This window comes from Harpegnathos saltator, unplaced genomic scaffold, assembly GCF_003227715.2.
Source record: "Harpegnathos saltator strain DR-91 unplaced genomic scaffold, Hsal_v8.6 scaffold133, whole genome shotgun sequence".
Classification (NCBI taxonomy): Eukaryota; Metazoa; Arthropoda; class Insecta; order Hymenoptera; family Formicidae; genus Harpegnathos; species Harpegnathos saltator.
The window spans coordinates 917,390-1,060,570 of NW_020229910.1; the positions used below are offsets into that span (position 1 = coordinate 917,390).

The 143,181-nt window shown below is 43.4% G+C and overlaps 10 protein-coding genes across 24 annotated transcripts; 7 read left to right on the top strand and 3 right to left on the bottom strand.

Annotated features, from left to right (window-relative positions):
- The first annotated feature begins 15,050 nt into the window (after positions 1 to 15,050).
- Positions 15,051 to 26,910, top strand: LOC105188340 (sn1-specific diacylglycerol lipase beta). Of its 2 annotated transcripts, XM_011149738.2 has the most exons (14): positions 15,051 to 17,377; positions 20,748 to 20,846; positions 21,145 to 21,357; positions 22,963 to 23,279; positions 23,936 to 24,079; positions 24,184 to 24,352; positions 24,592 to 24,715; positions 24,808 to 24,951; positions 25,050 to 25,161; positions 25,247 to 25,339; positions 25,508 to 25,662; positions 26,149 to 26,295; positions 26,467 to 26,585; positions 26,680 to 26,910. In XM_011149738.2, the coding sequence occupies exons 2-14, from the start codon at positions 20,752 to 20,754 to the stop codon at positions 26,855 to 26,857; spliced, it is 2,010 nt and encodes a 669-aa protein (XP_011148040.1). In that variant the 5' UTR covers positions 15,051 to 17,377; positions 20,748 to 20,751; the 3' UTR covers positions 26,858 to 26,910. The 2 variants fall into 2 exon arrangements, with proteins under 2 accessions (XP_011148040.1, XP_011148041.1); XM_011149739.3 differs by lacking the exon at positions 15,051 to 17,377 and having other exon boundaries at positions 19,695 to 20,846.
- Positions 26,911 to 28,545: 1,635 nt separating this feature from the next.
- On the top strand, positions 28,546 to 31,358 carry Tif-IA (RNA polymerase I-specific transcription initiation factor RRN3 homolog Tif-IA). Its single transcript, XM_011149740.3, has 8 exons — positions 28,546 to 28,725; positions 29,021 to 29,212; positions 29,353 to 29,572; positions 29,657 to 29,765; positions 29,925 to 30,077; positions 30,169 to 30,636; positions 30,718 to 30,893; positions 30,980 to 31,358. The coding sequence occupies exons 2-8, from the start codon at positions 29,021 to 29,023 to the stop codon at positions 31,312 to 31,314; spliced, it is 1,653 nt and encodes a 550-aa protein (XP_011148042.1). The 5' UTR covers positions 28,546 to 28,725; the 3' UTR covers positions 31,315 to 31,358.
- Positions 31,359 to 37,618: 6,260 nt separating this feature from the next.
- LOC105182689 (uncharacterized) lies at positions 37,619 to 57,617 on the top strand. Of its 4 annotated transcripts, none has more exons than XM_025307999.1 (20): positions 37,619 to 37,914; positions 46,158 to 46,524; positions 48,308 to 48,432; positions 48,580 to 48,740; positions 50,492 to 51,391; positions 51,555 to 51,748; positions 51,866 to 51,905; positions 53,135 to 53,290; positions 53,787 to 53,916; positions 54,001 to 54,201; positions 54,325 to 54,483; positions 54,573 to 54,749; positions 54,920 to 55,071; positions 55,146 to 55,228; positions 55,361 to 55,693; positions 55,761 to 56,028; positions 56,127 to 56,212; positions 56,288 to 56,507; positions 56,630 to 57,048; positions 57,351 to 57,617. In XM_025307999.1, exons 2-20 carry the CDS (start codon positions 46,304 to 46,306, stop codon positions 57,478 to 57,480), a joined length of 4,155 nt encoding a protein of 1,384 aa, XP_025163784.1. In that variant the 5' UTR covers positions 37,619 to 37,914; positions 46,158 to 46,303; the 3' UTR covers positions 57,481 to 57,617. The 4 variants fall into 4 exon arrangements, with proteins under 4 accessions (XP_025163784.1, XP_025163785.1, XP_025163786.1 ...); XM_025308000.1 differs by having other exon boundaries at positions 37,620 to 37,914; positions 54,352 to 54,483; XM_011140328.3 differs by lacking the exon at positions 37,619 to 37,914 and adding an exon at positions 44,619 to 44,706.
- A 437-nt stretch (positions 57,618 to 58,054) lies between these two features.
- Positions 58,055 to 61,227, top strand: AQP (aquaporin). Of its 4 annotated transcripts, XR_003114392.1 has the most exons (6): positions 58,055 to 58,245; positions 58,814 to 58,998; positions 59,366 to 59,640; positions 60,115 to 60,253; positions 60,344 to 60,941; positions 61,151 to 61,227. XR_003114392.1 is itself a non-coding variant. In XM_011140326.3 (5 exons), exons 2-5 carry the CDS (start codon positions 58,818 to 58,820, stop codon positions 60,538 to 60,540), a joined length of 792 nt encoding a protein of 263 aa, XP_011138628.1. In that variant the 5' UTR covers positions 58,055 to 58,245; positions 58,814 to 58,817; the 3' UTR covers positions 60,541 to 61,227. The 4 variants fall into 4 exon arrangements, 3 of the variants coding, with proteins under 3 accessions (XP_011138628.1, XP_011138629.1, XP_025163787.1); XM_011140326.3 differs by having other exon boundaries at positions 60,344 to 61,227; XM_011140327.3 differs by having other exon boundaries at positions 58,070 to 58,245; positions 58,701 to 58,998; positions 60,344 to 61,227.
- An 8,406-nt stretch (positions 61,228 to 69,633) lies between these two features.
- LOC105182691 (aquaporin-11-like) lies at positions 69,634 to 71,934 on the top strand. The gene is made up of 5 exons (XM_011140332.1): positions 69,634 to 69,792; positions 69,923 to 70,127; positions 70,486 to 70,751; positions 71,408 to 71,558; positions 71,639 to 71,934. Exons 2-5 carry the CDS (start codon positions 69,941 to 69,943, stop codon positions 71,905 to 71,907), a joined length of 873 nt encoding a protein of 290 aa, XP_011138634.1. The 5' UTR covers positions 69,634 to 69,792; positions 69,923 to 69,940; the 3' UTR covers positions 71,908 to 71,934.
- A 3,683-nt stretch (positions 71,935 to 75,617) lies between these two features.
- LOC105182692 (1-phosphatidylinositol 4,5-bisphosphate phosphodiesterase) lies at positions 75,618 to 83,654 on the bottom strand. Its single transcript, XM_011140333.2, has 19 exons — positions 83,421 to 83,654; positions 82,998 to 83,057; positions 82,742 to 82,882; positions 82,321 to 82,400; positions 82,056 to 82,191; positions 81,664 to 81,764; positions 81,435 to 81,601; positions 80,541 to 80,751; positions 80,222 to 80,480; positions 79,939 to 80,130; positions 79,675 to 79,807; positions 78,990 to 79,147; positions 78,294 to 78,696; positions 77,850 to 78,020; positions 77,599 to 77,739; positions 76,993 to 77,167; positions 76,691 to 76,894; positions 76,326 to 76,572; positions 75,618 to 75,979 (listed from the first exon to the last, which is right to left on the bottom strand). Exons 1-19 carry the CDS (start codon positions 83,589 to 83,591, stop codon positions 75,911 to 75,913), a joined length of 3,219 nt encoding a protein of 1,072 aa, XP_011138635.2. The 5' UTR covers positions 83,592 to 83,654; the 3' UTR covers positions 75,618 to 75,910.
- Positions 83,655 to 84,068: 414 nt separating this feature from the next.
- Positions 84,069 to 103,853, bottom strand: ine (solute carrier family 6 member inebriated). 8 transcript variants are annotated; one of them, XM_011140334.2, is made up of 12 exons: positions 103,362 to 103,847; positions 100,534 to 101,302; positions 93,340 to 93,527; positions 89,343 to 89,477; positions 87,713 to 87,938; positions 87,238 to 87,505; positions 86,822 to 87,050; positions 86,497 to 86,609; positions 85,981 to 86,121; positions 85,695 to 85,895; positions 85,023 to 85,199; positions 84,069 to 84,634 (listed from the first exon to the last, which is right to left on the bottom strand). In XM_011140334.2, the coding sequence occupies exons 2-12, from the start codon at positions 101,283 to 101,285 to the stop codon at positions 84,464 to 84,466; spliced, it is 2,601 nt and encodes an 866-aa protein (XP_011138636.1). In that variant the 5' UTR covers positions 101,286 to 101,302; positions 103,362 to 103,847; the 3' UTR covers positions 84,069 to 84,463. The 8 variants fall into 8 exon arrangements, 7 of the variants coding, with proteins under 7 accessions (XP_011138636.1, XP_011138638.1, XP_011138637.1 ...); XM_011140336.3 differs by lacking the exon at positions 103,362 to 103,847 and adding an exon at positions 102,949 to 103,330; XM_011140335.2 differs by lacking the exon at positions 103,362 to 103,847 and adding an exon at positions 102,410 to 102,819.
- Positions 103,854 to 107,767: 3,914 nt separating this feature from the next.
- Positions 107,768 to 112,382, top strand: CPR17 (cuticular protein 17). Its single transcript, XM_011140340.3, has 2 exons — positions 107,768 to 108,025; positions 111,790 to 112,382. Exons 1-2 carry the CDS (start codon positions 108,014 to 108,016, stop codon positions 112,240 to 112,242), a joined length of 465 nt encoding a protein of 154 aa, XP_011138642.1. The 5' UTR covers positions 107,768 to 108,013; the 3' UTR covers positions 112,243 to 112,382.
- Positions 112,383 to 114,464: 2,082 nt separating this feature from the next.
- LOC105182695 (flexible cuticle protein 12) lies at positions 114,465 to 116,580 on the bottom strand. The gene is made up of 2 exons (XM_011140342.2): positions 116,455 to 116,580; positions 114,465 to 115,140 (listed from the first exon to the last, which is right to left on the bottom strand). Exons 1-2 carry the CDS (start codon positions 116,464 to 116,466, stop codon positions 114,757 to 114,759), a joined length of 396 nt encoding a protein of 131 aa, XP_011138644.1. The 5' UTR covers positions 116,467 to 116,580; the 3' UTR covers positions 114,465 to 114,756.
- An 11,850-nt stretch (positions 116,581 to 128,430) lies between these two features.
- On the top strand, positions 128,431 to 129,394 carry LOC105182696 (endocuticle structural glycoprotein SgAbd-2). Its single transcript, XM_011140343.2, has 2 exons — positions 128,431 to 128,492; positions 128,816 to 129,394. Exons 1-2 carry the CDS (start codon positions 128,481 to 128,483, stop codon positions 129,206 to 129,208), a joined length of 405 nt encoding a protein of 134 aa, XP_011138645.1. The 5' UTR covers positions 128,431 to 128,480; the 3' UTR covers positions 129,209 to 129,394.
- Positions 129,395 to 143,181: the final 13,787 nt, after the last annotated feature.

Genomic DNA, 143,181 nt, shown 5'->3' on the forward strand with positions numbered 1-143,181 from the left:
GCGATTAAAAGGTACACGCGCATAATTGACGCGATGGAACGGCGTTCCCGGGGTATTAATTATCCCGAGGAATAATTCATCTAACCAGCCGATGAGGGCAAATCACACAAAAAATTCAGCGTTCGCTTCTTTGGGGGGGGGGGGAAGGAGGGAGGGAGAGAGCTAGCCTTGCCGCAACGACGGAAGTTTCCTGGAAGGTGGTCAGTGCGCTGTAAGGCGGAGGATTGATTGCCTTCGAGGTTTCACGATGAAGTGGCACGACGAAGGAGACGAAGCGAGACAGAGGGACAGAGAAAGAGAGAGAGAGAGAGAGAGAGAGAGAGAGAGAGAGAGAGAGAGCAAGAGAGAGAGAGAGAGAGAGAGAGAGAGAGAGAGAGCAAGAGAAGGAGAGACCAAAGAGAGACCGAAAGAGCAAGTAAGGGAGACCCGAGTAGACTCCAAGTGGCGAAGGGGTGAGTCAAGGGTGAACTGTGGGGCTGAGAATGCGACCAAGGTACGCGCGGCAGGAGGGAAGGGGGAAGGAAGTTAGGGGACAGGGGGAGGATGGACGGACGGGGAGAGGGGGAGCGAAGGAGGATGACTTGTGGTTGTGTGTCGCAAGATAGGGTTGCTATATACCACGCGTTCTGTCCTGCGTCCGTCGGTCCGTTCGTTTCTCGTCCGCTTCGGCTCCTAACCACTTCACCCGCTTCATCCTCTTCCTTTAAGGTCCGTGTCCGAGGGGGAGGATGGACGAGGCGGTTGGGCGCGAGGGTGGGCGCTCGCGCGCGAAGGGTTCCGGGGGATGTTCTTGCTTGCGCTCGCCGGTAGCTTAGACTCTCTCTCGCGTGTATCATCGACTCGGTGAAATTGTGTGTGAACCCACACGCGCATTGTGTGAGTGGACCATACGTGTACGTACGCGGGCCGGGGTGCGGGACGGACGCACACCCGTAGGATGGCTCGTCGCGTCGCGTCGCGTGCGCGCGTGTGCGTGTGTGTATGGGTGCGGGTTGGATAGTAAGGGTGTGCATACGTGCGTGCAGGCCACCCTGAGACTTAGCTAAGGAGTTAGAAACCACTGTACGCTCGCTCGCTCGCTCGCTCGCTTGCACGAGAAAGCGCGCGCGCGCGCGCGCACATTCGCTCGCCTGACCATTTATTTCGAACAAGAACATTAGCACCGGGCTGATCTATCAGGTGGCGCGACTACTTGAACGCCGCGTGTTAATTCGGTGACTTGCCGAATTGTAGGCGAGCGCGTATACCTCGTGTGTTCTCATTGCGCGTGGAGAGTAATTTTGGCCGATTCTTCGCGAGACGCGCATGTGGACTTGCGAGACTTGCGCGGCTGAACGAGCGACCGGGAGACGCAAAGCTCGCGCGAAGGTAGTCGACTCGAAACTTTGGTAAATAAAATTTCCGTCGTTAAATTAATTAAGGATCTGTGAAAGACTTCAAATCGTGTTACGCTGAACTCGCGTTTTAACAAGGGACGGAACAGGCAAATGCGACGGGGAATTTGAAAAAGCCGTGCTTTCTCTTCGAGTGCAATTCTTCCGAGATGTGCTATGTAAAACCGGAGGCATGATTATGGTGGCGAATGAGAGGAAGGCGAGATGTATAAGAGACGTATAATTTACATAAATTTGGGACATTTGGGGGCTCGTTTTACGCGTATAAACGTGAAACGGTGCCATACGCACCGGCACTCTATTATTCACGGACGAGACAGCATTAGTCTTACAAATCCTGAATCAATTTGCAGGCCGCATATCGAGATTCCCCCGTCGCAGCCGTCACCCCGCGAGAAAGGCCTTCGACCCTCTTTTTCCAGAACGGATAAATCCGCAATAACCGCCGCTGCCATGATTCTATCTGCGAAGGCGATAACTCGAGCAATCCGCGGCGGCGAAGACATCTTCCTTTCGCAGGAAACCGAACGTCCGCCGCGGAAAAGTAGCGGTTATCCTCAGAGAGAGAGAGAGAGGGGGAGAGAGAGAGAGAGAGAGAGAGAGAGAGAGAGAGAGAGAGAGAGAGAGAGAGAGAGAGAGAGAGAGAGAGAGAGAGAGAGAGAGAGGCGGAAAAAGGACGCCCGTCCGCTCGCTCGCTCGCCGACCAGCAGCGAACGAACGAACGAGCGAGCGATCGATACGACGGATCGACAACGCGCGAGACCGACTCGCGCTGGCGGTGCGCGCGAGTACGCTTTACAGGATGACACCCGTTAAATGCCGGAGCTCCCCGGTGCGGAGACTATCGGACGAGGCATGTAAGGAACTCGGATACACACGAACACACGAGGGGGACGCGGGCCCGTCGGTGTGGCTGCACGCATACCATCCTGCGCGAAATCTCACGACAAATACACACATGTGTGGAGGAGCACAATAATTACTATAGGTAGCGGCGAGGAGGAAGAGGCGGGTGGGTGGGTGGGTGTACGCCCCCTCCCCCCCGCCCGTCACCCACTCACTCATCCCCCGCGAAAAGGGGACGGGGGCGGCTTGGCCGGCAATCGATATATACACACACGCAACCGGGATACGCCGCCGGTACACCCACACGCAGGACACACGTACACGCGCGGCTTGCTGGTACACACGCGCGGAGCGGCCGGCGCACACCATCTCACCAGTTTACATAAGTGAAGTTCCTTGGCCACCACCCTCAGTCACCACCTCTTATATACCCCTCTGTCCTCCCACGCCACCCCCGGCCGCTTCGCCTTCGCCTTCACCTCCTCTTCCTCCTGCTTCTTCTCCTCCTCCTCCTCTTCCTCCTCTTCCTCCTCCTCCTCCACCTCCTGCTCTTCCTCCTCCTCCTACCGCTTTCTGCCCAAGCGTTTCTAATTTGCATTCCCCTCCGTTGGCACTCCTCACCCCCGCTCGACCCTCTATCCACCGTCTCCTTCGCGTCCTCATCCCCCAACGACGCCATCCACCCAACAACCCCGTTGTCCGTCTTGCGAGGTTTCACGCACACGCGTGTCCCCTCGTCCGTGTATCACGCGTACGACGCGGGGGTCGCTCGGGCGGCGGGAACCGGGGGCTGGGAGAGACAAAGAGACCACCCTTAACTTCGGCCCACGGAGTAAGACGGCCACAGGATACGAAATGAGAGTAAGAGGGAGAGCAAGCGAGAGTAAGCGAAAGAGACAGAGACAGAGAGAGAGAGAGAGAGAGAGAGAGAGAGAGAAAGAGAGAAAGAGAGAGAGAGAGAGAGAGAGAGAGGGGGAGAGAGAGAGAGAGAGAGAGAGGGGGGGGGGAGAGAGAGAGAGAGAGAGAGAGAGAGAGAAAGGGAAAGGAGGAGACAGAGGAAGAGGAAACGACAAGGACGACGATCGGTCCAGGGACTGCTGCAGTTAGGTTAGGGCTGCCTGTACCTTCTTAATACCTTTCGTCGGCGGCCCACTGTGTGTATACCTATACGACGCGGCCCTATGGCTGTCGGTCGTTAAAGGTGCCGAGCGATCTGTGCATCTCGCACGAGAATGCACCCCTCGAGCGTGCCGGCGGGGGTGACCCTAAGCTTCGATCGCTTCTCAAACGTAAAGTCGTCCCGCGCGCGCGAGGCTTATGCGATCGACCGCGATATCGCGTTTTGATTTAGTGGCCGCGGATTGCGAGGCGGGAAGTGGCGCGGATTATGCGACGATCGCATAGGGAAACTGGCTTCCGGAAGACCTCCTCCTAAGGGCTACTGCTCATCCATTCGCGCGTCGATAGTACAGCTATCGAAAGTAAGCGCGTCCGGCGAGTCTCGGGATCTCTGGCTGACTCTTGACGTGACGAGCGCGGTCTCGTTCGTTTATCTATCGCGAGAAAGACACCGGACGTCTCTCGACGATGGAACTCGCGGACGATGGAGCCATGATTTACGCGTACGGTACAATGGACATTATATGTTACTTCGCGAATGTTAATGAGCGTTGGCCTGAATGCGACCGCGTTCACGATTCTGAATTTCTGCCATATACACCCCGCATAAAAATGTCCTCGGAAATCAACGCGAGAGATTAGAGTGTGGAGCGAACGTTAGGAAATTACGCGATGAGATTACAGACGATCATAACCGAGTTGAGTAATGAATACAAAATAAATACACGGCAGAGAGGACTCCTCTCTTCGGCTGTCATTAGCTTTGCGTATTATTACCGCGACTAGCTCTATCGGACCGTCCATTTATGTACTAATTTTTCTGCCGACGGTGAAGTCCTTGGGAATAATTAATAAAAACGCGGGCGGATTCTGTGCAACTTGCGAGAGAGAAAATGACAGAGGAAGAGAGAGACAGGGGGGGAGGGGAAGAGAAAGAGAGAGAGAGAGAGAGAGCGAGAGGGTGAACGAGCGACTTCCTCCGTGGAAAGAACTCAAAGTAAGGGGCTCCCGATCGGCGGAAACTTTCCCTCTAATTAAGAAGACAATGTACGAGTCGGTACAGCGCGGCGGGCCAAAGACGTCGCGTTCGCCCGGCAGGACAATGCCGGCAATGAAGATAAAGAAGGGTCGTGGCAGGCATAATTCCGAAGTGCGTTAAGAGATCCGACTGACTGACGGATCTGTCGGGGATGGATGGCAGTAAGGGTTACGAGCATCACTCATCAGTAGCGGCCATATTGCCTCCCCAGCACCCCGGCGCCCCCTTGCTCCCCCTCCCCCCGCCCCCGCCTACCCGCGGCAGCCCTCGCGCGCGCGAGGAGAGCGCGAGCCCTGATAATTCCCCAACCCCCCTAGCACTCTATCTCCTTCGCGTTCCCTCTTTTCACCCTTCTTCCACCCTCTGTATCCCTCGGCTCTTCCTCTTCGCGCTCACGCTCGCGCTCGTTTGCTCACTCGCCACCCGCTTTCACCCGCTCTCCCCCGCCCCGGCCCACTGCTACTCTCCGCCGCCCCCTTGTGTCTTAGTCTTACTGGTTTCTTCTCCTTTTCTCCCTTCTTCTTCCAGCGGCGCTTCTTCTTCTTATTTGAACCCCCGGCGCGCGGTGCCCGGGCTGCTTAATGAGAACCTCCACCTCTTCGTGCCACCACCACTACCACTACCACCACTTCCACCGCCGCCGCCGCCGCCGCCGCCGCCGCCGTCGCCGCCGCCGCCGCCACCGCCGCCGCCGCCGCCGCCGCCGTCGCCGTCGCCGCCGCCGCCGCCGCCGCTCACTCTTGGCCATCCCCCGGCACCCCTCGCCAAGCCTGCCCGTTCTCCACCGTTCTCTCCTTCCAACCGGCAACGTGGGGTTCAGCCGACTCCCGCCGACGAGCTACGACCCCTACACACGGCCGGCTCGCCACACACGCGAGACACATTTTAGACTTTTAATATTGATTACACCGCGGAGAGATGAAGGCTCCTCCTTGACGACTGTGGATATCTTCGTATGTGAGCTTTGAGGGTGGCTCGGCTTTGACGACGACGACGACGACGACGACGACGACGACGTCGTCTCGCGGCAAGAGACCGACGACGATCGTCCTTTGTCGATGAATTATAATCACTGTCCGGGATATCTTTTTGACGCGACTGAGCGGTAACCGGGGTAAGCTTGTTCCGAAATCGAGTTCTCACGTGATTCGCCGAACGCGAAGGCTTCGAATATTTATTCGACGTAATTGAGACGTCGTAATATCATTTTCTCTTTGTTCGATTTGATTGGATCGTTGTTACATCGGGCTATTTGAAAATGATTACTTCAGCCCTCTGGTTGTAAGTGGGGCGCCGAGACAAGTGCGCTTATTATCCATGACGCCCGGCGGGTGTATTTTTGTATACGAGTTGTATGGAATAATAAAAACGCGACTAAGATTCATGAGCTCGCGCTCCGGTTAGATGGAAATAATTTTTGTTACTTGGGAAAGTAGATACGCGCGTGGCGTTGGATACATATCGTCGAAACTTGCTCGAACTTCGGAGCGCGAATGTGTGTGCCGAGATAGTTGGAGTCTGTAATTAACCCTTACCAACTTAGCGGTGCCATGTGGAATCATACAGTGTCCTATTCATTCGAGGTAAATTTGCGCAACAAAGCTATCTGTACTATACATCGTTCGCAAAAAAGGCGACAATAAATTTTCGCGCGCTTTACGCCCGACAAGGCTCGATAATTATCCTGGGATTCACTTACGCGAGAGAAACGTGCACGTAACGCGAGTATTTATTTCAATTTCGATAACGTATTTTGTAATCGTTCTCTTTTCAGGAAAAATTCAAGAACGAATTACTCTTCGTCGCATCCTTGAAGAATTTTATTATCGCGAACCTTCTATCGATTAACCTTTCGATCGATTAACCTCCAACTGAATTTCTAAAAAGAAAATGGAGTTTTGAGTACGCAATAAATTCTTCTTTTCGATACATCGGAAGTCTAGTGTGAGCACGGTGAATTATTTTTAATAGTTTATGACAATAGTTTATGACGAAAATTAATGCCGATATATTATAATCGAAATCGATTTCAAGTTGATCGAGAAATCGAAAATTAGAATTCTCGATCTCGCCTGGTGTTCTGCGGTATATACGCTAAATCGGAGAATCTTTTTATTGAACATTACGTAAAGAAATAGTACTCGCGCGAAGACTTGGAAACTATGAAGCGCGCGGCAGGTACAATTAAGCATTACAGAGACGCGACGGCGACCTTTGACATCGGATCGAATTATAAAAGACGTCCGCGCAACGCAACGTGACCTCATTGCCGAGCGCTGCAGGGTGACGCATATTTAAAATGGACACGATCGTTGACTTTCGACCTCCGTGATCAATAGCGGCTCCCTTGTACATTAAATTTAGTCTACTAGGGGGAGTTATTACCGTTTCGTGTGTAGTTAACCAAATCGGGCTTCCAATCTGATTCGTATGTCCTGGCCATTGATTACATCCAGACGAATTAGGTCACATGTAAATGAAAGCCGTAAATCTGTCCCCACCCCTTTTCCAATTCTTTTTCGGATTGTTCGGCACGGCAGCACACTCAACGAAATTAAAATAGCACGCGATAAGAGCGGCTAGTGCGTGAAACTAATGAGTCGAAAACGTAAATCTCTGTGTACGTATTGGACACATAGAGAAAGAAAGATGGGGGGAGAGAGAGAGAGAGAGAGAGAGAGAGAGAGAGAGAGACGGAGGTTGACAAACACTCAGGGGCCGCACACAAAAGCCACGATTCGGAATTATAACAAAGATGAAAATGATTAATTCGACAAGTTCACGCGTAACGTCAGAAAAAAAAATATAGTGTCCACTCATAATGTTGGAGAGAAAAAGAAAGGATGAATCAGCGTGTGAAAATGATGCGATTTAAATGTCGATATTGACTGTGGAGTAAAAATACGGAGGATTTTACCGCGGGGTAAATTCATCCCTGACGAATTATACGCGTCCCTCGTAACCTTTCACCCCCTTAATTCTGATACGCGTAATACCGCGATAGTCCGCAATAACGTTCGCGACTTTGGATCAATGTAAATGCAAATGCACGGTCTATACATCCGGCAACGTTTTACGAGCGAGTCCAGATTTAAGCACGTCAAATAAGCCTTTCGAGTTCTCGTTTTTTAGTATTAAGACTCTGATTACACGGCACCGGCAAATACGTGTATATATAACAATAACATGCGACTCACGTACTATTCAGTGCGCTCGATACCCCTAAAGCCGATGCTTATGCAGTATCGGCGATCTCATTTCGCCTATAAATTACATAAATTACACGGAAGCCACATAATTACGGATCCGAAATCCATCTTTAAATTCTTAGCACGATATCACACGATGCATAATAAATGTTATCGCGATCGTTCTTTTTAGAAATTGCAACAGGTGGCGACATGCGTTCCCGACTCTCAAATAACCTGAACGTTATGCCATTAATGTTATCCAACTAACAGTTGGGTCGCACGAGGGAGATGTGTTGCACGGATTTACATCTTCGCGCGTGTCGGCCTCAGAATAAACGCGTCGGGATGAACTACGGGAGGATCGTTCGTCGATCGCGATTAAATTCAAGCCGGCTATATTATAAGGATGAGCATCATAAGTTCTTAAAGCCGCCACCGAGAGTTGCCGCCTTATCTATCTACTTTCGTCCGCAAGCAGATTTCGGAATCATTCTTTCGACGTAAAAATCTCTACTCTCCTCGGCAAGATAAAAGCCTCCTCCACGCAGTAGCAACGAATCTGCGTTTCGAGTAATCGTTCGCGTCTTTCGTTGTACTCGACAATGATTTACGAAAGTTCCCTTAAAGTCGAAGGTCTCGAATCAGAACTTGAAAGGCAGATGCGATGCGCGACCAACTCTCCAGCCGCGAGCCACGAGAGAACCACGTCGATCTTAGAGGAAATTGGGAAAAATACTCCCGCAGGGTGAGAAGAGCGACGAGGAACGCAAGTCGTCCTCTAGTGATAAATTAAAATCCGAAAAGATATCAATCCCCATGTCCCTATGTGCCGGACGCGATACGAATCAGACGAATCGAAAGTAACTTAGCTCTCTTATATTAGGAAAGCAGCAAATTTAAGAATAACGAAAGAGACTTTTAAGCAGCGTGAGATTTTGATTGCCGGCCATCAATGCGAAAATCAATGTCGCAATCGTCTGGCAATTTCAATCTACGTATTTCTAGAGAGTACCGAAATAGCTGCAGAATAGTCTGGGACTATATATTGTTTTACGCACGACGTCATCGCACGCATGCGACGACTTTTAAGATACAAATATCCGAGCGAGGTCTCGATATTGCCCCCCGGTTGCCCTTCCGCACCTCTCGGTCGCAGAAATAAACAACGGCGAGAATTTCTCGCGAGAGCCACTCATCGCTAATCGGTCCACCTGGAGAGCCGCGGCCTCGGCCCCGCCGCGTTTACGTATTTCCGCGTACGCTCTTACGATAATAGGATTTATATTCCTACCTGCCACGCGATGGGATTCGCGGTGTAACGCGGATTAATCGGCGCGGGCTGGATCGCGGCGACGAGACCCTCTCTCCTTGTTCGTCGCCGCTGCCGCTGCCGTCGCCGCCGCCGCCACCGCCACCGCCACCGCCTCCACCGCCGTCTGGACATGCTCCCGATCGAAACGATCCACTAAACCGATCTCTCGCGCGCGTCGCCCCTGCCGCGCGTCGGCCACCCTCTTTTGCTCCGCGGACGACCGCCGTCGTCCCGACTCCGCTGCGTCTCATCTCCGTCGTCGCAGTCACGTCTTACGAGGGCGCACGAGGAAGGAGGACGGCGAATTTACAAGAGAAAGGAAGAATGAGCTTAAAAGATGGAAAGAAGGGGACGGAGACGAACGAGAGGATAGCGGTCGGGAGTGGCGAGGGGCGCGGGGGGAGGGGACGACTAGGGGGTGGCGGCAGGAGGTAGTGGAAACACGGGGGAAAGACTCTCTCTCTCTCTCTCTCTCTTTCTCTCTCTCCTCGTAGTGGCAAAGGGGGTGGGCGACGGGGGTGCACGGCCGGTGGGTCGTTATTTTTGTGCCTGCTTCGTCTTTAATTTCTCCCCACCTTTTGCGCGCCGCGGCGCTGACGCCGCGCCGCGCCGCGCCGCGCCTCACCGCGCCGCGCCTCGCCTCGCCGCACCATGCCGCGCCGCGCCGCGCCACGCCGCGCCGCGACGCCGGGCAGAGGAGCTGTGGCGCTGGTTGGTGTGCGGTTGTCTTAGTTCGTATGCATATCTCAGTGCCTCACATATTGATTCAGGGCGTCATTACGCGTCTTAGCTCGGCCCACTCCCACCACTGCTTAAACCACCCTCCACCACCCTCTTCCAGTTCTCGCCAGCACCCCCCGGCCCCTCGCCTGTTACCCTCCCGCTGCCCTCTTCCTCGCTCGGCCCGTCGCCCTCAACCTCCTCCTCCACCTCCACCACCTTCTTCACCTCCAGCCACCACCGTCCTCCTGTGGCTCTCCTTCGCCGACCCGACCACCCCATCTAGCCTGCACGAACCTTTACTACCCCCCAGCTGGAAGAATCCTCTTGCAGACCGGTCCTTCCCTATGCCCTCTCCCGTCGTCCCCCTTCGGCCCCCTTGGCTTAAGCGACACGCAAGTCTCGTCTCTCTTCCTCCCCCGCCCGCTCTTCTCCATCCTGCCGCGTTTCGTGCCCGAGGCCGCGTGTGTGCTCGCGAGCGTGCTCGCCTTGGGGGACACGTGGGGCCGCGTGGCGCGCATATATTCGCGTGTAATATCGGTCGTCGTCGCGCGCGAAGCCGGCTCTCGCATAATCGATACGGGATTCATTTTGATCGCCGCGAGCCGCTTTGTTTCTTAGCGACGGCGCGGGCGCCGGCGGCAGCGAGTTCGCGCTGGACGCTCGCCGTGTTTCAGCGCGAAGGTTGCGCGCGCTCTATCCTGAGGCTCGCAGAGGGTCTCGCATATGTGCAACGTTCGTGTAATGACGTGATCCAGAAGGTTGGACGATAACGAACGAACGGCGTTACGTGGGTTTGTCTTTAGGCTTTGACAAACAGAGTCTGGAATTCGCGAGCGGTATTATATATCACGATGGTTCTTCAATCGTTCGTTTTATCCGTTGGAATTAGTTCTCACTTCACTTGCCATTAAGCGTAACTAATTGTAATTAATAACTTCGCCGTCGGTGTACATGCCCAAGTTTGCCGCGACTTAACGTTATTCCTTCCACGCGTCCAACCGGCGTGTTCCGCGAGCTGAAGTTGTCGATTTCACGCGATATGTTACGGAAATTTGACGCATGACTTATTCTTCGCGACGTGATATACTCAAAGCTGTTATGTGAGATACGTGCAAAATAAAATCCCCGCTACGTCTTACTTTAAATTTTGCTCACCATCGATCGCTACAACGTCGGTGGCGTCATCTGACACGCGAGCGCTCTAACGTACGAAACGTTCGAAACGTTTCGCTGTTGTGATATTATCCAAGGAGCGCTTTCACTCTTACAAACAGAAAAAGAGGAGATGTATAATTGGCTCAAAATTAGTGCAAATTGATTTTGAAGATGTTTTACAATGGCATCGAAAATTCATCGAAACCATGTTTTGAAGATAGTTCGACGAAGAACGTTCAAACGATCGCTTACTTATCGACCAACGACAAGATACGAGATAGTAATTAATAAGTGTATCTGTGCGCCGTGTTAATTATCAATAATATATGTATACCTGTTTTGCCAAACGATTTCATTCATTTTTTTCCAATGACTAATTAATTGCATGTCGACACGTCGACATTCGATGTGACAACTTCAACGCGCGGAGGATGTAAAAAAGATATAATTATTTTTATGATCTGCTCTTAACGTTATTAGAATATTAATTTAGACAATCTTGATATTAATTTACCAAATGTGTTTAGAAAGAAGCATGCATATTTGTAGGTATTTAGAAATTTAAATTTCATTCTCATGAATATTATCCTTTTTCGATTCTTTCTATCTTCACGCTTATGTATCTCTACACTTATGTTTACATTGAATGAAATATCATGTGGCTTATTTATGTAGACGAGCAAAACAGAATCCCTAGGATATTAGCTGTCATAAACAGATAAATTAATCATATGTACTCGCTAAAAAAACATCGACGAAAAACATGTCACGCTTGTTTACGACCTTGCCGAAATTGAGAAATATTCAAATACAGCGCGAAAGAAAACACGAAGAAGTCGGAGCAGCAGATTCGATATTCAACAGTATTGTCAAATATGAACGTATTATAGTACACATATATCAGCGTAATATATTCATCATATATTATCAGTGACTTTATGTTAAAAATAATAATCCGATAACATGACAGGTTATTTTTTTAACGACAATGGATATTAATAGATATGTATAAATAATATATCATCATGAAATATCATAGCCTGAATTAAGAAACCATTTAAACGAGGTGCTGGCTAACGATAAAATGTGTAGTAACATTATAATCGTTGCGGAATATTAGCCGCATAAATCTGGTCGATTACAAAGTAAATGACATGTAATGACATCGTAATGACATAATTAGCGACGTACAAATTGCGAAGAGCGGAAGACTAATGTGCGAAGATTATTTTAAATTTTTAGAGATGATATTATTATCTGATTGATGGAGAACGTCTCATATATTTCCACGTTATTTGCATAGACAGGAACAAACGTCTACGAAAAACCTGCGCATGTGTGTATGCGCGCATGCGTATGTATGTTTGCTTTATTGGCGTAAAAAGAGCTTAATATGAACCAGTTGGTATTTTTTTTTTTTTTTAAAGATTACATATTTTTGTATATCTGAGAGCCTACACGCATTTTATATCAAATAGAGATCAATTTATAATTAGCGTTGTATAATATATAAAATCGGCATTTGGTTTTTATTGTCCAGTGATTTTATATGCATGTTCATCTTCATATGCATATTTAATTTTAAATAAGGAAAACTTACGTGTACGTCATATTTTTAGTCTCTTCTTCGTAATATCACAAAGATATTGTATTTTATTCAATTGCTAGTCAATTTTACGACAGGGTCGTAAAAAATTTACGATTACGCATTTATTATAATATCAATCCGTTACACGCCGCGCAAACACACGCACACACACGCGCGCGCGTATCCTAAATCTGGATTATTTTCACGTTTTATCAGATACTTGGCCAAGACTCATAAATTATGAAAACAATGCTGCAATAAAATCAATAATAAATCGCTTTCCAATAAAACGTGACGTTTCTAGAAACATTTACTGTTCTTTATTATGTATTGCTATTAAAACAATTGTCAGCTTTTAAATTTTATGACAGATACTACAAAGTTTTATCTGTTCACTTTTGAGGTCAAAACCAATGAAGAATTTGCTGTCGATTAATTCTTCAGCCTTCAAATTTATCGGTGTCGAACCAGCGATGTCGAAACTAGCAGCGACAGCGATTATGCGACAACGACGCCGATGCACTCAATACATGATCATCGCAAAAGTGGTTCAACGTGATTTTGATGCACAGGTGAAAGTCCACACCGTGATCGGTTCGAACATTCATCGAACCAAATCAAATGTTCGCCCGATCGATTCGCATTCACTCGTTGGACAAGCGTCTAATCACGGCCCCCTTCTTTGATTATTTGAACGCCGTCGACGACAAGGTGAACTTGTCATATCATTATACATGTATATTTCAACATGCGTGCAATGAAATGTTGGTCTTCTAATGTTGCAATTAAAAAGAATGCATCAGGAATTTTGCAAAAAACTATTAATAGTACTACTAATAGTGCTACTAATAGTACTTTAATACTAATTAATATTTTAGTTTTGTTCTTTTCTCTTTGTCGTAAGTGATTTAGATCCTTTTAAACGAAATCTTATCACAATATACACGCCTTTTGTATACGACGAATAAAATACAAAAGAAATATTCGAAGAGAAAGAGAAACTGGTAAAGAGCGAAGTAATCGCTGCCAAAAAAATACCGAGAACGCGTTTCGTGATACCTTCTCTCAATACTAAATAGAAATTAGAAAGGAGTTGGAAGAAAACGACTTGTGTGTGTGTGTGTGTGTGTGTGTGTGTGTATATAATCGAAAGTTTTGTCATTTCGAAGGATTTGTCGAAAAAATTATAAGAGGGTTAATAAAAAAATATGAATAATCGCAACTCAGCGGCGATGACATCGGTGTAAGATGGTCGATGCGTAATAACATCGCAAAGAAATCCAGTTTTCGCATTGAGCCAACGCGGCAAGGTAACGTGCGTCATTGCGGTCACGTACGAGGGACAAAATGTGGTTGGCTGATTACAATCTAGCGCTTGTTTTTACGATAAGTTATCTTAATTGCCACTGTATGTTACGATTCACGACGTTAAGCGGTCGACGCATCGGCTCGGCCAAGAAGGATAACTACGTGTTTTCTCTGCACGAGCAACGTCGATGATTACTCCGTCGTGCTCGCCTCAGCAGCGGCCGCGATTCAGAAAAAGTAAAATTGCATCCCGAGTTGGATGCACAAACGCAAGAAAGGCACTCAATCTTGGGGTCGACGAACGTACGCGTTTCTCTACGAAGAAAAAGATGGAGAGAGAGAGAGAGAGAGAGAGAGAGAGAGAGAGAGAGAGAGAGAGAGAGAGAGAGAGAAGAATAGAGAAGGAAAGATACACCTTGTCCTTTCGCGAGCGTTATTTTACCCCTTTCGAGCGTGTTCTCGCGATCGGTCGCCATTGTCCATAAGATCACGATAACATGTCCTGCAAAGTATTTATTCACGCTATGCGTCTCCGCTTAACTTGTTACAACTCGAGCTTTGTATTTCGATGATATTCGAATCTCCTCGTCATGCTTATCTCCAAATGTGTCATCGAAGCCACGCTACAAACGGAATGAACGATGCAATCGTGGTCGAGCGGTGTAAACGTCGCGCGACTGAAACCATAATTTGAGCCGAGCTGGAATGACATTTTTCGCAAATACACGCAAATTGCTGTGATATTCGCATAACTGGTGCTCCCGATAAACGTGTAACTGATCGACGACAGGTGAACGAGGATTTCGAATCGAACGTATTCTCTCCCTTTTCTGTTACTAAGAACGACGGAAGAAGCTCATTCATTAGGGACTGGCGCACCAAATGAATAATTAATAAAAGAGATATGGCTAAAAGTTCGACCAACTTATGCAAGCTCCTAACATTTTAGCGACTCGTGTGTCCGAGTCCCTGTTACTTTCGTAGTAGTATTTGTTGCACTTTTCAGATACCGCTCGAATACGTCGACGGAGAGTGCCTCTTATTCTTTGCTGAATCCACTGAATCGTCAGCGCGAAATTTATTCGACGTACTTAACTGGCTTCTCGTAATGCAGTAACGTTCCATGCGGAAGCCTTAGAACGACGAGTCATACATTGCGTTCGCACACGTGCACAATTAAAGAACCGACGCGCGTGCGCCCGATGTGTGTAATATGGTCATCCCGTACGAGTATACGAAGCTGTACGGTCAGTGCTTCCCATTGCAACGTGTTAGTAAGGCGGTTACAAGACCGCAAGACTGCCAACTTACGTAAAGATCAGATTAGATCGGTCGATACCGATATTATTCAAGTAATAAAGGATATAACGGGTCGAGTTCCTCCTACGATCGTATCTACGTCTAGTTATCTACAAAAATATACGACTTCACAGGTAAAATCGTAGAAAAAAATTATCGCGGGACGAAATTATCGCGCACGAGGAGAAATATTATTATATTATTGTGCGCGCACATAGGCACGCGAGGAAAGCCAAATTCAATCTGTGCAACCGATTTTGCGACAATGCGATTTTTTGTCGTTTGACGATCAGACAAGAACCGACTGTGAACGAGCAGAGGAATTCCCGTCGGAGATTTATCGTATCATATCAGCCGAGTTTCAACACAGCTGCATGATCAGACGAATGTCTGCGATTACGGTAACGGAGATACCGTAAGCGGTTTCTCGCCGCTGAATTTTCATCTTATCTACATTCTGTCACGTGGACTGTGGCCTCCGCCGTGCGAAAATTCTGATTACACACGGAGAAGATCGATCGAGTGAACGTGACAGTAGACAAACTAAACACCAAGAACGAACGACTGCTCGAAGAAAAACGAAAAATCCGCTTCTTATGAATCAAATTCGATCTCGATTCCAAGGCAACCAGTTTGGCTGGATTACCGTCACCGCGTGATTCACCTGATGCTCATCCTCCGCATACACAAAGAATCGTTATAACCGCGAGTCAAGGTGACAGACTAGATGAAGTTTTATCCTCTCGAAGGATTCGAAAGTAAGTCCGAGGGACTCTCAAAGGGACAAGACGCAGCAGCGTCAACAGATTCATGCATCCCATTCTCCGACGAATCAAGTTCTCGACTATAAATATACGTTCCCGTCAGCCCGATCCATCCGTTCTCCTTCCCTCCCGCGGCAGGTTTTCCCCCTAGACCCATCATCGGATATCGACATTCACCGGGATTCCTAAGTCCCGCACGAGAGGAACGGCCGGCCGTGGATATCGTATCGCGAGACAGCGATCATCACCAGGTAGGCGAACCACCGTCCGCCGCTCGCTCCCACCTCCGACCCGACTCGACTCGGCTCGGCTCGTCGGCCACTTATCCCCTCGAAATAGCCTGTGTTCCTTCCTCTCATCCTTTTTAGCCGCATTTTTCCTGTTTGCGATGAGAACGCCACATGATAACCGGACGAACGAAGGGAAAGTTGCTCCTCCGTCCCTCCGCGGCGGCGGTACCGACCTGCCTCGGGCCAGCGACGGTCGCCGTGGCCAACCAGATCGTGAGATTCGGTCGCGCAGGGTGTCGCGCGCGCGTTGCAAGGTGAACGAGTCGCGGCTGGCTGCAGCCTCGGATACATCTCGTGCGTGTGGAGCGAGTGAGTGAGTGAGTGAACGCGCGCACGAAAGAGACAGAGGTGCACCTCCTTGTCTGAAACGCTCAACTGGGCTCATTCGTCGGCCGTGAGTATCAGCCGCGAGATACATCACGGTGGACCGTGCAGATCGAATGGAGATTCTCGTCGGTGCCGTCATCTCCCTCACTAACGTTATCCTCCTCTGGCGAGACCGTTATCCCTGTTAAACGTCGTCCGCGTGATATCGGCCAACAGGAAGTGCCCGGGACGCGGATGGTGCGTACAGACGAGATAAGCGCGGCTTCACCGGCGATGCAGAAAAGCCCAGCGGGCGACTGTTGAAAGGTGCGAGCGATCATTACTACGCGGCGAGTCGAGCTATTGCTTGCTTGCTTGCGTTGCTCTCGGCGACGACGCGGCGATCGGCGAGCGAACGCGAACGCAAAAAAAGAGGAAGAAAAAGAAGAAAAAGAGGGAAGAAGAAGAAGAAGAAGAAGAAGAAGTAGTAGAAGTGGAATCCAAGACTCCTGCTTGCGTCCAGCCATTCGCCGTGATTTCCACCAAGGGATCGGCCGTGCGGTGTGCAAACGCTCGGAGATCGATTCCTCGCGGACGGACGGACGCGCGCGCGTTTAACGGGAATGCGGACGCAGGAAGTGCAGCAGTTCGACCGCGACTTGCAACGCGCGCAGCTCGGAGAAAGGCGCAGACCGGTGACGGGATTAGGCGAAAATTCCGGTTGGGTTCGTTAGACTCTGTCTATCTCTCTCCTTTCTCTCTCTCTCTCTCTCTCTCTCTCTCTCTCTCTCTCTCTCTCTCTCTCTCTCTCTCTCTTGCTGTCCCTCTCGAGGGCTGCGGCGAATTTGCTGAGGCGAACGAGAGAACGTGCAAGCAGCGGGTGGTGTGCGCGGTGCGCGAAGTGGAGTGCACGTCGATCGCGGAGACTTCAACGCGTGTACGACGCGCGCCTCGCGTGGCCTCGTCGATACACGACACGTGTCTATGAATAAAGTGGAGTTCACGTCTAATTTCTAAGCGACCAGCGGAGCCAGCGCGAGAAGGTAAGTAAGAAGCCGAACACACGCGGAAAACTTCTTAAGCAGTAAGACGTAAGCAAATGAACCAGTTGTATATTTTGGGGCCGTAAGAAGAATAATCGATTTTCAGTCAATTTCCTTCTTGCCTCAGTTTTTCTACGTGTCCAGACCCCAAAGCCTTGCGAGATACGCTGATGTCGGCTGCATCAGCCACTTTCCATCACGCATACTTTTTGGAATCAGCCGAAGAACCGGCCGAAACAAATTAAATATTCTGCTTAGCTCGATACGGAGCTGCCGGTGTTATTTGCTAAATTTTCATCGAAACGTCACGCGTATTACGTCAATTGCCTTCAGTTGTAAGCTGTCAGCGAACGGACGGTTCTCGGGCAGCCAAGAAGATTGCGTCTGCTAAATTACTTGCAGTAATACGAGAGCGGCCTGCGAGAGCTCGGATAATCTCGCGCGAAATGAAATTCAGAAAGCGCTCTCGGCGGTATTGATGTTGCTTCGGAAGCACACATTTCTTGACATTTGTCTGGACAAACATACTTAAGCCACCTTACAAAAGTACACGAGTCTTATTTGCGCCCGTAAAAGAGCGTCATATTTTTCATTTCTGTAAACCTGCCGGAGTAAAATTACTGCCGCTATATTTCTCTCTTGCAAATTAACACAAGCGTGCGTGAAGCAATTCGACGTAATGACAACGAAGTTACGTTCGAGTTGTCGGTACAATATTTGATGAGTCTACGTTTCAAGACTTATAAATATAAATAAATAATATTTTATGAGCAAATTATAGCGAAATCCTGAATCATTCTTTTCTTGCCACGTCAGAACGTGCTTCGTTTACAGCACTCTTCGCTCGAACGTCCCTCGGTATTTGCCAAATAAAATAGTCAACATGTGTGCGATAAAAGAACTCACGCAAAAAGTCACGCGTAATAATATTTCATCAATATAGATCGGCCGTAACTTTCGTCGCATATGCGACTTTTCCGACTTGCGTGTTTGTCTCGTCAGAATTTACAACTCGGGTGTCACGCGTGCATGCTTCCATGCAAAGTAACGGAATGCACGCAATGTGCTTCGTCTCGCGTGATTCGATCTACCGATGCGCATGACATCGCGGCTAACGGACACGCACACAGTCATAGCTTGTTCGAAACTTCATTTTTACTCCGTTTAATCTTCTACCTAATTGCATCGGAAATCAAAACCGTCACAACGAAAATCCCCCGTCGCGAACGGTATTTCTTTTCTTTCTCATTGTAAATCCTTCAGTCTTTCAAAATGTTATGTTCCTCTTAAGCAGCTCCATGCCTTTTCCATATGACGTACCACCTTATTGTGCAAGACAATGGCGAAACGAATTTCGAGGAAATAATTAATTGCCATCTGTGTAACTGCTGCCAGTCATAGTTGCTTTTATAGCTTCTTGTCGGGTTCTTGTTCAGTCGTGATCTTCCAGGAAATTTTTGTTTTTCTTCATCGTAAAAACGATGCAATGGCAGCGAAAGGAAAATGAAAAGAACAAACATTGCGATATTTCCCGGTATCCGCGATTTATTTAAACAACGCGACGTTATATTGTTGCTGGAAGCCGTCGTAACGCCCGACATTTTATGACGTGCTTCGATAAATAGCCAACTCGACACGTGTCTACTTCTGTATCGTCATTAGCGGTGACGGAATTACTATGATGTTACTACCATCAACTGTTCTCCCACTGCTGCGGATAGCAATAACAACGCGTTGTAATCTGGCGTGAATTTCCGCGTTCGTGTAGGTAATCGCGTTCTTCATGAAAGAAAGCAGTTGGGCAATCGTATCTGCAACTAATTGACGCGTTTAAAATGTACACGCGTTATGACGTAAAGAGCGGGCTTTCCCGCGGTTAAACGCTCGAAAGTTATTTACGCAACCGGTTAGGGAATGCTAATTCACGTACAAACTTAGAGACATTGGGATAGATCAAAAAGCCTGTGAAGGAAGAAATGCAGGAGTCTGGTTGCAGCAGAAATTTAGAAAGGCTATTTAGAACCGCTCTCTCGAGCGGTTTAAATCGATCAAAGATATATTACCAAACAAAGAACATATTGCATAAAAATTTCTACAATTTACGACTTTGAGTGCTTTGAGTCTTGTCAAAATTTTGCGCATATTTTTTTACAATAATTCAAAGCTGGGATCTTGGGTTGTTTTTTACTTATTTCTTTAACTCGATGTTTGAATTGAGTTGGAAACTTTCGGAGAGTTCCGGGTCTATTTTTATATGTTTAATTGTTTAATATATATATATGTGTGTGTGTGTGTGTGTGTGTGTGTGTGTATGTGTGGGTGTATGTAGGTGTGTGCAAATATAGCTCGCGATAGCGTCTCCTCTTATTTCCTTACGTCACTCAGAAAAACGACAAACGATCGGCTAAAACACACTCCATTAACACGCATGTGAAACCAGTTTTGCCATTCTCTCGCGCACAATGAGATATCGCAAAAAGGCACAGTGCTTAAAAAGCACATCATCCAGCTTGTTGGGATGGTCAGAGCGAAATAGAACCGGCGTGGAATCATTCGTTCTAGACGAGTTTATTCGCGATATCTAATTTCTCAGCGCGATTACGCAACGCACTGTTACGCTCGCTGATTTATTTATGCCGTGAGGATCCTTCGAGGGAATAATCAGCGGCGCTTATTATGACGTTACTAGCTCCCGTTGCGGTTGAAATCATCGGGTTCACGGTCCATTGAAGAATGTCGCTCACAAGGCTGTACCAATACGCACTCGGATGTGAGATGGACACAACGAGTACTTTCTCTTGACGCTTTCTCCAGGGCCCGCGCTACGCGATCGCGGAGATTACCCGTGTGTGTCGACGTCCGAATCTCGCGAATATTTATGATCATAGAAAGTCGCAGTCGCGTGTTCTATAATATTACGAAACGCGTAAGAGCGGCTCGTTAGGTAAACTTTTCCGCGATGCGCAATACGCAGACCTCCACGCGAGATCTTCACGAACGTCACCGCGTCCGATCTGCTTCTCGGCGTGTCGCTAATGCCTTCGACTAGTCGGACGGATTGCTTACAAATGAGCTGCTAGAAATCATGTTTTTATTATTTGATAATCTCACGAGGATTCTTGCCGTGAGAAAAGGCGTTATTTCTTCCGACACTTCAAACACATCACTAAATTCATTCCCTCTCCTAACTTTTCATTCTCAGTAGGACGAATGTTCCTAACGATGGAAAAACCTATCGGCAAATATTATTATTTACGGAAGTTCATTTAACAATATGATCGGATAACGAAAGCTTTGTTTCTAAATAAAACGAACGAACGGAAAAGTCCAAACGAAGCTACGATTCTCACGGTAAAATTTCTTTTCACAGGGACATGCCTGCGTTGAAGCTCTTCGGGCGAAAATGGTTGGCCGCAACCGACGATCTCGTGTACCCCGGCATGTTCGAATTATTTATCCGCGTTGTATGGTGAGTGTCGCCGAGGAATCCGCAATTATCGTACACGATATTAGTCGCGGCAACGGTGGCATGTATGAGTCGATAATAAATTCAAATTATCCCCCAAATCTGATATTTTTCAGTTCTTTTTCTACAGATCACAATTATGCGAAACGTAATATATTTTCCTTTCTTTCAAGCAAATCTAATCTGGTAATCAAATAACCGAGTTCTTCCCTGCATCAGTCAGCATGACAGTTTGTTGAAGCGCGACCGAGACGGATCACCGTTAGCGTTTGCTTCTCGTAATAGGATGCGTATTTTGCAGGTTAATTCTCATAGGAGTTGCCTGCACGAGGTACTACGAGAGCACGTGGAATTGTCAGTCAGGAGGTGACTTGGTGCGCGTATATCTCATAGGAGAATTGGCCATGCTCAGTATCGTCACGCTTTTGATACTGGTCATCATCAGGCAAAGCGCGAAAGGGACCATCATGGACACGCATGCTCGACGTTGCGTCGAATCGCTACTGATAATCAAGTGAGCGATATAAGCAAACGAGTATCCCGTCAATCAACTTTCTAGAGTAACCAATAACTTTTATACAAGGCTCTTGTAGAAAGAGTTATATACCATCCCTCCTCTCTCGCTCACCCATCTTTCTCTTTTATCATATGAAATGTGGATAACGATTTGTTCCGCTCATAAAGTATCACGAAATCTTAATAAAGCACAAAATGCAAAAAGAGAAAGCAAATGGCAGGAGAATAGCAGTTTAACAGAAACACTTAAGATTCGAGTACGTTTACCGTATGTACTGTGCGAATATACCATAATTATATGCACTTGATCGTATCGATTGAAAGCATCGATTTCGATTCTCGGCAATAATCATTCTCGTTTGAACGAATTATTCAAATCATCCGCTTATTTGGCATAAATTATTCAAACATTTCTGAATTTCAAACCATGTTTTCAGTTATATAACACTCGTGAGATATCAGCGTGATTTTGCAATTATTTGCATCGTGTCAGATAATGCATTAAACGTTGGAGCATTTTATGTGTTTCACAACCACGTGTTATGTATAAAAAGGCACGATATGAAGATCGTGATGCTTTCGATAAGATCCACGCGAAAAAGTAAAATGGAAGAAGAACAAGAAGCAAATATACGTGCGAAAAAAAAGTAAACATACCACTCTTCGCGAACAGCTACGAAAATGGAATATTTGTTTCGTTTTATGACGAATATTATTTATATACGCAACACACGCACGTATATTAATATATTAAATTCAATAATAATTAATTTTTAATCCGCAATATATTTTAATGTCACTCATTCACGGCGCGAATCGTGCGCGAAAAGTAAATTAAAAATAAATCGCGTCAGTCTCAGAATCTACCACGCAAACTGTGTAGTCACCAGTACCGTGAAATTTTTATTATACGATTGTGTATATCGCGACGTATCATATCGCATAGAGGTAATATTTCTGGATAGAAATAAATATCGAAAAATATGAAGGCGTAAAATAACTGCTCCACATAAAAATACACGAGCGAAATAATCGCACTGATATCGACGAAAAATAAAATCCACCATCTTAAATATTTATTCCCACTTATTGTCACTCACCGAATCGCCTCGAAGTCATGGTCGGTCACACTCTGCTCCACGTAGATCTGTAACAATAACAGAAATTGCTATTTAGATCTTAGGATTCAGCTTATAATCCTTTCGGGTCGAGCGTCGACTATAGTCAACGGCCGGATATTAATCAAATTGCAGAAACGTAACAGATTATCGATAAAAATTATGAAATCCCACTGTATTGTGAGAATATTTGTTCGCGATTATTAAATCCATTGCAAATCGCAGGAATAATAATATTCGATATTTTAACAACTATAAAATGTATAATTAAAGCACCTTATGAAATTTTATTTAAGTAAAAGAAATGCGCAAAATATGTCAATAATAAGACATCGCTGTGTAGCCTATATCAAATCGTCTTTTACGATTTGATATTATTAACAATGCAATCACAATTATTTAATTCTTTTTAATTAGTACGAATAATACTCGGGACGCTATTGTGAGTCTCAGTGAAAATTGAAAGCCTTCTTTGATGCAATCAGGATATCGATGTTACTGCCGGAGATCGGTTGGAACGTCCTGGGCAGCCTGTGGATTTTCGGACAGAGCGTGGAGTGCGAGCACGAGCACTATTCCATCACCGTCGTGGAGGCTCTGGTACTTTTCGACTGGATCCTGATCGGTCTCAGCATCTTCGGTCTCGCTCTGGTATTCGACCCGATCGGTTCTCTGGAGAACAAACAGCTGGAGAGCTCTGTGGAGCATGGCAAGCACTCGCGCATCTGGTTACGGCGATTCAGGTTCCTATGGTGGATGCGCAAGGATGAAAGCGCGAGCGAAACCTTTCAACATGTCGCTGGTGAGACATAGGTACGGCTAAATTACGAAGAGGTCCTGCTGCAATCGAAATTGGAACGTGGACGACGTGTTCCAATCGAAAAACCGAGCGCAAGAAGCTGCCGGGAATATCCGGACGATAAATAATAAGTTCGCTATCCTCGTTCTGGTTTTGACCGCTGGTGGGACTTTCTTCATGACGTGTATCGCTCTCTCGCCGTGCGAGGAAGCAGCGATCACGCGATCGCTTCGTGATATTCGCAGTATATGAATTGGGATGAATGAATTTCGAGCGAAATCGCGAAATCGCCGTTCGAAAGAACGGCTCAAGCTTCCTCTCAAACAGTCTCAACACTTCGTGTCGTCGCAATGTTATGGAATATATTGTCATGAAACAATCCTCTCACTACTTTCACTACCCTCGATATATCATTGTGGTATTAGTTAAATAATAAAATTAAATTAATTTATAAGAAAGAAAAAAGTTATGTCCTTTGTTTTTTTGAAAAATCTTCAAGAGAGAAAGAAAAAAAAGTGATGAAATATATATCAAACTTTACAAATATCTAATACCAGTGGAAAAAATTCAAAGACTAACATTGGATCCAACGAAGCCTGACGGTACATCGAGGGTCGAGAGTAAAACGCTTTCTTAACGATTTAACTTTAAACTCGCAGGTCTTCTAACCGCATTATTCCGAGGTACGGACTTGGTGCCCTCGGACGTAATGGCGGGTTGCATCCTGCTCAGAGTCCGTCAGAAACGTGAAACTCACGAATTACGAAGGCTGAATTTAATCCCGCGACCAAATTACACTTCAGGTACGTCATTCGTATGTTAATCGCCGGGGAAAAGTCGAAGAATGGCATTTATCGAGTAAGCTTCGGCCTTTAATTGTCAAATATTTGCCATCTGGACTTTACAGACAGCAGCGCAATTTTTTCCAACACACCCAACTGGATGTCCTTGGAGGCAGCCCATCATTTTCTACAATTGTCAATCGCCGCCTACGGCTGGCTTTTCGTAATATACCAGCATACGTGTACCGGATGTTTCCGTTTAATACGAGGCATGACATGCTGTTCTTGTTTTCGGTAAATAAAAAAAAAGTACTAAAAATAACCAATACTTTTTAACTTAAAATTAAATTGGAGTCGAATAGAATTAAAATTAAAATAAAAAAAATACAGACTGTAGTGTCTACGTAATCGTCTATGTATAGTCACTTTGTATATTGCTCATGATTAGCTTATATAACTGTATAACTATATTTTTTATATTGTTCATAATTAAGTTCTATCGTTCGCTTTTGTTTCGTTTCTTTCTCTCTTAGACGAAAGAGCAACGTTATTCTCGACGACAATTGCTGCTTCTGTTATCTCTCCGGCGTGAAATATTTATCGAAGTTATCGGAGGAGGACATTCTGTTCGCCTCTTTCAAGAATCACTTGTGCGAGGTTGGTTGGATTCTAAATCGTAGCTTCTAAATCGCGATTTCCCTGCGTTCACGCCCAATATTAAATATTACATTCTCAGAAATTTCTCGTAGATACCGTTTTGCGTAATCGCGGATCACAAGACCGCCAACATCGTCGTGGCTATACGGGGGTCATTATCCTTACGGGACTTAATTACTGACATCGCAGCCGCGTCCGATTCGTTCGAGTGTCCAGGTCTTCCCTCAGGTAGCACGGTTAGTACGCAAACAGCTATCTCGTTTTGCTCGCCGCGCGTGTGCAACGTAACAATGTAATAACGACTTCGTTCACGGTATGGAGTATAATTTTGCAGGCGCACAAAGGTATGGTGATAGGAGTAAAAATAATATTAAAGCAACTCAAACACCATAAAGTCTTGGAGAGAGCGTTCGCCACATATCCCAATTACCATCTGACGATCACTGGTGAGTACTTTTACTTGCGCGCTCGTGCTAAATCGCCGTTAGCAAATAGCTGTAAATTCTGTAATAAAGTAACACGCTTTTGTAGGTCATAGTTTAGGAGCCGGTTTAGCCATTCTGCTAGGGTTACTAATACGGCCCCGTTACCCGGACCTGAGAGTCTACGCGTTTGCTACACCAGGTAATTGCACACGCGCGTTTACGCTAAATTTATTCTGGTAATATATAACAATTTCGCCGGCTTAGAGAATGCGTTAATTACCGTGAGTTATTAAATGTATTGCCGGCTCTATTGGTAGAACAGGAAGATTTTTACAATTGTTTCAATGATTTGTAATTATTCGCAAAGCTGGGCTGCTAAGCAGAGACGCTGCTAAGGTCACGGAAGAGTTCGTGTTGACCGTGGGACTCGGTGATGACCTTGTAATGAGGCTCAGTGTGCACAGTATAGAGAATTTAAGAACATCATTATTGACAACACTGCGAGCCTGTCGACTACCCAAGGTATTAAAATAGAAAAAAATCATCTAACAAGGAAAAACACAAACGATATGTCCCTCCGATTATATGATACGCTATTAACATGTCGTAGTTTCGATCGCAAAGTGCGAGACACGTATTCTTTCATAAATGTTCAATCGCAAGTTTGAAGAAGGACTAATATTACATGTAATATATATTAGATTTATTTCAATATAAAAAATTAAATATATGTTTATATATTAAATATTAGTTTTTCGAAAGTCTTTTTATATCTTTGAACAAACATTCATCAAGAGATTGATATGTTCGAAATACCTTCAGACGTATCTTCAAGAAATATCTCACTATCTAAACTTGCGATTGAACACTAAAAAAAATACATGACAATTATTTTAAATTATACAATATGTGGAATATATCATAAAAATTAGTAAGGAATATTAATATGGATTTTTCGATAAATGATTAGATCGAGCTGTTTCTATATAATTTTTCTTATGTCTTTAGTACAGAGTAGTTCTGAACGGATTTGGATACGCTCTGTTTGGAGTACCCGAAAGAGACTTGACAAAAACGTGGGATAATTGTAATATAATCAGCACAATTCCAAGTCAATCCCCTTTACTCACTGAATTCGGGTTAGCAAGAGACGAGGTAAGATTAAACTGATGCATTTACAAAAATATAGATATATATAAATAAAGAAGGTAAAAAAAAAACAAATGGTGAAGCATTCGTGAGACACCTGAATATAGAGGATAAATTATAAACATGCATATGTTCTTTTGTTAAATTCTACATATGCATATATACAACTTATCGCAGGAAAACAAAATAGTAGAACGTGACATTACAAAAAGAAGATATTCAAGAGAGAGGCTGTTTAATGCTGGTCGTATACTTCATATAACGAGGTGCAAGCTCGAGAAAACAGAGAAAAAGAAGTAAGTTATTTTCGCACATTTTTACTTATTAGTATAATTAATTACAGTATGAGAGAAGTCAAAATAATATAATTTTCGCAATATTTCCGTACAGCAAGAAAGAACACGCGAAAGGAAGAAAATACGAGATGCGATGGGCACAGGCGGAAGAGTTCACGAAATTGTCAGTGATGCCGCGCATGCTCTTGGATCATCTGCCAGAAAATATAGAACGAGCTCTAGCCACGTTATTAGAGCAACAAAATGACATACCTTATTATTTCGATCCTTAGTGTAATCCAAAGAAATTATTTTAGAACTTTAATAAAAAGAAATTTTTGCAAAAACCCAAACCCATTTGTCTAAAAACTTCCTCCCTAAAATTTATTTTTCCCGGTGCATTCTAAATAAATGTTAATAATATCAAAATATATACCCTCATGTATGCAGACATAGAAAAGTTTCCAAACAAAGAATTGATCAAATGATTCAATCAACCTCATTTTTCCACAGAAATATATAAAATAATTATTATTACTAATATTATCAAAATTTTTATTAGATACTATATATTCCAAAACAAAAATATCTTTCTTCATGTTAAGTATAACATGTGTACAAATTTATCATTATCATAAAATTTGATTTTATATTTCTATAAAGAATGATATTTGATACGCACATGTACATAAAAACAGATTCATAATAATATATAGAGAAAACAATTATATGCGTGTCATTAAACGTAATGTAAATCCGCGCGCAATCCTATATTTCTGAACACGCAATTTAGATGCAGCATGGATATGAACCTACAGAAAATGAGCGTAGCATGGATATGTACTAACCGAAGATTATCGGCACTTGAAAATGAGGCTAGTGAATACAGTTCTAGATCAGAAATGGATGCAGATGGCGTATCAAACAGTCCTGAAAATCGATGTCAACCAAAACGACACGATAGTAGTTTTTAGACTTCTCTCTGATAATATACTCGAATGCAGTAAAATGTAAGGTCCGTTCTTTTTCGAAGAACTTCTGAATTAGTGCACACTAGTGCAATAAGCTGGAATATGGGAAAATATATCTGTTTCACTCCAACTTATTGCACTAGTTCAAAAATCCTTCGAAAAAGAATATACCCGTGATCTTTCCTTTTTCGAAGAATTTTCTGAACTTAGTGCGACAAACTAGAGAGAAACAAAACATATTTGATTACTCTAAAGCCCATATTAGACTATGGATTGGGATTGAGATTGGATTGAAATTTGACCAATTGGAAAAAAAAATAATCTCAAATATAGTAAACTTAGCCCTGATTGATTAAACTTCAATCTAATACTCAATTCCAATCCGTAGTCTGATACGCGCTTAACTTATTGCATCAGCATACACAAGTTCAAGCAGTTCTTCAGAATTAGTCAATTTCCAATTTTGGCGCAATTTTTACATGAATGTTTCTAGTTAAAACGAGGGGTCTCTTCTTTATAGCTGCATTGCTGAACTAGTGCAATAAGTTAAAATAGGTCGTTTTGTGTGCACTGCTGAACTGGTGCAACAAGTTACAGTGAGGAAACCTACGTTTGTCTCACTTTTGGTCTGTTCTTTGTAGCTGCACTGTTGAACTGGTGCAATAAGTTAAAATGAGACAAATATAGGTTTTCTCATTCTAGCTTATTGCACTAGTACAGCAGTGCAGCTACAAAGAACAGACCATAAAACTTATTGCACCAGTTCAGCAGTGCAGACAAAATGAATAGGCCTATTGAGACAACTATATTTTTTCTCACTCTAACTTATTGCACTAGTTCAGCAGTGCAGCTGTAAAGAACAGACCCAAGGTAAGTATCTTTTGGACTTGCTCCACTAGATTTATTTCGAATGCAATAGTTGGCTATACAAATTATTAGGTTTGTAAGCATGCGCGACTAAGAAAATTTTGATTTTCCCTTCTGTCATTTTATCCACGATTATAGCCAGAGCCACCCTGACGGCCTGACTATAGCTCATGGAGCACATGTAGCCTGTGAATAAAATATGTTTAAGAAACAATTTGAATGAAATTTGTGAAATAGTACGTGTTTAAAATATCAATAGTTGTACATATAGTCATCATCAGAAGTGATAGATATTAAATGAAGTAAAATTTATATTTATCAAAGTGAGTAACCCAATATATTTTCATTTTTACACATGTGTAACCTCTTTTTACATTTTCATTTAGTATTTTACCGTATGTGTTTTATTTATTTCAACTAAAATTTTTTACGTTATTGCCAATGCAATGTTGATTCGGAACATACAATTGAGATAAATTTATTATTTTTATGACTTGATTGTAGATTTGTATCAATTAAATTTTTTTATCAACATTAATTAGCATTTTACTAGATAAATCTATTGTCAAAAGATCAATAAAAATTAGTAATTTTTTTCATATCATATATTCTAAACAGATGTCTGTAGCATCCTCAAGAGTCAGTAGTTTATCAACTATACTAAAAAGTATCCCACAAACTACTAATCAATCCAACAGAGTATACTATAGACTTCCAAAAGATTTCAAAAATATATTATATGGTTACAAATTTGAAACAAAAAAAGAATATGAAAGGATGATAAGTACACTTCGAGAAGGTGTTATAAAGGTGAGAAAATACAGATAAAATATAGAACATTCATGTACAAATAATCTTTTTTAAGTCCTAAGCAAAAGTTATATATATGCACAAAAATTAATGAATTGTATATTAGACTATATATTGAAAATGTTCTCTTTGTTCTTTAGGATAGTGATTTAGCAAATTTTTTAGATGAAACAAGGCAATATATAACCTTATTAGATCGTGAACATAAAATATTTGTTCAAATTCTTCTTGAAATTAAATGGACAGATAAGTCACCAGATTTTATTTCTGCCTATAAATCTTTTGTAGAAGATTTAGTCTGTGCAAGAGTTGAATATGCTAGAAGTGTATTTGATTATTTAGTTAAATTATTCAAACCAGGTAAATTTTATATCTATTAATAATATTACTTTAAAGTGTATGATATATGTGATATTTAACATATTTGTGCAATCATTATCTTAGTTGGTGAAGATAATCGAGAACACAAGACTAAAGAACTCACACTTCAAGATACAGAAAGGCTAAATCATATTCATGATATGTTGAAGAAGATTTTGAAAGTGGTACCAATGTAAGATACAATGGATATATATGCATGTATAGCATGTATGCATTTTGTGTTAATATGTGTGTGTATATACATATACACACACATAGAAAGAAAGAGATGTACTTATATATATGTTTGTTATTATAAAATATATAACTGTATTGATATAAATTTTTGCAGGTCACGAAAATGTTTACTATACAGCATTGAATCAGAATATCCTTATATTACACATAGTACTTATATACATGAAGTTTATGTACATGCATTATTAAGTATAACACATTATGCACCTTATCTAAAATCAGATATCATATTCATAGTTATCAATGGGTAAAAAAAATGTCTAAACTTTATTCCTAAATAGCTAGAAACAACTTAGATATACATCAATAGAATAACTTGTATTCTTTTTATGTTTTAGTTTGGCATCATTAGATGTTAACATAACTAAAAATAAAACAAAAGATTATGAAGATTTATGTGACATGATAGATTCTGACAGTGATAACTTGGCTACAGCAGACAATCATGAAGATAAAACAGAACATGTGCAATTAATTGAGCATACACTGGATGTGTGTATGGACATATTTTTGGAATTTATGCACAAGTTTTGCTACATAAATAATGTTGATTTAAATAAAGAAAATTTAAAAATATTATATCAAGATATTTTAGCAACATTTGATAAAGTACTGTTACGTATAGATCGTACTCAATATGTACAGTATATTGGATTCTATCTTTGTAGTATTAAACCTGCACTCACAGCACTCATAAGCCATTTATGGAAAAAAGTAACTAGCTGGGACGAGGCGCCAGTTATACGTCAATTAGCTGTTTCTTATATTTCTAGTTTGGTCGCTACTGCTTCGTATATTACTTCTGAGTAATTATCAAACTTTCGATAAATCAGTATAAGCAACAAATAGTTTATGTATTTAATATTCATATATATTTTTTTTTTCAGAACGCTGAAAGTAACCATTTGCAGATTTACGAATTGGATACATGATTATATCGGCATGGACGAAACTACAGATAACTACGTCGATTTGAAACTGCATAATGTGTTTTATTCTGTTTGTCAAGCGTTCTTTTACTTGTTCGTCGCGAAACATGAAGAGCTCACCAAAACAAGATGTAGTGAGTATAAACTTATGTTTAAATAAATATATATTTAAAAGTGAAATTGTGAACAAGTGTTATAAAAACAAGTGTTATATTTTCAGATATACTGTTTGTCCAACAACTCGATATACCGAAAATTATTTCGTGTAAATTGAATCCTTTGGTGGTGTGTAATGGTAAAATTGTACGCAGTTTTGCCGATATTACAAAGATGTATCAACTTGCCTATTGCGACGCTATAATCGAAGACAATACGCGCAAACAATTACCTATTTTCGGAGAAGAAGAACTTTTGCTTCCTGATTTTTTTCCCTTTGAATCTTACACACTAGAGCATAGTAGACATTGGATAGCTCCTTTATTAAATAACAATGTATGTATGACAGATGCTAGTAATCAATTATCAAACAAGACTAAACGTTTACGATCTAAATAGTTATGATGTTATACATGACTCAGTATAAATAAATGTTTTTCTTTCTGATATATTCATTGTTTATAATAATAAACAGTTTTATGCTGTTTATGATTATAAATCATGAACCAATTGTTTTAATAAACCGGAGAGAAAAGAAATGCAAACAATTTGTATGCATTACAAGATTATCCTAAACAAGAAATATATTCCAATTAGGAAATTGTGAAAATATTGTACAGATAAAATATAATTTATATTCTGAGATATTCAAATATATTTGTTTCATTAATTTTATATTTATGTATGGAGGTATATTCTATATATATATATATATATATATATACATATAGTGTGTGTGTGTGTGTGTGTGTGTATTGTGTGTATACACACATACATATATATATATATATATATATACACGCAAGATTTTATCCAATAATATCATATATAAGAGGTCTGTTTATTTTAATTACATTATAGTAATTCTATTTTTTTGCATTTAAAATTGTGTGTGTGTTCCTTGTATCTGTTCATACTTATCCGTATATAATGTATGTTTATATATATATATATATATGTATATAATGTATAAAACAAAAGCAGATCCCTCAGGTAACAAAATGATAATTTTATATATGGATAAAATTCGCGTCACAATATGTGAAAATCAGACGCATTGTTTATTTCAGTCTCTATTTCACACGTACTCACCGATATTTCGTCATCGACAAGTAAATTGAAAGCGATTTTAAATTTAAACCTCCATAATGGCGAACAGGCGCGATGTTTGTTTGTTGATGCTTCTGATGGTAGAAGTCAATGGGATATAAATCTTTCCGCAATTTTTGAACGATGCTTCGTCACACGAACGCGCGAGAATTTACTTTCGACACTCCCGACGACAATACACGCGCAGAATTTATTTTCGACAAGCCGGAGACGCAAAGTATATGAAACGGTTACTCGCGCCTGAAATGCTGTACTGGTGACGCGACGATTGCGATTCTCGAAGTACTAAATACGCCAAACACGGTTCTTCCGACCAATCACTAAATGCGATATTCATGGCGACTTTTTAACGATATTATGTCACGTACGAAAATTATTCTCGGCATTCCCGACGATAATTTGCGTATAAGACGTTACTCCGGCAAATCGAGAACATAAAGAACAGTTTGAGCTACCGCAACGGTTTCTTACGAATAGTCGTTATTTCGACCAATATTTCTAGTCGCTTGATTCGCGAGCCTTCGATGGCTAATCAACAATATAATTAGTTATAAAAACGCATAAAACGTATTTTCGTAGTTCCCGACGACGATCATTTAAGTATTAGGTCCACCTTTGACGAAAGTCGAAATCCGCGAGGAACACCGGTACGGCTTTATGAATTCTCGAACTCGACGCGCTATAATTCTTTTAGTAACTGATCGTTCTGCACTAAAGTCCTAGATTAAGAATGAATGAACAACGCAATATCGCGAAACAAGTAACTGCGATACTCCGAATTGTTATAACGTGATGTACATAAAATAAACTTACCTCTCAATGGTTCCTGATGTCTCTCCTTGCAAAATATATCCTCGGGCACTTAATATTTTTTACAACACAAACACTAAATTTAACTTTGCACAATAACAGGCCATTTTTTTCACAACACTTCGATCACAACACAAATCTTAAGCAACAAACGCGCGTAATTTCACTCGGCACTTCCAACGATCCGGTTTTGTTAATTATTTACTTTCGACTACTTGACGATACTTCGCTATGACAAATGCACGAAATTTGCTTTCGGTACTCTCGACGAAACAGTATACGCCAATATTTGTCTTTGGTAATTCAAAATCGCGGAAAATATGCACGATCGGCTTTTGGAATTCATGTACTAAGCGTTGCAATGCGACGGTCGCGATTTTCAATGTGTGCGTATGTCGGTGATTCATATCACTAGCGTACTAGCCAATCAAAATATTCTGTTCGAAACCGTCCGTTCCGTTTGAAATATTCCAAGAAGTTGGCCATGATAGAAAAAATTCCCGAAACTTTACTCGACCCTTCCGATGAATAAAGCACATTTTCAGCGAATATTTAACGAAAGCTGTGTCATACCTCGATGTTTAACGATAATTTGCGGCCGAGACTTGGCTGACGAGTCGAAAATGAAGCTCCGCGACGTGAAAACCGAGCTGCCCTTACGCAGCTGGCGCGTTGAATTTTCCTCGGCATTCCGACGATTCAACTTAATTCACTTCGCGCGGCGGAACGAACGTCATTATAACACACACACACACACGAAACTTACTTTCGGCACTCCCGGTAACGATTTAAGGCACTCAGCTACGGCGAGTCAAAATCACGAGAAATCACGGCCGACGATTTCTCGCATACAACACAACCCGTAACCGGCGCCATAACTAAATAGGATTGCAACAGCGCCACAAGCGGGATACTCGGGAAGGTGAGTTGACCAATCGCGGTGATTTATTTCTTTCCATAGTGAAACTATTTATCTGCACAAAGTGTACGAGGTGCGGGTGAAAGCAGTCAGTGATAGATCGATTTAATTCGGAGCTACACGCAGTGTAATAAGACAGTGATGGTACAATCTAATGCAATAACCGGACTGCTTCATTGCACCCTATTATACCTGACTGTACTGTAAATAAAATTATGTGCAGGGAGAAACCTGGGTATCGATCACGTAACTTTTCTCCTAGAGTGAAAAGTGAAAAATTAGTGGTGGTCCATAAATATTCATATTCATTAATATTTTATAAACTTTTATATATTTTTTAATACTATTTACAATAACATGTGTAACGTTTTATTTAAATTTATTATTTGCTGCAGTTTACTTACCGATATAAAAGAATAAATTGACTCTCTAATATTTCAAAAGGATTAGATATATCGTGTAAAATTCTCCTTTGTATCTTTAAATTTCTTCTTTCTTCTTCTTCGTTTGCAACTCGAAATAGTCATCATGCTACAGCCATAATAAATACTAATAAATACTAATGAAAATATTAATATAATGCAATTCGTGCGAAGATAGGAAAATTAATGCGCGCGCGATCGACTGATTTTCAACGCAGTAGTAATAATATTATATTCCGTATTCGTCGTGTCATTAGATTTTCACTTTTCGGTTAACAAGTTTAATGACGAAAAGTTTACGTGAAAAGTTGGTGAAAAGTTTACGTTTCCATGTTTCCCCTAGTTGTATGATCATAGTTAAACAATATAAAATTACAAAAAGATGTTTGAAGAACATCCAAATGACGTTCTATCTTTCTTTAAATGTGTTTTAGACACACACATGATATTTTAGAATATTTTGTGCTGTCTGGGCGACTTCATGAGAAATTTTTCACTTTTCATTTTTGACTCTAGGGGAAAGTTACGTGATCGATACCCTGAGAGCGGCTACCGGGCTAATTATACTGGGACGTTTTTTCCGCCAAATTCCGTCATGCCCTCTGAAAAAATGTGTGCACACTACATCCGTTCTGACGATAATGGCAAAGCGTGCACGATTCTTGTTTACTCTACTTTTCTTAAGGAAGATAGTAAGTTAAGCCAGTGGCACACGGTGCTTGTTTTCGTGCTGGATTGCTTGCTGGATGAAAATACTGCGTTCTGATTGGTGTATTTCCATCCATCTTCGGAAATGTACCAATCATAACGCAATATTTTCATCCAGCAAGCAATCCAGCAAGCAATCCAGCACAAAAACAAACCCGTGTGCCGCTGGCTTTAGAAAAGCACAGACGATCAATCGCTCACCGTCTTTGTCGCACCACCGATGAGCGTAAGCGCGGCACGAGGAGGTGCGAGGCGAGTCAGTGGCAGATTTTATCGCTAAACCAAAACCAAAATCTCTCCCATCTTGCCTCTTCGCCTTCTCATCTTTCACGCAACGCACTGCCCATAATTTGGGAAAAAATATTTCGAGACCGCGCGGAAAACTTCTAGCAATGACATAAATGACGCTAATAGGGGTGGTCATTTTTATAATTTTTATATTCAATTTTATAATAATTAAAATATAATAATTATTGCATATTAACATTTATAACGCATATGCATAACCGAGCCTCCAGTGTGAGGCGCCCTCTGTACAACCGTGCACATGAACTACAATGCCAATGTCCACGACTCTTTTCTGGTTTCCCTCACCACGCATGCACCATAGCTGGCTCAGTCTATTCGTGTGAACCACGTGCTCGGCAATCGTCGGCGCGCCGAGCGACAGAGAGATATCATTCCCTCTTTCTCGCTCTCGTTCAGTGACGCGAGCGAGGCTAAAGCCCAAACACATGCTGGGCGATAGCGATAGCGTTAGGCAATAACGATAGCGATAGCATATCAATAGAAACAGAAAATTCCGACACTAGGGAATGCATATGTTAATGCAGAATGGAACACGGAACAGACAACAGCGACAAAATTTCCGACGAATTGGAATTCTGTATCTATTGTCTTGTAGCCTACCAATCATTGCGTTCAGATTTTTGCGAATTCGCTGGAGACTTAAGAAGCTTGCTCAAAGCGAGTAAAAGCAGCATCGTGTAAATCACCCTTATCTTTCCCTCTTTCTCGCTCTCGTTCTCGCTCAGCGACGCGAGAGCGAGGCTAAAGGTCATTCTACAATACGTGTCGTAAGTTGTAAGCCGTAAGAATTGGCGAATCACAGTCGATTATTAGAAAAATAATCGGTTATAATTGGTCAGTTCTTATGGCTTATAACTTACGACACGTATTGTAGAATGACCTTAAAGCCCCTTGCACAATGCCAGGCAACAGGCAATAAGAATTAAAATAGACCAATCACAATAGATTATTCTTGTAACAGTCGATTGTGATTGGTCTATTTTTATTCTTATTGCTTGTTGCCTGGCATTGTGCAAGGGGCCTAATTCTTTCTGGGCTCTAATCTGACAAGGGCTACTGCCAAACTTGGGGTCACTGATTTTGACAAGCTTTGGCAGAAATGTAGTATAGGTCTAGCAAAAGTTACTGTTAACCGGAGACGATGCAACACTCAAGCATTTGGGAGAAATTACAAATTGAAATTTCGCGATTTTAAATATGCGCTATTATTCCAACATTTGCAGAGTTACTTACAAGTGACGATGTGACGCAGCAGGCTGGACGCGGTGCTGGTACTCGCTAGATTGCGTGTTCGCGTCTATATTATATTATATTATAAAATAACTACTAGTAGAAAAAAACAGTGTAATAAGAAATAAGGATTCTCATTTAAAAAACGCAAGTTGACCTTCAAACGACCTTGAAAATAGAGGTCAAGGTCAAAGTCAAGGTCATCATAAGATAGTTCACTTAAATCCCTACAACTTTTATTCAAATAATTTTCCTTGAAACTTAAATACTGAAGCAATACTTGAGCAAGCTTCTTAAGTCGCCAGCGAATTCGCAAAAATCTGAACGCAATGATTGGTAGGCTACAAGACAATAGATACAGAATTCCAATTCGTCGGAAATTTTGTCGCTGTTGCCTGTTCCGTGTTCCATTCTGCATTGGCATATGCATTCCCTAGTGTCGGAATTTTCTGTTTCTATTGATATGCTATCGCTATCGTTATTGCCTAACGCTATCGCTATCGCCTAGCATGTGTTTTCAGCTTTAGCCTCGCTCGCGTCGCTGAGCGAGAACGAGAGCGAGGAAGAGAGAAAGATATTCTCGCTCGCGTCGCTGAGCGAACACGAGAGCGAGAAGGAGGGAATGATATCTCTCTGTCGCTCGGCGCGCCGACGATTGCCGAGCGCGTGGTCCACACGGATAGATTGAGCCGGCTATGGGTGCGTGCGTGGTGAGGGAAATCAGAAAAGAGTCGTGGACATTGGCATCGTAGTTCATGTACACGATTGTACAGAGAGCGCCTCACACTGGACTCGGCTAAAAGCGGCCCATGACACCTCTCTTTCTTCTCTCTGGCACCTGAGAGACGTATTGAAAAAACTCCCTAAACCCAGCGGCACACGGTGCTTGTTTTCGTGCTGGATTGCTTGCTGGATAAAAATACTGCGTTCTGATTGGTGTATTTCCATCCATCTTCGGAAATGTACCAATCAGAACGCAGTATTTTCATTCAGCTCGAAAACAAGCACCGTATACCGCTGGCTTAATATCACGTCGGTGTCTCGACATTGGTTAGCGAATAAAAATTGAAAAATAAATCCAACATAGGCCACTTGGCATCGATTAGCCGAGTGTTAATTGTCGACAGTAGTACGGCAGCGGTTCATCGGCAACAATAGTAGAAATTCGTTGGTGGTACGGATATAATACAAACCGAATCGCCATGTGAGATCAAATTTCGCGGTCAAGTGGCGTCGCGACGCCGGAAGTTTGGCGGAGAAAGCGGTGCAGTGGCGTGACATCTCCCGTACAATTCGCTCGCTGTCCGCCTGTTTCGTCGTCAGCCAAAGCGCGATTCGGAATAGCAAGTAGATACATAAAATGGCGAATTACAGTTGTTATTTACTCGTGCGGAATATAACGAAGTAGAGGTAAAGAGCAGAAGGACCGAGACATACGGCCGTTACTCACACGATTGCTAGCGCGCCTGCACAGCACGGACGTAGGCGATCGTAAGTATCGTTGTCGTTGATTCGTTCGAATTAAAACCGTATACTTTGCCAGCGCGTGCTTTTGATCGAGCCGCCCGTCGTCGTCGTGTACTCTGGTTCCGCGTAGAGTAGTTGCCGCGCATTTTCTCGTCAGTGCGTGTTGTCAGATTTGTCGTATCGTAACCCAACCAGGAGATAGTCTTGATGCCGGCGACATCCCTCCATCCCCGTGAATAATCTCATAATCCGCGCAACGAGGTTATGAATGTCTGAAACGGAGTCTTCCATCAGGGCTGATCCATCGTACGTTCGTACGTCGGGACATTACCGAAGTTTCATTTTGTTATAATTAACGTTCGCGTCTCCTATACTCGGAGGATTTTATCGCTCGTCCCGATAATCATCACGTTGGGAAGGGACAAGGTGACGCAGCCACGACTATCTTGCTCCCTTCCTCCCCCCTTCGAAGTTTTTAGGTTATGAATTAGGTTATGAATTAGGTTATGAAGTACGAGGTTCGAGCGGTCCTGCCGTTCGTAATACATTGTGAGAATATTCTTTGTCAGTTAGATCAAATATCGATTACGAGCCGATCGAAGATCTACTGTTTTTCTTTTATCACTTGTGTTCCGGCAGAGAGAAGAATGAGAGCGGCCACCGGCCGTATTTCGGGAGATACGGCTAGGCGCATTTTAGATACGCCATCTGACCAAAATGCGCCTAAACTACGTCCGCTAGGCGCACTTCCGCGGTGATAAAAGTAAAATGCGCCTAGGTTCGTGTCCGTACTACTTCCATGCAATGGATAGTAGATTAGAAAAAGACAGACGACAGACAATCGTTCCGTCTTTGTCTCACTACTGAGCGGCGCGCGGCAGTAAACACGAGGCGAGGTAGCGGCGATCTTATCGCTAAGCGAACATCTCTCCGCTTTTCTTTCATCTTTCACGCTCCAGAGACATCAAAAGACGCGGTAGCGTCTCGTGTCAAGGGAACGTGCGAAGCGAGAAATTATTTTTCACGCACGCGAGGTAGCACATGGGAGACTAGACGAGCGTCGACATATTATCTGTTTCTTTCCCGCTCGTCTAGCTTATTGACTGCGTGAGCCGCGAGATTTTTCTCGCTACTCCTATACCTCGCTCTTTCTCTCTCTCTCTCTCTCTCTCTCTCGCTCGTTCTTTCTCTCTCTCGCACACTTGCTCGCTCTTCCTCTCTTCTCGTGTTCTTACGGCTTGTTTAAATATATTAATTACATGACAATATATATATATAATATAATATATATATATATATAAATGACACATATATAGTGTATATGTATATAAAGAATATTTAGTATTAATGCACAAATAAAGAAGAGAGAATTATAATGAGAGACGAAAAGTTAATAGAAATCCACTCTTAGCCAATATATACATCTTTTAAAAGTGATTTGTTATTAAAGTATATGACAGAATAATTTATTTATGCTAATAAATTTAAATTAAAAATTAAATGAAATGTTATTTGTTTTGTAAAAGCTATTCCATTGTTACATTTTTCTTTTCGTAGCAAAAATAAATTTAGTCTAGTAAAAAAGAAATTAGTTTTATTATCGTATTTCAATTACGACTTTATTATTTAATTTTACGAATAGATAACGTGCATATTGTTGCTCAACGGAAACCGCGAAAAAATGGTGATCTCCGTCAAAAAATAAATGCAAACTTTTTAATAATATAATAATTTTTTTACGTAAGTGTTTGTTTTTATAGTATAGCCTGTTGAATTTTATTAATTATTAATTCAGCATGTTATAGTATAAAAAATATATTTTAATATAAAAATTAATGTAATATTAATTGTTTGCATTTGCAAGAAATATGGATAGAACAGGATAGGTTGCAATGATACATAGGAAAGAAAAAGATAGATGGATAAATAGATAGATAGATCGATAGATATAGAGATAGATATAGATGGATAAATAGATAGACAGATAGATAGATAGATAAATAGATAGATGGATATATAGATATAGAGAAATAGATAGATAGATAGTTAGATAATATAGAAAAAAAGATAAATAGAAATATAATTGTCATTATTATTATTATTATTAATGGTTTCAGTTTCAAGAGAACATTCGCTTAAACGTAAGTCTTGCTTAGGTCCAGTTTCACGACTTATATTATATTAACCGGAATATATTGTTGTATCCGGGCCACAAGGTTTGTGGTAGCGTCCGTTGTCCGTGAGCCTTAGGCATCTGATGCTGATTTTGACATCTGAGCGAGAATTGTCCTGACGGCGGAAAATCGATAAGAAGTAAACAACAAGAACAGCTGATAGAGAGTCTCTGACCAGCTGTCTTGATTGACAGACGCGAATATTGAGAATTATAAAATAGAGTTATTCCTGTTTTAAGTTTTATTGAGCTACGCTGTAAATAGTAAAGCTTGTTGTTCTTACGCGAGTGTTCTTCATTTACCTGAGTGTAAGCGCGAGTGTGAGAGTGAGCGCAACAATATTATACGACTTATATTATATTAACCGGAATATATTATACGATTTATATTATTTTAACCGGAATATAATTCGTTAATATTAGAAGTACCGAGCGGTTATTTCTGATCGTTTCTATTTTTTAGATTAATATCCTGTTTCTTTAAGATTACAGGATTTTTGTTTTGAGGGTTTGTTTAATATGATGTTTGTAAAGAATGTATATAAATTTCTACATATAAGATTAAAAATATGAAAAATATTGCAGTGAAAGCAAGGAGGTTCCACGGTGCGCACGATATCTCAATAACTATTTGACCAATTGACTTACAACTTGGCAGCATTATAAAATAGACTTCTCTTTACCGTTTTAACTACAATTAACCAAATTCATTAATAATTAATATTTTTTATTAAACTTTACCGAGAGGCCAGAAATAGACGATTTTTGTTCTAAATGCTACCATTTTATTATTTGTGTTCCGATTGTAGTTCAGACGATAGCTATACTTATAGAAAATAAAAAGCTACTTTAAATAATTGTGTAAAGTTAAATCACACACATTTAGAAATTCCTTGGAATCGTCTATTTGCAACCTCTTTGCTTTTATTGCAATATTTTATATATTTTTAACCTTACATACTTGTAGAAAAATGTATATATATTCTTCAAACATCATTAAGAAAACTCTCAAAATCCGTAATCTTTTAATTATGTGATCTTTTTCGCTTCCGCAAAAAAAATTAACGAAATATACGTATTTTTTGTCGGGTTCAATAAGACAACTCTTTAAAAGCCTATCTCAACAAAATTACATAATCGCATCATTGATATGCATAAGGAAATCAACCAATCATAATCCGTATAAGCGTGCCTTTTATATTAGACATATTTTACATTTAATTAATCTGTTTCCTTCTCTAGAACAAATAATCATCAAAGGTCAAGATAACGTCAAAATTATTTTAACTTAATTTTGACATCATCTTCACTTTTATATAATTATTTGTTCTACTTCAGTTATGCATATGAACAATATGACTATGCAAGTTTGTCTCAATAAGTCTTAAACTCCGGTTAAAATAAATTATGAAACTAAATCTTAGCGTTTTTCAGTCATCGACATCTTTCACGATGTTACGATTATAAATATTATCTATATAACCAATTGTAACCTACACAATGGAACGCTCTTCGATTGAACCGATTGAAATTGCTCATATCAATTATCAATGATATATGGCCTTTCATTACATTCTCTAAGTTTCAATTGTTAATTGAACAATTACTTTCACAAGTCAAAGATTAACATGCTGATTTGAAACATAATGCAAAAAGCTCGAAAATAAATGCGAAGCAGAGAAGAGATTAACAATGAATGATTATTGTTTAATATGCAACTTACATTAACATGGAATGTCTAATTGACTTAATGTCTCGAAGCTACTGAATATGAATTTCTGCTCAAATCTCTTCCTTTCTGTAGGAGGTTTTTGGCTGTTTCGGTTACTTTTCTCTACATTTATATTGATGAGTTGAAGCACTTGTTTCTACGAGATGTTTAAAATTCGGCTGACTTTACGAGTGTTAACACTCGTAAAGTCCATTGCTCTTCCTAACTTCTTAAAGTTAGGGAGAATGCGATTAAGGATACGTATAGCCTGCTCTTGTTGAGCAAGCAAATCGTTGAGATAATCCATGATATCGAGAAAAGACGACTGGATTATTCAAATATGATCGATCACGTCGTTACGACTAAGAATCAACGTTAGCGCTTGAGCTAAACAACAGTTGCCAAATTAGAATTATCGCAGTGCTCAGAGGCAAGCGAATATGAAGAGTCCTACTGATGGACGATGTTTAGCAATGCGACAGTCAAACAACGATCCCTTAGACTCCGATCCGGCTCGAAGGACCAAAAATGTGGCCGCGTGAGGTGGTTGAACGGCCGTGACGCAGGGATACCAGAACACCCTTGTCAGAAGGATTGAAGTTAGAGATGCTAGTAGACTCGGATCTCGAGCGGCCTTTTCGGGTCGTAAATCCGAACCGCGAAACCCGAGCAACGCTCGTACGAATTAGATCGACGAGCGCTAATGTGAAACGACCTCCGTCGTTTCAGAAGGCCTGCCCTTTCGGACTCAACGGCCAGCAAGATGCCACGGTAGAAAAGAAACTGTGGCCAAGCAAACGAAAATGCTGAGCTCTGTCACGCTAGAGGCGACTGAGTCGTTTTCCTGCGGCGAAACGTCGATGTCCTGTGGACGCGTGAAACGAGAGAGCTCAGCGTACTCAAAGACGCGATCGCGTCGCTGGTCAAATCGCCAAGATCCTTGACGGATACTTGGAAGAGAGAGAGAGTTCGCAAACTCCGAAGGAGAGACGGTACCACCGCTCCTGAAAGCCAAGTTCCTCGACGGACGTTTGGAAACAGAGAGTTCACCTGTCCCACACGGAGGCGACCAAAGCCCGCTCCTGAAGCGTGGCAACGCAGGGAACTCACAGCTGAACACAGAAGATTCCAACCATAAAGCCTCAACCCAGCAGGGTATATTAGCATCGCAGTCAACTCAGCAGAGTGTAGAGTGCGCGTTGGTTTGAATCTCGACTAAGCACTAAACTGCTCTAGGAAAGCCTAGAGAGAACGTCGGTAAAGACGGGCGCTACAAGTCGCACAGACCAAACACCAGGGATTGCCACAATCGGCGTTGGGCCATGCGAAGGCACACTGCTCGCGATCGCGCTCGGTTATATCACCCGGGCGGCCGATTCTTAGCCGCGAGCAGCGGAATTAGTGAGCGCGTCATGTAGCAGCCGCGAACGGCACTAGTGGCCACGCGCGGAACGTCGGCGGGAGCGCCGCGTGCTCGCCTGCGAGAAACCAACGGGAGCCACGCGGCCGCGACTTGATGACAATAATGATGCTGCTTGTGGCAACGTGATGTTATGTCATTGCTTGCGCATTTCCGAACATCTTCCTATGTATCATTGCAACCTATCCTGTTCTATCCATATTTCTTGCAAATGCAAACAATTAATATTACATTAATTTTTATATTAAAATATATTTTTTATACTATAACATGCTGAATTAATAATTAATAAAATTCAACAGGCTATACTATAAAAACAAACACTTACGTAAAAAAATTATTATATTATTAAAAAGTTTGCATTTATTTTTTGACGGAGATCACCATTTTTTCGCGGTTTCCGTTGAGCAACAATATGCACGTTATCTATTCGTAAAATTAAATAATAAAGTCGTAATTGAAATACGATAATAAAACTAATTTCTTTTTTACTAGACTAAATTTATTTTTGCTACGAAAAGAAAAATGTAACAATGGAATAGCTTTTACAAAACAAATAACATTTCATTTAATTTTTAATTTAAATTTATTAGCATAAATAAATTATTCTGTCATATACTTTAATAACAAATCACTTTTAAAAGATGTATATATTGGCTAAGAGTGGATTTCTATTAACTTTTCGTCTCTCATTATAATTCTCTCTTCTTTATTTGTGCATTAATACTAAATATTCTTTATATACATATACACTATATATGTGTCATTTATATATATATATATATTATATTATATATATATATTGTCATGTAATTAATATATTTAAACAAGCCGTAAGAACACGAGAAGAGAGGAAGAGCGAGCAAGTGTGCGAGAGAGAGAAAGAACGAGCGAGAGAGAGAGAGAGAGAGAGAGAAAGAGCGAGGTATAGGAGTAGCGAGAAAAATCTCGCGGCTCACGCAGTCAATAAGCTAGACGAGCGGGAAAGAAACAGATAATATGTCGACGCTCGTCTAGTCTCCCATGTGCTACCTCGCGTGCGTGAAAAATAATTCCTCGCTTCGCACGTTCCCTTGACACGAGACGCTACCGCGTCTTTTGATGTCTCTGGAGCGTGAAAGATGAAAGAAAAGCGGAGAGATGTTCGCTTAGCGATAAGATCGCCGCTACCTCGCCTCGTGTTTACTGCCGCGCGCCGCTCAGTAGTGAGACAAAGACGGAACGATTGTCTGTCGTCTGTCTTTTTCTAATCTACTATCCATTGCATGGAAGTAGTACGGACACGAACCTAGGCGCATTTTACTTTTATCACCGCGGAAGTGCGCCTAGCGGACGTAGTTTAGGCGCATTTTGGTCAGATGGCGTATCTAAAATGCGCCTAGCCGTATCTCCCGAAATACGGCCGGTGGCCGCTCTCATTCTTCTCTCTAGTTCCGGGAAAAAATTGAACTTTGTGTTAAATTCTGTGAGAATCTCAAGTATCGCGTTAGCATTCGTTAAACTATTTTATTGGTAAGTTTCTGTAAAGTTAATTAACTTGTTCTAACTAACCTGTGTGTGATCGGCTATTAGGGCGAATGAAAATATAGATATATTTTTAAATACATCATTGATAGAGCGTTTGGATTTTTTGACTTTAAATATTTACATTTTGTACTTAATTTTGAAAGTACTTAAACGTAAACAATCCATTTGCATATGTATATGCACAGTGTGTAAAAGAGAAAGGAAGGGAGGAAGTAAGAGAGGAGAGAGAGAGAGAGAAAGAGAGATACATATAACTTTAATAATATAATACTAATTTATTTAATCATATCATTATTTATCATTCATATTTAACATTATCATTGATTTTTGCTTGGAAACAATTAAAAAATTTAATAATGTTTTAGTATTAACTATTTGTTAGATATAAACTCTTTTTACTTGCAACAAAATTCAGTGATTCTTGTGTGGTTATGATATGATTATGGTCTATATGTTAATATATATTAATATATTTGCACATGTATATTATTTTATTAAAAACTTGTCAGTTTTTATCACAGTCAAATAATTTTGCTAATTAACAACTTGTAAGACCTAAATGTTTTTAGGAACTGTATTCATTCAAGCTTATCACGAGATGCGTACCTCTAAAATTTATTAGAACGTAACTCGTGATCTAACCTTTGCTGTTACTTACATTTCATATCATGGACATACATAAAATTATAAGTAAATATGATAACTTTTATAAAATCCTTTTTATAAAAATATATAATATGCAAGCTACATACAATGTCTGAAAAAAATGTTTCCTAATAATCAGATATCACAAAATCAGTCATTTTGTATACAAGATTACAATCAATTACAAATTTTAAATGTTAACAACTTTTTATCTTCATTATAGTTGTTACACACTATTACAAGCAAAATATTTATTTGACAGTATCTTAATAATTTTATGCCTTATCACATACACATGCTCATCTTTGCGACAAATCCCCTTTTATTAACCAAGATAACAGAGTCTTTGAAGCACATGTTGTACAAAACTTTGATTTTCTTAAAATGGAAAGAAATTGTATTTATGAACTTTGAAGATATATAAATACATATATTTCTGCAATAATACAAAATTATAATAGGATTTATTTCTAGAATTTTGTGAAGGAGAAAATAATTTCTATAGGAGACTACTTTAAAAGTTGAACAGTTTGCACTAAATATTATCAGGCTACACAACTTTTACATATACATATATTTTTACATAGATAAATTCCATAATGTTTATAATATTCATAGTTTACAACATTGCTTAGTTTACATATTACATTATTGGATCAACATATATTATTTTTATTTTTCTTTCAATTTATTCAATTTTATTTTAATATTTATTTATTTTTTAAAGTATTAAGATTATAAATATATTTTTTAAATAAAAGTCCTATATAATTTATAATTGTTTTCAATAGGTTGTGTCGCGCAAATACACTAGTGCATCCTTCTACAGACATGGTATTGACGGATCGATCTAACTCACTGTATTAGCAGCAAACCAGTCTTAATCATCATTGGTTAGGAAAAGATCATCTTTGCAAACGTTTAAGTCTTGAATAATATGGCACAATATTATAATCTTGTGGCCAATGCCAGTGGTACATTCTGCACTGTAGATGGGCAACGGGTTCAGTTAGTTGTTGAAGATGTTAATAACGGCGGTAATGGTTCACAACAGCTTGTGGCTTATACAGCTGCACCACAAAACAACGAACAAGCAATATTTTCACCGCAAACTATTAATTTAGGGAATCAAATATCTGCAACACGATTGGAACAAGGGTAATTCATATAGCATGCATCTTCAATTATTCAAATATATCCAAATAATAAAGTAACAATTTCCTTAAACTTTTCTTGGTATGTACATAAAAAAATCCAGGACTTAATCGAACAATTTAATTGAGTATAGTGTTTGTTAAGAGGGAGTAGATGGGGGCGTTGGTATGTGGCACTGGTTGTGAGAAATATATTTAAAGATATTTATGAAATAATAAATATCATCAATTGTTGTAAATATCTCAGTTTGATAGAATGTAACATTTTAATGCTAATGTATAATGGGCCATGCATTCTGATATATTGGAAGTTGTCTTGATTTTCTAATAGGCGGAAACATTGTCTATATGAATATTTAATAAAGATGCAAGTTTGACAATACAATATGCTTCGAATGTATTAACGTGTCCAATTTTAATGATAAAGTTATTTTATATCAGCACAATATGAAAAGATGTGAATATATATCAGGTGCTTCTTAAAGTAGTCTTCTATTATGCTATCTTTTATATATATATTAACAAATATTTACAGTTTACAATAAATATTTACAATATTTACAATAAAAGGAATAATAAAATATCGTCATACTTACCTTTAATTTATATATTTTACAAATATAATATGTAGAATAAGATATACATGTTTCAGATGTGTGAATAATTATTTCACAGTATTAGATGTTACAATATTGCTACATTTATTAGAATGAAACATGTTATAATAATATATGCAAGAGGTATGGAAACATTATAGTTTCATTTGAATAATTTAGAGTAAGTTTTATTTATATAATTGCTTGTACGCGTGTGCCTCAAAGAAAGTAATGTTAAAATATCATAAACCTACCATGTTGATATGTTGAATATGGATATATCATACCTACAGAAATTATATGTTGATTTTTTAAAATATTTAAACAAATCTAATGAAATGCAATCTGTATTGGTTATTTGTAAATGATATTAGAACAATTTAGTGTGTATAACATAGATGAAATTTCTTTTTTTTAGCATGTGTGGCCTATAAGCAACTTTTTATGTTAAATGTCACATCAAGAGAAAAAGTCTCATATTGTTATAACATATACATTCTAAGTATTTTGTTTTATTATGTGCATTGTACATGTACGTTGAGTTATTGACTTGCTAATATTTTCTAATATTCACATGAGAAATCTTATATATGCAGAAATAAAATTAAATATATTAAGCCAGTGATTATCTAAATTATAAAATATGTCCAAGACAGCATTCAATTTCTCTTAAAAATATTAACACGACGCACAGCTTGTTTTATTATTTTCCCAAGATTTCTATTAAATTATCACTTGTTCATATAAAGTTATGTCTCGCACCCAGATAATAATGAAGCTCCTAAAATATACCAATGCACCCTCTTCCTCATTACATTTTCATCTGATTACTCATCATAAGCATTACAGTTATCATAAGCATTTTAAAAGCATTACAATCTTATTATTATAGAGAGTAAAATATTTTCTTAATATTGTCATATTCATATAATCATAGAAAAATGCTTACAAAACAAATTTTTATTTGTTACATTTAAAGAGACGTCTAATAAAGATATAAAGACGTAATAAATGCAAATAGAATAATAAATTTTTCATTGATCAATAAAGCATAATTGAACAAAACTAATAATTAAGCTCATAATGCAACAAAAGAAACACATGCTCATTGATATTGTTTATATTTTATTTATAATAAAATGTATTAGTAAGATGACATATTTATTGTAACTTGTTTCTTATCCTTTTCAGACAAAATGTTTATATAATCAAAACAAATAATATAATCGGAACCCAGGAAATATTGAAGTCTAATACTGTGAGTCCACTTGTAGTTAGTGAAAATATCCCGTCATCGAACGCTGTCGATAATATAGGTAAACATTAGCGAAATATTTAATTTGCTTTATGTTTTTAATTTATTTTAAAATATTATATTTATTTTATATTTAAGAGTTATACAGGTGATATCAATCCTCGTAATATTTTTTTTGTTTTATATCATGAACAAGCTTCCTTTTCAGGTACTAAAACAGAAAGTAAAACTAACGAAGGAGGACAAATACAATGGAGAAAATTACAAGATGTTAATACTACTACACCGACAAAACAAAATACGTTACAAGAAAAGAATCAGACTCCCATCGTATCTAAAAGTATAGTTCAAAATAACGTCGCATCAATAGTGAGTACATATTATATTTAGCTATATTTTAACGAAAGATTATATTTATTAGGTGTGTAAATTAATTCGGTCCGTTTTTTTTTCCAAAAGCAGACTTTAGTATGAAAAAACATGAAAAAGTACACTAATCAAAGTATTTGCCATCGCTTGCTATTATTTTTTCCCATCTGTCTGGCAATTGTTGCCTTTCGTAACGGAAAAACAACTCGTCCTTCGAAGCGATCCATTCATTGAGCCATTTCTCTATTTCTTCATAATTGTTGAAGTGCTGGTCCGAAAGCCCGTGTGCCATCGATCTGAACAAGTGATAATCGGATGGAGCAATGTCTGGTGAATACAGCGGGTGAGGTAAAACGTCCTAGCCAAGTGCTAAGGTGGCCTTCAATCTTTCCAACATGTAGCCGAGCGTTATCGTGCTGGAAGATCACTTTGTCACGTTTCTTTGCATATTCCAGCCGCTTATTCTTCAATGCGTTGTTTAAACGGATCAATTGTTGTTGGTAAAGTTCGGCAGTGATGGTTTGGCTCTGTTTTAATAGTACATGATACACTATACCCTTCTGGTCTCACCGAGCATATACAGAGCATTATTTTCTTGCCGTGAATATTCTCTTTTGGTATCGATGTGGGTGGTTTTCCTGGGTCGCTAATGGATTTCCTTCGTTTGGGATTATCGAAATATATCCACTTTTCGTCTCCAGTCACAATATGATGCAAAAAACCTTTTCTCTTTGCCTGGCAAGCAAGATTTCAGACATGGCTTTTCGCCTCTCGATGTCTGTTTCTTTTAGTTCGTATGGCATCCATCTTCCTTCTTTGTAAATCTTTCCCATGGCTGCCAAACGGACAGAAATTGTTGATCGATCAACATTCAACAATTGCGCGAGTTCATGTTGCGATTGACACGGATCTTCATCGATTAGCGTCTGCAATTCCTCGTCCTCGAACTTCTTCGACTGACCTGGACGAGATTTGTCATCGACACTGAAATCATCACTTTTGAAACGTTGAAACCATTCTTTGCATGATTTACCGGTGGGAACACTTTTACTATAAGCTTCTACGAGCATTCGATGAGCTTCAGCGGCTGTTTTCTTCAAATGAAAACAAAATGAGAACTTCCCGGAAATGATGCTTTTTTGGCTCGAATTTCGACATTTTCGAATCAGATAAACATGATGTTATTGTTACAAATCTAAATGTTTATCAACTGATTATTATTGCCAGATATCAAAACTAAAAAATAAAGCCTTTTGCAGACATTAGAGGTTAGAAAATTACATAGTACAGCAATTCGTCCATCGTCAGATGGACCGAATTAATTCACACACATAATATTTATGTACTAAATTTTGTATGCATGCTTGCGTGTATGTGTGCGTATACGCGCACGCATAGCATAGTCATAGACATAGTATATCTAGACGCGTTCTCCCAAATTTCAAGAGTGGGGGTATAACTCTCGTAGAAAAGGAAGCACTCTGTTTTTACTGTTCGTTCTCTCTCGCACAGTCCCGATGGAAGGGGTATAGGGGAGGCAGTTGCTGTACAATAACCACCGCCCCTATTCCCCTTCCATTGGGACTGTGTGAGAGAGAACGAACAGTAAAAATAGAGTGCTTCCTTTTCTACGAGAGTTATACCCCCACTCTTGAAATTTAGGAGAACGCGCAGTCTATATATACTATGTCTATGCGCGCATGTGTATGTATATATGTATAGTATAATAACAATCGTATGTTTGTTTTTAGTCACCTATAAATTCGGCTTCTCTTAAATCTGGTCTAACAGACAGTAATAAAGTACTGAAACTTGTACAACATATAAATCGAAAATTTACAAACAGTGGACAAACTGCTGCAGCATCTCAAACTCCAGATGGAGTAAATGTGAAATTAACTACCATGGAAAATCGACTTCAAAATTCGAATGTTGCAAGTTCTAAATCTGTGTCGTCCGTTTGTGGCAAACCTACCAATCAAGTAGGACAGAATGTATCAATAAGACCTATTCGAGCTTCTAATCCGAATACATCACACGTACGGCCTGTAGCTATGGTACTACCCGAAATGTCTAAGACTCCATTAAGAGCACAAGGTCCAGAGATGGTTCACTTGAATGAACAGATCAAGCAAGCCAAATTGAAACAAATGATGCAAAAGCAAAAGTTGCAACAAAATAATGTACAACGACCACTCCCTGATGCTTTGCAAACTTCTGTTCAAACTTCGCTAAAAAATCCTGCTCGTAGTTCAATAACTCCAAATACTACGCAACCAAAAGCGCAGCAAGTTTTACCTAGTCCTCAAGGACAACAAATGCAAAAGCCACTCATGGCAACGCCTGCTTCTCGGACTGTACATAATACACACAGTGTTGCTCCAATGGACGTCGACACTGCAGAATGTGTGCAGGAAAAAAGGCATCTAACGGGAAAGTCTCTTTCGCCGCCAATAGAACATGATAACAGTTCGACCGAGAGTGTCGCTTATCTCCAAAAGACGATCAGTGATCCTCAAAATACTATAGTTCAGCATCAAATTAACGGAAATACAGCGAAAATGTTAGTGATGTTGGCTACTGGAGAGCAAAGATTGATTACATTCGACATACCGAATGAGGACTGTACTGTACATGACTTATTGGAGCAGGTAGATATATTGTTGAAGATTGTAAGAAACGTGTATAATATGATTGACAAGTTACCAAACTAGAAAAGATGCAAAAATTGAGATTATTAAATAATATTATAATAACATCTTACAATATCAACTTATATATTGTCATTTTATATATTGTATTCAATATTTTTAGGTGAAAATTACATTTTCTCATGAAACATCTGTTTCTTTGGTAAATGATCCAACACTAGGTATAAACTATATAGTTGAAGCTAGTTATGAATCATATGACGCATCACACGTCAATGATCATGAAGAAAATAATTCTACTATAGAGGTTGTAAGTTCTACTACACTGGACTCTGAAAATGTATCCCAAAATACGAAGTAAGATATCTTATATATTAATAATCCTACATCTGTTTATATTGATAAATTTATGTTCTATTATCATATTACATTATGCCTCTGATAAATGTTAAATTGATAATTAATGTATTTTAGTGCTTCAGATGAGAACAGTAATCCATCATTACCACCTGAGGTAAGCTTCCAGATTTATTTAAAAAGACCTAAAATATAAAAAGGACATTGGCATAAAAATTATTCTAATAAAACTTTAATCTTATTTTTTCATATCTTGCACAAATATATCATAGAAGAATTCCTTTTTTTTTTTAATCTTGCTTTTAATTCCTTTTTTCAACAACTTGAAATCAATATTTAATTATCATATATATTGCCATCATATATATGTATAACATGCAGAAAAATACAGTTCATAATTTGATAAAATTATTTTTGTATTATGCCAATTTCTTTTTTTTTTAGTATTAATATTATCATAGTATATTTATATTTTTAAATTTTGAGGTACATGTTAGTGATAAATATATTATCGTACGTTTTATATATGTTACAATCAAAATTTGAAGTACAGTCAACCTGCAAAATGTTTATACAATTTTAAATTCAATAAAAATTAAAGTATCAAAAGGTAAAAGAAAGAATCGGGAGATTCGTAATTATTTCGGGCTTCAATCAGTAAATTCTGGATAATTCTAGGTCTGGCTTTAACATACGACTACAACGCAAAATATTATAACGTCATGTGTATTCATAGTTTTTCTCTTTAGAAAGAAATAAGTTTCGCAATATCAATCAGTATTTATAAAGAAATTAGTATTTATTTTTTTATTTTTTATCAGTATATGTATGTATATATTCCAAACCAACTTGACAATAAATAGATAAATCAATTTAATCAATTAATATTATTATAAAGATATTTTAATTGAATATATCTTTACAATCTAAATTGCTAACACTTGAAATTATATAGAATATGTAGAATTGTAACTCCAAATAGGAGAACAATAAATACATATATACATATAGTAGAATATGTTACTTTACGTGACATTTTTTAAATCTTAAGTATACGAATATTTATATTTTGTGATAATGTTTAGTCAAGACGTGAAATAAACATTTTTCTAGAAAGTGGCTGTAACATATATATCATGAATAATTAAATGTGAATGTGTCGTATATGTGGTGTGTGTATGTATGTGTGTGTGCAAAACTGAATAGTACACCAAAAAATGGAATAATACACACATACGTTTATGTACACTATACTGACTCAAGTTTAGTAGCGTTACATTGCCGCAGTCGATAAGGATTCTATTACATATTAAGGAAGAATGCATAAAAGTACGTTGTACAATGCGAATTGTATCATAAGTACGAAGTATTTCATGTTATTACTAGGAACCTATTTTGGTGAAGGGAATGCTTGCCCTGTGCTCACACTGCGGCTATAGTTCACTTAATTTCAACCGATGTGAACGATGTAACACAAAATTTCCTAAGAACATCAAGTCGATACCCATAGAAGGATGGAAGCAGACTGGGCTATATGTCGATGTAAGGTTTATGATGAGATGCTGGAAAATACCGTGCATTGCACATTTTAATACAAATGTTTATCTGTGTAACGATTAATTGTGTGGTCAATGAATGGTCAACAAATTTACGTTATTTAAGATTTGTTGTGTATAGATTTATCAAGTGTCAAGATTTATATATTAATATATAACATCTCTTAATATAATATTAAAATAAGATGAAAGTTTTTTTATTTCAGCATAATCGTTAAGAATCGTTTTATAAAACATAGAAAAATTTTAGAGTTGAAACATACAATTATTATATCATACAATACTATCATACAATACTTATTATATCATATAATACTTATATCATACAATACTATCATACAATTTTCAGGTCATATTGAAAGCAGTTTGCAACAGTCATCTTAATTGTTACTTTGTACTTTTATTTGTATTATCGATTTTTTCATCGATCTCCTTTGTAACAATTTGTAAGCAAATATTTCGATCCTATAATGTCTTTACAGATGTTCTACAAAAAGAACAACGAACGAAATGTTACGAAATTGGAGAGAATAGAACGAGACGGTTCTACATGCAAGCGCCTTAAGGGAAAAGGTAAAGCTTCCAAACCAAAGCCTGTTAATAAAGAGCCAGGTATGTTAATTTATTGTATTTATTATATAGTTCGGAGATACAGTTACTACATTGACGATAATTTATTACTAATATTAATTATAGAGTGTTTGACAATATCATCTGATGAAGAAGAAGAGGGTAAGACTAAAAAGACTGCTATTAATAGCAATACTATTCTCGGAAATGCATGCAATGCTCTTGACGAAGAAGCAGACACCATCTTGGACAAAGAACCTATCATTACAAACACTACTATTTTTAACTCATCGTGTTCCGACGGTGACATGAATAGTGAAGAAAGTAGTAAGTAAATTGTAAGAAAGAATAAGTTATTTTTTCATAAGAAGGAGAAGCGCGCGCGCATGTAACTTACAATCAATATACGTAAAGCAATAAAGTATAAACAAATAAGTAATCGAATTTCAGGAATATATAACAATCAGAATTTTATAGATAACGAGCCACTACCACCCACTGCTCTACAGTGTCGAACTGTCAGAATAGGATCTTATAAGTATATTCCACGAGAAAAGGTAGTAATTTCTCAGAATGGCGTAAGATTTGGAGTACCATTGTTAGAAGATGGTAAGAACACCTTTGCTCATATTCTATTCGTAATATGTCTACTGGGAGGAGATTAAAAAGTTTCTACATAATGTTTCCATATCTTTTAGGTGAAAATTTTGTTACTTTGGATGTGAAGTATAATGAAATAATTAAGGTGCTGATTCATTTTGGAAAAACAATGCCGGTATTATTTTTTTATACATCTACGAATACAGGAGCAATGATACGTGAATTATTGGGAATGCAAGATCCCAAGGGTCCATATTATGATCCCGCTGGAAAAGGTATTTACCTGATACTTATAAATATCATGAATTCTTTAAAAAATGCCTTTCAACGATTCTTTCTTCTTGTCGCTTTTTAAGCGATATAAATATTTATGTGTTGATTCTTTGCATATATAATTTGTTCGCTCAATGTTCGGTAAATGTTTTATAATTTCATTACCTTCCAGACCATACTCATAAGCGTATAACATTATTGCCAGAGGAGCTAACGAGTGATTCGAAGGTTAAGTTGAAAAATATATTCCTACCTAGAGGGAAGATGGAGGAATTAAATCCTAAAGAAGCAAATGACATTCTTCTACGAGCATCACCTAAGGATGTATGTGTTTGACCAGATTGTGTTTCAGTTACTTGCCCGTCATAACATTTTCATTTATTTGTTTTTATTTACAGAATCAACAGATCACTAGTATTATGCGACGACAGAGTCAAAATTCTCTGCTGAATGTTACTACTGACAATGGTAGCATACAAACGTAAGACACTATTGTTTAACGATTAATTTTTTCTCATTTGGCATCTCTGCGTACTTTTTATTAGTTTCTTATCGTTCGAATTTTCTTTATTGAAATTTTTCTTAATATGAGAAAATTTTTCCACTATTTTAGGATAACTGTATACCCACCACCACCTGCAAAAGGCGGCATAGCCATCAACACTGAAGATTACTTGTGCCTCGGCGAAGATCAGTTTTTAAACGATGTGATTATAGACTTTTATTTAAAGTATTTGACTTTAGAGGTATTGTCGGAATCTGATCAGCATAGGACTCATGTGTTCAGTTCATATTTTTATAAACGTTTAACCAGCCCACATGCTCAAGCTGCCGAGAATACTTCACCAATGACACCTGCCGCGAAGCGACACGCGAGAGTACAGAAATGGACGAAGAATGTTAATATATTCGAAAAGGATTTTGTTATAATTCCCATCAACGAGCAGTAAGTGAAATGTTAAGTAACGTATGCTATTGATATGACATTTTATATAACAATATAATGTTTGCAGTGCGCACTGGTTCTTAGCTATCATTTGTTTTCCTGGACTGGTCGGAAAAGTCGCCATATGCCCTCCGAATATCAGCGAAAATGATACACATAAAATTACGCAAAAGAATAAAAAGCTGAAGGAAGTAAAAACGAAAGCTGTCACGATTGGCTGTACAACAATAACACCGGTACCTACGACTATAACGATAGATCAAGCCGATGATGGATCCGAGAGAGACGAAGCTGAAGGCGATGACGAAGAAATGGAAATAGAAAGCGACGAAGAGGTAAAGTATCAAATGCACTTTATTTTTTTTTTTCATTTTGAAACAGTTTATTATATGTGTAACATGGTCATGTCTTTTATTTATTCATTTATTTATAGGACGAAATTGAACAGCCTGAACAAAGTATAATCCAACAAATTAAAGTGGAACCGGATATTTCGCAGCAAGAAGAAACTGTTAAAGTGTGAGTTGCGCGCACATTGTATGATCAATTTCTTCAATATTTGAGTAATTTAATTCGTTTTAATTTAATTTATAGTCCATGTATATTGATATTCGATTCGCTCGCTGGTGCCAGTAGAGCACGAGTAGTTGCCACTCTAAGAGACTATTTAAGCTGTGAATACCTTGCCAAACTTGGAGAAGAACAAACTTTTTCAAAAGATACCATTAAGGGCGCGTGTCCGAAAATACCTCAACAATCGAATTTTACCGATTGCGGTTTATACGTGCTACAGTATGTGGAAAGTTTCTTCAAGGTTAGTGCAGCATTAAGACAAATCGCAAAAGATGTCTGTCATAAATTTATTTTCTTTCTTCACGTTTTAACGGTGCAAATTATTATTGTGATTAATAGTTTTCTTCAATTACACTTTTTTAGAATCCAATTGAAAATTATACTTTACCAATTAAGATCTTAAAAACATGGTTCGAAGAAATTGTCGTGACAAGGAAAAGGGAGGAGTTATCGCAGTTACTGATTAAGTTGATGAACGCTACCAAAGGAGATAGAACTATCAATCTGCCTAGCGTGAATTTCCCTACGCAAGACGGCAAATTGAAACCGAAGAGTGAAAATCAGGTGGATGTGAAGATTACGAAGTCGGAAAATGAGAATAAGAGGAAATCTACGACTGACGCAGACACACGTATTAGCATGTCGGTAGTGGCAGAAAGTACTGAATCGAGTAATGAAATAGTTAATAGAACTTTCCAGATCATTCCTTATTCTCCGTCTATAAGTTCTAATTCGACTGACAGTAATTCAACAGAAATATTGACCGAGCCGAAGACTACGAGGTACATATAATATAATATTTTGCAGTTGCATAATCAACAATTGTTATCCGTGATATCGCAAGTTGCAATTGTACGCCTAATCCGATCTCATTTCCTCGTCGCCTTTGTCCGTTCTTCTGTAGATACTTCGATCCTCTTCAGAAAGAAACACTCCCGAAATATTTTTCCCCATGTCAACAGAATATAATATTACTAAAAGCTATATATATATATATATATATAATTTTATTCGTATTTATCCATACATACTATCTGAGTATATTTATCACAACCAATATATGGAACATCCCATCAATTTTCAGATCATCAAGCGAAACGATGTCTTATCTTAAGTCTAAACGAATTCCCAGGCTAATGTCAAGAATTCAGACTCCGGACGATTCTCAAGCTGCTAAGAAGCACAAAGGGGAACCTTTTAATTCCTGTAAATAGATGTTATTTTCTTTTTCTACAGTGATAAGATTAATGTTAATCCGTATAGACCTTGAATTAATTTACCATGTAATAGGAAATGTAGTTGATACTTCATAAAGTGAATAAAACTACAAACTTAATTTCCTGATTGTATATCTGACGCTTTTCAATCTTTTGATCTTTATATGTATTTTGTAACGAGTGATTTGTGGTAACATTGTCAAGCCTGTGAAGTGTGTTTCCTACGCAGCTGTGGTGTGCGAAGTAAGATGTCGATATTTGGTAATGCGTTGGATATGTATTATGCGGCGTCTGAATGTCGCTGGTGCATTGCGCAGGAAACACGCCACTCTTCGCGAGAATTTAATCGATTGTATCTGTGGAATGAATTGTATTTACGAAAATGCATCTTTCCCCAAATTGAATTTGGCTGGTATTGTATCCTGCGCGCGTATTCTTTGCTTCGGCGTGAGCTTTTTCGGCGGTGCGCTCTGAATTCCTCGCTCCACCAATAGGCACATGCACAGTTACACCGATTTTACCGTTCGGATGGCTATTTAAAGCCGCGCAACATACCCGCGCAGATATATTCAGTACTCGACAGTTTTAAATAACCGCTAAGCGAAGCTCTGCTCTCTCTCTATTTCTATGTCAAAACTAGGCGAAGTATTTACGAAAACCGAGACACATCAGCGAGACGTTCCGTCGGCAGAAAAAGATGACCTCATCGGCGTGATACAGTGCTTCTCTTTTCCTTTTCTGCTCTCTTTCTCTTTCTCTCGTGTGAGTATCTGCTATTGTATTTCGACATTATATCGCGAGAGACACTGTGAATATCATGCGAAATTAGCAAATTTCTTATTACATAATTCTCATCGAGCACACGCGGGTCACGATACGAGGATTACATCAAATAACCGACATTAATAATGACATTTTGTCGATCCGTCTCGACGGTCGTGATGAAGCGATCTGAGAACAGTAAATACCAAGTAACAGTACCAAGTAACAATACCAAGTAACAGTAAACAAAATTAAATTTATGTCGATGTTATTCCCCGTTTAATGTAAATACAATGTAAAACATGTGTGTAACGATTACGTCGTTGAACGAGAAATTGTAATATTGATGTAATGTCACTGTCACACTCGATACTTATCGGGAAGATGTCACTCGGCTATTTAATTATGCAATATCGTTATCATTATTTAATTATGTAACTTTTCCTACCGGACAGGTCGTTTGTAGATTCCCTTAACCGCGCGCTTCCGCTACTTTGGCCTGTTTCTTTTTCTTTCCATCGTGCTCGTGCGTCGCGCTTGTTTAAACAGCGCGTATGTGACTTAATAGGATAATGCCTGCGACAATAATCGCCCTGGCAGTGTCTACGCTGTACATCGTGTTCACGGTATGGCTAGCGCACTGGCTGAGGCTGTACGCGACATACTTCATTGAACAGCCCCTCGTGAAATCCTTGTTCTTAGAGGCGATCGCTACGGCGGAACTCTGCGGAGCATGCTTCGAACTCATTATAAGTAAGTCGACCTTCCGTAATTGGCGCTCCCTCTCCGTATCGATGCACGCTCGACATTGTACGACATCAATCGACTTAAGTCGGTGAACGTACATGTACACACACACACACACACACACACATACACTCTCTGCACAATGAAATCTGAACGTATTGTGATTACGGCTGCATCGTAACTCGAACGTTTGATTTATTTTTGTATTGCGCGTTACATATAGTTTATTATTAACTATGTATCTGTTTGTTGCCCGATTGGGCTTTTTTTGTGTTATTTTTTACTAATACATTCATAAACAGTTTCGTCCGATTGTTCAGCATATTATTTTCTCCGAAGAAATAAAAATTCTGTTGTATTGTTGTCTCTTCAGTTGCGGACAATTGGGGAGTATCAATGTATGCGATTTATCTGTTTGTGCTGACGGTTTACTGGTCGATGACCTGGGGCGACGCGTCGGCGTGTCCCTACACTCACCTGGAGGACATGGTCCTAGGCAACAAGTCTGTGCGCATCGCCTTCCTTTTGATATGGGCCGAATTTCTCGGCGGTATCGCCGTGTTTAAGTACATTCAAGTGCTCTGGGCGCTCGAGATCGTCTCCACGCACAAAAACCGGGCGTTCGGAGACTGTACTACAGATTTGCAGGCAAGGCCGAGCTTACTTCGCGGATGTATCATGCTGCGAAATGTGATGACAATCCCGATTAATTCCACGCGAAACACTGTCGTTGTTAAAATTAGTCTTTAGCCGTTAGTTTTGTTGATATCAGAACTATCCTGCGCGAAAGTGTTATCATGTGGAATAATATCAGCCCCTGAATAACGGAAATTCTATGTGATGCGCGTACCCAGGAGAAATTATATCGTATATAATTATTTTAAAAGTTATATATGATTATATATTATTTATATATTTTTTACTTAATTATATATAATTTAATTATGCATTAAACTACTAATATGATTCTGTATCTATATGTGAATTTTATAAATATTATACTATATAATTGTACACGGAGGAAAGAATGCTTGTAAATGAAAAGAAAAAAATATTATTATTGTACGTACAGTTCAAAGCGATTTTATAGTTGATTTGATTAAAAAATACGGTTGTTTTTAGGTACCTGTTCTAATTGGAGCGCTCATAGAGTGCGTCGCTACGTGCATATGTAGGGTGGTGTCACGCGTCTTGGGTGACCTAAATCCAAGATTCAGCACGGTCATCGACTCTTTCGTGGGGACGTCTCTGGTTGTTGCAGGTCGGCGAGAACCTCCGATACTTTTTGACGGCATGAAAGGTACTGCTCTTTATTCGTTGATCCTTTGATAAAGTACCGTGCACGTTCCAGCCTTCAATTATTCCGGCGGTTACTTCAATCCCGCACTGGCGACTTCGTTGAAATGCGGTTGCTTGGGCACCACATTCATCGAGCACGTGACAGTATATTGGATCGGGGCGTGTGTTGGATCTATCGCCTCCTTACGCGTGTACAAGATGCCGTTCGTGCAAAATTTCGTTGAGCAGCGCAAAGAGAAGATCGCCTAAGATGACACAATGACGGAAAGGCATTGGGTGTTTACGCACAATCTTGTTGAACGATTTTATTCTTCAATTACTTGGATATTTATATATCATTGTTTATATATTTTTCAATCTTATGTCGTTTCAATTTTATTTATTTTATTTTATTATGTCATTCCGGCTCGAGGAATGTATTATCGTAATGTACTAATCTTTTTATTTTTTTTTCTTTTCTAAGAAACAGTTACACGATAACGCAATTGTATTTTAGCGAAACATTATGATACAAGCGTTATTCTATAGATGTAGAAGATATTTCTTGTCGCCGTGCATTTTGATGCATGTGAGCGAGTGGTCCTCGAAAATTGGTCAGAGGGTAACGAAAACTGTATGACGACTTATCACTGGAATAACGGAGAATAACGGTAACAATATCGAGCGACTTTTTTTATAGAGCGATGAATAACGCTAAAACGAAATACTTTGAGTGTATTTTTCAATTCCAATACTGTCTTTGCTATAATGTATACAAATGTTTAAGAGCGCGGAAACTAACGCGCCGAAGGGTAACATGATGCGATTCAATTTGCGTATTGTATATCGCAATTAATCATAGCTACGTCATGATTTTCAGGTGACACTTTGATCGACAATCAATTAGAAGATTGTTTCTTAAATATGCCCGAAGATTGGAGGTTGGATTGAGCCGCACATTAGACAATAAAACAATATATTTTAATAAATTTATTCAATAAAAAAATGAAACGTGTTCTTATCTCTTTGCTCCTTACAAAAAGTATAACGTCTTTGATATATGATATAATGCAACATGTAGAAAACTTTGATGAGACATTTTTCAGATGTGAGTTTTTTTATTCATCAAGTTATTACACCATACATACGTATGATATTTGATATTCAAGGCTATATATTATGATCAGAACGTTTCCATAATTAGAAGCATCTAAGGATATTATACATGTCTTAATGTGACTGAATTATCATATACAATGTGTCTGTCTTTGTTTAAGTAAAGACTGATGACGACGTCGATGATGACGTACTTTCGATAAATTTCTTTTCCAAAGTTACAAGCAAGTTGTGTAAAAAGGATTCCATATAAAATACCGTGTTTTGTTGATAAATAGTTAAACACGAAAAATGCTTTTTATATCACGCACATATTGAAATTACATCGATTTCAACTATTAATTACAACAAAAATACGGCTATTACGATATGAACATCCTGTTCCAAATCAAAAGTCCTTTCCTTTTTGAAATCTACTTTAACGAAAATATCGGTTTATCAATATACGTAACTTCGAAGGTCGAAATGTATTCTAAAGATCCAATGTCATCAAGTCTATAAAATGTTATGCGGAAGACTCCAAACAAATATCACCTTGTCTCGAAATATTTAGTTCTCTGTGACAACCTTCGTTAACATTGTTCCTGCCTTTATACAAGTGTCTTGTGCAATTAATTAAGCTTGACTTGGATATTCTCTGTGTAACTTTATCTCTCTGGTAATTTCTCTTTAGATTTTGTTCAAAACTTTCTACCGAAAATAAATTGATACATCATAGATTCAAATAATCGTAAAATCTTATATTGAACAGAACAAAGTCCTTTTATAAAAAAATAAAACGGAACGTCATTGATACTCCAGAAAACAAAAGAATAACAGTCAGCACGATTCTGTCAACGTATCGTAAATTTCAGCTCTTTGCATATTATCCTAATTACATGGAAATCATTTACGCACCTAATTAATAATTGAATTGTTTTTTGTTTTTGTAGTAAGCGGAGAGTAAGTAACTCAATAATGCTGATTTTGTTTGAACCTAAGATTACAGACTCTTTCAGATTTCATATACTATGGCATATTGTAATGTATTTCGTGGCAATATTTGTTAAAAGTATACGCTGTAATGATCTTATGAAACTTATACTTGTCGAATTAACAGCTACGACAGAACTATGTGCGATAAATTACGAACTCACTTCAGGTACAAGTCTATGTATATTGAACATCTTTTTTATAAATGTATTCCCCTTCCCTTTTATATACGTGCAGCGTCGTACAATCAACTTTCTATAACCGTTACATTTGTACATCATAGTAATGGGATTTAAAAGCTGGCCATTTTTTTATTGCTATTTTATATCTCTGATTTAAGTAGTCTCTCTAGTTTACATATTAAATATACGATGTATTATCCTTAGTAAAATTATTTATAGTATGTATCTTAATCAGGATCTTCTACCTTTTTTCTCTTTCTCTTTGTTACATTTTAATAACATGTTATATAATATTTAATATCATTTTATATATTTTTCTAAGAATAATATTTTCTAAGAAATTTCAAACTTATCTCAGTTGTAGAAAAATGTGGGCCATTAATATATGGGATATTTACTCTAGTAACAATGATGTATTGAATAACACGCTGACATGGCGTAGAAGCATGTCCTAATGTAATACTAGAATATATCTTAATAGGCAAAAAGATACGCTGGAATGGTATATTTATTATATTTGCTGAAGTGCTCAGCGCTTATTTTGCATTCAAATTTATGCCTGTAATATGTAAATTTTTTCATCCGATCGATTTGACGTCAGTAGGTTGCTCTACAATTTTTGATGAGGTAAATTCAGTGGTTATTTATTTAGTTAAATTTATTTAATGGACATTTATTTATTTATTTCGATGAATCAACTTTTCATAGTTAAAAGATGATTTCTAAAATAAAGAATATTATCAAAATTTTTCATGTAAGTTCTTACAATGTTCAAAAAAAAATAATTGAAATTTTCGGAAAAGATTTTCGAAATTATCTGTACAAATTAGATGGAATTTAGTATATGTATGTGTGCGTGTGTAATATGTATACATGTAATATATATACATAAACTTTAACATTAATTTTAATATAGATTTATATAATTTAGCATATAATATTGTATACAGTGAGCTTTATCTTATGTATATAATTTAATGTAATTTTATTGTTTATTTCATACTATATATCATATTATTATATTTCATATTATATATTATATATCATAGTATATACAATATATAAAAATTTTCAGAATCATGTACTATACGCATTTATCTTCGAATGGCTATTGACTGTCGTTCACAGAATAACAACTTATATTATGATACATTTAACAATACTCTACTTATCTTTACAAGTGAAAATAATTGTGCATGCTTGCATGCTAGCAATATTTAGGACCATAGGTTGGCGGGTGTTTTTACTGTTTTTTACAACATAAAATGCACTGTTTTGTCAATTCTTTATAAATAATATACATTTTAGGATTTGTTTTTATTGGTAGTTTCAACAATCCAGTATTAGGATTGTGTAAGATACGGATGTCCAAAAATTGATTATTTTCAAAGCCTATTTGTTTATTGGATTGGACCCATTTTGCGGGTCTCTTCATATTGTGCTCTCATGGATATTATACAAACGATTTATAAAGCGTGTACTATCTCTGCTGCCTAGTGATACCGAAATTGCTCTAATATATGACAATGAGAGTTTTAATAAGCACCATACATAAATCATTATAATTATTATATCTTTGAATTATATAACAATAGCTACATATTTAAATTTCATTACATACAGTTATCAACAACTTTTGTCTCATCATGCCGGTTTTGAACGACTATAATAATCGCTGACCGCATGCCTATCATCTATAATTTGATTATGAAATAACGCACGTTTGAATAATATATAATAAAATATAATAAAATAAATTAAATTAATAATACAAATTATTTGACAATGTCTTTAATACGAAAATAATATATAATACTATCATATTTATTAAAAATAATTTTAGGCGCTTGCATTTTCGATTAGATAAAAAGAGGTAAAGGAGAAATTCTTTCTTATCGTTGAATACGTGTTATACATAATAATTAAAATAATTATAAAAAAGCTATTTTTATATTTTTACCATATTTGTCACAATGGAATTTTTACAATATATACTATATAATAGTAAAATAATATACAATTTGGCTTAATTAGGTTGTATTATTATATGTATCGTGTTTATCTTGTTAGGAGTGATAAGTGATTTTTCCTCAATGTTCAACATGTTAATGCATTTTTAATAAATAAAACACGACATATAGGACATGAATATCATACATATTTTGTTACGATACATTTGGAATAGCATGTTTGGAATAAAGTTCAATATTCATACAATTTCAATGAAATTATTTCCTAAAGTTATAAGCAAGATATATAAGAAGAATAAAATGCCGTATGAAATGCCTCGTTTTATTATTCATAAACGGTTAAACATGGAAATTGTTTTCGTGTCGCACATATAAAATTTATATCTTAAATTCGTGAAATTACATCGATATTATCTATCGATTTTAGCAAAGTAGACAGTTACAATATAAATGTTTTGCTTCAAGGTAAAGAAATCTTTCCTCTCTTGAAATCCGTTTCAATAGAAATATCTGTTTTTCAATATAGCTACGAAGTTAGTCACGCGTTCTAATATTATTGGACCTACGAAATGCTATGATGACAAAATTGACGAATTCAGAACGAAATTTTATGACCTTGTCTCGCATTTCCGCAACATTTAGTTCGTTGCGAGAGTTCATCGATTATATTTCTCATTGTACACAAGCGTAACGCCAAATTAAATTTGGTCTTAATATTCCTGATATATAATATTGTCTTTCTAATAATTCCATTTTAGATTTTGTTCAAATTCTGCTATCGGATGTACATAGATATGTTTCAGATTTAATAAAATCATTATTTGAAATTCCATATTACGTCAAAGAAAGCAATTTTTTCTAACGAATGACATCGGTGGACATTTCAACATAAAAAAAGAATAACAGCGTATTTTCGTAAATACATCGTAAGTATTATTCTTTTACATATTATCTTAATTGTGCAAAAATAATTTATACAATTAAGAATTTTATTATCATGTTTTACAATAAGCTGTGTATATTTTAACAATATTGATTCTGTATTTCTTTAAATAGCACACATTTGAATAAGATATGGATAAAGAAACATTTAAAAACAGTGCGTTGTACTTTGGACTGATATATACGATAATAACTCCTTTTACGAAAAAATTCATCAACATAATTGGAAATGAAAAAGTGAGAGATTTCGTTAAAGACATAGTAGCCACGTTTGAACTATGTGCAATAAATTACGAAATTGTGGCAGGTACACATGTATATATATTAAATTTCTTCTTTATAGATACTTCCTTATTATTTATTTATAAATATAAAATAAATATTTCCTTGTAAATATATGCACAACATCGTACAATTAATTTTGTATAATAATAATTATAAGTATAAACACTGCATTTCTCTTATTGCTATTATAATCTATATTTTTTCTGTTTTAAACGTTAAATTTATGTTAGGTATTCTCTTATCCTCTTGGTATAATAATTTGTTATTATATTATCTTAATTAACATCTTTTAACTTGCTTTATATCATGTTAATAACATTTCATACGATGCAGTATCACGAATTTTGCAGTTTTCTAAGAAAAGTTATATTAATTTTTTCAGTACCTTGAAACTTCAATTTACTGAAAAGTTATTTGGGGTGGGACATTAAAATGGGACACCCTGTATATATACTGGGTCTTCCAAAAGTGTGGAAACCCTTTAATATTATGAAAAATACACATTTTTGAAAAGAATGTTCTATACGAAAGTTACAGGGTTTTTAGTGATACATTACATGGTAAAATTAGTATTACCTTGAACTACATTGTCAAAGTCAGATTCACTTTCAATTTTCTAAATAGCAATCCCTACTTTTTATTGCATATTTTTAGAGCGTACCTCGATAACTTTCCAAAACACTATAATAAAATAGTTTTTCATTATTAGGAACATTTTGAGTAATGAAGCTTAAAAATTACAGTACCGCTGGCATTAGCATTATCTAAGGTGTATCACGCAGTGATTGCCCGATCGGATTTACACCCCTTTTATGATGTAGGTGGGTGGGTGTGTGCGTTTGTGTGCGTGTTGTGTGTGTGTGTGTGTGTGTGTGTGTTGTGTGTATTATGTGTGTTTGTATGTATGCTTGTGTGTGTGCATGGATGGATGCACAAATGATTAGATAGGTTAGATAGTTGATAGGGAATAGGTGATAGTTGCAGAACAGATAAGGACTGAGAACCGTCACCTTCTCTCTCTAATGACTCAAAACCTTCTGCTCCGCATGTGCGCTTTCAGCGTCTTAAAGTAAATGCTGAAAATGATTCCCATTGACTTCCTGATAATACGCTAATCTTTGGTAAAACGTAAAAATGGCTTTACGATTAGTTTCAATAAGTACCAAATCCGCTTCGTCCTTTATTCGCGGCCTCAATTCTTGAATATTTTGAGGTTTTGTTTTGTAAACCTTACTCTCTTTATGTAGCCCCAAAAGTAATAATCAAGTGGAGTCAGATCTGATGAGGCGGCCAATTCTCTCCTCCCTCATCTGGATTCCTTCTTCTTATTCACCTTCGTGGGAACTTCATTTAAAATTCTATATGGTCCTACACCAAAATGAGGAAGAGTTCCATTCTGCTGAAACTATATTTCTTCGAAATTATTTGAAAAAATATTTTGTATCGTTGAAATTATTTAATCTACAAGTAATCTTTCATACCTTTGAGCATTACAATTTTTTTCAAAAAAGAAAGGTCCACTTAAATAGCGATTTATCATATCGCACACATACGTTTATTTTTGTGGGTATTGCTTATGAGATTCCCGCACCCAATTCAGATTCTCATCTGACCAGAAACGAAAATTTTGATTATCTTCTCTCGTCAAAGTAAAGATTGCCTTGTCTATGAAGACAATTTGATAAGGAAAATTGGGCTGGACATCTATTAGTTCTATTATTTTTTCACAGAAGCGTAAACGACACTCCTCATCTCCATTTTGCAATTCTTGAACATATTGCAGTTTGTATGAGTGAAATTTGTTTTTCTTTAACATTCTGTATACGGATGTGGAAGCAATGTCATGAGTTTGAGCTGCTCTACTAACAGACATGTTGCGATTTTCAATAAATGTTTGCAGATCATCAAACTGTTCTCTTCGTTAGTTGCAGACGATGGTCTGCCTGCCTTAGCGCGATTTCTTACGCTACTAGTTTCTTCAAGACGTTGTAATGTTTTTAAAACGGTGGATTTATAAATTCGACGATTCGAATATGTGTCATTAAATAATCGAACAACAGCAGTGTACGACCGAAAAAGCGCAAGACCTGGCATATATATATATATATATATATATATATATATATATTGTTCTTATAAACTACATTAATGATATTTCAATATGTTATTTTCCTAGTCTAGAAAGCCACTAGGGGTATGCAAAAATTTCCATCGTTCATGTATAGCTGGTATTGTGAATTATTTACATGAAAGTTGCGACGCATTTTTTTTCATATATCAGTATTGGTCAACCTGCATAGAAACTGATGCATAATAACTCATATTCACATTGACATAAGCATTTTTAATTCATATGGAGATGAAAGTCGATAAAACGTATATTCGTCCTTGCATGTTTTTTTTTACTTCATCAGCGCCGAAGCAACCATAAGCAAAAATTAATTAAAAACCATTACAAAAATGGTGAGGGAACGATAGCTGAAAGTTCATGTTGTGAGTGATTTCGGTGCCTTAAAAGTGGCGATATTGACTTGAAAGACAAGAAGCGTGCTGGGCGATCGCAAGAGATGAATTCGGATGATTCGGAAGTGTTATTGCAAAAAGATTCGACTCAATCGAGTGTAGAACTTGCGAAAACATGTTACATGTTACATGTTAATTAAAACACTGTAATTCTACGCTTGCATGAGATAGAGAAAATTCTGAGAAAAGAAAAATAGGTTCCCCATGAATTATCTGAGAACATTATTGCCAGCCAAGTCATCATTTGCCTTTCGCTGTTCGATAGACACAAACACAAGTCTCTTATGTATCGAATTGTGACCGGAGAGACGAAAAACGGATTTATCAAGACAATCTCAGTCGCAATAAATCGGGAATAAATCTCGGAGAACCCTCTACGTTACAGCTAAAACGAAATATTCATGATTATAAGATCCTCCTGCGTATTTAGTGGGACATGCAAAGAGTGCTGTATTATGAGCTGAAAACCATCTCAGATTATCACCGCGGAATTATACAGTCGAAAATTGGAGCAGTTGAATGAACAATTGATCGAGAAACGGCCATATTTTGCGACAAAGCAAAACGAAGTAATTCCTCTGCACGACAATGCCCCACGTTGCATTAACGACCCGGCAAACTTTAATGGAATTGCAATGGGAAGGCCTATCACACCCAGCATATTTTCTCCAGATATTTTCGGATTTTTCGTTTTTTTATTTCGTTTTATGTAGCACAGAGAGAGAGAGAGAGAGAGAGAGAGAGAGAGAGAGAGAGAGAGAGAGTCTTTCTGGTACACGATTTCGCAATGTTGAAAAAGTGCCACAATTTATCGATAACTTCATTTATTTTAAGAACAAAGATTTTTTTATCGCGGTATCTATCTTTGACCTTGAAAGATGGCAAAAAGTAATAGATAATGCCGGAAAATATTTTGATTGAAGATACTATGTCATTTATAATAATATTAATAGAAGACGTTAAAAACCATGGAAGCTTTTATGTACCTCTAATACGATATGAGGCTCCCGTTCCAAACCAAAAGTTTTTTCCTTTTTGAAATCCACTCTAACGGAAATATCTGTTTATCAATATAGCTACGAAGCTAGTCACGCGTTCAAACGTTATTAGACCTACGAAATGTTATGATTACAAAATTGATGAATCCAGAACGAAATTTTATGACCTTGCCTCGTTAAGAAGGTTAAAATATAAATAATGTGTTATTCGTGATTCTATTTCCACAACATTTAGTTCGTTGCGAAAGTTCATCGATTATATTTCTCACTGTACACAAGTGTAACGTCAAATTAAATTTGATCTTAATATTCCTAATATCTCCTAATATTGTATTTTGTAATATTGTCTTTCTAGTAATTTCACTTTAGATTTTGTTCAAATCCTGCTATCGGATGTACATAGATATATTTCAGATTTATCATTATTTGAAATTCCATATTACCATATCCATATCAAAAAAAGTAATTTTTTCTAACAAATAACATCGGTGGCCATTTAATAAAAAAAGGATAGCGCATTTCCGTGAACACATCGTAAGTATCATTCTTTTACATGTTATAATTGTGCAAAAATAATCTGTACAATTAAGAATTTTATTATCATATTATTTTATAACAAGCTGTATATATTTCAACAATATTGATTCTTTATTGTTTCTTTAAGTACACATTTGAATAAGATATGAATGAAACATTAACAGCCACTTTCAAGTACTTGGGACTAATATATTGTATAATATTTCCTTTGATAAGAAAATTCACCAACCTAATTGAAAATAAAAAATTGAAAAATATCTTTAAGGACATGGTAGCCACGTTCGAACTATGTGCAATAAATTACGAAATTGTTGTAGGTGCACAAGTACAAGGTACATATATATTAAATCTCTTCTTTATAGATACTTCTTTATTATTTAAAAATATAGAATAAATATTTCCTTGTAAATATATGTGTAACACCGTACAATTAATTTTATATATTTATGATAATTATTATAGGTATAAACACTGCTCTTCTCTTATCGCTATTATAATCTATATTTCTCTGTTTTAAATGTTAAATTTATATTAAGTATTTTCTTATCCTCTTGGTGAAATAATTTATTATTATATTATCTTAATTAACATCTTTTATTAACTTTCTTTTTATCATGTTAATAACATTTTATACGATGCAGTATCACGAATTTTGCAGTTTTCTAAGAAAAGTAATATTAATTTCCTCAGCTTCATACTATTCTGAACTACATTTTTTTATACTTACTTGTATGACAACGTTGCTCTGGGTAGAATACTGGCACGAAGTCCGTGCCTGTCCCAATGAAATAGTAGAACATATGTTCGCAGCACAGAAATCAGTCTTATTTTGTATATCTTTAATATTTGCTGAATTGCTTAGCAGTTATGTTGCATTCAGATTTATGACTGAAATATGGAACACTTTTCTTCCTTTCAAACGAACGTCAGTAGGTTGTTCTAAAACGTTTGATAAGGTAAGTCCAGTAGTTATTTACAGCGACATGCAATTTATTTTTCATAGTTTAAAAGTGCTTCCTAGTGAGAAAAATATTATCGGAATTTTTTATATAATTTCTCAGTGGTCTAGAAAAGTTTTAGAATTTTCTCAAAAGTTTCATATATTATTCTTAATATTTAAGCTGAATTTTATAAATATTTAGGCAAAAAATAAGAAAACACCCTTTACTATCTCAGAATATTATTTCTTTAGATCAGTGTCTTTGAAGACATTTAAAACATTTATATAGGATTTCAAATTTTTTTTGTCGCAGGCTTTGTTTAAAGAACCGTAAGTTTCTAAATATGTTTAAAAAAAATTACAAAGTCTAAAACAATTTATTACATCTTTTGTCAGAATTCTTCGTACTAATATATAGTGAGTTCTAAGAAATTTATGTAGCATTACGACAAAATATTTCACCAAAATTATTCTTAAGTAATATTTTTTTTTAATAAGGTATATGTCAAACATAATATATAATATATGTGTGCACAACAATTTTGATATTAATTTTGATATAAATGATGATTAATTTATCACATCACATTATACGCGATGTGCAATCACTCTATATATAAGTACGATTCGAGGTAATTTTAATGTTTATTTGATAAATATAATAATTTTTAGGATCTTGTACTATCCGCATTTATTTGCGAATTGCTCTTAACTATCGCTAGTAGACTATCAATTTATTGCGTAATACCTTTAAAGAGATATATAGGAGATATAAAACAGGAATTTTTGCTTATTTTTGTGATATCGTTGTATAGGACTATAGGTTAGTAAATGTCCTAATATTTCTTTATGACATGTAATATACTTTTATTGTTTATTTTCCACAAATAACATGCATTTCAGGATTCTCTCTTTACGCCAGTTTCAACAATCCAGTGTTAGGAGCTTGTGTGAGATACGGTTGTCCAAAAATTGATCTCTTTCAAAATGTACTTGTTTATTGGATTGCGCCGATTTGCGGATCTGTTTACTCCATGTATATATTACAATGGTGCAGAACGTTTATTAATTATTTGCGAATTAGATCATGTGAACAAACGCCCCCGCCTGATAACAAATTTTTTGCACTTTTCGATAATGATATTCCGATAGACATATTCGCCCATGCATAAGATTATTTATTTTATTTATTCATTATATTTATTCCTACTATTTATTTTTATTAAATTTATTATTATTATTATATATTTATCATATAAGAGAAAAATATATTATAATATATAAATATGATATTAAAAATATCATATTATAATATATTAAATCATATTATAATAATTTTAATATTATAATACATATAATACATAATAATACATGACATATTATAATTAAATTAAATTATTATAATTAAATTATATTAAATATTATAATTAAATTAAATTAATTTATAATTCTTATTATTAGGTGTACAAATGAATAATCCAAATTATTTTAAGCAGTTGTGAAATCAATTTTAAATTGAATAGATTTTACCGCTCTTTTGTGATTATGCAATGTTAACATAGTTGTATAGCTATTAAGAAGAACATATAGTTTGGCGAAAGGCCCAACATAACCTTCAAAAGTATTCAGTTCAATACAGTCGAAAATGGCAACAGATAAGTTGCATATCCGATACTGCATTCCTTACGAATTCCAACAAGGAAAAAATGCTGCAAGAGCGTGCGAATCGATTTGTTCCTTTCTCAGTGAAGATGTTGTATCGTACGATGTGTGCACATTTTGGTTTAAGCGGTTTAAAAACGGTAATTTCAGTCTAATCGACAAACAACGCCCTGGAGGCCCTCCGAAGTGCGATAATGATGATTTGGAACAACTGCTCGCTGAGAATTCGACACAAACACAAAAAGAGCTTGCAGAACAGTTGGGAGTAACGCAGCAAACGATTTCCAAACGCCTACATGAGATGGGAAAGATCCAGAAAGAAGGAAAATGGTTTCCGCATGAACTCACTGAAACCAACAAAAATCAACGAATGACAGCGTGTCTTTCTCTTCTCAATAAGCAGCGTCGAAAGTCTTTCTTGTGGAAAATCGTTACGGGTGATGAGAAATGGAAATACTCTATGACAATCCGAAACACAGAAAGTCATGGGTAAATCCCGGCGAATCATCAAAATCGGTCGCAAAACCCAATCGCTTCGGAAAGAAGGTTCTTCTCTGCATTTGGTGGGATATCAAAGGCGTGCTTTATTATGAGTTGTTGGAACCGGGTGAAACAGTTACTGCGGACTGCTATCAACGTGTCAATTAATCTACTTGAGTCAAGAATTGGAACGAAAACGCCCGTATACTGGCAAAGGAGAACGTCCAGTGAAATTGTTGCATGACAACGCCAGGCCACACATTGCTTCCAACACAAAAGACACCATAATGAGTCTTGGCTGGGACGTCTTGCAGCACGGCCGGCGTATTCACCAGACATTGCTCTATTCAATTATCACTTGTTCCGGTCGATGCAACACGCCTTGTCCGATATGCACTTCCAATCAGTGGATGAGATCCGAAAATGGCTTGACGACTTTATCGTGTCCAAAGACGTAACATTTTTCCGAGATGGAATTCATCAGCTGCCTGAAAGATGGCTTAAAGTTATAGAAAGCAACGGCGAATACTTTGATTGAACAATTTAATTTACTTTCTTTTAAAATAAACCTTGAATGTAGCTGAAACAATTGGATTATTCATTTGTACACCTAATATTTATTATCTTATTTTAGATTGTTCATTTAGCGTTGTTCATTAGCGTTAATCATTACTATCACTACTAATTCTTTCACTTTTATATTATTTTAATTTATGCTTCATGCTAATAATACATGTAATACGTGTTATCTTATCCTAATAAATTGTTTTATATATTGGGGACTTGAATAAGTTCTCGCTCTTTCCCGACAGATAGTGTTATCTTAACCTTTTTGCATCGGGCAATACTACAGCCAACATCATCGTGAAGCTCCACCATTAGGCTCGAAGTGACAGTATATGTTATTCCGCCGAAGCGTAAACAACATATTTTTTCATAGCGTTAAACATGTCGAATTTCGTACCAAAAAAAGAATATTTGCAGGAAATTTTACTGCATTACCTTTTTCAGAAAAAATCTGCAGCTGAAGCACATAGAATTCTTGTGGAGACTTACGACGACCATGCTCTGTCGGAAACAACATGCAGAGATTGGTTTAGACGCTTTAAAAATAATGATTTTGATGTTGAAGATAAAGAAGGCTCTGGCGCACCGAAAAAAGTTTGAAGACGAAGAATTGGAAGCATTACCCGATGAAGACCCATGTCAGACGCAAAATGAACTTGCAGAATCATTAGGAGTTGATCACACAACAGTTGCCAAACGTTTAAAAACATTAGGAATGATTCAAAAGCAAGGAAATTAGGTGCCGTACGAATTGAAGCTGAGAGACGTTTCACGTGTGAACAGCTGCTCCAACAGCAGAAAAAGAAAGGGTTTTGCATCGTATCGTGACTGGCGATGAAAAGTGGGATACACTACGATAACCCGAAGCGTAGAAAATCGTGGGGTAAGCCCGGTCATGCATCAACATCGACGGCAAAACCGAATATCCATGGTTCCAAGCTCATGCTCTGTATTTGGTGGGATCTGCTGGGTGTAGTATATTATGAGCTCCTTAAACCCAACGAAACCATCACGGGAGACCACTATCGACTACAATTGATGCGTTTGAGCCGAGCATTGAAGAAAAAACGGCCGCAATACGAGGAGCGACACGACAAAGTAATTTTGCAGCATGACAACGCTCGACCACATGTTGCAAAACCGGTCAAAATCTACTTGGAAACGCTCAAATGTGAAGTCCTACCCCACCCGACGTATTCACCGGACATTGCTCCTTCCGATTACCACTTGTTCCGATCGATGACTCATGGCCTAGCTGAGCAGCATTTCCATTCTTATGAAGATGCCAAAAAATGGGTCGATTCGTGGATAACCTCAAAAGATGAGTCGTTCTTTCGACATGGTATTCGTATTCGTATGCTGCCAGAAAGATGGAAGAAAGTAGTGGCTAGCGATGGACAATACTTTCAATGACATGTTCTTTACTAATTTTTTTTTAAATAAAGCATTCATTTTCACGAAAAAATAGCGAGAACTTATTCAAGTCCCCAATATGTGTATATATTGTTCTTATAAATTATATTAATGATATTTCAATACGTTATTTTCCTGGTCTAAAAAGCTATATTCCAAAAGATATGATCTCTCGACATTTTGAGTATTTTCAGAGTATTTCCAACGACTCATAGTTGAGGTCTCAACGATGTCCAGAAAAGTATCGTATCGAATCTCGTTCGGTAGACCGCTCTCGTCCGCTTAGGTCAATGCCACCTGTGTTTACACGAAATGGGAGAGAAAGAGATGACACGAAATGGGAGAGAAAGAGATGCCAACAGTAGCTCTGCACTACGCAGCCCGGACCTGCCTCACTATCCAACGGCTTGTCCGCGCGCGGATCGTTCATCGTGCGCACGAACAAGGCGATGCGCAGTCGCATGAAACACGTGTTCGAACATGTGCTTGACCATGCGGTCGATCGCATTCGCTTAAATCTCGTGATCTGCATTTCTGGAACGCGCGGAGCCACGACAACGCAGATTTCACGAATATTTCGCCTCTAATTTTGTTTCTACTTGCAAATATTTGACCGTGTACAGTGATTAGGTTCATATAGGAATAGGAGATTTATCCATTTTATAAAAATATTAAGGTTTCCTTGTATCTAGAGTTTTTATTTTATTCATAAGTTATTTATTTTATTCATAAGAGTTTTTATTTTATTCATAAAAGGAGAGAACATCTCTATTCAAAAATGTCTTCAAAAATATCAGTAATAAAGTATCAGTACAATATACAATTAAGAAATTTAAATGTTCGCATCAGTACATTAATACACTTACATAATAACTGTAGTCCTTTGCGAATGGTTCCGCGATGCGAGCAGCGTTTCAGTTGCAATCAATAATCGTCGACGATGACCGACGCAGGATGAGTGAAAAGCCGATCGTCGGTAGGCGGCAAACTGACGCGGTGACGAGCAACGTGTTAACAAACGAGAAGCATACGCTGATGGAAATGTTGTGTTCGTTACACATAGAATTCCGACTTGGATGACAAGTCGTATTCTATTACCTCGTTCTTGTACATCTCGATACTCTGCAACACGAGAGAAAAGCAAATGGAAACGCCATCAGGAAATCAGTAGTTTGCAGTAACAAAATTCTCCTGAAATCGGTTCAACAAAATCGCAAATTTCACTTTGTTAACGAAAGTGTCTGACAAAAGAAGAATCGCTGAAATTTCAAGTGCAGTTTCACTTTGTTTCACCAATGAACGCCATTCACCTCTTCATGTTTTTCCTTGTCTTTTGTCATCGAACAATCGTTAGTTTTATCATTCATTCGTGCCGTAAAGATTCCTCCTTGTGTCTATCGGCTCCCGCCTTGCCCTTTTCTCATTCAAAAGACTCAGCTAATCTTTGAGTGTGCAAAACAGCACTCACCCCGTCGATATCCTTGTTCAAGTCCTCGACTTGCTTCTCATGCGTGACCTTGAGCTTCTCCTTTTCGCGACCCTGCTTGATCTGCACGGTCTTCCTCTCCTCCATGAATTTCTTCGTGTTCTGCTGCTTCTTCTCGCGCAGTCGCCGGTCCTTGTCGCCCTTGGTCTTCAAAGTCTTGTCGTTCATCACCTCCTTGGCCGTCTCCACAGACGCTTTCGCCTGATTGGTATTCATGTCCTTAATGTCCCTGCAACGTGATTTTGCGTGAGTTACGTGGCGAGAAGGAAATTGGAATTTACGTCGTTACGCGAGTCGATCGCAGTGGCGGATCGCAGCCCGAATAAAGTTACGGCAGCTGAACGAACTTGTCGTGCTTCGCCTGCATCTGCTTCATCTGCGTCGCTTGCACAACCTCGATCAACCTCTTTAGTTCGTCGCGCGAGCTCTGCGTTTGATTCTTCAGCAATTCCCACTCCTCCTTCCTCTGCCTTTCCATCATAGCGGACCATTGTGCCGTCTGCTCGCTTATAACTTTCTTTACGTTGGCGTCTTGCAGCAGAGAGCTCTTGCTGAAAGTGTGAAAAGTGCAAAATCTCGCGGACCCCTCGCCCTGGAGGAATTGCGACCGGGTCTGGTGTCAAGCTCACGCGTGACTGGGGAAACATACTCTTTGCCTTTCGTCAGCTTCTCGATGGCGCTGCAGTGATTCTTCTGCATGGTCTGTCTCTCCTTTGTATGCTTCTTCCTCATGGCGTCCAGCTCCTTCTGGTGCTTCTTGCCCGGCTTGAAGCCTTTCTCCTTCTTCAACGACTCCAACGTAATAGGCTCCAGTTTCAGCTCCTCTGTTGAAACAGTACTTTGAGAGAGTGTAGTATCGTGCGAGAGTTACATTGCACGAATCACTTGTTGTTACACATAAATTATGGAAAAAAGCAGTCGGTCCGTGTGACGAATTTTCAATGATCTCGGGACCAGACGAGAACTCGGTTGCAAGGCCAAAAGGATTCTTGAAGAAGGCTTCTATTCGCAGCCAATTGTTCTCGTCTCGACTGACTTTCAAAGCAACCAGATGTTCAGACTAATATTTTCGCTCGCGATAAACGCAGACATCGTTTCTGAATTATGAATTTTCGTCTGGCACGAATTCAGTTACACGAACTGAAATTTCATTCCCGTGCGCTCTCCCCCTCTCTTTCTCTCTCGAGACTGACTTTGCGAGAAGGAGAGGAGGAAAACATTAGATATGATCGCGGCCGACAGACAACTTCCTTACCTCTCTTCGCCTCTTCCTCCTTTTTCTTTTTGGCTTCCGCCTTGCTATCTGTCTGCTCTATTCCCATTCCCTTCATCGTTTCGCTCTGCTTGTCGGCGGCCTTGCTGAAGCCACCCGGATCCGACAAGGCGGCCATAAAGTCTGCAATCGGAAGAGCGCTTGAGCGAGGGAAATAGCGAACGAGAGAGAGAGAGAGAGAGCTATGAAGATGGAGTACGTTGCTATTTTTGAGCGGCGACTTTAGACGCTACCTTCGAATCCGTCGGGAACATAAATCTTCAGCTCTATATTGCAGAAGAGCATGGGCAGCGCCATCGGAAAGTTCGCCTCAGTCTTCAAGGAGATATGTCTGTAGCCGGCCTGAAGGCCGTCCAAGGGCAGAATTCGTTGCCCGAGCAATTTGCCACTCTCCTCGTACACACCTGTGCGCCAAATGTTAAGCACATTTATTTTGTTATTAGACGTTATCATATCAGAGGTACTAGATAACAGATATTTTATTGTTAGATTAAAATAAAAAATCTGCAGCAATTACGCAGATATCAGTAAATACGTATTTCACTCGCGAGCGACTCTAAGATCTACTAGAAATTTAGTATGTGAAAAAAAAAGAATCATCTCGTTGCAGGAAAAAAAGAAGAAGAAGAAGAAGAAGAAGAAGAAGAAGCAGATGAACAAGAAGCGTCACACGGTACCGAATCGGAGCACCGCCAGGTCGGGAAGCACGACTTTCCGGAATAAGAATGGCTCCTCGTTGTAGACCGGATTCAAGCCGTTCGCCGGCACCATTCGTGTCCTGAATTCCTTCTTGATCGTGTCCGCCGGTAGACCGTACATATCCACCTCCACGTATGTGCCGACCTTTTTGTCCGACAAGAATTGCCCGGCTATAACTTGGACCGCGCATTGCGCGGTGATGATGCCGTCGACGTCCTCGGAGAAGGGGTCGAAGCTTCGATCCGGCCGTCGCATGAAGTCGGGTTTCAGCAGGTAGCCGGTCGTGCCGTTGTACTCGAATTTTCCCTGATTGAGCTGCATCGGTAGATCGGGCGTTTGGAAATTCAGCGCCACCATCTGGCAGCCGGCGTTCCAGAACACCTGGAAATGGAAGCGCGAGCGAGCTGTCGCGAGGGGACTCCCTACCGAGAATCGCCCCGTTCTTTCTCTTTCTCTCTCTCTCTCCTCCCCCTCGTCCTCCTCCTCTCTCTCTCTCTCTCTCTCTCTCTCTCTCTCTCTCTCTGCCGCGGTTATTACGGGTAATCGGAGATCGCGGGAGGAGCCGAGAGGAAGGAGATCGTGCGAGCGCCAACACGGTCCGTTAGATCCGCGCCGAGATAGGCGAGTGATAACTCGCCGAGGAATTTAAGCGCGAACCGTATTATTGCAGATACCTGGGGCATGTAATTCGACGAATCAGCCCTCGTGCCCTTTGGATATATTCGACTCATTTGCCGCTTGTTGTAATTAACGAACTCCACGGAGTGAGTTTTCAGATAGTTAAGAGCGGCAGTCTCGGAGAACGAAGACATATTATGATGTATATTCTTGCCTGCAACGCCGGGTTTGAGACATTAGTACGTGTCGCGCGTGCGACTTGCGCGCGCACGTGCACGCTCATTCATTTCACCCTTCTTTAGTCCGTGAGACACACACACACACACACACACACACACATACACGCACACGCGTATGCACAGATGCACACCGCCACCGGCTATTTCAATCATTCGTTTTAATTTATAACGCGTTTTTCTGCGTGAAACTCGATACGGAAGAAGTAGTGCTCTCGAATGTCTCACACATTTATGAACGTATTTCATATTAATTTATTCGATATTTTCTTTCTCGCAATTTTACGCGTATATTTGGTATGCTATATATTAGATTTTTATCTGTGAGTACGTGTGTGTGTGTGTATTTTATAAAATTTTGAAAATTTCTAATATTTTTTGATGTGGAATAAATTAAAATCATTTGCGCGGCTCGCAGGGTGACGAGTCGATTGCAAAAGAAATAATCAAGAAGATAGATCGAACTAATATCGAAAGTCTCACTGTGTTAATGTGCAATACGTACTCTCGGCGATCTCGAAGCTCTGAAACTTTATTGGCTGCGCATAATTTATCATCGACGAGAGCCAAGGATGGCACGCCATGGTGCTGCCCGAGTACTGAGTTGCCTGCACTTCTTCGGTACCTTCCTCGCCTTCCTGCATAACGAAGGATATGTCGTACAGATAATCCGGCAATTCCGAAGTCGAAGTAGAAAAAAATAAAAATCGAGAGAGACAGTGAGATTTAAGTTTGGTCCTCCTGCAAATTTGACGACATGATTAATCACCTTCGGCGGCTCAGGAGGAGGAGGTGCGGCGGCCGCGCTGGCATCCTCTGTCACCTCGTCTTTGGCCTCGAACTGCCCGGCGCGGAAGAGCTCGAGCTCAACCTTCTCTACTTCCGGCTTCAGTCGCTTATTCTTGATCAGGATCTTGCGTTTCAGCAGGCTCGGCGGCGGAAGAATAGATCCCGGCTCGAGCTGCGGCGCGAATGCATTTCCGACGATTGATCTCACACGATTGATTTCAATTGGCTCATCGGACGCGATCATCGTCGGCCGTATTACTCACAGGATAATCTTTCAGCGGCTCCTTCAGCAACAGATCGCCCAATATCTCGTCGCAGTACTTGGCCAGCTTGTATTGTTGCTTCAGGCAGCAGTGATTCTCGAAGCTTAAGATAATCGGATAATCGGACGTGACGAACGCGGTATCCCTCAATGCATAGATCACGTCCTTGAACAGGATGTCGGTGCACATGGCTTTACCGTGGGTGATGATGGGTTCCTCGTCCTCGCCTTTGCCGTCCCAGCAGTCCAGCTCGACGCACCTGCGGTTAAAATATCGTACAGTCATTCCGTCAGGCCCGATTGGAGGAAAATTGCGTCACCTGCAACCGGCGAGCAGAACTTGTCGGTACATCTCGACGGTGCTCTTGCCGCCGATCTGACGGCCGCTCAGATAAGTGTTGTGGCTGGAATTGATGTAATAATGCGAGAGCGGCTGTTCCATGTCCATCCATTCGTCCAGCTTATCCAGGAACACCGGCGCGTTCTCATCCGACATCAGGTATCGTATGAAACCGTCCTTCGTCAATTTTTCTACGCATTCGTGATATAAATATCAAATAATCTCAAATAATATAACCCTTAATTTGATGATTTTGAAATTTCCAAAAGTCAGTAAGTTAACAAAAGTCAGGGCGCTATTGTAACAATATATTCTTGAGACTAAGAAATAAAGCAAGAAAGTCGAATATCGATTTTTCTTCTGACAAATAGTTAGCGAGATATCGTAAGTTAAATATTGAAAAAATTATCAAGTTTTTCTCAAATATCTCAAGAAATATCAGGCAAATAATAAAAAAATATTTTAGACAAAAGTTGTTCAAATTAATTGGTAGAAAAAAAACAGTGTAATAAAAAAATAAGGATTCCCATTTAAAAAACGCAAGTTGACCTCCAAATAACCTTGAAGGCCACGGCCAAGGTCAAATTCAAGGTCATCATCAAGTCCGTTACTCAATTTTCTACAACTTTTGTACTTAAAGTTTTTCATGAAAACTTGATCCTGCAAAGTTATCGGGGGTTCCGGTATTTTTAAGACACTTCATATATGAAATCTATATAAGATTGTATGTGTAAGATATATATATATATATATAATTGTTCTTATAGAGGTCTTGTATACATGTATAATTTTATTTATATGAGAGAGATTATATGTAAAATATAAATGTGCCGATACGAAGAGAGATGATAAAGTAATATATCGCGGAACTCACTCTCCTCCTTCGCTTTCGCGTCCGCTTCGTATTCATTGATGATTTCCGTGCATCTTTTCTCGTCGTACAAAGGATACAGGATCTCGTTGAGTCGAGGATCTCTCTGCTTTGCATTCATAAATTCCACCAATTGCAGCAAGCTTATGGCGTCGGATTTTCCCTTCGTACTGTGAAACGACGTTTGGAATTAGAGGTCGCCTTGCACAATAGGATCCCGTCGAATACTCACATCGATTGGAAAAGTTCCTCGATGTCGTTCCTAGGACAGATCTTGAAGTACAAGGTGTAAAATTTGTCGAAGGTGAAAGCCTCTGGCTCTATTTTATCGTTCTAAAACACGAGGGAGAAAAACAGCGTTTTCGCATACGTACATCTGTGTCTGTGTGCGCGCTGTGTGTCTTTTGCTGATCTTTTCTTCTAATAATCCGATGATGTCGGATTTCTGTAACAATCTGTGTTTCTAAATTTTCGAACCTTTGAATGGATACTAGCAATAAAGTCATCAGTAGTCACGATTTGTTGACTGAGTCGGTGACGATTTTCGCAATTTTCTCGAGTGATCTCTTTATTGTCTGCACGGCGATTAAAATCCTTCGAAATTTCCCGTTAAATTCCACTCACCTTTCCACTGGGCAAACCGAGCTCCGCTAAACCCTGATAAACGAGTTTCTCGGTCTTCCCCGAAGCAAAGGTCTTTGATATCACCTTCACCGGGACCTTTCCCTTCGGATCCACTTGGAAACTCAGCCGCATCCAACTAGCAGATTTAATAACCGCCGAAATTTTCATCGAGTGATCAAAGGAAAGAAACAGAGAGCGTTAGTGTTCGGAGATCCGCTATATGTTTCGCTTTTCCTCGCGGAACATGAAATTAATGAGTACGTACTGCTTCATAAGCTGCGTGGTCGGACAGACGTTGCAAGCTTTTGTGTTGTGCGTAATTAAACGCAAGCCTGCTTGCCAATCCTGAGTTGATTAACCGGATTACACGTGAGAACAGAAGCAGAGCATATAAAAAAGGTAGCTTAATTAACGATAAAGCAACACACGCGTAGGATTAAAATAAGCATAATTAATTACAGCAGAGGAAATTAATTGTGAAACAAAGAGGGAACCTGCAGGGGAGAGGACGAATATGTAAGTAGATGTGAACAGTTAGATGAGACGTCAAAGTGTGAATAATTTCGTCTTGATCGCAAGCAGATTCGGGTGCGCGTGATTAATGGAATGGCACTCGATGACTTTCTAAGATTTCTATTTGCACACTTTCAGCCGCGATTTCCTATAATTCCCAGCTCGTTGCGTACCTTGGCCGTCTGCGCGTCCGGACATACAATGTGCTGATAGTTGATATTCGTATAGTCCACCCCGGAACATATCGTTAAGCTCTTCTCGTCCAATTGCTCTAACGTTCCGTGTTTGCTCAACTTATTGCATAACTTTGGGTCCTAAATCAATCGAGGGAATATTTTCTCTTTTACATCGGTATTGCCTGGCGCGAATGCACTCGACGCAATTTAATTTCTTTTACAATCCTCATTCTCGAATTTTTTTCAGATTTACCTTCGGCGTGCCGCCGTAGCGAATGTCGCTCACTTGAGCCAGTTCTATCACCTCCCCGTCCTACGGAAAACACTGAGAGTTACCTGAGCGCGATTCGCATTGGAGATCAACAGCGGGACGATATTTATTTAATTTCGGTGCAACAACTCGGGAGAAAAATGGTTATATGTAAATTGTGAATAATTATTTATAACACACACACACTCATACACATAAATTTCATCTCTATGTGGTCACATATACAATTACGTATATATGTAAAGAGTTTCGCGCAATTAAACGTCATCATGATCCGTGAGAAGTATAAGCGAAGAGAAAATTTACATGTAAATATTTTTCCCCGAAAAGATAGAGAGAGAGAGAGAGAGAGAGAGAGAGAGAGAGAGAGAGAGAGAGAGACCGTAACGCGCGCAGTTAGTCTACCTTGCCGTCGCTTTTCCAATAGATGAAAAACCCATACTCGTCAACTTTGAACATGCAGTTCGGCTCGTACTCGGTCGTCTCTTTGTCCTCGAACCATCGGTCGAATACCGCGCCCTTTATCAACAGCTCCGGCACTTCTATGCGCCAATTAAATTCGAACTTCTTTGTCATGGTACGGCAACTTTAAGCGGAACGCCGCCGTGGTAACTCGAACTCGACGTGAACTTGGGCCTGCTCAGCGCCCGAATGAACGGCCGCCACCGCGACGGAACTTGTGCACCGGCGACGCATAATGCAATTAGTTATATCTAATTTGCCGCATGAGGATTTCAATAACGATCGAAACCCGTCGCGTTACGGCACGGGATTCCGAACTTACGTAAGCGCGCGCCGCGGTGAAACCACGGGCGTGTTATGGTCGTCGCGTTATGCTCGATAGTCAAACGCGCGCAAAATCGCATGCGAATGATTGTTATTACGAGGAGAATCGAGGAGAGAAAGATCGCATCGGCATTTACACGGCGCGTGGTTCGTCTCGATGATGGAGCAACGCGAAATGCCGAAAAATCAGGATTTCTCGCGCGAAACGAAGAGCCGAGAGATCGGACATGGGATCGGAGGGGGGAGACATGCAAACACATTTTCCTCTTGGACGAGATACGTAATAATTTATTAAACTTACTGTCAATACAATGTAATCCTACCTTGTATCAGTGCTTGGTCTATGGTCTATCACACGATGATGGCGAAAGATTATTAATATGATTACTTTACAGGAAGTAATAATATTAGTGCGTAACGTGTACTTTCTTACATTAATGACTCTCGCGACTAATTATCGTATTTATAAGGAGCTTTATAAATAATGGAATGTTGATAGTCTCGCGACAGAGCTGCTGTGATGACTGACGATGTAAGGTACGCGTGTTCTTCTTTCTTCTTTAATTCTTTCCCTTTTTCTTTCTCGTTAAATCTTGTCTCGTGTAGGTACGGTTAAGTATAAACTGTAGAAAATGGAACGCTCGCCCTGACGCGCTGCATTATCACATTTGAGGCTTCAGCAGGTAATGCGAATTTAACGGTATGGAAGTGTTCATGTCGACTTGGGATTCCTTTTGTACGTCCTCCTCCAGGTTATGCATGGGCTCTATGCAATATTCCTGCCCGCACACCTTGCATGCCTCAAAATGCGGTTTGATGGAATTTTTTAGTCTCTGCGAGAAAACGAAATTTCCCTGCCATTAATTCCGACAATCGCCACGGCACACTCCACCGGTGTATAAATATCGATTTTGAGAAGAAAATATGAAGCGCGAAATTACATTTTATATTCGTCGTACAGAATATTCGATATATTTCTTTGCATTAGAATTGTTGCTACCGTAAGCGGTTTATCAAAAAAACAAAAAAAAGAGAGAGAGAGAGAGAGATTTCCTCTTGTGACGTAGATATTGTATATGTATTTTTCTTTCACGATAAAATAATAAAATCTCTCATATGGCAGGTGAATAAGTAAGATAAGTGTGTGAATATATTAAATCAACAGTGCCCGGTCTGCGGCGATGCTAGAAATCCGAGCAATGGCAATGAAACTTGACGTACCTCGGCAAACGTGATGCCATCCGCTCTGGCGAGTACGCAAACGGCAAAAGCGGGAATGCAAATCAAGGAGAGAGACGCGATGCCCCATCCGATCGCCTCTGCCCACCATGGATATATGTAGTCGCCATTGTGGTAGGTTGGCGGCTCATAATCAATTAAGCTGAACACCCATACGGCCTGCAAGGAGACAGAAACGATAAGGACGCGGCCCGCTCTCCTCAAGATCGCTGACCGCGTCGTAAGTGATGCGTAACGAGCCGCGCGATTGAGATTAACTGCCGTACTGATTACATTCTACGAAATAAATTGATCGTGCGGTACATTCACGAGACAGTGCAAAAGCTCAACTGACGATCGAGTCGAGTCGAAAGACTCTCGATAATCGAGAGGAGTGCAATCGTAAGGATTGTGATCTTTGACACGCGTTGATCTTTCACCTGGTTTCCCCAACTCCTCGTTGCAAGCGATTAGTCAGGTGCAATTAATTAATCTCTCACGTAATTTGATGAGATACGGTGGTATCGTAGAAAAGTACAAACTGTCCCAATCTTTGCTCAATATCTCCCATTCTGCTTAACACGCTCGCTACCAAAGTCGCGACGTGGAGAGAATCTCCCAAATAAGTCGTGGTAGCAGACGTGACGAAACCCACCGATACGGTCCCGATCTCACCATTATGAGGAGGGGCGCTGCGAGGAACCAGCAGAAGCGGAAGTACACCGACGGCAGGCGGCCGGTCATCTCCTTGACGTTGTTGCAGAGCCGACGCACGCCGTAGAGCCAAGAGATGGCGATTATCTCGAAGAATGCCAAGAACATGATGGACATGGACGCGGCATAGTGATCTATCAGTTGGAAAAAGTAAATACCACCCTGAGGCAGTCACGAGGTGTCACTTAGTGGTGGACAGGTGTACGGTTGCGAAACACAAGCAGAAACGTCGCATCGTTAGCTCTACCTGCGTGATATTCGGCAGCCCGAAGAGAAACGAGACGACGCATATCAGCAGGACCAGTATCTCGTGACAGAGAAGATGCCTCTTCACCCAGTTCGGAAAGCCGTCCTGGATCGACGTGACGACCACCTCCACCACGGCGAACTGAAATCCGAAAGAGGTTTTGCGCAACCGCCGTGAAAACATTGCAAAACGCCGGGCTCTCTCGCGGTCCCCGCGGTAGAAAGTTCGTGAAACGCCGCCTCGTATCCGCGATTTGCATTCCGGATTGAGCAACAATCGCGCGTCGCGACCTCCGATCTCGAATTTGTTTTTGTTCTGCACGCGCGACTCCAATATGTTATTAAATATGCGGTCCCTCTCTTCTCCTCCTCCTTCCCTCCTTCTCTCCCGTGTGTCATATATTAGCGACGGTGAAGTTCCACGTTTATTTGCCCGCCGATTTGCAATCGAATATGCACACTCGCATCGCACATCGGAAAGGACCTGTGTGCCTTCCTCCACGCAGCGTGTACTCACTTGGCTGTTCAGCGAAAGGCAAACCAGCATGAAGAAGAAGAGCACAGCCCAGAGCTGAGAAGCCGGCATTTTGACTAACGCTTGCGGATAAATTACGAAGACTAGTCCAGGTCCTTGAACACAAAAATTACAATTTATCGACAAAATGTCGATAGAACGCGCAAGTTAAACCGCCGATGCAGAGCAGAGAACGGGAGGGGGAAGGTATTAGAAAAAATTGATAAACAAATGGAGCAAGAAACTCGCGACACATGAGGTGATCTTAACATGTTAGGACATGTTGGTTTCCTCATGATATACTTCAGGTATCCGACGCTGCTCGTACCGTCAGTCAGAACGTCCTCGACGGATGTGTTCTGCTCCAGCGCTATGTTGCCGATCGTTGCGAACGAGAAGATGCCGACCAAGAGGCTGCTAAAGGCGTTTATGAGCGATACGGCGACGGTGTCCACCAGGATCGTGTTGTGGAATCTGTTGTAGCTGGCGAAGCAGATCATCGATCCGAAGGCGATGCCCACAGAATTGAAGACCTGCGCCGCGGCGTTGATCCACACCTAATGGCGAGTTGTTGAGGTCAGATTTAATGCGAAAACCCCTGGGCGCTTCCCGTCATCGAGACAGAAACCGCCGCCGACACGTCGAAAGTGGGACCTTTGAAAGTCTTCAAGTGTGATCGCCCACGTCGGTATCTAATTTTTCATTTTTTACTTTCTTCATGGAGGATTGTTTGCTTAGCGATACCTTAGCGTCGCCCAGCAATTCCCAGCGTGGATGGAAGAAGAACTGCAGGCCTTTCTCGGCACCTTCCAGCGTGAGGGAACGCGTAAGAAAGACCACGATTAGGAGGAAAGGAAGAGTCGCCGTGAGATATCTCACTTGCGCCGATGACTTGATCGATTTCCAAATGGAGAAGTACACCATGATCCACGCGGTGATCAAGCACGCCACGAGCTCCCATCGTAGAACTCCTGGCTCCTCGATTCCGTTGCTAATTTGGAGGACCTTGTTGCTAAATAAGAGAAAGGGGAATAGGTATATTTGATTATTTCTCTACGAGACCACCTTACGTCTCACGTAGGTCTTGTGGAGTCTTCAGTGTAGAATACAGAGAAATTAGATATTTTCATATAATATCAGAAGATGTAGTAATATCAATAGAATATTATAATGATAATTTATACGAATGGAGGGAGATTACGCTAAGAGAGAAATTTACTCGAAGAATTCCTCGGACGGCGTCCTCGTCGAATTCGGCCGAGTCCGATTATCGATCGATCCGTAACTGGGCAGCCAGCAGCGCGGTGAATTCCACGAGTTGTCGCAACGCGACCACGGCTGCTCCGCACGGAATGCCGCAAAGAAGTAATAAATTGCGTAGGCTATTATCACATTGTGGTAGGTCGACAATAGAAACGATATCACGACCGACGATAAGCCAGCCCCTGCAAAGACGGAAACGTAGAATGCGCGTCGACACGTAAGACATGTCTAACTTGCAGCATGTATTGCGAAAGAGGCCACGAGTTGCCGTTCGCGGGAATCGAGAATTTTTCCCGATTCTTTGAACTCGCGAGAGAGATCTATGAGAGGAAGAAACTAATCTCATAAATTAAATGGAATTATATACGAGTTAATCTAGAGACATTTAGGAGATTTCGACACTTTCGTAATTTATCAGCGTCATGCCGGTTATGTTCAGACATCTAAAACTTTAGACGTTGGATTAACGGAGCGCCAAAGTAGCACCAAGCAATTATACGTTGAAATGGATTTTTTCACATTAGCGTGTCAATCTATCCCTAAAAATTATAAACTGCTCACAAATGCGTACGACAAATATCTTAACTTTTCGACAATTGTTATCTAGTATCAAACATTTTTTGTCGGTTCTATCGTAAGACTCACTGAGGAGAGTCCAAACGTTGAAGTCGCATCGTTTGAATTGTACATTTTCCTTTCATGTATCCATTTTCATTCGAACAACATAGCGTTAGCTCTTAAGGTAAACGTCCCAACGGTCGGACACGTCCCAGCGTCCGACCATTTTGAAAAAAATATTTACTATTTATTTTAATAATAATGTAGTTTAATTTAATAACAACACATTAATTTAATAATAAAGTAATAATTATTGTAAAAGGACTCCAATATTTGACGACAAGTTGGAAAGAAATATACCCAATTTCATACTTTTGGGTTAAAATAAAAATTAATTAATTAAATGTTTAAATGTTAAAAGTGTTAAAATAAAAATTAATGAATTAAGTGTTTAAATGTTAAAAGTGTTAAAATAAAAATTAATTAATTAAATGTTTAAATGTTAAAAGAGTTAAGATAAAAATTAATTAAATAAGTATGCACCTGTGGCTTGGCAAAATAATGGTCAGTCGTTAATAAATTCATTAAGAGATAGCATCTATATTTATATTATTTCCCGTTAGCACATACTAATTTTCTAATTGCGGTCAAACACTGGGACAAATATATAATCGAATATTGGGTCACCTATTTTAACTGTCTGGTCACTGGTACATTAATGCACTTTATTACTTATGTAAATATTTCATTAATAATAGATATATATATTGGTTTGAGTCATTTTTCTCTACTTAAGAGAATCTTAAGTTTTCGATGCAAATATTTAGATCAAAACTATTCCGAATATTACATATTGTATTTTTCCTCGACGATCTACGCTTCTACGGTTACTACGGGACATTTACCTTACTTGCCGCCGCATTTATTTACTTCATTATACGTCCGGGAAACCTACTTGTTTCGCTAAAAATTATTTTATCGCTTCTGTCTAATATCCAGCCGTCTTTTGACGACTTATTCGTTTTTACCTTTCAATAACGGACACACTTGACCCAGCGCGCCGATCGGACCGCGGCGAGTGAACTGTCCGATGCTGAGCTCCATGTACAGCAATGGTACTCCACATACTATGAGTATTAAAAAGTAAGGCACGAGGAACACACCTGCAACAGCGGAATCGCGGTTATAAGCGGGATAAGCAGGTAAGAGATCCGCGACCGGACGATCGGACGTCGCGATCGGCATGCATAATTGCTATTGCGCTTCGCTCGGCCACGAAAACATCCGCGAGGACCGCCGGATTCTCTCCAGGTCGCGCGATTAGGAGCCCGCTAGCCCGGCCGTGGCGCACGGGTTTGTCAAACGGGTTTCGCTAAACACGGCTCGTACTCTCAACGTGATGGTACTCGACGTTAATCATACTGTGGGCAGTTAGCAAGGTCACTCACTGGATGTAACTCTTTATTCGCAATAAACGACGACGGTAGCGACGCGCGAATTACGACTTAATTCGACAGCGAGCATTTAGCCGCGGCAAGGACACAGGTGCCTGCGATTGCCTGCGATTTTCGAAGGGTCCTCCTTCTCGAATTGCGGAATCCCCCCCCCCCCCCCACCGCGTTTCTCTCGCGCCGATCGCGCCGAGCGCGCGAGTGCATTCGCGCGTTTCTCGTTGTGAAGAATGGAATATTATATATCTTCACACAAGCGCACGACGGTGCGTCTCTCGTTAGCGACGATATATCATTCTCTCGCCGATGCAATTGTACCTCTCATTAGCCACGGTAATATTCTTTTGACTGCGCCGTCGTATTTTTCTCCTTAATAACGACATTCCATCTCGCTATCGCAATCGTATTTCTCGTTATTGACAATATAATATACTCTCGCTGAAACAATCGTATTTCTCATCTCGGCGGCGATATCATTCTCTACTCTAACGCGATTCCTTTTAGTAACGACACTGTCCTCTTCTCACCGTATCTCACACAATCGTATTTGTCATTAATAACAGCGGTATATTCTCTTATATATATAGCGCCATCCTCTATTTCTCGCTAATAACGACTGTGTTCCGTTACTGACGCAATCGCATTTTTCATCAGCGGCAATAGCGTTCTCTCGCTATCGCGCTGGCAACTATAATACTCGTGTACTCTCGCGGAGACGAGACGACGCGCGCTCATACGAGCATGATCGCGCGACCGTGCGCGTCCGATGCGCTTCGCACCTCGGAAAGAGATGTAAATGAATCGCGCACACGGCGGAACGGCGTATCGCGTCGCTCGCATAAATCAGACGACGTTACCCGATATGTTTTCTCTGTCAGCTTCAATCCGGCCGGGCGACGCGACGCGATGCGACGCGACGTGCCGCGCGCGCGCGGATGGCAGATTTTCATTTAGTCCAGGCCAAATGCAAATAATATACGCGACCGTACGCTAAATAAATTATCGCGAGACATTAAACGAGCAGGCCGAGATAACAATCGGCCGATTCGACGTGACGTATCAATGGGCGGGATTGCGGGCGATTTAATCCCTGGCGAAAATCCAATGTGCCTTGTTACAAGGCGCATAATGACGCGTGTTTCCATTAATGTTGTCGCGGCCATTTGCGACAATGTCGTCTTTCTCACGTAAATGCAATTTATTGCCGCTGCTAGCAATGAATATTGGGCCGCGCGAGCGCGCGCGTGAAACAGCACGTCTCGCGTGTGTGCCGGAGCACAGTAGCGCAGCCATATTATTTCCTCTGATTTTCCGCTCTTCTCCCGCTTCATATGTGATTTCGCGAAATCACATGTGCGGTGTATTTTTACGCGTGGATCCATGTGTGCGTGCGCAATTGTGTGTGCGTGCGTTGTTTGCACAACGAATATAATTCGCGCGTGCACGCGCGGATAGTTGAAATTACGGAGATGTTTCTAGCCGGTTGCGAGCGGCGGAGTTGCAATCAAATAAAGTTCTCTCTCTCTCTCTCTCTCGTCGGCTTCCGAATTTCTCGCGAATGAAAATAAGCATCGCGAATACTTGGAATTTCATTAATTTGTTTCTTTGAGAATCCACACTCGTCTCGCCGCACCGGCTGAATCCGCGCAGCGCGCGCGCATCGCATTTGCCCCCGTCGTGTTTTTCGCGAAATCACGCGCGAAACAGCGGAAAGTAGAATGCATCTGGCGAGCGTTCGCGCTCGCGCTCGCGGAATTACGGCGCGATGAGAAAAGCTTATCGCGAAACGGAGTTTCATCGCGAGGAAATATCGCGCTCCCGCGTTTTCAAAATCCCAGCGCGTTGACACGCTTTGGCTCTCGCTTGCCGCTCGCCGGCGAGATCGCCGATGTGCATTTCGGTACGATCCTGCCCTCATCCTAATCCTCATGGTCACTCGTGGCATCGAGGCGCACTCGCGTCGTCCGCGAGCGAAACCCGAGCGAATCGCTTCAATCGTGTAAATCAGATCGCGTTACCCGGCAGCCGGTCTTCCGGCTCTCCAATTTAGACCGGCAGTGCGCCGAGATGATACTCTCTCGCGGCCGATTATTTCCACCGGTGTCATTGAAATCATCAACAGTGTCCGGTGGAGTAGCCGTGTGTTCCGGCAAGGTCATGTATCAAGTTCCGCGCGCGAATTGCGCCGCGCGCATCCGGGCGCCGGATGCTTCCAGACTTTGAAAATTGCCGGGTAACACAACACCCGTTCACGTTGCAGGGATTACGAGAGAGCCGAGTGAGTGAACGAGAGAAAGAGAGAGAGAGAGAGAGGGAAAACGGGACGAGCGAGACGAGTATCGCCCTTGCCCCGAATCCGCGGCCGGGCTTCCGCGAGACGTCACCGCGACGCGTCTTCGCGGGTCTCCGTCTTAATTCGCGCTTCCGCGCGGCAGCGTCTAATTTTTCCTCCGCTCGTCCGCGGAGCACATGATTTTTTATAATTCAATAATCGTAGTCCCGGCGTCCGTTGCGGCTAATCAGTCGCGACACCGCGTTTAATGGTATAAACGTTACGTGAGCGTCGCGTTGCGACATTCCGTCGCCGCGTTGCCCGGACGCGGACGAGCGCACGGAGGAGAGAGAGAGAGAGAGAGAGAGAGAGGGAGGGAGAGAGAGAGAGAGAGAGAGAAACCTTAAAATTGAGCAAGCAATGTACGTTTTACTCGCGAAAAACGACCATTCTTTCCTGAGACGTGTCGAAGATCCGTCAAGTTTCCCGACGAGAGACCGCTGCAGCGGCTCGGACCGCTGCTTTGTCAGCTATTTCGCCACTGACGTACTTCACACGGGCGACGCGCGAAATAACTCTTATCACAGTTATGCTAATCGCGGCGACACGTCCCGACGACGTCGTTGTTTGCTTACTTGGCACTCGCGAGTTTATTTTGACCGTGTATATGTGCGGCCGACAGCTGTGCGAAATCTCTCGTCGCCCCTTTTTTCCCTCCCTTCCCAGCCCGGGCCTGCACTCTTTTTCTTCACAGAATTGCATACTCGTCCATTCCGCTTCTCACTCAGAGAATCGTCAAAGGTGCGACGCCTGACACACGAAAAGCTCATCAAGCCGCGCAGTCAACCAGAGTCTTAAAGAGCTTAAAGAGCTCGACCTTAAAACGATGATTAACGTATCTGTCTATCTCTATTTGTCTTTTCTTCCCTCAATTTCTCTCTTATCTTTATTGTTACTTTAAGTGCCTCCAAAAACTTTACTTTATTCTTACTTTAAGTGTCTCTGAAGAATTCCAATGCAAATCTGCCTTCCGTGTGCTCTTGAAGCGCAGAATCCTAGAGAGTAATGATAAATTGTCCATCTATTAATCTCTCTCTTTCCCACTCTCTTTCTCGCTTCCTCTCTCTCTCTCTCTCTCTCTCTCTCTCTCTCTCTCTCCCGAGGCTTCCTACGCTTGCCCGCTCGGCCGCGAAGAAGCGAGAGACACTTTTTCCACATTTGGTTTCCACAAATCGGATCTCGCGGGACTCGCATCACGATCGCGCGTAATAAATCGCGCGCGCGGTACCGCGGGAGACTCACCGCCGCCGCTCTTGTAGCACAGGTAGGGAAATCTCCAGACGTTGCCGAGGCCGACGGAGTAGCCGATGCAGGCCAGCACGAATTGCACCTTGTTCGCCCAATGTGGCCTCCTGGGCTGCCGGTAGTCGCTCGGGTCGTCCGCGTCCCCGTCATCGTAGCTGGTGCACGTGGAGAGATCGTCCTCGAACCTGCAACGTCGTCAACAACGTCTACGTCGGATGCTTGGCGTGCAAATATACGTCGCAGCCGTGGATTGGAAGGAGAGTTCCACGGCGCGGCTTCGGCGCGACCGGCGGATGCAGAGCGAGAAAAATTGAAAGAGTCGCGGGGGACAAGTGTCGCGCGGTCGCGCGCTAAATTCATCAGCCGTGACGTTTCGGCGGGGAAACGCGGTGACGTATGACCGCTCTGCCACCGGAGAGAGGACTTTTCTATATGAATATAAATACAAACGCTGGCTGTTTTGTATTAATACGTCGGTCCCCGGGCGCACGTAACCGGGCGGCGTTTTGCTAAATACTTTGTCAAACGGATCGGGTTATTTATGGCTCGCCGCGCTGAGATTTGAATAACGACGCGACGTTCCCTTCTCTCCCGCCGATGTATCCCGCCTTTTCGATTCGTTCGAAGCGACTCGGACGTCACTCCGAAAAGTCTCATACTGAAAGACGACGAAAAATGAGCGGCTCGTAGTCTCTCGTAAAAATTGCTCAAATTCGTACGATAACGCGCTTAGTCGAGAAAAACCGAAGGGGGCGCGCGCGCAGACACATTTTTGCCCTCGAATTTCCCGAAAGGTCGTCCGCGCATTTCGCACCGGTGGAAATAACTCGCGTTAATCGCCGATAATTCCCAAGCGTTAACTCGATCGTCCGCCAACTCGCGGTCCGCCAGTTAATTCTTACGCTACTAATTGCATCAATGAGAAATTATCGAGCCGCTCTGCACCCGCAGCCGGTGTAGCGCGAAATTCGCGTCTGCCGTGGAGCGGGATAAATCTACGTGACGCGGAATCCGCGAGAGTTTGTCAGGATCCGCTTTTTAATCGCTCGACGGTCTCGGCGAACGACTCCGCGCCGCTCAGGGATCGCGCTGTAAATCTATTTGACGGGAAATCCAGCCGACTTGCCGCTCGCGCGTCAGTCGCGTTACGCATTTTTATCATCACCGTTGACAGCGTTGCGGGGGCACATTCGAGTCCACCGCATCATTTCTCCATCCGCACGGTCGACTGTATGAAAATCATGTGGCGAGCCGCAAGAGACAACGTGCGGCGTACCGCGACTTCGTCACAACTCACTTCAATTACTCGCGGCGATTTCGGCGAACGGACCGGCCGCCGGGAAACTGACAGTCTCTCGCTGTTCGCGAGAGACGGAATTTGACGGAAAATCGCGCCGACTTGGTCACGCGTCGGTTACGCCACGCATGGGCGACGCGTGCGTCCGCGTTTGCATTTGCATGATGTGCGTTCGCGTGCTACCAGCCCGGCAGCCGGCACCATTAAATATTCATCGTCATTGTTTATAGAACGACATACGCAGCAGTCATTCGAATCCGATTATCGGCGATAGCCGAGATTAACGCAACAGTTCGGCGTCGCGCCAAGTCGCAGCCTGCCAATCGCGGCTGGAATCCGCGCTCGCGGCCGCGGCCGACAGATTTCAACTTGCCGTTATAAATAAATCCGATGAACGAAATCTCTTTCTCTCTCTCTCTCTCTCTCTCTCTCTCTCTCTCTCTCTCTCTCTTTCCCTCTGCGCCTTTATGGCCATATATTATGATAAAGTGTCGCGCGAAATAGGCGGCGACGAAGACGACAACAACGACGGCACGATATCGACCTTGCGACGACGAGGTGCTGCGAGTTACGTAACACTCGTCGATCGACCGGGAATTTTTATGCGTTTATCGCATAAATTCATACTTCACGCTGTGGTGAGCGCAAAAATGGCGTTGGACCACACGGGCGGGGACGGCGGGCAGGGAGGGGCGCGGTCGACAATGCTGAAAAATATGTAGGCGACGCACCTGTGTGTGTACAGTCCGCATCGCGACGGAAAACTATAATACACACCGCGGGCGCATCGTGGATACGATAATACGCGCCATTGCTCGCGGAGCGTGTCATTAGATCCTACGGAAAAAAGAAAAAGAGAGAAAAAGGAAATACTCGTGGAACAGAAAACCACCGCGCTGCACCGCGGCAACGCGAGCGTAACGATCGACGGAGGCGACCATCGGACGCTGACCGCTTCCGCGATGACGAAGATAAAATCGATCGATCTGATTTCGATTAACACACTCGGCTCTTGGGGCCGTATCGATCAGCCCGTACGCTTGGAATCAGAGACCCGAGCTCTCCAATTAATTTATACGATACGTGTAACATTAAATTCGTGATCGCGAGCCGACTTAAAGAGATCCAACTCGAAAGGACGCGATTGCAAATTCACGCTCGAGAGTCTCGCATGAGGCAAGTTTCAAGCAACGGCTATTCACAGCCTTAGACTTCTCAGAATTTCGAAGTCCATGAGAGGACGGTAGCTGCGAGTGGTTAACTGCGAGAGAATAATCAATTATTATTGTGTCAATATGCGATGCCGCTGCGGACAAAGAACGCGACGACGTTTCGCTCACCGTCACGACCGCGAATAATTCATCCGTTAATCTCTCGTCGTCGGTTTTGTACGATAATGTATAGAATTTGCTCTCTTTCTCTCTCTTTCTCTCTCTCTCTCTCTCTCTCTCTCTCTCTCTCTCTCTCTCTCTCTCTGTCACTCCACTTCTGATGGAAATAACTTAATTAGACCGCGCGCGTATCGGCAGGAGAGTGCTTCGAGATAGCGCGTACACGTGGATTTACAGCGTTCAGCTGTTTATCGTCGCTTCATTAACGCCTTTACGTCGCGAGCGCTGACGACGACGACGACGACGAGGAGAAAGAGGAATGCCTTTTCCTCAGGAGGCCCGTGCGCGCTATTCAAAAACGAGACGTGACGAACTCCAAATGTAGGACGACGATTACGGGTCGTTCCAAGCTCTGTCCCGTTTCAATGGAAGAAGCGGGACAGAAGCCGCAACAATATGCCACGGAGCGCACGAACACACCTACTTACAACAACGATACGGTCTTACATTGTACACCTATTATCCACTTACGCCTCTGGGACGATACGCCGGAATTGCAGTCCCTGGATTACGAGACCTGCCGGCTTCGCGAGCAGCTTAGACGCGCAGCGCATCGCTCTCTCCCTCGATCTAGTTGTCTCTCTTTCTCTCTCTCTCTCTCTCTCTCTCTCTCTCTCTCTCTATCTCTATCTCTCTCTTTCTTGTCACGAGAGAATACGCAGGAAACGAGGCTCTTGATATCAGGACGATCGATTAACCGGTGTAATTCGGCCGAGGTGCGATCGCCGATGAGAATGATCCACCTTCTTCTCCCTTCGTCTCTCGTCAAGCGATTCGGGTCTCTCTTATTTTCCTCCCCTTCCTTCTTTATCCTCTCCTCTTATCCTCTTTATTTCCGCGTTACGACTGCACATAGACCGATATAATAGCCTTAACACATGAAGTTACACTTTCCTAGAGCGCGGCCGGAGTATAAAAGTTCCCGGGAAGATGTATTTTTTAAAACGTACACTCTTCTCACGTGAGAGAGTCCAACATGTGGTATAACTTCATTCAAGTTATTACACCGGTTTATGTAACTTGGTCTCAACACGATCCGAGCATTTTTCTCCCGACGTAACCCGAAACCCAGTCAACGGCTCGCTGAGGAAATTTAATTTTTGCGAACCAATCGAGCCGCCGATTCTCCCAGCGGACCGTCGTCGGCCGCGTTCCGAATCACACCGAGGAAACTGTCCGAATCCTGATGAGGCCGAGTGTACTTCTCCGATGTACTACTTGAATGTCGCTCTGATGGGATATTATTCTAGAGCGCGCGCAGTAAATCACTGCTCTACTCTCTATTGTCGCGCCCTCGCTTGTTCGCGGCCGCGCTTTAGAGCAGGTCGTCGCAGCGTGCCGACTAGAGAGCTGTCCGCGGCCAAATTGAGAGTCCAAATTTCACCGACGTCGTTGATTAACTGACTCAACCCTTGCCCCTTTCCAGATCATAGCGCTCGGCTGCCGTTGCTGCGGCTCTGCAGGTGACACAACGGCGGAATTTACTCAGAGGCGGTTAGCGTTAATTGATAACGCGATCGAGCCTGAATCGAGCCAAGTTTGTCTCAGATGGGAAATTGAGCAGTAGCGGGCGCCTCTTTAGAGACTCAGCTGGCTAGAGCGACGACCGTTCGTCTTCGCTGCCTGCCGGGATTAATCTCGCCCGCGCGGCTATTGGGGTGGTCTTCGCGCTAATTGTGAAGCGAGAGGAGTGCAATGATTCGATCGAATGTAATTCACGGTGCGAAATATTCTTCATTTGTCTTGCACATCCTCCCCCCCCCCGTTCCGATCGGAACTTTCGGCCACTTTCACAGCGCTCGCTGTGAGCTATGATCCAGAAGCGGGCGCAGGGAGAATCACTGATCGTTAATCAGCTAATCAGCGTCATCGATGCGACTGACCTTTGCTAGTGCTCGGTCGTGCTCGACGACAGATTTCGCAACGGTTTGACATCCGCGCTCGGCGCGGGCATCAGCGCGACGAATCGACGCAACAAGAAACTCACGGCTCGAGATGGAATTAACGCGCATTAGGCGAGCGACTCAAGACTCTCCGCGGCAGTCTTTAATGTAACGCAAGTAATCGCCGGGGTAATTATAACGCGATCCCGAGAGCTGCCACCGTCGCCGCGAATCTCGCGTACTGAGGATCAGGCCGAGCTGCGGCTTCATTTTTATGTCCTCGGATACGCGGTTTAGCGGCTCGGTCCGTCCGCGGTGTTTGCACGTGGCATTAGCCCGCACGCGAGAAACATGCGGCAGCTGCGGGCTCCTGTATGTTTTAATTCGATTCGTGGTAATCGTCCTCCGCGCGACGTCTTCGACGAGCTTCGGGAACGACGAGAAACGTTGAGCCGGCTGAAGATTAATTATTTCGTTTCTTCATAAATTAACGTCAATTACTCGATCCGATCATCCTCCATTTCAGCCCGTTGCGTTCTCCTGTTTTTCTGCTTCTGCCCTCCGTCCTCTCCCCCGCTCTCCCTCTCTCTCTCTCTCTCTTAATAAAGCAAGCCCGATGACGATTTAGTCGGTCGTGTTGATTGATCCATTGTAATTCAGAAGTAGCGCAGTTGTGGTGTTACGTCACAATAATGTGTGACATTAGTTTTCTTCTGAAAATATCAGGATGATTCACAGGCAAGTCGACATTCGCGAGTCCGACCGACTTAACCGAGCGGTGCCGCGGCGGCGAATTGAAAAATTCGCAGGCAGATCGGAGAATGGTGGAGAAACGATGGTCTTCGTCTCGCGAAAAAATGATGTCTGTCGCATCGCTCTTAAGTGAATAAAACGACACAGATTTGCCCGAGAGCTTGTGAGTCACTCAAGCACGTCTTATCTCCCTTGACCTACTGCTACATTTTTATCGCGCATGTTTGTCGACCGCAATTATATCTGTATCTTCCTCAAGACGTTCTAGAAATTATCCTTTCGCCTGGAAACAATTCTCGCCTTTCCCCACGGGAGGAAAAAAATTCCGTTCCGTTTAATTCCGGCTGAATTTTCCGTTATCTCGGAGGAACGGGAAAGGGACGGAGAAAATTCGGTTGTCCACCGAGGAAGAAAAAGATTCCTACGAAAGTTCGGGCAGCGCAAACTTCTAAAAGCTGCCTCGGAGCTGTCTTATTTAGGTGCGTTTGGGGAGACGCTATTGGCGCTACCAACGCAAACGCTACCAAAACCGTTGGTCGTGCGTAATAGTGATAGCGGACTCGAGCAATAGCGCGAGCATTGCTGCTTGTTACCGTTGTATCGTTTGACGATCTAGAGCCGACTTAGCAATTTGTGCTCTAAAAGCACTAATTGATGAGAGTCGCGGTTTAAATGCCTCCAAAATGCCAGCACCTCGAAGCTCTGCACGGAACTGCGTACCCATTACGTACGCAAATAGTAAAGTAATGAGTACAATGAAGGTACCGTTCAAACGCAGTGACACATGTGAGCTCCCAAAGGCTAACGCCACTAATTCACTACCTTGGAAGGAATAGCGTTGATAACGCGTAATTATGACGTACAACGCTACCATCAGCAATGTCACGATAGCATTCGTTAGCGCTATCATCTGGCTGCGCGAAACAGCTTGTAGCGCTAAGTAGCGCTAATAGCGTCTCCCCAAATGCAGATCCTCAGATATCTCTGAGACGTCCTGAAGACATCTTTTAGAACTGCCTGGAAAGTTTCGGTAGATTATTTCCGCTTACCTCGAGCGAGCTTTAATACAGCCGATAATTTAATACATCCAGACGACTTTTTCGATCACTTCTCGGTCGCTTCTCGTCACCGAATTTTCGCGTCTGGTCCCTACAATTCGGTCATACAAGCTGAGATTCTTCTTTTCGTGTATTTCTCTTCACGAAGAGAAGGAAATCAACTCTTTTGCGAAAGGAAAAGATTCAACTAGGCGCAAACGAAATTATCATCTCTCTCTCTCTCTCTCTCTCTCTCTCTCTCTCTCTCTCTCTTTCTTTTTCTGGTCCTTGCTAGAGGTATAATTTTTCTTCGAAGTCTTCGTATTCGAAACTTCGAGGAAACTAAGCTTCGATACAAAATATTCGACGATCGAAGTTTCGAAGCTTCGAACCTTCGAAGCTTTGTCAAATTTCGAAGGTTTCGAAAATTTCGAGAATTATACATTGCCTGATTTTTTATGCTTTTGTTATCCGCAGAATGTAGAATATATGACTGAGATGGCCTAGCGTGCAGTACATGCACGTGCATGTAGAAACAAGGAGCGCAGGTTCAGAAGAAACCTCGAATATATCGAAGCTTCGAAGCTTCAGCATAAAGAACCTTCCAAGTTTCGACGTTGACTTCGAAGCTGCCAAAGAGTAACAGCCCTAGTCCTTGCCCGCACGTCGTCAAACTTCCATGTTCCGCGACATCGCGGTCAAGGTGCGCTCATCCGCTTTCGAAGCGCCGCGGGCACCGGAGCGGGCACGCGCTCGCGTGTCGCGCGTGATTCACGTCGCGCTCCTTCGAAAGGTCGAGAGGCACATCGTAGGTAATGTGGTTCACTTACGGCGGCGGATGTACCATGTTAAGCAGCTCCGACGGCGAAGTGGGAACTCTACGTATCGTGAGCTTCCGGCCGTCGGAAGAGCCCAGGCCGATCGACGCCAGGGACCTGATCGAGACCGCGTCGGGGCATGAGCGGGCTTGACCGCCGTTCACGTCGGCGTACAGGATGGAAGCCCAGCTGGGCGGCTGATGGTAGCAGGAACAGTGCTGCTGACATTCGTCCATAACGACCGCAGCGGGCCGCAGCGAGCGTAGACACGGGCAACGGTGATGATGTCTCGCGCCCGCCACGAGTCTGCCAGGACTCTGAGTACCGTTGTCGCGACTCGGGCTCGACCTGGACTCGCTCTGCTCGGCCAGCCGGGACTGCTGCCAGCGAGCTGGACACCTGTCGGGACTGTCGTCGCGGTCGATCGTCCTGCGGAAGTTGTTGCTGCTCGTCGCCGGGGCGACGAGGATTCTTCGAGCGGCCGGGCTCAACAGGCGACCCCTCTCCTCCGTGGACCACTCGGCCTCCGCCTCACCGCGCTTCTCGCGCTGATGGTGGCCGATCCTGATGACGTCCGGGTCCGTGTCGTCGGACGCGACGTCCTCCTCTTCCGGCATCGCGCTCATTTTACGCGCGCGGGCGGCTTGTCGGTCGTGCGGCTTGTTGTGGGCGGCACCGTCGCGCTTCGGCGGGACGGGTTTGTTACTGTCGCGGTTTTGCTCGTCGCCGACGTTGACGCTGTTACTGCCGCTCTCGGTGTCCATGGTCGCATGACGACCTCCTGAAGACAGAGAAGGGAACGATCAGTGAGGGAGGAAGAGAGGGCTAGTGCGAGGAAGGGAGAGAATACCTTTACCGATATCTCGGTTGTTCGGAACATCGACTCGCCTCTCTCGGGATTGCTCCGAGCAAACTCGACCGCGTATTTCAAACGTTGCGCGTCAACTTCGTTCTAATGCTACACCGAAAGCTATCGCTCAGCGACGATTCATTCGAAGCGCTGGATAGATATATTGGCTCAAATTACACGTTTCCGCTTCTATAAGAGAGCCATGCGGGAAAATAGCGGGGCAAATTTAATTCCCGCGTGAAATCCTCGCGGGAGGGAAATCGGCTCGATTTTGAGCGCGTGGAAGTTTACTTCAGGAACTTGTGGACGCGGCGAGACGTCGCGGCGTCGGGCGCCGCGATATTCCCGCCGATTTGATCGGAGAAGGTAATACGAGGAGCCAATGATAGCGGGCGGGGCGACAGAGTACTCGTGGGATTTAAACGGGGAAGAATGCGCGCACCGTTCGGTATATCAAGCAGCGCGATCAAAGCGCGTATTCGCGCTTGATCGCCCGGGATCGAGCCTCTGCCCGTGATGGGCTCCGGCGAAACGTCCATTGAATATTTCGCGTGCGCTCGATCGCCGTCTCGATGAAATATTAATTTCGAATCGCGCGTCCGTCTATTAGCCGGATAGCATAATTCGCTTACCGATCGAAACGGCTTTGAATATGAAGCGAGAAGGGCGGGCATTTTGCGGCGGTGTTCGTACGATTAACGCGCATCGTCGGTTGTATTAGATGTCGTGCCGCGATAAATTCTATTATTATTAGAAGGCCGTATAACTCTCGCGATTCGATAAACCGCTGACCGAGCGACGATTCGCCCAGCGAGCGGCACTTATCGGGAACGAGTATCTCCTTTCTTTCCCGCGCGCTTACCCAATCGCGCAATCGGGAAATTAACGCGAGGAGATACGTGTGAGTTGAATAAACGAATATAAAGATGTATGCAAATGTGTACAAAGAAAAAAGAAATGTGTACACACTTGTCAGACGAAAATTGAGCACCTCGCTGATTCGCGGCGAATTCGCCGAGCTGATTGCCGGTCGTTTACCTGTCTGGAGATAATCCCGACTTAACAATCCTGTCTTCTCCTCCGCCGGCACGGGGACTCACATCACACGCTGGGCCGACTTCCTCGCGCCGCGAAAACGGCGCAGTGAGAATCACGTGCGAGCGCGCGAGCGCTCGCACTTCTTTCGCGGACGGGCTATCGTCGTCGCGCTTTTTACGAGACTGACTCTGATAGCGAGAGATAGCGTCATCTCTCGCAGGTGCGTGCGCGGCTATTAATCTAACATGATTTATCGCGAGACCCTCTCATCGCGTTTGACGGGTGCGCGTATACTCTTTCGCGTCGCTCCGGCCGATTGCTGCGCGCGCGCGCGCCACAGCAATTTGTCACTTCGGGCAAATAATCGTTCGCGAAACAGCAACTGCGCTCGCACATCTCGCGAGAGTGATCTAGTAGACTTATCTCGGCACGACATACACGCGCGCGCGCGCGCACATACACACACACACACACACACACGCGAACATAGGCGCGTTTATCTGCGCGAAGATACGCCGCGCATGACCGCACATTCTTACCTCCTTACGCTAATGAATTTTTCAGCCGATGCGCCGTTTACGCACCGAGAGCGCGCCGCGGCAGCCGCTCAGTTTATTGCCGCGACTCGCATGACTACGTTCACGTACTCGCAAGCGCACATTCACTGGTGGAAATCCGGGCCGAGAACCCGGCCCGGTGGTGTCGATTCAAAGCGACCCCCGATCCCTCATCGGCCCAATACTCGAGCGAGTTACACAGCGAGAGGAGCGTTCCGCGCTCCCACCGACGCGATGCGACGCGCGACGACGCGACGGCGAGAAAAACAAATCGCGCTGTCGCGCGTGCGGGAGGCGCGCGAGAGTGCGCGCGCTTTTTGGAGCGCGTCCTCGCAGGTGAACGTCATTCAATGACACTTCCATGCGCATCACGTGTCACACGCGGAGAGTGTTACCTGTCAGATTGCAGCGGCGTGCCCCGGCGAGCGGATCGGACGTGTTCCAACAAGCCGAGCAAAAGTCATTCGCGTATCTCTCTCGTGATAACGAGAGCTTACACACACGCGCGCGTGTGTCGTTCGCTTTCTCTCTCTCTCTCTCTCTCTCTCTCTCTCTCCCCTCCTCTCTCTCTCTCTCTCTCGCAGTCTTTCTTTGTCTCTCGCTCGCAAGCACACACGTGCCGACTACCGTCGACGGCTCGGCATAATGCAACGCGCGTGTTCGTTCACACTGTCGCGAGCGAGCGCCGCGAATTCTCTCTCGCGTCAGAGCGCGTACGACGACGATGACGACGACGACGACGACGACGACGACGACGACGACGGCACGGGATCGTCTCCGGGCGGCGAAGCGACGACACCGCCGACGACAAGCCGCGTTTTGCCGCGGTCCGCGTGCACGCCCGTCGTAATCATTCGCGAATCGTAACGCACACGCGGCCGAGCGGACGCACTCACGCACGCGCACGCACACGCACACGCATACTCGCACACACGCACACGCGCACACACGCGTGACACTAATAATGATACCATGGCACGACGTCAGCGCCGTACGTTGTACGTGCGTGACTCGTGACGCGTGTGTTGCCCGAGAGACTCGGGCCTGAATCGCATGACTCGTACAACGCCGACGGGCTGGCGGGGGCCCGTGATATCCTCTTCTGGATGTGTGTGCTCACCTACCTCTCTTCATGGCCGGTATCTCGCTTGGCGGTTTGCGCGGCTCGGGTAGGGAGAGGTATCAATGTATGCTCGGTGACATGATTATGGAGGTATAGAGAGAGAGAGAGAGAGAGAGAGAGAGAGAGAGAGAGAGAGTAACGGATGAGAATGCAGGTAGATAGCGATCATTGGAGATTTTATTTGAATTCCGGGATACGAATCTTACCGACGCACCGGCAAGTTTGGGAATGTTCGAAATTTCGCGGAGAGATCGCGGGGGAACTTTCGAAATTTCTGGTGGAAAGTGAGCGAAGAGAGTCTCAAAGTCAAGCGGTGCGGCAGCGATCGCGCGGCAGCTGTGTGCGCTACGCGCGTTGCATGTTATAAATAAAAATGTGAACTAGTAAGATCTAGGGCACACATCGCGCCGCTACGTACTTGAAAACGATATCGTATCGCTGCGCTAATGTAACCGACCGGCAACCACCGACGTCTGATGCGCGGCCGGGGGAAGTTTGTACTTTCTTCGCGCGAGCGCCACGCCGATTCGGATCGCTTTGAGATCCGCGGCGTAAAGTAATATTTGAGCGTAGATATTTAAATATCGACATTTGCATATCTTCCCGTCTGTCTCGCGTAGAAAGCGGGTGAAGGTGTTTTGTATGCGAGTTTCTACCGGCTGCGCCGGTTCCTACGTGCATCGTATTCCCGTAGGTGCCAATTATGCAACGCGATCAAGCGCGTGACCGTGCGACAGGCGGGTCATGAAATGTTAGACTCTTCCCACTCTGCCTCATTCGCATACATTCGCTGCGGAACGATACTGTTATCGTTGCGACTATGATGGGCTACTTTTTATCCTGATTGTAGGCAACGGGCGAAGCCGCCGGGCGTCGCTCGCCTGTCGAATGGCAACTAGATTTACCGCGTTGCTTTCGTGTCTCTAGTGTCTCCTAAACTGGCGTTACTCGATGTGCAAACGCTATATACGTAAAATTGCAGGACTTAAACTCGTTATCCTGCTCGCTTCTTCGTTTTTGCACAAAAAGTGCAGTGTGTTGCCCTCGAGTTTTACTCTTCCTAAATAAATCCGCCGGCGCAACGTTCGAGAAATTCACGAGATAGAAAATGATGAAGCAAGGAGGAGAAGATTAGCCACGATTTTTATTTCTTCGTTGACGCAACGAATACGAGAAACTTTTTCAACTTTAGTTTAGGAACTTCACACCTTTTTCACACACACACACACTCAATAGACGAACGCGTCTAATTCCTCGTTTGGTCACCCGTTCCTGCCAGCTCGTCCCTGTCTGGCAAATTTAAAATTCTAATTGGCCCCCAAATAATTACGTATCGAGGTGATATATTATCCGGGAAGAGAGAAAGAAGAAATAGCCGGAGAATTAGACGCAGGGGATAACAACGGCGCAAAAAAGCGAACGAGACGACGACGGCGGTCGAAAAGCTCGCGGCTCTCGTTCAATGGCAGCGCCAAGGTTCCGCTTCCTTTCACCGCGGTCCTCCGTTTTATTTCACGCTCGAGATCGGTTATCGCGTAATGCACGCGAGTCTACACGCGAATGTAACACGTAATACGGCGGTAGGATCAATGGGCCAAGGATTGGCGGCGGCAGCTGGGTTGAATTCCCACGAAAGACCAGGCTAACGGCTGCTTAACGCGCTCCCGTGTCATTATCCTCCACTAAGTAACAGGTACAATTGAACGTAACCTTTTTCTGCCGCGCGGTCGATCGAGGTGAGTATCCGCGCGATTAGAATTTCAGCGATCCTCGTTCGCGTTCCTGCGGATTCGATCGCCGGGGCTCTGTCGACGTCGACTTCGTCGACGACGAATAAATTCGCCGACTCTTCGTCGGGCGACGAAAGCCCGCGACAGGATAACGCACCGTCGCGTATATTACTCGCGCGTCAGAAATTACGACTGATGATGCAAGCTCACGGAATACAAACGCGCGTGTGAATCCTACGCGAGCCGCGCGACGGTCAGGGTCGTAGAGGCGAGACCGTGTTGCTCAACTTTTGGGGACATCCGCGTTCAGCTGGGAGATGTATCCAAGTTTCACGCCTCGTAATATGCGCGGCATGTGCCGTACCTTCCACGCCGCGCCATTGTGTGCCGCCGCATGTTCGTTTGCATCTGACATTAAAACCCACGTAGATACACCGCCATAGTCGCCCATCTTCCGATCCGAATCATCGTTTAGACTCGCGCGAGCGCGCCCATCTCACGCCCGTCAGGATGATCCAACCGAAATTGAAATTCCTACGCGGGATCGATGAGATCTCGTGGCTTCGCGGCGACAAACATTGCGTGGGCAGCTGGTTTCTCGGTGGAGTAACGCAACGCTCGTATCTAACTCTGCTGAACTTTATTTCTTTGGATTCCGATTTTTTTTTTCTTCATTCGAGAGTTTATCTCTCCTTGGAGATTTCTTCATAGGATCTCTCTCTCTCTCCTCTCTTTCCTCTCTCTCTCTCTCTCTCTCTCTCTCTCGAAACGCGACGGCTTACACCTCGTAAATACTCCTACCAGGTTCGACATCCACCGGGCTTTGCAACGAACTATCACGAATCTCGCAAGATCGTAAAACGCTAATAACATCGTTAAGTCGTCCTGCTTTGCACAGGCTGCGGTAGTTAGTCTCGTCTGTTGGCGTTTCGGTGTCTCTCAACTGTAGGAAGAATCGCCGGTGAAGCCTTTACGTTTAATGAGCTGAGAAACTCAGTGATGATCTCCAGTCACTCGCACCGCACAGGTGAGAGCAGGCATAATATAATCAAAGAAATATATATAATGTAATAATTTTTTATACATGTTATAATTTCTGTATTATATGAAATAATATATAACATAACATAAAATGACACGATATGACATAACAAGGTACGCCATGATACGTCACATGATACGATAACGTAAAAAGATCATCTTTCACATAACTTTTGCATCATCGCGAAACGCGTTGCCGCGCGTCCACGTGTAAGTGCATCTCAACTCGCATCTCGGCTCTGCCGATTGCGAGTGCCCAGCTGTCCGGCGGCCATGATGTCGCGCGTGAAGCTGAAGGGACCACGTCCGTAGACGACGACGAGCTGTCTCTCCCGAAAAGGCAATCAATCATTCCCTCATCAGTAAGTGCTCTCATGCCCGGTGCAGCCGGCGCGTCGCGGCTCTTCGGCGAGTCCGAGGGAGAACGATCTCGAATCCTCTCGCGTCGATCCGATCGCGGCGAACCGAAAAGAGGAGAGAAGTCACATCGCCGTGTGCGACCGCGCGCGTTGCGCAAGATCGCCGTCTCGTGCGTCATTACGTAAGGGCGAAAACTCCAGGCCGCCGAGCGGCCGTCGCCCGGTCGACGAGGAAGCTCCCGGCTGAGGAGTCGCCGACTCGACGACGACTCGCCGTCGGCGAGCAGCCGGTGCTGCTCGCTCGCAGCAGCAGCGACGACCGGACGACGCCGGCCGGCCGGTGGAGGCCGCCGCGCGCGCGCGACTCGGGGGGAGCGTCGACGAAAGCGGGGGTGTCGCTGCCTCCGGAGCCTCCGCCTTCGCCGGCCTGCTCCCGATCCCCGAGCTCTAGAGGGAGCGACGCAGGCCGCGCCGAAATAAACTTTCCCGGGTTATGTAAAGCGGCCGATACCTCCGCTTCGTGGACTCCGCCGGTATAAAGGTCGGCTCTGCCCCCAGCGGTCCAAGAGTTGCTCGCGAACTTCACGTCGGCAACCATCGAGAGAGCCGAGCGAGAGAAAGAGAGAGACGCTCTACATGTGACGCTGCCTTGGTGCCAGCCTCGTCCACCTTCCAACGTCACAACGTGCCGCACCGCTCCGTTCTAAAGAGTCTTGCTTTCTCAGGCGCGTGCAGAAACGCGTGTTCCTCGTGTCGCCGTCGTAGTCGTTAGTCAGCGTCGTCGAGCCGGCATCATGCGTGCCCTGGTAAGTGGTGCCTCTCTTGGTCGTGGCTTTACTCGTCTCTGTTTCCTCGCGAGTTCACGTCGCAGCTCCGCTCCGTCGTGTCGCAGCGAGTTGCGTCAGCCGAGAAAACAGTTTGCGCTAAAGACAAGAAACGAACTGTTCGAGCGAGGGGCGGGAGGGGGATTTGATGACGGGGAATGGACAAGTTCGTAACGCTTTGTTTTTAGTCTTGTTTCCCGTTGCTTTTCACTCCGCGCCGAGTCGACATCGGCGCGGTGCACTCGCCTCTTTACGACGATCGGCGAACGCGATCGAACGAAAGCTTCAACTTGGTTACGTGCGCGACTTGGCCGCCACCGAAGTAACTCTCTTAGTAACTCTCTTAGGCGGGGGTTGCGATCCCGCGAAATCAAATCGCCGCCCTGGTGGCAAAAGTCGCCTCTCGAGTCGGGCGCTCGATCGCGGGAGAAAAAGGAGAATACGTACTTTACGCGAGGGAAAGGGACAACACTCCTTCCCGCTCTAACGGATGTGCAGCGGCACAACTTTCGCGGTAACGTATGCATGAATATAAGTTGTAATTTTATGGGGACTGTTTTGCGAGAGAAGCTTTTACGTGTAGCGCGCCCGGATAAAGTATGATGCGCCATCACGCTCTGATAATTTTACGAGCTTTATGTATCTGGGACACTCGGGGAAATACATAAATTACAGCCGGGTATAAAATGTGTGCCTGCATACGTGCATATACACGCACGCACGCACGCACGCACACATACACACACACACACACACACATATATATAATATGTAATATCGCGCACGATATCAAGCATTATTAGCAAGTTTCGACAATGCAGGCGGAAGGAGAGGGGGCGGGGAAGAAAGAGAATAGATTAGCTCGTGCTTACGCACACGATATCACCGTTATTAATACGCGCGTTTCCGAATTGACAATATTACCAACTGACAATACACTTTATTCGCGCCATTCAAAAGTCATTTATAAATGGCCGTGTTATTTCGCCCGGTTTGTATAATAAATCAACCCCGATAAAAACGCGCACGCGCAATAATTTTCCTTCGCGACACGAAAACCTTTCGCGTCGCGAAAGAGCGAAAAACAACACGGGAGAAAAAAGAAAGGGCGGGGGAATAATAAAATGCGCTCGATATTCCCACATATATTTCCGCATTAGTCATATTCCATATATTGAATTTCCATGAACGATAAACGCGTCCGATTTCTCCGCGTCGCGGACGTTGAAATTGGTCACGCGTACATATTCATAAACGGCCGTGCGTGATTTAGCGTTACGTGTGCGATAGGGCTATTTATCACCGTATGAAAGTTACGTGGCGCAAAACGACCATTACGACGTTGCATAATCTATTAAATTACGTAACCTATTAAATTTGCAAAACTGACATAACTCAATGGCCTGCGACCGCGCACATTGTTGTACGGCGTTGCGCGACGACGGGCTACGCCGCTGCCATCGTCGGGTTGCCCGCCGCGAGAACCGACCGCATACGTTGATTTGCATATACATATATTTTCTAATTGTCTACTTTCTCGCGTAGAAAGCACATCAGGCCGGCCGGCCGGCCGGCTGGCCAGTTCGAGTCCCATCTGTTCGATATTCGATATTCGCCGGTGGCGTTAAAACTCGTCGACGGAGTATCATCGCGAACCGCGCTGCTTTCTCACGCTGATGCTGACAAGCTTGTTAGCCTCTTCGAGTCCGTTGTGACAGCACGATCAAATTAGCGGTCGAATAATGATCAAGTAACAGATAAGGATCGAGAACGAGACTCGTGTGAAAAGCGTCTCGAGAAGCGAAGATGCGAGGATTGCCGACGAACGGCTCGTGATTTGAGGAGTTTGAGAGGTATTACGAGTTAATATGCTGAGTTCAACAGATATTAAAGTAATTTTGCGTGTTATAATTTTCATGAGCTTTCATGATGAATACACATTCTCCAGACTTGTAATTTATCGTTGAAGAGGCCGCGAGCAATTGGCACCGAGACGTTCATTATTTGTTAAATATTTCAATTTTATATCCGATTATATTGCATTTATACAGGGCGTCTGGGATCTTTCGGAAGCGAAAAATTGTGAAGATTAATCAGATCAAACTGTGAAAAAAAGTTATTAATGATTGAAAATGATCACATCTAGAGGTTCTTTTAATGGATAACTTGAAATTTTACGTACTTATTTGCAAAATGGTAAAGGACCTTTTTGTTCAGAATGACCCAATCTACAATTATATAACAGCTATTGTGTCTAGCGATAGATATATAAGTATATTGAACTTTGAATTCTGAATCTTGTATCCGTCGCTAGACACAATAGCCGACATATAATTTTAGATTAGGTTATTCCGAACAAAAAAGTCCTCTACCATTTTGCAAATAAGTGTGAAAATCATCAAGTTATCAATTAAAAGAACTTCTGATGTGGCCATTTTCAATTATATATAACAGTTTAATAACTTAACAACTATTGCAATTTTTGCAAAATGCTACTTGACTGTTCTTCTCAATGATTTTATCTGATTAATCTTCACAATTTTTTGTCTCCAAAAGATCCCGGACACCCTATATATCTATATTTCCCTATTATATAAAACTGTTCCAATGCCCAGCGACGAGTCGTGAGTACGAAAGTAACGATTTATTTCCGCACTCGATGCGTCGGAGAAACCATACATCTTCTTCGGTATCGCTGTCGATTAATTTCGAATATTTACAATCGACATTGGCGCTTCTGAAGAAAGCATCGCCGGCGCGCGGATCGCGCGCGCGCGTGTTCACACGTCGGCGGCCGCGCGGTCGTTCGCATCGAGCCCGGTGAACGGTGGACGACGAGCCGCGCCGGTTAAATCGGGACGGAGAGCGAGAATCGGTCTCGGACAGCGGACGCTAATCGAAGACTATCGTTATGGGAAAAAGTCACGTTCGTGAGCAATGTAATGCGGCGTCATTAGCGCGCGCGCACGGTCCCCCCGCTGCCCTCTCCTGCCGTTCCCTTTGCCGTAGCGCAATGAGCGTATCGTGACCCACCTACCAACACATTCATCTTGTCCTGACCTTTCGCGGGGAAAGGTATCTCTGGCGGCTTTATGGGACAAACATGACGAAGATCAAAAGCACAGGCCGTGTGTAGAGTCGCGCCGTCGCCGTAGATCGCGTCTCCTCGAGCGAGACGTTCCGAGCGCGGCTGTGTAACCTTTCGGTGTCCTGTGCTCCTGGCCGGATACCAATCGTCCCGATTACCCCTTTCAACCTGTCCATTGCGCGATATCCGCGAGAGATAAGACGAGCCGGCTATTTTTAACGAGACCTCTGCGTCTCCGTCGCGAATTTAATGAGGTAGTAAATTTAATGAGGAATAAAATGTTGATCGCGCGGAGTGCACAAGTGTATTTATTATTGATCGATCATACGTACGAGTACCAAAATCGTGAAGGACACCCGGTGCCAGTAGTTGCGAAAATTCCGAAAATTCGATGAGCAATTCGATGAATTCGATTGACATTTACAACTTGATTTTCTGCTGGAGACTCAGCTTTTAGCTCGAAAATGCTGATCCAGTCTCGGGACAATCGGATGTAAATCCGACACGACAATAAGCAACACCGCGAATAGATCCTCGAATCAATCAATGCAACGAAAGTAGTGTAGCGACCTTTTAGTCTCGGATAAACGACGAGTAAACAGAAATTTTAGAGAAAAAAAAGAGCTGAGCAATTGACGACGCAACTCGCGTGTTCCAGTTGTTGGTGGCCCTGTTCGGACTCGCCCACGGCCAAGGAGACTACTTCCAGGTGCCGGAGAAGGTCCTAAGCGAGTCGCGGGATCTCGGCGACAACCGCGGTCATTACTCGTTCTCCTACGAGACGGAGGGTGGCATACTGCAGAAAGAGACCGGCAGCCGCAAGTACGCCGGCACCTCCGACGAGACGCAGCTGATCCAAGGCTCGGTGCAGTACAACGCGCCGGACGGCACCCCGATCGCCATGAGCTGGACCGCCGACGAGTACGGCACCCAGGTGTCCGGCACCCACATCCCGACGCCGCCGCCGATCCCGCCAGCGATCCAGCGCGCCCTCGAGTGGATCTCCAAACAGCCCAGCACCCCGGAGCCGATCGAGAAGGACAATCCGACGCCGAACGCGGTGCCCCGCGACAGTCGCCAGTACCAATTTATTCCGAATAAACGAAACTGAGATGTAACTCATGCCGAGTAAAAAAGGAAAAGAAAGAAAGAAAGAAAAGAAAGGAAGGTCCCGCAGCCGCGGTGGCCTTTCCCTCCCAGCGACCCTTCGCACTCTCTCTCTCTCTCTCTCTCTCTCTCTCTCTCTCTCTCTCTCTCTCTCTCTCTCTCTCTCTCATTCTCTCTCTCTCTCACTCTCTCTCTCTCTTGCCATTCCACGCAATGTGACGTGCAATAAATTTGTATTTTTATAGAAAACAATACCGAGGAGAGTGTCTCAATCGTGTTATTCAGTCGAGGTCGCGTTGTTTCTCACGCGCGATAGATTTTTATACAAGGAAAAGAAGGGAGGAAGATTGTTTTTCAATCGTGTTCTCGAATCGGCTGTGGCGAAGGTCGCGTTGCTTCTCATGTATTAGTGGGTAGCCGACGTCAGTCGGAAGGTGATTGGGGAAAGCCAGGAACGAGCGGACATTCCGCCGTTTCTGCGTGCGTTCCGAGTAGTTTGTGCGCATGATCTCGCAATTTTATAAATAAATGTAAAGATTGTCTTTTTGTATCCTGTGAGTATCTTTGTTCTCGTTGTTGCGGCCGCGTTTCTTGTTGTCGTTATTTGGAGTCAGATGAATCAATCGAGTGAATTGATTAAGTGTATACCATTTAAATGTTACATGAATGATGAAGAAGGTAAGTAGAAAGGTACCACACTTTATCAAAAAAAAAAGTGAAACTTCGTTGTACAAGTTCATAAAAATTTCTCATTAGGCTAAAAACATCGCGGCGGAGCTTTACGAGTTTTCAAATTGGTTCAAAAAGCAGCGTTCGTTAGTTTGGATTTAAATTACAAATTTTTCGTATCTGACGTTGGAAATTTAGATTTAGAGTGATTTCGAATGAAAAATTTATGTATAAAGATATTTATACGTAATATTTTGGATTGTATGATAAGCAATTTCGAATGTTTCAAACGAAATGTAACAATTGCATTTTTATGTCGTTGTAATCTTCTGAAACAGTGTCTGTGCAAAGGATAATAAAAAATCGCAGATTAAAACAGTGCATGTGTCATAAAATTATAATGATATGGTACCATTTCATTTTATCTGAAAAGTTACTGAAATTACTTATTATACGGTCGAATAGTTTTAAGTTTCCAGACTCGTAACATTTTTTGAATAAAAAAAAAATGTTGAATAACATTGATGAGGCATCCTTGGAAGAAAAGTGTAACGAAGTAAAATTCTTTCAACGCGAGAAATGACCATCTGCTCGTTCGTCGTCGTGAACAGATCCTTGAAAAACTCGGCGAGTCCTTTAATGAGCACGTTATTATACGTGTCGAATATCACGCGACGGCTAATCGATAGGGACACTTTTCGATTGGACCCTGCCATATCGCAAGGATTAAAGGCTATTTATATTGCACGTTGATATTGTTGAATTTGGGCCGCAAATACATAAATGCGCGAGAGATCTATCGGGATTTCTCGATATTTAATACAATGTGGACAGCAATGACGCATCTTTTCACACGTCGTGCGTTATCACGATTCGCTGATGCGAATGTTGTCCTCGTCAGCATTGCGCAAGCGATGCGTAGCTGTGTAATAGCTTGTTTTTGTCAATTAAATTCCGCGGTTCCTCCGAGAGGGCGCTTTCCTCTCCTCCGAAGCTCGAACACGAGAAACTGCTCCGTCGTCGTTTTGTCCGCGAGATTTGTGTGTCGACACCTTTCCAGGTGCTCGAAGGATGGCGAAATCGATATCCGCAATCGAACGACATCGATGCGACCATTCGTTCGCTCGTTCGACGATACGTACGAGCTGCGCCGTCGCCGCGTCTCTATAAAGCGACGGATCATAAAGGAAGTTCTCCTTGCGGCGCGGCGTTCGCGCGCGAAGAAATTCGCGAGTGCCGAACTTTCCCGCAACTTTACAGCGCTCTCGGGCGCTCTTATCGCCTCGTTAATCGCCGTCGCTCGTTAAAAGTACCGTAAACGCTACAATTAACGCAACCGAGTTCACGCCACTGTCCACCCGTCTATCCGCGTTTCGCCCTCGGACGAACTACCGAACGAATAAGCGAACGCCGATCCAACACACAGTTTGCATATTGATTGGAATTTATTTACAGCATATCACCGAAAATATTGCCCGTGTACAGATATTGCATAAAAGTAGAGGCAGAGAGAGAGAGAGAGAGAGAGAGAGAGAGAGAGGCAGAGAGAGAGAGAGAGAGAGAGAGAGAGAGAGAGAGAGAGAGAGAGAGAGAGAGAGAGATACACACAGAAAGGAAAAAAAATATTACAGATTCGAGCGCAGCAACGTATCGCAGAACTTTGTCCAGCTGCCAGGGGAGGACGGACACGAGCCCCAAGACTCGTCATCTACGCGGACATCGAGATCTTCGTCGATCACACGCGATCGGGTTCGCGCTCGACCGTTCCCGATCTCACTTCCTCCCCCGAGACTCTCCTCGTCTTCGATTCTTCATCCGTCTATCCGTCGAACAAACGTCGTCCTGTCCCTTAGTGCGAATCATTCTCCTCGGGGTGCTCGGCGATGTACTTGAGGGCCTTCTGGATCAGGGGCGGTACCTGGGGCAGGTGAGCGCCCTCCGGTTGGAACCCGTTCTCGTTGGCCACGTACGTCACCTGGTACACTTGACCGTCGTCGCCGGTGTAGCTGAAGCTGCCCCGGGCTTCGATGGCCTCCTCGTCGGTGCCTGCGTGATTGAGGTGGCCCTCCTCCTCGGCCTGGATGCCGTTACCGGTCTCGTAGCTGTAGCTGTAGGAGCCGTCGGGACTCGGTCCAGTGTGGGACAACTTGACGATGGGGACCGGCGGGGTATGGTCAACGGGCGGAGCCGTCAACGCCGCCGTCACCGCCACGAGAGCGAACAAAGCGATTGCCTAGGAATGCGGAAAAGCGTGAGGTCCTCTCTAAGGTCAACTTGTTTCGATGAATTCGTCTGTTAGAGGGAGAGAGAGAAAGAGAGAGAAAGCATGTCGAGACGTCGATGATAAAAGTCACCTGAAGCTGAAGTAGTTGATTTTTGTTGTTAACCGACACGATTGTCTCTACTCGTCGTCAAGCTGTCACGTTGGTATCGCAGTTTACTTATATTTTATATGATTCGATGGTACATGTGACGTACCTTTCTTCTCGACGAGTTTCGTTGTGGAGGAAATTTGCGACGACTCTGGGAATTTGCACTCGTCCGAAAGTTAATCGAGAGGATCAATGCGTCGCGATTTTGTCGAGACTGAATGCCTTGACATTGATCTCGGATTTGTTAAAGAAGTTTTCTGTCTGAATGAGAGGCCCGAGTGAGGGCAGATTCTGTGATTTAAATGAGCTCATGTGGGAATATTACGCGGCAACATTTGTACCTGCTGGCTCGTATTGGCCTTGATAGCTTATATTTATATTTAATTTCTTCCGAGAACACAAGTTACTTTCTGTTTTATCTATTTATCGTTAGCAACGGCCAATCACAGTCAGCACGTAGCGACTGGATGTGCACTCAGATATCGTGAATGTCAATTACTCGAGAGAAAACGGCAAACAACGTCGTAATCATTATTACCCTTTTCGCGTGTGAATTTCTACTTTACGTTGCGAATATCACAATTGAGAAGATTGCAGTCTTCGTCGCCGTTTCCTCGAGTAATCAATATAATTATGAATTAATACAAACAATTACGGAGTTATGAATGATTATATAACGTGAGAACGTCCAGGCGCAATATGAGGACGGCTCGAGAGCCGTCCTCTAGAGACTGAAATTCCAATGAATGTTCGAATGTTTGTCGCCTGATGCGCATCAACCGGTTAAATTTGTCGGCGGAGACCGTATCGATCGTGCACTCCGTGGCAAGTTTTACAAGCGCTCACACATTGAGCAGTTATTTAACGAGGCATCAGAAATGATCCTATTAACGACACAAATGTACAGTTTTGAGCACTGAGAGAGAGAGAGAGAGAGAGAGAGAGAGAGAGAGAGAGGTCCTCCTCTCAGAGGATCTCTCTCTCTTTCTCGTTTTCGGCTAACGTGAGAATTGACAGTACACGATTGTCCGAGAGTCACTCGCTTTCGCGTCACGAAGCCACTCGCATTGCAAGAGAGAAGAAAGAGTGACAATCGACGGTCGTACAGGTGTCTCTCATCTCCGTCGCGTTACGCAACGAGCTCTGTGATTTTCGCACGAGAAACTGGAACTCACCAAATAGTTCATGTTGAAAAATAGATATTATTTGTGCTAGCTGCTGCTCGGAAGCTTCTCACTGCACTGACTTAAGATCTCGTGCACGCCTTCCGCTTTATATATCCTCCATCCGAAGATTCGGGGACCTTCTGCTAAGGTGATACCTTATTTAGCCCCCCTCCGTCCCCCGCAGGCCCCGGTCCCATCCTCCCACTCCGATTGAGCTACAGCGGACGGTCCAAAATTTGCGGATGAACGCGCGTACGCACACACTCTTGCAGGACCCCTCGTGTCCTCGGGAGGACTTCAAATCTGAGGTCACGCCACGGTGCCTAAAATCGCGAAAGGTCGTCGTCTGAATTTAGCCAAGCTGGCCACTCGCTCGTTTCGGGGGATCTCCGATCGTTACGGAGATGTGACGATATTAAATGTGCGGCTACTTGCAAATAAAATGAAACCGGCCGTGCGCTTGTGTATTCGGCAACGGCCGAAAATCGCGACGGCGCCGGCCGCGTTGATTCCGTTTCTTCCCTCCTCATCTTTCTTACTCTTTTTCTTTCTCCTTTAAGGGCGCTCGCGAAGACGCGTCCGTGTGCTCCACTTAACGCGGATACGCGACACCATAGAGAAGTCTGTTCTCTCCGGCTGGACCGCAGCGCTGGAACTTTTTGTTCCTTTTGTCTTCAACGACGGATTACACACCCGTTTTACTCTGACACTCCAAGACACGGAGTCGCAAAAAATTGAGATCGTCTTAGAGTTTGCTGCTTTCGGACGAATTTCGGAGGGAATGAAAACCCTGAGATTATCTCTCTTCACGATTTTCCTCCGTAATTCATCGAATAGTATTCCTGTCTTTCTCTCGCTCTCTCTCTCTCTCTCTCTCTCTCTCTCTTTTCCTCCGCAAAAAGATACAATCTGATGCAGCTGAGAAAGGCGGACGGAAAACGTATGCACGGTATCGGGGAATTTTTGCATTTCCGGTTAATAAACGCGCGACCTCGTTTGCTCGCCGTGCGTTTATTCTTATCGATCGTCGCGATTTGCATTCGGAAGCTCCATGTGACGCACTGCGCTAATCTCGCGCACGGTGCATTTTGATTATCGTAAGCACTGTCTGTTTACAGGAGGGAGGGAGGAAGCGAGAGAGAGAGAGAGAGAGAGAGAGAGAGAGAGAGAGAGAGACAGAGAGAGACAGAGAGAGACAGAGAGACAGAGAGACAGAGAGATACGCTTCGAATTTCGCTTCGAAAAATCCGGCGATTTTTCGGGAAATGACGATGGTGGACGTAAAAAGAAGAAAGAGAAAAAAGAAGAACACCGAATTATTTCACTCATTACCACCAATCGGCGCTCGCTCTTTCCTCTATTCGGCTTTTTAATTCAACCGCGCCGACGTAAGAGATTATACATGCATGCGAAATAATATGCGACAACGCGCACGTTTCAATCATCATTTCGATTCAATCATCGTCGATTTCGCAACGCGGAGAATCACACAGCTGCGCTTTCGTGCAATTTTTAAATGGCTGTTGCCAAATCCATTTCACCCTGAGCGGCGATAAAAATGTCGGGGACGATTCGGCGATCCGCGGTAGAAAGGTGTTTAAAATGTGGGCCGTAACTCAACGTGCTTCTAGGTAAAACATCGAGATAAGAGAACGAAGGTAAAAGAAGAAGTAAAAATCGATTTGCAATACTTTGCCGAGCGAGGAGAGCCGTGACCGAGAATTAACATTCAGGGGCGATTCCGCGCGTTGCGTCAGTGTTTTCTATTATTTTTATCTTCGGACAACAAGAACTTCGCTTCGCCACACCGCTACAATCGATCTCTTTGAGCGACGAATGATCGTTTCCACCCGCGAATTTCGCGCGTTCGTCGTCCCGTCAGATTACGATTAACGGAGAGTAATCTCAACGGACGTTTCTGGAGAGGAATCCGCTCGGAAAGCGACTCTTTCCTCATTATGCGTGGTTATTTCTATCTTCTTTTTTTTTTTTTTACAAGAATGCAGAAAAGAGGAGGATTCGCGCGCATAACTGCCGCTATAAACGGATGAAGTCACGGTGGAATTTTTTTTCTCCTTCGACGCCGTAAGAAGATGCAGCCAGGTACGACGACGATGATGATGATGATGAACGTGTCATTGGAATGTAGAAAAAGTCAGATACACGTGTTATAAAGGACAAGGTGCGATCACATCGCGCAGATATCCACATATTCATGATATGTTAAAGCGCCCCATGTGAGACGCGCGATTAATGTAATCCAGCGCAATCGACTTGCCCGTTGGACCGTCATCGCCGGCGGACGTTCATTAATTGTCGCGTACTCGTGCCCCCGGAATCCTGCCCGGGCCCCGGGAAGTACTCGTCGGCGAGCGTCTCACGGATCGTGTCGTCAGCATGAGCAGCCGCGTCTCGTAAGTACCGCTAATTTTCTCGCGCAGCCGAGTATCATCGCCTCTTCTTGCTACAGCCGCGCGATAGAGAGCGAAGGAGGTCATTAGGTCTGTCAAAACTGCCTACCCGGCCTGCCTGCCTGCCACAGTTTGCAAGTGTGAATACGCCTGGTCACTGTTTACAGATCGTTCGGCGCCGAACGGCATTATCTCCACGGCGTGAATTTTCATGGCCGAACGGCTCGCAAAATAAGCCAGCCGGCGTAGCAGGAAGTGGCCGCTCGCTGTCGAATGCAAATGCGACCCGTATATATTTATTTCGCTGGGAATAACAATGCTGAATACGGTAAAAAATATATGCGCGAGCGCGTTTAACATTTTTCACGCGATCCCGCTTAATATCCCTTATCGCGTCGCGTCGCGTCGCCTCTCGTTCCCGATTGTCATCATTAGCATTATCCGCGAGTTTTGCTCGCCGGCGTATGCGACGTCACGGAATCGAAGTTTCCGCTCGATAACGGCGCGCGTTAGACACGGGGAGGGGGAGGCAGCGAAAGGGAGAGAGTTGCGTAAAAAAAAAAGAAAAAAAAGAAAAAAGCGTAATGAAGAAATGGTCGATTGTGTTGCTCGTCACGAGAAGGCACACGAGTCTCTGATTAAAGTCCGCGAATTCGTCGTGCGGTCGAAAGGATCGAATATAATGAGAGATTAACGCAATACCTGCGAATCGTGTGGTCATCGCTTATGGCGATTTTTAAATCGATTCATTAATAAATATTATTATCGCGCTTGACGCGCTTACTTATTCATGAATTTATACGTGTCTGCGTTTATTTCGCTCGCTTATTTATTCACTCGTGTATATTTGATGCACCTCTTTATTTATTAATTCTACTTGTAGGTATTTATCCATTACTTTGCCAAATGTGATTGTTAATTGCGTATTGGATCTTGGTCTAATTCATTTGCTCGCGCACTTGTCTCTAGCTTAATGTTTTATGCAATTTCGTTTATTATATTTATTTTTAATCCTCCGCTACGTCCATTTTCCTTGCCATGTTTCGTTCCCTCCTTGTGCGTCCTGTGTACGTCCTTTTTATATAATTAAAGGGTACTTTCCCGTTAATAAATATTATCGTTATTATTGTGTAAATGAAAAATGGCGTGTAATAGGGTGAAATATTTCAGAACAGAAGCTTCGTCTTATTTTCTTAGCGATCGCATAGCTATACCGTGCGAGAGAAATTACCCAGGCGAGATGAATTTTGCGTTATCCCGTATGATTTATAACGCGCGTCTCGACGTGGACTTAATAATATTATTTAACGTCGGCGACTTTCAGTTTTAAGTAACTCTCGCCCGCGGGGGTCATCGTCGCTTAACGGCGCTTCGAAGCGCGTGCGAACACGTGCACATCTGCACGTTGCGTTGCATTAAACGGTGATCGCCGTTTATGACGCCGATATCGATTGCATTGATGCGCGCGTCAAGTGCAACCAATCGCGTTCAGAGAGTCTCAACGAGCCTAGCACATCGACGCGCGGATGCGCGCATGTGTGTCCTTTGAAGTTTTCCTCAGCGGAGTAAACGCACGTCCGATACGTACAAACTGCGGAACATTTGCCTCAGACAGGAATTCGCGAGAGAACTGAACAGCTCAGTTCTGATATTTTTCATCACTTTCACAACATATTAAGTAATGTCCCGATCACATAAAAACATTCGAAATTCTGCACGAGCAATACATAAACTTTGCAGAGAGAATCAATACTTGGTCCCTCCCCAGAAGATTCCAAAGGTGCACGACGAGCCTGAAAACTCTCTCGAACGAGGCAAACTCACACGTTAAGCCGGTAGTCTTCAACTCGTCTTTCGCAAAGTTCACGCCCACGCAGGCCCACGCGACGATAAAGTCAATCACGGATGTCGCGTCTGCTACCTCTAAGAAGACCCGCCTCCTTGGCATCGGGGAACGCGCGAAAAAGCAGCGTATTTTACATCTGCCGAGAGCGACGAACGATCGAGCGCATGGCTTAAAAATGTCCTCAATGAAGCCGCCCAAATTAGATGATCCGGCACGATGACAGGAGACGACGTGTCGCCGCGAATTAAACGCGAAAGTCGGCACGTCGTTGAGCAAGCCATTACACGTTACGGCAAATTTATCTAACGCGCGAGTAGCCGCGCGTGAGCGTTTGTTATTTATTCGAATCGCCGTTATTTACCGTCGAGGTCGTACAACACGCCGCCGGCGGGCATTTATCATCCGCCGCGCGGCGGTTACCGCCACCCAGATTCGGCGAAACGCTGTGCGTGTGAACGCGTGCGATTTCCATCCCGGGCCCGAAAGCGAGAGAGCCTAGGAGGCCCAAACGGGTCCGAAGGTCGGGACCCGCCGCGCTTCATAATGCGTCCCGATAAGCGAAAAGCCTCGGCTCGCGCTCGCCCGTCACAATGTGTGCGTTTCGTAATGAAATTGGACAAGCGGCTGCCGCCCGCCCGCGTGTGTCGCGTTTCTAATTTCCAAATTAATCGCCGCTTCGGCCGTGCGGCATAGCTGCGCGCGCTCGTTAGCCTTATCTTATCGCGGAGCTCGCGAACACGTAGATATACGCGTGTTAAATTAATCTTCTGCGTTTATATCGCGCCGCAAACGACGACGGCGACGACGACGACGACGACGACGACGACGACGACGACGACGACACGTCGCTGCAGCGCGCGAATGTATATTTATGCGCGTCGCGATTCGCGAATTACTTCGGCTGCGGCGCGCCCCGCCGAGGGAGAACTTCGGTTCTCGTATAATTGACGAACAGCCGAGCGCATAGCGAATGACGTCCCCGCGAACGCTCGCTGATAACATTCCGACCGGCGTCGGCTTGATTAGGCGGTTTTAATCACGCGGAGAACGCAGGGGACCGCTGCGGGGAACATTATTCGGCGACTCTTGTCAGACGAGGCTCATTATCGAGCGTCGTTATCGTTACGTTGCCGTAATCGTAACGCGGCCGTAAGATACGGCGGGAGAGATTCATCTGACGGCGCGATGTGCCGCGAGAAATTCATTTCGCGTCAATTACTCGCCTGACTTTCCTCTCCTCTGGACAGTCCTCGCGACAGTCTTATCTGTTAATTTATCTAAGCCTCATCTATCCGCGTAGCGTCACACTTCTGTCTCGCTCTGATCTCTGACTTTGGGCTGATTTTCGCGCGAGATTTGCCATCCTGTTCTATTTAACGCCTTCGCTGTCGGCGTCGCCGTACTCGTGTGTAAAATTTCTTCTTGCCGCATCCGTGTAAATAAATTAAGGTTCTTCCGCACAATTGCCGAAAGATGGGCTTTTCGCACGAGATAGGTGAATGTATTTGCGGAATTTCTATCAGCGAATATGAAAATAGACGAAGACAGATCGCTGTTCGGCCCGATGATTACCTCACCGCAACGTGTTTCTCCTTCCAACTTCCACCAAGCCAGACTCCCGAATCTAACATTAGTCAGCTCTTGCACCCGACGTGTTAAAGTCGCCCGTGATTTAGATTTCTATCGGTGATTGAAAGTGCCATGAGGAAGTTATCTGGTACTGCTTTATTAATACCGCACATCCTACGATGCGTATCGCGATGATTGATAAGTCTCTCGCGAACGTAACGGCGCCGCGGAGCGCACACGCGCGCGGTGGCGGGCCACGACGCGCGGCGTAATTGATGGGGTTGTCTTGAAATTATCCGATGCGCGGCCGATTAATTGTAGCCGGCCGATGACGCTGCGTCCGGCGCTGGCGTTCGGCTACTCGCGTAATGGAATAAGACACGCCATAATTCGTGGCGGCGCGGCGCGCGCGGAGGCCATCCCGCTAACCCAAATACTACCGGCACGGCATTTTTACTTTCACGCGGCAGATGAGCCGGCGAGAAGGAGGGTGAGGAGGAGGAGGTCGACTCGCGCTTGGGTTGCTTCAACGAAATGTTACGCAGTCGCGGTGATTAAAGAGCCGTGGACGACAGGTTATGACAATTCATCACTTGTACTTTGCAGCGGATAGACACGTCCAACGCGTGCTCGCTGCGGACGCGCGTAGAGGTCGCGATGAAAAATGACACTTCACAAAACGCGCCGATACGCGCGAGAATCGCGAGCTCGCGCTCGCGGTGTGTATAAAAGCGCGTTTCGCGCGAAACGCACGAGTCAATCAATCGCGCGACGCGAGCAGGATCTTCCCCGATTATCCGAGAACATCCTGATGTAATGTCCGCACCTCGCGAAATCGAGCGTGGTTTTCATTAAACGCGCGCGCGAGAGAGAGAGAGAGAGAGAGAGAGAGAGAGAGAGAGAGAGAGGAGAGAAGGGCGAGGGGGGGGGGGTGGGGGCAAAGCGAGAAGGAAAGAACAAGAATCTCTTGGGCATCTTTAAAGCGAGGAGAAAAATAAAGCGAGCGCTTTGATCGAAGCGGAAGTCGGCTTGAAAGACGCGAGATGGAATGGAAAACGAAGGACGACGATTGAAATTGCCTGACTTAATGAACGGAATTTCTCGCGTTCCGGTTTTCATAGTTTGCTCAAGTCGCGAGCGGTCGCCCGAGAAGCAACTGCTAGCGATGAACTAAACGAAACTTTGTGCAATAAATAATTTCGGGAGTTCTTCGGCGAACTTTGACCGTATATTTGTGTTGTTATAATTTCATAAAACAATGTACACTCTCCCTTGTCACCTCTGCGGTCTTTTATCATCTTTCGCGCGTACATTGCTTCGTAAAATTATAACGAGACGCAACCGTTTCGCTTCACCTCCGAAGCAGCTGAAATTATTTATTGCACAACCTAATATTAAGGCTCTCGGATATTCAGATGCTCGGATGCTCAGATATTCATCGAGAATTAACTTTGGCCAATAATTCATCGCGATAAACGCGTGGCGACGATCCGCCGTACGAGACATTTCTCACTCTTAAACGTGAGCTGTGTCTTTCAGCGTCGAAGCGACTCCACATCCCGCTAATATCCCATTTTAATCCCTCCCCTCACGTCCCAAATGAAAGCGATGCTAATTTTTATTTTTTATGTGGCGTTGCGAGGATCCTGCCTCAGCCTCGGACTTTGGCCAAGATTAATCTTTGACGATAGAACTACCGATGTTGTTGTTCCTCGGCAAGGCGCGCTGTTTGTTCGTTCATTTCGGTCGCTTGAGGTAACGTCTCAGGTGTTTCCGACATGTTTGTTCTAAATAACTGCGAATCTTACGTTACAGCAATATTTATAAGAATAAAAAAAATAAGAGGAAAAAGAGAGAGAGAGAGAGAGAGAGAAGAAGACATAATCCTACTCCTGCGAGTCCCCGAGTAAGCACTTCGTTAATTCGTCTTTCATCCGTGGCGCGATCTGTGGTACCTTTCACTCACTCTCTGAATCCTTATGATCCATCGTTAATATTCAGCGATTGTGCCGTGAACGACGGACGGATTCGCGATTTAACGTCGGGAGCGTCGGGAACAGCTGAGCCACGACGTGGAGGGACTCGCGAGTCCTGTTAAAGATGCCACGCATGCCGCTCGCTTCGGTCAATAATGCACGCGTATATTTTTCTTCCATTAGTTTTTCACTCGACGAGGCGCAAGGTACCGCGGAAAATCGCGAATCCCGATGCTGCCTTATCGACGGCGAAGTAAGAAATCGACGAGGAATCCTGCGCGAAGACAGCTAGAGGACTCAAAGAGACGTTTCCGCCGTTCGGCCTTGGCTCGGACGGAATAACAACGGAGATGCGTATGAGAAAGAGACTACAAATTCCCAATGAAAAAAAACAGTCATCATGTTGAAACAAACACCGGAACTGGATCAGCCGCACGGATGCGTTTCTGACGGAAGATGACTCACTCGTGACCGTTATCGGTTATGACAGGAAATGAAGTGACAATGTCACAATTGCAACGGACGACTCGGAAAAAACGCGAGTAACTTTATTATATTCGTTTGAGGTGAGAATATCTCAATAAAGATAATGAAGAATAAAACAACGAGTATAATAAGTGATTTTTCTCGCCTTCGTCAGACGAAAGTGTAATAATAAAGAATATAATGAAACGGGAAATGATTTTTCGCTTTAAATCAGAGCGCAAACTCGCGGATCATCGGCGAAAAACGCTCCTCTCGCTGGGATCCCATCGCGAACATTTTTAGCGATTCACTTTAAAGGGCGCTTTAAAAGCGGTAGGTCAGTTCCGTGCGTGTTCGGGAAGCTCCGGAAAGGAAGGCGCTTGTGTCCTCATCCAGCATCGTGAGACAGCGTCGCCGGTTAATCCGGCATTTACGTGCGCAAATACGTGTAATCTCGAGCAGCGAGACAGCGTCGCGGCGATAAAGTCGTAAAGATCTCGTGGAAACGTCATAAAACCGTGACGAGGAACCCGCTGCTTCTTTTTTCCCCCGGCTGCGTCTGGCTAAAACGCGCTGTGCAGCGAGCCTCGCGGACGAAATTCCGGCTTTCCGACGTGTGCGCCGACGAATAAGGCGCGATCTTATCTCCCGGCTGAATGTAATCTCAATTAACGCATCGGAAGCCTGCGAATTGCGAGGCGCGGCGCTCGAGCCTCGACTATTTCAATAGAAGACTTGTACGTTCATTAAATATTTATAGCTCTATTGCGGAGCTGACAGCGCGATTTAGAGATTCTTTCTGGGCGGTTGCTCCGCAACGACGAGTGCATCGACGAGCACGAGGAGGCGTTGACCTCCATTGCCGAATCCACAGCTCGAGTATGTGTACGTGTGTGTGTGTGTGTGTGTGTGCGCGCGCGCGAATCGGTTTCATCAAAGACTTTCGTTTTCGCGAAACGTACTATTCGCCCGGGGACGAAGTGACCCCGACGGCCAGCGCGTTGAGAAAAAAGCGTAGCCGACATTTTGTACGCCATAATCGCGCGGTAATTACAGCAATTACAGTGATTAGCGAATCCGTTCCGTTCGCGCCGTCTAAATTCAGGCAAGAATACAGAGTACAAAGAGGGATGTAACATTTGTGGCACGAATTCCCGTGAATTCTGACTCTGAATCTCATCGAACCTTTTCAATTACAGAGAGTGAATTTTTCACTCGCGAATTTGAGAGATGAATGAAGAAACGAATAGATTTGACGGAGAAATGAGCGACAAGTCACGCGAGCTCCCTCGGCGGTCGCTCTGCTTTCCGAGCGGAGCTTTGCTCAGAGAAATCGAGAAAGCTGGCTAGCGTGCTATTCTAGTGCTAATGACAATTAACACACGCCGATACGCAAATTGCTAGCGCTATTTTTCTCTTAGAACAACAAGGGGTGGGGACGGGCATAGTTTTCGCCAGACGCGACTGTGACTTCGTGTGAGACTGAGATTTAACCATTTTTGTTTTCTCTATGCGCCTCGAGCGAAAGGAAGATGCTTCTGCGTCGACGTTTTTCGACGTTCTCCGCGGTCGCTTGTCACGTCGGGAGATTAATGCCATGCTACGGTAATAGATACGTATTAGAAATTTATCATCTCCAAAAAAATGAGGGGCCGATTGGGAAACGCGCGGCGTGTCGTTTCGCCAGCCAGCGAGTGATTCACCGTTGTTAGTGGCGACGCTTAAACCCCGTTACGTAAGCGCCGTCATTCATCGTCGGTTTAAGAGCATTGTTTTACGGAGCGACTCGCGAGAAGTGATAAAGCGAGCTTGGATTTTTACGGTCGAAATTCTCTCGCGACCGGAGCCGGAGAAAAGCGCGGCACCTTCTCGTTGTTCACGCGCGATGAAATTATCATTTTTATCATCACTCGCAAGCGCTAATCGCCACTGAAAACCGCCGATAAGATGCAGGCAAGATATATGAAATAAGTGAAATATCGGTGAAAAAATCTGTTCTCTCCAAGGGGAACCTGAGACTTCAAATTGCGCGCAACAGAAACGATCAGTTCGCCGATCGAGTAACTGATAATTACAAATAAAATTACGAGTGTATATACGGTATTTATTACGGTTTAAAGAAATGGGAAGAGGAAACAGATGCAAGGTGCGCAGAAAGAAGCGAAGAGAAATTCCTGTTTATTCGTCTTTCGTTTATCCGGAAGGTAAAGAAAAAAATGTCTGAAAAAGATTCCAACGAACGACGACGCCCCTCGGAAGCTTTAATTGTTGCACGACGAAAAATGAATTGCAAATATCGTTGCGGAGCTCTGACCTCCTCGCAAATTTTCATTTATTTCGCTGTACACTGTTCACACACGATGACAATCTTAGGTGTGCCGTTCATCTTGGATCGAGCGAAATATTTAACGAGGTGTCAAAACACCCGGGCGAGGCGTTCGGCGTTCTTGAAATATGTGTGAACCGCTGTTCCGTCGCTCGCGCATCCGGGCCTTCAATTATTCTCTTCCTCGGGAAAATGGCCCCGAGAGACGGGGTGGCTCTCGCGCGATCACCCTGTCGCCCGGTCAGGATAAATGATAAATTACTCTGCGTATTCGGCTTGCGCGGCGCGGCGCGGCCACGTCCGTCAAGGCTCCACGGATTTGTTACACGTTGGTTGAATTTATAACGCGCGCGCATGTGAGAGGGAAAGAGAGAGAGAGAGAGAGAGAGAGAGAGAAAGAGAAAGAGAAAAAGAAGCAACGAAAATTCGCATTACGGGATCATCGGGTCAATGGAACGGCGCGGCGAAAAACGCACGCCGTATTAGGCGATACCGCGTGCGCTCCTTTCCGCCGACATTGAGAAAAATTTATGATCGACTTAGCCGAGAGAATTTTTATTCCACCTCCGACATGCACAGGATAATCCTTTGTTATCAAACAACATGTTTGCGTTACGAGATTCGTCTTGTTGCCTTTAACATTTTAAATAAAGCTCTCTCTTTCTCTCTCTCTCTCTCTCTCTCGTCCTCTCTGCTTTTCTCTCGCGAGCGTTCTGTGCCTTTCAAGCATTCTCTTAAAACTGCATGACATACATATCGAGCTTTGGATCTTCTGGTAATTTGCGGAGCTTCCGGACTTTAAGAGTCTACCCTCGTTTCCCGACGTAACCTTTCACACGATTCTCGCTTAATTTTCCAAAGTAATTTATTCAGTTTCAACATAAACGCATCGTTGCTACCTTGGGGCGCCGAGCTGATATCTAGAATTTCATTGGCCTTGGGTAAACGCGTACCACACGCGCTTACCTTGTGGCCCCCGAAGGCAGACTGGAAGGACGTACGTGAGTCTGGTTTCTCAAGAAAGTTAATTCTAAGTATTAAAATTTCTTATCGAATATTTATCACACGCGTGCATACACACATGCATGTATGCGAATTCTTTCATAACGAATATCGTGATCCATCATGCACGGATGCTTGGAAACGGGACGGTGCGGAGAGAAATGCCAAAAAGTGATCGGTGAATTCTCGCGAGCACGAATGTCGCATCGCGGGGGTCATTATGCCGACGTTTTTGCGGTCATCGTGCCGCGCGCCCCACTATCAGCCTCGTTGAAAATGTTGCAACGCTCGCACGCGCGCGCGTGTCAATACGCCCGCCAGAAATCTATCAATGAGAGGGAGGTCCTCTTGCCTCTGTGGCGAGGTTTCGGCGACGGTATATAAAAGCACCTTCTCAATTTCGATTTTACAGAAGGACACAAACACTCGTCATCAGCATCATGTACACCACGGTGAGTCTGCGACTCGGCAAGATTACTCGATCATCGCTCCCTCACGCAATTTCCCACCTCGCAACTTTTCTCGTTCGGAGATGAACGGATTCGAATAAAAATCCGTCGAATGTTCCACGCACCCGAGATATCCAACTTTTCTAGTTTCAAATTGCTCCAAAACAGAAGGAAAGAAGAAGATCATTTTGATTTCACGCGAATTCGATTAAGATTGACCTTCAAACGTCACTTGCTTCAAACGTCACAAGTCCCGCATCGCTTCGACCGCCATAGCTCAACGTGTCCTTTTCGTCCTACATCGAGCGACCAAAAATTTCTTGCAGACCCTCGCTCTCCTCTGCACTCTCGCGGCGGCCGCGTTCGCGGCACCGGCGGCGAAACAATCGAAGGACGAGCCGGTTCCGATCCTGGCCTACAGCTTCGACGGGCCGAATCCGGAGGGTTCGTACAGCTACAGCTACGAGACCGGGAACGGCATTAAGGCGCAGGAACAGGGCCAGCTGGCGAAGATCGCCGGCGACGAGGACGCTCTTCGCGTGCAAGGCTCCTTCAGTTACGTCGGCGTCGACGGCAATACCATCGGCCTGACTTACGTCGCCGACGAGAACGGCTTCCAGCCGAAGGGCGACCACTTGCCAACCCCGCCTCCAGTGCCCGCCGACATCCTGAAGGCTCTGGAATACATCGCCGTGCATCCCGAGGAGGACAACCTGTGAGAGTGACCTGCGGCGCAGCGGGTCGTTCCGACTGAAGTCATACGCGAGTCGGGTCAGTCTAGAAAGAGTTCGATTCTCAATCTCTGAGTCCACTCTCATTCGATTTGCGATAGTTGAGTGAGCATGAATCGTTCATCAACCAAACGTCGTTATCCGTGATTCTTCGTCAACGTTCTAACGTTGCCAGAACATTAACGAACGTTAATGTTCTGGCAACAGAACATTATGAGCATTTCTCTTTTTATTGGCGAAGAAGAAAGAGAAGAGAAGCGTTGTTGGAAACGTCTCGTCAAGTATAAAATTTTCTTAGAGATTTGATATCTTACACTTCCTTATGGAAACGTCAGCATTGTCAGCAAATGTCAGCATTGTTGTTTTTTATTACATATATGAGACGTCAATTATTGGAAATCGAATTGATTTTTTGACCGATCCGGCACGAAGTTCCGGCACGAAGTATCGTTAATACAAATAATTTGCGAGAAAAAGAGTGAAAAAGAGAAAGAGGGAGGGAGAGAGAGAGAGAGAGGGAGAGAGAGGGAGAGAGAGAGGGAGAGAGAGAGAGAGAGAGAGAGAGAGAGAGATATTTTCACGGTAATTGTAAGGATGCGATGCACGAAATACGAAAGATAAGGTACAAGTTATTCAAGCGAGGAGTGGACCTGAGGAGAGGAGAGGAGAACGGACCGTAGCTCCGTTCTGAACGTCATTACGTTCTTTCACCTCTTTGAAGATTTCACTTGAAGATTCGATATCCTTGGCGTAATATCGAGACACCGATATCGCCATAGTAACGCGGCGCGCGCTCCGAGAGTTCCGGAATCTAAACGGAAATTTAATCTCACCGAGATTACGCCAATTACGATGTCGGGAGATTTTATATTCTTGCGTCTGCAAGTTCCACAAACTCGCATGATTCGAACGTGAAGTTCGCTCGTTGCGCGCGCGCGCGAGAGAGAGAGAGAGAGAGAGAGAGAGAGAGGGGAGGGAGGAAACAGGGTGACGTTCCACGGGTGCCAGCTCCGAGTTAGTATAGTCAATTAGTACCTACTGTGTTAATTAAGGAGAGCCTCGTGGCGCATGTATTATGTATAGAGTCGCTGCGACGGCAACGTTTATATTAAACGCTGCTGAACTCGACGAAATAAATTTCGATCGTACGCTCAGTCAGCCATGCGTTTCTTCCACGATTAAAATTTACCTGACCGTCGAGCCGTAAACACGTCACGGATGTCCTGCTCATTAAAACGTATCAAATCGCTCGTGATTTGAATACGTCGTGGCATGAGGCGAGCGGACGGGCGAGCTCGCTCGTGCGATTATACGAATAACGCGAGAGGCTATATTTAACGAACATCACGTGTAGATGACGCAATAATGGTCGTGAAACATGATGGAATAGCATGACATTGGCCCAAATTTGTTGTCGCTAACGGATAAGCTCGCTTCACATGTCCGATCTTTTTCTCATTCATTTTCAGCAATATATATTACTGAAAGAAAATGAAAAATAGTAAATAAAGATAAAAATGCAATTGGAGAGAAATGGAGAAAAAAATAGTTTCCTCCGTAATTAGTACGCGCACGTAATGTTTCGAAGAGACGCCCGTCGACGATGAGTCGTGCGTATCGAGGCGAATAAATCCCTCGCGCGCTCAGGACTGATTACGCTACATTTTTATGCGATCGCTGCGCGCGCGAGTGTGTACGCGTTATTTTGTCTGGCAGCATCCTCGAAAGAAGATTTTCGCAATCCCGGCTGAAAAATGGCGGCGTGCGAGCAATCTCCCCGGGAACGTAGCACGTGCTAATCCAAAACGCCACACAATCCTGCCGGCGTGGCGTCGCGCGGCACGTAGTATCCGCGCGGATTCACAAAGACGTGCGATTTAAATAAGATAAATGCCCGTCGTCTTACGCGGCGCGGGACGTGGCGCGGGTATAAAAACGAGAATTACGACGTCGCCCGTTATAACCCGTTGTCCGACATCCGTTACATTCGAGAGCTCGCGATACGTCGCGTCCGAGGGATAATACGCGCTCGCGCACGCGATGCGTCCGTGCGTGTGTGTGTGCCGAAAAAGAAGAAGAACAACGTCGGGCAAGGTGTCGCAAAAATCGCGCATCGCCGTCACATCGAATCCACGAGGTGGACTCCGGACGGTGTATTCGCATTAATAGAGACGTAAAATACGAGACGCTGCCTTAATTAAACGAGCGTCACGCGATTACAAATTGCTCACGGAGAAGGTGGTCCTTGAGAGAAGATGGAGAGGGAGGGAGGGAGAGAGAGAGAGAGAGAGAGAGAGAGAGAGAGAGAGAGAGAGAGAGGGATGGCAGGAGAGGGAGGGAGAAATTAATTTATTCTTCGGGTGTTTTCCATATTCAACGTGTACCTTGCGGTAGGAACGATTAAATCGCTAGTTGGTCGGTGATGCTGCGTTTCGAGGAATCCGGTTACGGATAATAGTACGAAATTGCGCGGCGGCAAGGCTAGCTCATCTCTCTTCCTCCTCTCTTCCCTCACCCCTCCCCTCTCCTCTCTCTCTCTCTCTCTCTCTCTCTCTCTCTCTCTCTCTCTCTCTCTCTCTCTCTCCGCCGGTCTCTCGCTCTTTACTTAAATCGAAAATATTTTTCGCCCGAGACAAGCCTCTTCAATCTCGGACGGTCGTCTTTCCCCCTCGTAAATCACCGCACCCCGGAGCGTATTTTAAGGAATCTGCGCCAGACGAGGAAAATGCGACCCACTTCCCGGCTACTTTATGGCGAATTCGGTTACTCGCGTTGCACTTGTATTACATGATCCACTCATCCTTGCATTTTTATATATATTTTTTCAATACAGTTAACCGTATATCTGATGCGTTATTTACACACACACACACACACACACACACATCAGCACCATTATGAGCAACGTGTGAACAAAATGATTGGTCTCGCTCCGCTTTCCCGTTTTCTTTTTTCTCTTTTAATACCATGGTATTTCCATTTATCCTTGTTCCATATCCTTTGCCTACCGGTAGCCGCGCTCGCACTGATCGAAGTCGCCTACATCTCGTACAAGCCCGTGCCCCGCGTGATATCCACGCGGGAATCTGCATACGAGTCTCGCAATCAACGGATGTAACGATTGGATGCACCTCGAAATATCTAATCGCCGGCTCGGTCATCGTAGATCTGCCGTGCCGCTGCTGCGAAATCACGCCCCGGACGAATTACCGTTTCTGATTGACATTGTTAGATATGCTAAGGTGGCCGATGCATTTCGGCCCTGTCCCGTGCGATCATTTAGAAAACTCCATACCGAGTCGGATTTTTGGCTCCACTTTTACTGTTTGACGCAAATTCCGTCAAACTTGGAGAGCAAATTTCTGGATTTTGCAAATTAAAGGCTCTTATTTCAAAGTTAAAGTTAATTATTCGCTACCTGCGCTTCATCTATATTCTGTATTTCGATAAGCAATAGTTTTTCTTCGTAATTACGTCGTCACTTTTTAGTTGACTCCAGAACTTTCGTTCGAGAAGATTTGAATATTCGAAAGAGACGAGTGCGAAGAGCTCGTGAGATCGGAGGCAGCAGTTTCCGATAACCATCGGTAAGAATTTCAATGAGCGGGGGGCAGGTTACGACACGGCAGGCGAGAGTAGCAAAATGATGGGCAAATGAGAGCTCGCCGATGCGTGGCCAAGCAACAATCGAAACTATCGAAACATTCGAGCCGAGCTCTCGAAGCGATCAATATCACTTCCGGTGTTACATTATGCGTTTCAGCGAGCGAGCGACCAAAGTATCTCGTCGGCTCTTGACGGCGTATCGCATCGGACCCAACAGCATCGTTGGTCAACACGCGCGGCGTGGCGAACCGTAGCTGCGAATGAACTCGTGAGAATAAACGCGACATATTTCAACGTGCACGGCGGGCGGACGGAGCCGCTCCGCTCCTTCCTCCCGAAGAATGAATCCCGCGAGCCGCAGAAACGGCGGCTATCAATTATTTAACGGTTAGAATTTAATCTCGTTCCAGCGCGCGGCGCGGGATAACGATCGCCCTTTGATAATTCGCAGCGGTGTGGAAATCTCGCACACTGAACTATCGCGCATTCACAGGTTGCATTGTGGGTTCCGTCTCCTTATCGGCGAACGTCGGGCACCGTCAATTAAATGCGCGAGGCCGCCCCGCGCGCGCGCGGATCTATCTGTACACGAATCTCAAGTCCGCCTCGCCGGCCGGCGGATATAATAGCTGGCTGCATGCTCCAAGGATCTCTCATCTGATCCGCGAGCCCGAACATGCACCGTGGGCCACGTCCTCCTCGTGTTCGCATCGCATCCGCGCGACCCAGAGGTCGAATCGCTGCACGCTCGAAACGGTCCCAAAGGTTCAACCGGTCCCTCCATCTTCTGGCGCGATATCTCATAAACCCCGCGTTTCCGTCCCGAGCTTGCTTCTCGGGGGAAGAGGTTGGGATCTCTTCCGCGACCGAGTGTCTTTTCAACGGCGACGGGACATGAGACATAAATTTGACGAAATACAAAATTTGAAAGCAGACTGAGGATCCCCCCCCCCCCCAGACGCGACGCGAGCACTGAGAGAGTCGAGAAGCCGAGAAGCCAAACGAAAATCGTTGACCTTGTGATAAGGAAAATTGAGGTGAAAATTTCAGCGAGTGTGAGACGAGGGAAGAGTGGCGAGGTGAAATAAACATTTCCGCCGACACGGGAACGAACGGAGGCCCCGGCCGGGTAACTCGGTGTGAATAAACGAGAGAGAGAGAGAGAGAGATCTCCCGCGTATCGGGAGATCGACTTCATCCCCTCTTCGCAAATTAAAGTCCTCGACGGGGATCTCGCTTCTCGCTGATCGCGTCATTGGCGTGCCCAGCGTAAATCCACTTGCCAATACGGCAAGTTCGCCGCGTAACGGGCGTTGCGCGAAGAATGGTCCTCCAAGGTTTAACCGCGCAGCTCTCCTCGGTTTATGCCCAACACAATGGGCCAAATTTCCGCGCTCAAGTTGGCCGACGGTTTGCGCACAGTTGCGTAATCGTAACTAGACCACCGGGTTAGCCTTCCACGTTCGTCATCTCGCTTTCGTTGCAGCGCGTTGCCCGCGATCCCACCGCGGAGAAAGTCTTCCTCGTCACGACGACGGCCGCGATTCGCGGCGATTCCTCGCTACAGATTTTTCGACGATACGATTGATGCCCCCGCCCCCCGCCCCCCGCGCTCTCGCGTAAGTCACGAGCGCGAGCGCGCCCAACGAGCGATAAATATCCGACGGCGATTCACCCGTTGTTTCACGCTGAGTCGAGCTATCGAGAACGGACGAGCGGGCGAAATCATCTCGATTCTCCGCTCACGCTGAATGCACTCTGAATTGTCTCTCTTTCCTCTCGCGATCTGCATACTTCGCGGCGCGTGAATAAAAAGTTCGTCCATCGCTCTCCCTCGGACACCCGCTCTCTTTCTTTCCCTTTTCCATGTTTCTTTTTTCCATGTCTTCTTTTCTGTCCCTTTTTCCCTCCTTGCTTCTTGTTTCAATTGCCAGCCGCGGCTAGATTTAGAAATGCTGCGGTACCAAGCGCGATAAATCCCGCGGCAATTAACCCGCCGGCCGCGGTGGCATTCCGGCGTGATTTTATGCCGCTGATAAATTTCCCCGTTTCGCGTGCACGCACCTCCCGCGACGGCGGCCAGGTGGCTTTTATGCTTTTCGCCGAAAGCGCGTTATGAAGGCGCGACGGAGTGTGTGTGTGTGTGTGTGTGTCTTAATACGGCTCGTAAAGAAGCCGCGTGCTTCGTCAGATCTTCACAGAGGCGACAGAGCCTCGCCGATTGATTAGGCGCCGGTCTCGCACTTCTTGCGACACAATGTCGCAGATCACGGAGAGCGCACGTGGATCGTGGATCGAGCGGCCGCGCCGCTCGTGAGCCATCCAGTCGTGAAAATGGACGAGGAGCCCGCGCTTTCTGCTCCGAAAAGTTCGCACCGCGGCAGCCGCGGCGAGAGCGATGGCGCAACGGCGCGCGCGATGAGAAAGCGCTTGGCGAGAAAAAAGACTTTTTATTGCCACTAATAAATATACACGCCGTCTCCGGCGGCCTTAATTTCCACGATGGGACACTTCGACGAGCCCGCGGCGTCGTCGATCGATAACGATTACGAGATATATGTGCATATCGAATTTACCGCAAAGACCCATGCCGCCGACGGTCGCTCTTAAGAGCAATCCCTCTCGGTAAGGAAAAGATCGCGTGGTTTCGTCCGCGAGTAAACCGTAAACCGTGCTGGCCACAGGTAACGCGAGCGTGGCTGTCACGTGTGTATACGTATGTGTGTATGTGTGTGTGCGGTAGGCGACCTTGACATATAAGTACCGCGGACACTCTAAGAGAGCGCCTGGCCGCAGGCGAGAAGACGCAACGGCACTCGCCGAATTCAATTTTACTTTCATCCCGCTTCGCTCTCGCGCCCGGCGAGAAAGCGTCACGCTCGAAAATTACTTTGACAATTCGTCGCGCGGGCGAGAGAGAGAGAGAGAGAGAGAGAGAGAGGGAGAGGGAAGGGGACGAAGCGAGACGGCGCACACGGCCGACTTTTAAGACGCTCGATTAACATCTGAACAGCTCGGCTCTCCTCAACTCACGGTGGCTTTTAAGCACGTAACGGTGGCAGCGTTAACAATATCTGCGACACGTTCTGTCTTCTCTTTCGACGACGGTGGACTCCTCGGCGAACTCGCGACACGAATTCTCGCGAGTGTCTCGGACGTGTTTGTGAGGAAGCACACGGACAAGTGACGAATATCGCGCGGTAAAAACGACGAGGAAAAAGCTGCTCCCAGATTCCCCGGCGGTATATAGAAAAACATAGTTCGCGCAATTGAGCAGAGATCGGGCGAAAATTCGATAACGCGAAATAATTTCCCTCGTGTGGAAATTCGGTGCATTTCACCACGAGCGAGTTTCTTTAAAAACCGTAGGAATTATATGAGAAAGAAATGTTTTGGAGAAGTCTTATGTTATTTGATGTTCTTTACAACTGCGTGAGTTTCTTAAGTAGTCTTTCTTTTTCGAGTAAGGTGGTAAGACATGCGACGTTCTCGACAAAATTAAACGCGAAATTATAAAATATATTAAATTCTATGAAACACGGTATAAAGGGGATATCCGCTCACAATCGACAATCAATTGTCGAATTACTGTTGCGACGAGCAGTCTCGAGACGATCAAATGTGTATGAAAAGGCACATGTAGAAATATACACACGCGTCTCCTCAGCCGACCCTCAACATGTCCGGAGCCTGTAAAAATCGGCGAAGGACACTTCCATGTGTTTCCTCGTGAGAGTTCCGCGACGAAAGGGAAAGCACATGTAATGAGGAGCGATTAACTAAGCAGTAGAAAATGATTAACGATCGATAACGCGCGTCCGTCAATATTACTCTCTATCGGGGACCTTGGGACTTTTATGGACGTACCGGCATCGTTAGTAGCACAGTTACGTTTATCAGGCGGTGAATCGTTGAAACGGTATTTTTAAATTGCCGCTCGCGAAGCAGTTAACGGCGGTATGCGCGCAAAAAGAGGTAAAACGATCGATCGGCCGGCGAGTATCGGTTCATCTCTCGGGCTGAGATGAAAATATCATCGCGCTGCGTAGGAAAATTCATCAATCACTCGCGCGACGGTGTAACAATTCGCGCGAGCGTATTTTGCGACGTATTTAACATAAGCGTGTTTATCGCAGAACGACGAGTCGTTCGTATCGGAGCAGCGTTTCGGAATTCCAATCGTGGAGCGGGAGAGAAAAAGAAGAAAGAAAAATGATCGATCACCGGAAAGGGTTATAAATCAATAACGACGTTGACACGAGGTATATTATTAATAACTACCGGTTCGCTTCATTCGGCGAATCGAACTAATAAATATCGCCGACGGCCTCGGATTTCTCGGGCACGGGTTTAAGCGCGAAAGACTCGAGAGAACGCGACGGTCGGACGGGCCACCAAACGTCGTCGATGAAAATTCATCGACTCCAAAGGCTAATTAAAAGTTAATTAAACTTGGGGAAGAGCCTCCAGTCGTCAATGGCATGAGGTAATTAGATTGACGGCATGACGGAACGACGTCTGCACTTCCGATATTAACCCCAGTGATACCGGGATGTTCTCCGTAATCGTAAAAATCACGGAGAGTGGAGGACAGCGCAGAAAAAAAAAGAGAGAGAGAGAGAGAGAGAGAGAGAGAGAGCAGACCACTGAATAAAATCCCGATATTCCTCGCGAGCATCGAAACTCGTGAGATTTATTTATTTATTTACGGAACTAACTACTCTTGGATATACGTAATAAGGGAATGGAAAAATAATGCAGAGATATATCTCTTAAAGTTAATAAAAGAATATAACAAGCATCAAAAGACGCTGTTCTTCCGTGACGCAGAAAGAGAGAAAGGGGGAGAGAGAGAGAGAGAGAGAGAGAGAGAGAGAGAGAGAGAGAGAGAGAGAGAGAGAGAGAGAGAGAGAGGGAGGCATTCTCGTGTCTTTTCCTGTGCGAGATAATCGCATGCAGCTCATAAAAAAAGTTCATAAAAAAAGTTATTACATCCATCTATCTAATAATCCGCCACACACGAGTTTATTAGTTTCGCACATCTGAAAGGATACTCGGGCGTAATCGATTAAACCGAAGGATGTCGCAAGTTCAAGATATTTTACACGCATATCCAACGTTCACGATTCATCAGAAATCTAAGATTAAACAGCACGATCGTACTTTAACATTCGTATCTCACACACGGTACACATACGAAACAAAGAAGAAAAGAAAAATTCGCGGAATCAGACGAGACGCCGATAGACTCGATGCGGGCGACCCGATAGGCTAAGGGTGAAGGATTCACGGGGATTCTCGAACGTGAGCAAAATACACGGCGTCTGTGTGTGCATCTCGTATGAGAGGGAGAGGGAGAGGGAGAGGGAGAGAGAGAGAGAGAGAGAGAGAGGCACTCTCCGTCGAAATATCATCTTGCAGGGAAACGCGTCGTAAGCCGCGGCCTTATAAGTACGATACAGGCGGCGGTTGTCGCAATATAGGCACGTCTTGCCGCTGCCGTCTCCTAAGGCCGTGTCGAAAAGGAAAGGTTGCACGCGGATGCGCCTACCAGTCGTGGCGCATCGCGAAGAATGCGCGCTTGAATGAAAGCCGGCTACGTGTCGGTCGCGGGAAAGACGGAATCGCGCGGCGGAATGGAAGAAAGGAGAGGACGATCTCGAGTGTGCGCGATCAGCCCGGGCCCGGGCTACGGGCGTGAATGGACAACAACAGATGCGCAACGGAGGTGTGAGCGGCCAGGCGAACGTACGGCAGCCTGACGGCTGCAGTCGGGCGGACTATTCGATGGAAATTTTGCTCGGCCAAAACGATTAAAATTAACGCCCGGCAACTTGTGATTACGTACAATAAATGTTTCAATCATTTACTCTGACTTGAATGATTACACCTCGATTAATAATTAATTTCACCAATCGGATTAATTATTTATGATTACATGTACGACGATTGATTAATTTTGATTATTAATATGCCAATTATTTCAGTCAACTATAAGATTTTAATCGACTAATACCCAACAGCGCCAGCCGATCGGCGTGTAACGCGGGAGGACACGAGGCTTCACTCTCTCTTTCGTCCTGTCCCTTTCCTCTCACGATTTATACGAGAATTTATTAGTATGAAAATTTATGTGAATTTGTATAAATTGTTATTTAACGGCTTTTCACTCTTTTGGCTTTTTGCTTTTGGCTTTTGGCTTTTGAAGTACTACAACGTCCGCCATCTAAATTTAAAACTATCGGTTGCTCGAAAATACCCGATTTATGATTTTTTTATAAAGATTACTCGATTTTTTGTAATTGATATTGAATAAAACTAAAAGAAATAAATGGATATTTTTGCTCTCGCATGCCATATTTGAAAAAAGAGAATCTGTTACTCGACCCCGATAGAAAATAGGTTGCATTAATCGTCGATAATTCTAGCGTTAAATCGTCCTCCGAAAACGGCGGCTCTTTCAGACTTTCAGGCTTCAAGCTCGACAATCGTCACCGAGATGTCGTTCACGAGTTTAAACAGCACCGCTGCGACATTCTCAGAACGCGAGAGGTTAAACCAGGGCTGCTGAATGGGTCCGTTAATCCTAATCCTCGTTCGACGTCGATGTCGGCGGCGAGCTTAAAAAGCGAGGCGCTTAAAAGTCGGGATCAGGCGCGCGATTGTGTCAAAGCGTCGGCTGATTAAAAGGACCGAAGTTGAGCTTTCCGGCGCAGACCGCGAGCAGTCGTCGTCCTCGGGCGTGTAAGAGACGTTCGGCCAACAGCGATACGAAATATCCGCCTACGTTCATGCAGAAGAAACCGAGTGCCTGCCGTCGAAGTGCCTGCGTTTATCGCTGACATTTCGAGTAATGATCAATAACCCCGTGCGCCGTTGTTGTTCGTTTCGTGGCGGCCGTTGGGTGCGCTCGTGCGAAAAACATGCCGCCGGAAATCGACAGGTCAACCGAGGCCGGCTTAACGCTCGACCATTATATATAGCGCAGCCAGAGAACTCGATCCTAAACCTAATTAAACGTAAAATAGCCCGTACGCGCCGTCTGCGACTCTCCCTCTCTCTCTCTCTCTCTCTCTCTCTTCAGATTTGGCAAAAAACGCGGATAGATTCTCTCACTCAGGCAGATTCAAATCGACAGCTCCCTCGGTTCAGCTGAATTTTGTCTACCATCGTGTCGTAAAATCGCTTTCACTTTTATAGAGATTCTACACTCGCGTCTTGTTCGATTAATCTCGAGGATCCGAAATGCCTGTAGCCGATCTCGCGGTTCACACGTATCCTGGAACTCCGAAAGTGACTCGTAAATCCTGCTGGCGCAATCGCAGATGCGCGCGCGCGTCGGGGATTTAGATTTCCCGGCTGACTGGGAAAGCGCAGTTTAACGTCGATTTAACTGTATTGTTCGTAAAGATCGTAAAAAAATAATTACGGATGTGATTTAGCGATCCCGTCGAACGCACGCGTGTGCAATGTGCGAGTGCGAGTGCGCGCGCGCGCGCGTAAACGATCGATAGTGGCGCAATTATATTTGATCATTCTATACGTTGTTGCGCTGCTCCCGCCGGGAGACAAGATAATGCTTGGCCGATTGCATCAGTGACCGTCGACGTGCGTCCAAGTATTATGCGCTTACGCGTGTGCACATATAACCTTTCGCACGTGTACACACGTCACACACACATGCGCGCACGCGCATGCACGTGTAGCCGAGTTTCCGATATTTCAGGCATCATTTAGCGGAATTCTTGCGCAAGTTCGGCACACAAAGTGCACGCAGCGACGCGCTCGCGCGGTGATTGACGCGTCTATGAAAGCGCGCGCTATGTTACTTATCATCCGGACTCCGAAAGCTCCGCGATGGCTCTCGATGGCGAAACTGGGACGCCTCGTAAGCGGAAGTTTCCACTTGGCAAAAATGTGGAAAGAGAGGGACAGACGTTATTTTTAGTGAAGAATAAACTGTAATATTCGAATAATCTCTCAGATAGATGGATAAATCGGGACGAATTGCGTGTTGTTGTTAAGGACGGGGAAGGCCCGCTCGATTTGGCAAGTCCTCGGGCGATTTTTCGGCGCGCACGAAAACGAAGACAGGAAAGAGCGAGCCGCGCGATAACGAGAGCCGCGCGTGCGGCTCGATTGTCCCTTAATCACCAATTAAAACATTTGGCGAGTGTCCTCGTCGTTATGACAATCGACTGACTCTACTCGCGTAGGTCAGCCGGCTCTCGGTATTGTATTTCGGTTACGCGATGACATCTTTTTAACCTCGCGCATCCGTGACGGGGAGATTATTTGAGCGTTCTGTTGTAATAATTAACGCAACGAAATACAGATAAGTCTATAAAAATAAACGTAACTTTTACGCGACGTGAATGTAGATAATATTCTACCCAATCCAGTTCCCGTTTCTCTTATTTTTAGATCCCCTTGTCTAAAATTCTCCATCCACAAAATGTTTTTCGGTGAGTAATTAGAAAATCAGTCTACATTTTCCGTACATTTTAGATTGGCGTTAAAACTATTTTTATCGGGAACATAAATTAAAAATTAAGTCCTGGGGACGTGAAAAATAAAGTAAACGCAATTGTCAAGTGATTCCATTGAGTCAGAAGAAAGCGTCTGAGACAGATTTCGAGGGATAATCAGGAGAATTAAAGATGAAAATCCTCCTATTATCATCTTTATCTCCTAGGAATACACGCGAATCATTGCACAATTAAGGTGGAACCTCCCAAAAAAAAGAGACGCGCATCCTCGCGAGGATACCACTGAGCGAGCTCGCTCGAATCGCATTTCCTCGATGCCTCGGTGCACTCGCGCAAGAGAGGAAGAGAGGACGGGACGGTGTGTGTGCCTTATAAGCCGCGAATTCAGATCTCGCGAGGCTCCGCAAGACCGGACATTAATCTTGAAGACGCGGCGCACGATTACGGCACGACCGAGATGCGCGCGCCCGGCGCGCGGAATCAGGGACGCGATATCAGGCGGGGCTTTCGCGTCTTTTAAGAGTAACGAAACGTTGTTACGCGCGGCGCGCTGCCGGTGCAACTTTCTCGCGTAATCGCGTTCGTGCGTATGCCCGACGGGGAAGCGGGGGCCGATTGTATTATAAATGCGTCGCGATAGAAAGCGGGGTAGAGTAGGCGGCCAGGCGGCGAATATATACCGTCCGTATCGGGACGGTACTCGATCTGTCATGTGAATAAAAAATGAGAGACAGCGAGAGGAGCATCGTCCGCGATGTTGGTCATACGCGAGGCGCTCCGCGTCTCTCTCTCTCTCTCTCTCTCTCTCTCGCTCTCTCTCTCTCTCGCTCTCGTCGTTCGAGAGACGTAGTTGCAAGTTTCACCGGTTGTAACCCTTAGGTCGAAGCGCTCGGCGTCTCTACGCGTATCCGCGACGAGTCAAGAGGAGGCGTCTCGCGAACACGCCAGGCGTATCAATCGTCGCGATTGCAAAACCGCCCATAAAGATACGAATTTAAACAGTGGACGGTGCGCGGCGGAGTGTCGCGCGGATATGAAAGCTGATAGCTTATCGTCGGGATAAACCGCTAACGCGGGAGACGCGATACATTGTAGTGCGTATTCGCAATGTCCCGCGACGATACGAGACGAAGCGAGACGACGGCCTGCGATCGCGAGAAAAATGTCTAATAAAATATTCCGTATCGCGAGAGCGCACTTTCTCGATTCCTGTCTCTTTCTCTCTCTCTCTCTCTCTCTCTCTCTCTCTCTCTCTCTCTCTCTCTCTCTCTCTGTTGTTTTGTCTTTCTTGTCCCGTATCTTCTTCTTTCCCCGTCTTTCTCATTCTGTACCTTTGTCCTCTTTTATCTTTCTTATTCTCTCTCTCTCTCTCTCTCTCTCCCGGAGAGATCTTACGGGCGCGTTAACACGCGATCAGATAAGATCGCGTATGTTAGCGAGGCAGCGGTGCGAGAAATTAATGATTGTCGCAGCGAATAGCGCGGCCGAGTGCGCGACGATGTGAAACTTTGGTCGCACCGAACGATCGCGCATCGGGGGGTGCGTTTTGCGCGAGTCCTCCTCAGGGTGCGCTCACTAAGCGCCGCGCGCTCTCCGCGCTGGCGGTATACGTCGTTCCGACGTTACCCAGTTAGCCGCTTTCACAGCTGATATTTATTCGCGCGTCCTTTGTGGCCGCACACGCGCCGCACACGCGGACCGCCGCCGTTACGTAACACAGCTAATTAAAAGCCCAAACGTATCGCGCGCTAACTTTCCCCTATATCCCGCCAGACGGTCGTCCCGCGACCGCCGACCGACAGATAGGCGATCGTCCCAGCCGCCGCTTCGCCACGTCAATTAACGTTTCCTTGTCGCGCCCCCCGC

Coding starts and splice junctions, on each gene's coding strand:
- LOC105188340 (XM_011149738.2), top strand. CDS start 20,752: ATGCCTGCGTTGAAGCTCTTCGGGCGAAAATGGTTGGCCGCAACCGAC. Junction 20,847..21,144: donor TTATTTATCCGCGTTGTATG/GTGAGTGTCGCC, acceptor CGTATTTTGCAG/GTTAATTCTCATAGGAGTTG. Junction 24,080..24,183: donor GCGACCAAATTACACTTCAG/GTACGTCATTCG, acceptor TGGACTTTACAG/ACAGCAGCGCAATTTTTTCC.
- Tif-IA (XM_011149740.3), top strand. CDS start 29,021: ATGTCTGTAGCATCCTCAAGAGTCAGTAGTTTATCAACTATACTAAAA. Junction 29,573..29,656: donor AGTTAAATTATTCAAACCAG/GTAAATTTTATA, acceptor TCATTATCTTAG/TTGGTGAAGATAATCGAGAA. Junction 29,766..29,924: donor ATTTTGAAAGTGGTACCAAT/GTAAGATACAAT, acceptor AAATTTTTGCAG/GTCACGAAAATGTTTACTAT.
- LOC105182689 (XM_025307999.1), top strand. CDS start 46,304: ATGGCACAATATTATAATCTTGTGGCCAATGCCAGTGGTACATTCTGC. Junction 46,525..48,307: donor GCAACACGATTGGAACAAGG/GTAATTCATATA, acceptor TATCCTTTTCAG/ACAAAATGTTTATATAATCA. Junction 56,213..56,287: donor CAAGAAGAAACTGTTAAAGT/GTGAGTTGCGCG, acceptor TTTAATTTATAG/TCCATGTATATTGATATTCG.
- AQP (XM_011140326.3), top strand. CDS start 58,818: ATGCCTGCGACAATAATCGCCCTGGCAGTGTCTACGCTGTACATCGTG. Junction 59,641..60,114: donor ACTGTACTACAGATTTGCAG/GCAAGGCCGAGC, acceptor GGTTGTTTTTAG/GTACCTGTTCTAATTGGAGC. Junction 60,254..60,343: donor GACGTCTCTGGTTGTTGCAG/GTCGGCGAGAAC, acceptor TGCACGTTCCAG/CCTTCAATTATTCCGGCGGT.
- LOC105182691 (XM_011140332.1), top strand. CDS start 69,941: ATGAATGAAACATTAACAGCCACTTTCAAGTACTTGGGACTAATATAT. Junction 70,752..71,407: donor GTTCTAAAACGTTTGATAAG/GTAAGTCCAGTA, acceptor AATAATTTTTAG/GATCTTGTACTATCCGCATT. Junction 71,559..71,638: donor ATCGTTGTATAGGACTATAG/GTTAGTAAATGT, acceptor CATGCATTTCAG/GATTCTCTCTTTACGCCAGT.
- LOC105182692 (XM_011140333.2), bottom strand. CDS start 83,591: ATGACAAAGAAGTTCGAATTTAATTGGCGCATAGAAGTGCCGGAGCTG. Junction 81,602..81,663: donor GAGGAACTTTTCCAATCGAT/GTGAGTATTCGA, acceptor GTCGTTTCACAG/TACGAAGGGAAAATCCGACG. Junction 79,808..79,938: donor CTCCTCCTGAGCCGCCGAAG/GTGATTAATCAT, acceptor TTCGTTATGCAG/GAAGGCGAGGAAGGTACCGA.
- ine (XM_011140334.2), bottom strand. CDS start 101,285: ATGGACACCGAGAGCGGCAGTAACAGCGTCAACGTCGGCGACGAGCAA. Junction 87,506..87,712: donor CCGTCCGAGGAATTCTTCGA/GTAAATTTCTCT, acceptor TCTCTTATTTAG/CAACAAGGTCCTCCAAATTA. Junction 85,896..85,980: donor GGCTGCCGAATATCACGCAG/GTAGAGCTAACG, acceptor TGACTGCCTCAG/GGTGGTATTTACTTTTTCCA.